The sequence below is a fragment of the Myxocyprinus asiaticus genome, chromosome 14 (assembly GCF_019703515.2).
Source record: "Myxocyprinus asiaticus isolate MX2 ecotype Aquarium Trade chromosome 14, UBuf_Myxa_2, whole genome shotgun sequence".
Lineage (NCBI taxonomy): Eukaryota > Metazoa > Chordata > Actinopteri > Cypriniformes > Catostomidae > Myxocyprinus > Myxocyprinus asiaticus.
The window spans coordinates 15,710,246-15,836,624 of NC_059357.1; the positions used below are offsets into that span (position 1 = coordinate 15,710,246).

The 126,379-nt window shown below is 38.0% G+C and overlaps 7 protein-coding genes and 1 long non-coding RNA gene across 13 annotated transcripts; 2 read left to right on the plus strand and 6 right to left on the minus strand.

The window, feature by feature from the left end:
* Window positions 1-18,035: 18,035 nt before the first annotated feature.
* LOC127451456 (sarcoplasmic/endoplasmic reticulum calcium ATPase 1-like) lies at window positions 18,036-34,610 on the plus strand. 2 transcript variants are annotated; one of them, XM_051716187.1, is made up of 25 exons: window positions 18,036-18,150; window positions 18,316-18,454; window positions 19,329-19,346; window positions 19,878-19,960; window positions 21,186-21,290; window positions 21,712-21,850; window positions 24,611-24,691; window positions 24,803-24,888; window positions 25,396-25,693; window positions 26,117-26,283; window positions 27,564-27,652; window positions 27,743-27,845; window positions 27,956-28,087; window positions 28,296-28,421; window positions 28,535-28,753; window positions 29,554-29,665; window positions 30,007-30,230; window positions 30,432-30,652; window positions 30,757-30,959; window positions 31,215-31,300; window positions 32,594-32,727; window positions 32,839-32,956; window positions 33,218-33,335; window positions 33,755-33,794; window positions 34,306-34,610. In XM_051716187.1, the coding sequence occupies exons 2-24, from the start codon at window positions 18,337-18,339 to the stop codon at window positions 33,757-33,759; spliced, it is 2,985 nt and encodes a 994-aa protein (XP_051572147.1). In that variant the 5' UTR covers window positions 18,036-18,150; window positions 18,316-18,336; the 3' UTR covers window positions 33,760-33,794; window positions 34,306-34,610. The 2 variants fall into 2 exon arrangements, with proteins under 2 accessions (XP_051572147.1, XP_051572146.1); XM_051716186.1 differs by lacking the exon at window positions 33,755-33,794.
* Window positions 34,611-34,615: 5 nt separating this feature from the next.
* rabep2 (rabaptin, RAB GTPase binding effector protein 2) lies at window positions 34,616-44,931 on the minus strand. Its single transcript, XM_051716188.1, has 13 exons — window positions 44,638-44,931; window positions 43,827-43,982; window positions 43,576-43,664; window positions 41,138-41,506; window positions 40,884-40,979; window positions 39,591-39,689; window positions 39,323-39,442; window positions 39,132-39,210; window positions 38,924-38,935; window positions 37,196-37,251; window positions 36,730-36,828; window positions 36,509-36,625; window positions 34,616-35,394 (listed from the first exon to the last, which is right to left on the minus strand). The coding sequence occupies exons 1-13, from the start codon at window positions 44,681-44,683 to the stop codon at window positions 35,290-35,292; spliced, it is 1,443 nt and encodes a 480-aa protein (XP_051572148.1). The 5' UTR covers window positions 44,684-44,931; the 3' UTR covers window positions 34,616-35,289.
* A 2,467-nt stretch (window positions 44,932-47,398) lies between these two features.
* LOC127451470 (sarcalumenin-like) lies at window positions 47,399-54,442 on the minus strand. Of its 2 annotated transcripts, XM_051716202.1 has the most exons (13): window positions 54,241-54,442; window positions 54,011-54,147; window positions 52,795-52,906; window positions 52,469-52,562; window positions 52,302-52,356; window positions 52,064-52,204; window positions 51,774-51,934; window positions 51,545-51,643; window positions 51,298-51,443; window positions 49,780-49,951; window positions 49,560-49,672; window positions 49,334-49,418; window positions 47,399-47,914 (listed from the first exon to the last, which is right to left on the minus strand). In XM_051716202.1, the coding sequence occupies exons 2-13, from the start codon at window positions 54,126-54,128 to the stop codon at window positions 47,858-47,860; spliced, it is 1,353 nt and encodes a 450-aa protein (XP_051572162.1). In that variant the 5' UTR covers window positions 54,129-54,147; window positions 54,241-54,442; the 3' UTR covers window positions 47,399-47,857. The 2 variants fall into 2 exon arrangements, with proteins under 2 accessions (XP_051572162.1, XP_051572163.1); XM_051716203.1 differs by lacking the exons at window positions 54,011-54,147; window positions 54,241-54,442 and adding an exon at window positions 53,842-53,987.
* A 1,604-nt stretch (window positions 54,443-56,046) lies between these two features.
* Window positions 56,047-62,230, minus strand: ypel3 (yippee-like 3). The gene is made up of 5 exons (XM_051716835.1): window positions 61,895-62,230; window positions 61,177-61,295; window positions 61,036-61,079; window positions 57,305-57,413; window positions 56,047-57,204 (listed from the first exon to the last, which is right to left on the minus strand). Exons 2-5 carry the CDS (start codon window positions 61,291-61,293, stop codon window positions 57,115-57,117), a joined length of 360 nt encoding a protein of 119 aa, XP_051572795.1. The 5' UTR covers window positions 61,294-61,295; window positions 61,895-62,230; the 3' UTR covers window positions 56,047-57,114.
* Window positions 62,231-65,119: 2,889 nt separating this feature from the next.
* On the minus strand, window positions 65,120-69,706 carry LOC127452280 (lysophospholipase D GDPD3-like). 3 transcript variants are annotated; one of them, XM_051717627.1, is made up of 8 exons: window positions 68,810-69,706; window positions 68,320-68,455; window positions 67,914-67,959; window positions 67,705-67,823; window positions 67,422-67,511; window positions 67,138-67,271; window positions 66,970-67,029; window positions 65,120-66,871 (listed from the first exon to the last, which is right to left on the minus strand). In XM_051717627.1, the coding sequence occupies exons 2-8, from the start codon at window positions 68,431-68,433 to the stop codon at window positions 66,757-66,759; spliced, it is 678 nt and encodes a 225-aa protein (XP_051573587.1). In that variant the 5' UTR covers window positions 68,434-68,455; window positions 68,810-69,706; the 3' UTR covers window positions 65,120-66,756. The 3 variants fall into 3 exon arrangements, with proteins under 3 accessions (XP_051573587.1, XP_051573588.1, XP_051573586.1); XM_051717628.1 differs by having other exon boundaries at window positions 65,120-65,928; window positions 66,820-66,871; window positions 68,320-69,706; XM_051717626.1 differs by having other exon boundaries at window positions 68,320-69,706.
* A 96-nt stretch (window positions 69,707-69,802) lies between these two features.
* Window positions 69,803-71,301, minus strand: LOC127452281 (uncharacterized). The gene is made up of 3 exons (XR_007899228.1): window positions 71,141-71,301; window positions 70,784-70,985; window positions 69,803-69,980 (listed from the first exon to the last, which is right to left on the minus strand). It is a non-coding gene; the product is annotated as an uncharacterized LOC127452281 (long non-coding RNA).
* A 7,230-nt stretch (window positions 71,302-78,531) lies between these two features.
* Window positions 78,532-103,268, minus strand: LOC127451450 (mitogen-activated protein kinase 1-like). Its single transcript, XM_051716170.1, has 9 exons — window positions 102,847-103,268; window positions 87,941-88,123; window positions 87,111-87,300; window positions 85,894-86,010; window positions 85,701-85,815; window positions 85,083-85,214; window positions 84,520-84,629; window positions 84,251-84,379; window positions 78,532-81,164 (listed from the first exon to the last, which is right to left on the minus strand). The coding sequence occupies exons 1-8, from the start codon at window positions 103,056-103,058 to the stop codon at window positions 84,260-84,262; spliced, it is 1,179 nt and encodes a 392-aa protein (XP_051572130.1). The 5' UTR covers window positions 103,059-103,268; the 3' UTR covers window positions 78,532-81,164; window positions 84,251-84,259.
* Window positions 103,269-107,252: 3,984 nt separating this feature from the next.
* LOC127451946 (ADP-ribose pyrophosphatase, mitochondrial-like) lies at window positions 107,253-113,500 on the plus strand. Of its 2 annotated transcripts, none has more exons than XM_051717032.1 (8): window positions 107,253-107,482; window positions 107,790-108,020; window positions 109,060-109,149; window positions 109,264-109,350; window positions 110,465-110,576; window positions 112,586-112,732; window positions 112,813-112,897; window positions 112,986-113,500. In XM_051717032.1, exons 1-8 carry the CDS (start codon window positions 107,385-107,387, stop codon window positions 113,129-113,131), a joined length of 996 nt encoding a protein of 331 aa, XP_051572992.1. In that variant the 5' UTR covers window positions 107,253-107,384; the 3' UTR covers window positions 113,132-113,500. The 2 variants fall into 2 exon arrangements, with proteins under 2 accessions (XP_051572992.1, XP_051572991.1); XM_051717031.1 differs by having other exon boundaries at window positions 107,257-107,482; window positions 107,787-108,020.
* The last annotated feature ends 12,879 nt before the right edge of the window (window positions 113,501-126,379 follow it).

The following is a 126,379-nucleotide window of genomic DNA, read 5'->3' on the forward strand; positions in this document are numbered from 1 at the left end:
ACATTAATATAATAAGCGGTAATATCACAATGAAAAATGTGTTCATTTACAGTACATGAGATTTATTTTCCAAATAATAATAAAAACAGTAGATGCTACAATTGCAGGTTGTTTTGAAAACACACAAAAATAACAAGGCTGTTAGCATTGTTGGACACAACAGACCTTATTCATAGTAGAGCTTTTTTGACGGGAATTAAAATGAGGCTGTGAGGAATAGACTTGCCTTATCTTCAATGACATTCACTGTATAAATCTATCAAAAAATCCCTAGATCACATTTAATTTTCCACAACTCATGTTGTCTGGATTATTTTTGTCCACTGAAATGTACTGAAAGATATTTTTCAGTGTTTTGTCATTGGAACGATCCAAAAACACTTTAAACAATTGTACAACCCACTGAAGTGATTATACTCTATTCCAGACAGCCTCCTTGTCATTCACTTCAAAAATCAAAGATGGCGCTGATGTGTATGAGGTCCAAGCACAAGGTGCAGTGCCACTATTACTGGCATACTACCATACTACTCTTACAATTTCTGTTATACATAGATTTGTCAGAAGTAGTAAGAGTAGTGTTGAATGTATGTATGCCATTGTGAACACGGCCTATGACTTGGTGTTAATTGAACCCTGGCATGAGTACAGCCACAAACTATGACATAATCTTCTTCAGCTTTACATAAACATCCCATCCCAACACTTCGTCATTTGGACCACACACTACCAACACTTACACAAACCCTTAATACCATGCACACATACGTACATAAGAAGAATAATTAATTACTAATAGCGGAATTATACAATTCATCTAGAGTTAAACACACAGTACCATCTGCAGTTGCTCAAGAGATATTGAATGTCATGAGAGATTGCAGAACATGTTGCAAAGACGCACAAAAGTACATGAGGTGACCCTTACTTTGGTGCTCATATCATATTTCACTGATCAAGTGTCAGATAATGGCAAGGAAGTATTTTTACTGCATGGTTCAATGTGAATTAATGACCTTGAACACATCCCCAAGACTAAAACAAGAGAGGGAGGTGACACCGCCACAGGTGACACTGCCTATCATTGTAAACAAGAACTTCTAAAGTTATCTTTGTATACAATTATTTTGTTAAGTACACAAACCTTTTCTTTTTGGTGGACCATCTCTTTGAATAACATAAAAAAACTTTCAGTATCGACGGCATTAAACAAGGATTTTTGATCAATGAAAGATAAATAGCAGTTTATAGCAGAATATTCCAGGTTCAATACAAGTTGGTCTATTGACAGAATTTGTGGCAAAATTTTGATTACCGCAAAGATTAATTTTGACGTCTTTTTCTTTATAAAAAAAAAAAAAAAAATCTGGGTAAAAATGAGGCACTTACAATAGAAGTTTAAAAGTTTAAAAATTTAAACGTTTAAAAATTTAAATACTCACTTTTTCAAAAGTATAGCCACAAGACTAAATAATAATGCATGTTAACATGATTTTAGTGTGATAAAACCTTATCTGTGAAAATTTTACAACTTTGTTGTTATGATGTTGTAATGCCATTAACCCTGTAATCTGTCAAATATGATGATTTGAACAACTTTACAGCTCAAATAAAACACAAGTTTTAACAGAAGAATTAATATGAGTGCTTTTATAAAATCATAAAATTCACATTTCTGCCTTTAAACCCTTCAAAAATTGGCCAAATGCACTTTCATTGTAAGTGCCTCACTGTAACCTCGATTTTTGCTCTTTTTTTAAGAAATGGAGGGATGAAAGAAATCAACATTATGCAACATATGCTGTCCATTGATCTAAACTTGCATTGAACCCGGAATATTTCTTTCATTTAACTAATGCAAAACTTATAAGGCTTTTTGATAGACACTTTTTGGCACAAAATAACTTAGTTTTGCATTATTGGTCATTTATTACTAATAATAAATTTATTGACATCATCAATAACAGATTCTACAATCAACTACTGTCATTGTAACAGCTGCAGATGAGTTATAATGAGTACTGATTTAAGATGCTAATTAGGGTTATTATGTTGGCATTGGGCTTCTCTATTCTGACTGCAGCCAATAAACCACATGTGCATGCGTGTGAGTGTTAGGAAGCATGTGAGACTACCACGTGTGAAATATAGCAACTCTGTCCCTCTAACTCGCATTACGTCTCTCCCTCTTACATTAGGTTTAAAATTGTGTCCCTGGCAAGATGGGGGCTGCTCTTTTGGGACCAAGCATGCCAGTCAAAACATTCTCTTGAAATGAATGAACAACCTCAAGAATGGAAGGACAATAAAAGCCCCTCATTAAAAGTTGAGAGGGACAGTAAAAAGGATCCATGTACCCATATAGAATGGGCACATGACATGCTCCTTAAAAACATTTCAGTACATCCCCATGATCCCTAGTCTGAACACAGAATAAACACATGTGAATATGCATTTTGTTGTTTGTTTGTTCCATAGTAACCATCTAAAGCAAATCCCTCATTCGTTCAAACCAGTCTGCCCTCTCTGAAGACTAATTGTATGGGAACAAACAAACACACATAAATGCTGTAACTTAATAGTGGACAACTGTAGCTTTTAATTATTATTAGACTAATAGTTAGTATGCCTATTTCCAAACTCTATTCTTACACTCCCACCCAAACACATACAGAATACATATTGTTCTCCTAAATATTGATATCACATTGTGGTATTTTTTTTTTTTTTACATATATTCTGACCATACATAAAGTGGCCCTAAAATTATTTACTTTTAGACACTTAAAAGTGTATGAATGTCATTGCATTAAATAACACAATATCAAACAAAACAACAATTAATTAGAAGAAAGACAGAAGAAAGCACTTTTCAAACAAAACATTTCAGAAAAAACAAGTTTGCTAGGTTTTAAACTATAGGTATACTGTCAAGACAAAAAGCATTTTGACACTTTCTGGTTGTTAGGCATTAGTGGAACATGGCCATAGTAAATTATGAACTATACCTGTGGTTACTCTGCTAGGTCATTTGTGTGAACTTGAGGGGACTGACCTCATACATCCACTTAAAATCACCTTGGGACCAGTTGGACAAAAATTATTACAAAAATGGTTTAAAAATGTAAAGTGCATTCTGAAAAAAAAGTCTAGCATCATTTGTTTGCAGATGCCACTTTGTTTGATTTGTTTTCTATTCAATAAAATTCATACATTTTTAAGTGTGACTTCAGTGTCCGAATACAGCTTGGGGCTGGCATTATATTGTACATACTAGATGAGCATTTAATTTCAAATAAGTTTGCTCTTTTCCAAAGTTCTGTGAAAAACTGCAACAAATTGCCATTATTGTAATGACAATAAACCAACTCACACAACATCTGTAATTAAAATGACCACACATCTTGAAGCAAAAAATATGTCTATTGAGTCCCTAACTGTTGTGGAAAGAGACTGTGCACAAATTTTAACAAGCTCAGTTATTGTGTGCACATGATATAAGACCCAAAGCCCCTGTTAATCAATGGAGAGATCGTAAGCAAATTAATGTATTGCTAACAAAACTATATGTTTTGATTTGATTGATTTGATTTTATTTGATTTGATTTGTTTTCATATCAAAACCTCTGTGCATATTTTCATAAGTAGTGTCTTGAGTTACCCTCAGCTCATTTGTGATTAGTTATGAAGTTTTAGACAGGGGTGTGGTCTTTGTTGGGCATTCAGGGCTCATGTAAATGATCTTGAAATCATGTGAGATTCTTAGAACATCTTTAAGACTTCACACTTAACTTTTAACTTGGTACTATGAGGATGAGAAATTATAAACAGCATTATAAATAGCAAAATATGGTGTATAAAATAGGCTTGTTTAAACAACCTGTTGTTGGAGATTAGATTTATTTCAAGGAGAGTTTCTGCAAGATTAGTTTATCATCTGATTAAAAATCACATTGAAGAGATACTGGTAAGTGACATTAACAGAATGAAAGTAGGTACGTACAAAACATACGCAAGAACAGGAAGTGCTGCATACCTTACGTCTTGTCTTCATACACACTGATGAGCCAAAACATTATGACCACCTGCCTAATATGCTGTTGGTCCACCGCGTGCCACCGACCCACCAAAGCATTAACTCTACAAGACCCCTGAAGGTGTCCTGCGGTATCTGGCACCAAGACATTAGCAGCAGATCCTTCAAGTCCTGTAAGTTGCAAGGTGGAGCAGCCGTGGATTGGACTTGTTGGGGTCGGCAAACTTTTTGATATGGAGTGCCATTTTTTATTTTCCTGGTTAATGTCTGTGCCAACGTCCACCCCTCCCCCGCCAAAAACAAATAAATAATAATAATTATAATAATATATATATATATATATATATATATATATATATATATATATATATATATATATATATATATATATATATAGCTCTGTGAAAAATTAAGAGACCACTCCAAATGTTCAGTTTCTCTAGATTTACTATTTATATGTATGTGTTTGAGTAAAATGAAAATTTTTGTTTTATTCTGTAAACAACTGACAACATTTCTCCCAAATTCCAAATAAAAATATTGTCATTTACAGCAGTTATTTGCAGAAAATGTCAACTGGTCAAAATAACAAAAAAGATGCTGTGTTTTCAGACCTCGAATAAAGCAAAGAAACCAAGTTCATATTCATTTTTAAACAACACAATATTAATATTATAACTTATGAAGTGTTCAGAAATCAATATTTGGTGGAATAACCCTGATTTTCAATCACAGCTTTCATGCGTCTTTGCACGCTTTCCATAAGTCTTTCACATTGCTGTTGGGTGACTTTATGCCTCTCCTGACGCAAAGATTCAAGCAGGAATTCAACAAACACTGGAATGGCTGCCATACATGTAGAGATGCTTATTTAAGAAACATTTGGAGTGGTCTCTTAATTTTTTCCAGAGCTGTATATATGTTTAGCCTCCCATATGTGCATGTATGTGATTTTCCGAAGTTTGAGTCCACTTGTGAAAATGTTTTTATTTTGCATTTTTCTAATTTAATAGTTTTTTTTTATTTATTTTTTTACAAATTATATTATCAGCATAACAGTTTAAGTGAAAAATGTGTGCAAAACCCAATGATTATGATATAATCAAGATCCTGCATGTGAATTTTCACAGAGCATCTTGTGAAAGTGCTTTAATGAAAGAAAATCTGTCCTTTTGTACAAAATGAGTTAACACAGTTAATGTCACAAATTTGCTTATTTGATTAGCCTACTGATCACGAAATTGTGTGGAATCTTAAATATTTCTTAAATTATGTCATACATTTGTCAAAATCACACAGAGCTGGGTATCACTAGCACGCAAGCAACAGCGAGAGAGGAGCAGGCTATTTTATTTATATGAAGTTTTTCGCACCTGCATTCCAATCTACATCTTGATGTAATCCTTCCTCATGATCAGACAGTGTGTTTTCATCAGTTGAATGGGCGGCTAAATAAAAAGTTAAAGTGTGATGAGACTCGCACATCACAAGCCGATCAACTATTTAGCCCTTTTCGGTGAATCGCAACTGCAAAATCCTACAATTTTATTTCCAGTTTAATTTATCTTTTGAATAGACTCAGATTTTTATGTTTTATGTTTTCTCTTTTAATCGTTTAATGTAATTTTGAGTATGACCATGGTTTAATGAGGGTGTACCTGTATGCTGGGTTGGAAATCTCAAGGATTAATTGTGGTGTGTTCCTTATTACACCACGTGTTGTTCTGAAAACAAAAAGAAACAAATGAAACACGGAAAGCGGGCGCGTTTTAGATTGCGCGATTAACCGAAAGTGAAGAGCTGACAGCTCGTGATGCGCGAATGTCTTGCACGCGGTGCACGAGTCATTTGGGCATACTGCAGTCTCGTCACATTTTAACTTTTTGTTTAGCCTCCCATTCAGCTCATGAAAACACGCTGCGTGTTATTTATACACTATATTGCCAAAAGTATTCGCTCACCCATCAAAATAATTGAATTCAGGTGTTCCAATCACTTCCATGGCCACAGGTGTATAAAATGAAGCACCTAGGTATGCAGACTGCTTCTACAAACATTTGTGAAAGAATGGGCCGCTCTCAGGAGCTCAGTGAATTCCAGCATGGTACTGTGATAGGATGCCACCTGTGCAACAAGTCCAGTTGTGAAATTTCCTCGCTACTAAATATTCCACAGTCAACTGTCAGTGGTATTATAACAAAGTGGAAGCGATTGGGAATGACAGCAACTCAGCCACGAAGTGGTAGGCCATGTAAAATGACAGAGCGGGGTCAGCGGATGCTGAGGCGCATAGTGCGCAGAGGTCGCCAACTTTCTGCAGAGTCAATCGCTACAGACCTCCAAAGTTCATGTGGCCTTCAGATTAGCTCAAGAACAGTGCGTAGAGAGCTTCATGGAATGGGTTTCCATGGCCGAGCAGCTGCATCCAAGCCATACATCACCAAGTGCAATGCAAAGCGTCGGATGCAGTGGTGTAAAGCACGCCGCCACTGGACTCTAGAGCAGTGGAGACGTGTTCTCTGGAGTGACGAATCGCGCTTCTCCATCTGGCAATCTGATGGACGAGTCTGGGTTTGGCGGTTGCCAGGAGAACGGTTCTTGTCTGACTGCATTGTGCCAACTGTGAAGTTTGTGGAGGGGGGATTATGGTGTGGGGTTGTTTTTCAGGAGCTGGGCTTGGCCCCTTAGTTCCAGTGAAAGGAACTCTGAATGCTTCAGCATACCAAGAGATTTTGGACAATTCCATGCTCCCAACTTTGTGGGAACAGTTTGGGGATGGCCCCTTCCTGTTCCAACATGACTGCGCACCAGTGCACAAACAAGGTCCATAAAGACATGGATGAGCGAGTTTGGTGTGGAAGAACTTGACTGGCCTGCACAGAGTCCTGACCTCAACCCGATACAGCACCTTTGGGATGAATTAGAGTGAAGACTGCGAGCCAGGCCTTCTCGTCCAACATCAGTGTCTGACCTCACAAATGCGCTTCTGGAAGAATGGTCAAAAATTCCCATAAACACACTCCTAAACCTTGTGGAAAGCCTTCCCAGAAGAGTTGAAGCTGTTATAGCTGCAAAGGGTGGGCCGACGTCATATTAAACCCTATGGATTAAGAATGGGATGTCACTTAAATTCATATGCGTCTAAAGGCAGATGAGCGAATACTTTTGGCAATATAGTGTATTACATATAAATAAAATTGCTGGCATGCCAGTGATTACCCCTCCACGTGCCAATGCTGGCACGTGCCATAGGTTGCCAACCCCTAGAGACTGTTGCGCATGAAAGTCCCAGGAGATCAGCGGTTACAGAAATACTCAAACCAGCCCGTCTGGCACCAACAATCATGACATGGTCCAAATCAATGAGATCACATTTTTTCCCCATTCTGATGGTTAATGTGAACATTAACTGAAGCCTGACCTGTATCTGCATGATTTTTATGCACTGCACTGCTGCCCCGTGATTGGCTGATTAGATAACTACATGAAAAAGTAGGTGTACAGTTATTCGTAATAAAGTGGTCACTGAGTGCAAATAGAAACAGGAAAAATGTAAGTGTGGACGTGGGCAGTGTACAGTGGCTAAGCAATGTAAAACATTTCGCATTAATATAGAATGTGCGCTCACATTTGTGATTTTATCAGCATTTAAAGGAATATTCTGGGTTCAATATAAATTAAACTTAGTCAACAGCATTCGTGGCATAATGTTGATTACCACAAAAAATTATTTTGACTTGCTCCTCCTTTTCTTTAAAAAAGCAAAAATCTGGGTTATAGTGAGACACTCACAGTGGAAGTGAATTTTACAACTTCGTTGCCATGACGGGTCAACAAACCCTAAAAACCTAAAACGACGGTTTAAACAACTTTACTGCTAAAATAATACATGAGATTTAACAGAAGAATTAATGTAAGTGCTTTTATAAAATTATAAACTTAACATTTCTGCCATTAAACCCTCCAAAAATTGGTCCCATTCACTTCCATTGTAACTGCCTCACTGTATCCTCGATTTAAAAAAATAAATACAACATTTTTAAGAAAAGGAGTGATGAGACAAAATAATTTTTTGTGGTAATCAACATTATAACACAAATGCTGTTGATTGAGCTTAACTTGTATTGGACCCAGAATATTCATTTAAAGGGATAGTTCACCAAAAATGAAAATTCAATCATTGTTTACTTTCCCAATTCCCACTACTTAGTAGGTTCTAGTGGTGGCTCGGTTACTCACCTCAATCCGAGTGGCGGAGGACAAGTCTTAGTTGCCTCTGCTTATGAGACCGTCAATCCACGCATCTTATCACGTGGCTCTTTATGCATGACACCGCGAAGACTCCGCATGTGGAGGCTCATGCTACTCTCTGCAATCCATGCATAACTTACCATGCGCCCCATTGAGAGCGAGAACCACTAATCGCGACCATGAGGAGGTTACCCCATGTGACTCTACCCTCCCTAGCAACTGGACCAATTTGGTTGCTTAGGAGACCTGGCTGTCACTCAGCACATCCTGGATGTGAACTCGCGACTCCAGGGGTGGTAGTCAGCATCAATACTTGCTAAGCTACCCAGGCACCCCTGATGTCTAATAATTGATTGTATGCGACTCATGATTGTTATGAAAACATACAATAAGGTGTCAGAGTGTAGGGAATGAGAGGCTCAGCACCCAAACGCAGATTGAATATAAACAGGGAATTTATTAATACAAAATAAACCAAAAAACAAACCAAAACTCCCACAAGGGGGAAAAACAAACATAAACTACCCCGAAGGGGAAAAAGGGTAATCCAGGCTGGGGCAGAGGGAAACAGGACCAACCAGACCGAAACAGGAACCAGGTAGGGGAAACAGGGCTGACAGGGAATATACAAGACCGACCGACTGAACACCCGAGACCGACTAACACAAGAAGAACTGGCACTGGACAGTATACACGAGGAGGCTAAAATAGGGAGAGAAATCAAACGGGTTAACAGGGGACAGGTGAGGCAAATTAACTAATAATAAGCAAACATGGAGGTGAGGTATAACGTAAGACAGAGAGACACACAGCAATGCAGGTACAAAACAAAGCCACATGCTCTCACAAGACAACAAAACACCCGAATGGCATGAACGCACATCGCCAAGACAATAAGGCAATATATGCCCATGCCAACTGACAAACAAGATGAGAATGCGTAGCAACGCCAAACAAAGCGATGCCACGCATTCTCACACTAAACAAAACCTGAGCATACATCGCGAGGAAAACGCCACGCAATGCATGTTACAGGCGACAAAAACAAGACAGGACACCTTTGCGAGAGTCTGGCCACACACAAACCTGAAATATCAGACCTAAGTGACCGAACCTCAGCACAACGTGAAGACAGCTCGCGACCCGGGTGCACAGCGCTCAGACACAGAACATGGAGCATGAGTGTCCGGATCCCGATACAGACCGAAACTGAACCAGACAGGGAAGTCAGAATCCAGACACCATGCTCAAGACATAAAACACAAGACAGCTCGCAACGCAAGGTGCACCCGTGTTTGCGAGAGACAGACATAAACTATTGACGTGAGTGCCTGCCGCCAAGATGACATAAGTGCGATGCACCCATGTCAATAACAGACAGACATGGAGCACAAGTGTCCGGATCCCGACACAGACCGAAACCGAACCAAAGAGTGCACGGCAGGGAATTCAACCGAAACCGCGCGCTCACACAAAGACAGACAATGAAACACATGACAGACGTGGGACGATGATGCCACAGTCCTGTCAGACAAAAACCGTGAGATAAGGTTTTGTGAGAAACAAACCGAAATCTAATGAATTATTTCGTGAAAATGTTCACTGACCATTGATCTCCTGTGCATGATAGGGCACGAGAGCAACAGTTCACGCAGCCCCCTCGCGACATTGGGGCGTTCAAGCGATAGTGACAAAAGAACACAACACCGCTACACAACAGAGATAACAGAACATACTAACCATGTCTGAAGTGTTCGTAGTCGAAGAATTGATGCATTTCTATGCCCAGCATTTTTTTTTATGTTTTTGGACCTGTGCAAGTTCACAGTGGACAGAGTTACACGCACGATGCAGAAAAAAGAAAACAAGTGATCAATAGAATATACCGTCTCTCGTCACTGCTGGTAAGGACAAAATCTCTGATTAACATAGAAAAGATACCTTTTATCATGTGTCGTTTGCCGTCAGGTTAGGACACGGTATGACTGTGGCTGCCTGTATCCTCCTCTATGTTTCTTTTTGATTTCCGAGTACTTCGTTCAAAAAAATAAGGCTGGGCATAGAAATACATAAATTCTTCTACTACAAACTCTTCAGATATGATTAGTAAGTTCTGTTCTCTGTTTTGTGTGCAGCTGTGTTGTGTTCTGTTGTCGCTATTGTTTAGGCAGACCTGTTAAATAAACTAAACAAGTTTTCGCTTGAGCACCCCAATGTCGTGAGGGCACTGCGTGAACTGTTGCTCTCGTGCCCTATCAAAAACGTGCACAAGAGATGAAAGATCAGTGAACATTTTCACTAAATATTACATTAGATTTCGGTTTGTTTCGCACCAAACTTTATCGTATGCTTTCATAACAATCATGAGTCTCATGGAATAATTTATTAGACTTCTGAATTATACTTTTGCAGTCTTTTGTAGCTTGAAGAGGTAGTTACTATAAACTGCCATTTTATGACATCACGAGAACAATATTTTTTCACAATTTCTTCTTTTGTGTTAAGAATAATAAAGTAATATAGGGTTATAACAACATAGGAGTGAGTAAACAATTACTGACTTTTCATTTTTGCGTGAACTTATCCTTTAACAACAGATTCAAACATGGCTCATCCAATCACAGTTGTAAGAATCGGAACTATCCGTTATGTGTTGAGGAGGAGAACAATGTTTTAGTTGATGAGAGGCGTAAACATAGCAAAAATCAATGCATTTTCAAATGAAAACGTATTATTGTGGATGTGGCCTTAGACTAATTGATTAATCAGCATTTTTAAAAATCCTTAATGTACTAAACTCTGCCCAGTTCAGTTTTACTTATTTTTTTGAACATTTAGTTTCACAATTTTTGTTAAAATATACCAATAAAAAAAAAAAAAAGAAAAAAAAAAAAGACAGGGATGTTGGTATAGAAACTAAAGATAAAAAAAGAAACAAAAAAAAAAAAAAAAAAAAAACACACACACACTCAAAACCATTGTTGTTTAAATTATATCATAGGACATCTGATAACACACTGAAGGTGATACTCAAGCTGATGATGTTGATGAGTATGGGATTATATTGATGATTAGCTGCTAAACTGGGGTTGATTGGTGGACCCCATCACTGAGGTGTAAACATGAGGGGTTGCTAAGCAACCGTACTTGTGGTTGGGCCTTGTATGGCTAGAGCCTGCAGCAGAGCAGGAGGTGGACACCCCTGAAGCCTGGCTAAAAATAACTTGAGGGGAGAGAGAGAGCGAGACTAAGGGTGTTGGTGGTGGGGCATTCTGTGGGATCTCCTCTGGCCTCTCCCTTTGTCAAGAATTCCCAAGGACAACCCTCACTATAATTAGTAGCTGTTAGAAGAAATGTTCATTCAATGTAAAAGCTCATAAGTGTTTTTTTCACAGCTGTGACATCTGACTTACTCTTTCAGAACATTATCTTTTATCTGACAGCTATGTGCTTCCAATCATCCACATAAATATTGTTTGTCCCTGCCTTTGTAATAGTTGGAACATCTGTTTTACAGACCTGTCAAACCACATTTAAATCATAAATTATATCAAACGAGCTATTATGATTTCCATTTACTTCCATAACGAAGGGAGAAGTTTAAAAACATTTGCTGCTTAGATAATGTTTATAAAAATACAAGTTCATACAGCGAAGTTCAAAAGTCCATATTGTCCACATCAAAAATCAGGATCCAAAGTGTCATTTAAGCCTGGAAACAAGACAAAATAATAATATAAAATATTATAAAATAACAATAATAAAAAACGTTTTTAAATATTGTAAAAAAAAAAAAAAAAAAACTGCATCAAACTGAATTGAGTAATCTTTAACCAAATTAAATTAATAAAACCTAAATATAATTTTATATCTTTTACGAATGTGTCCAGTCTCTTTGTGGAGGGGAACACTGTAAAAATGTAAAACATTACTCTAATTGGTGTCACCTAATGTAACCACACTGTCATAAAATTCAATATTAAAACAAAATTAAATATAAAATATATAAAATGTGTAATTAATTAAAATGCTGACTTTTTTTTTTAAAAGTGTATGGGCCACAGAACATTTTTAATGCATGCACTACATCCATTTCCAACGTAATTGTACATAATATTGCACATTTTGTTGCACAGAATGTCATTTAATATTTCAAAGTTAAAAGTAAAGTGTGCAAGTCTTCTTGTGAATGTATTCTTGTGCTGTGTGTGTGTATACAGAGGTGTTACTCATTAAAGACTGGATTATGGAACCATACTTTGCACCCACAGATTCAAATACCCAAGAATAGGGACAGTGTTGAGAGTTTAACACCATTCTGGTCCAACACCTGTCACACACTTGTTTGGCATCCACACATGCACACAACATACTGTACACGTGTGTATGATGTGTCACATTGGCCTCTGTGTTTGCCAATACATATGAAATGTGCTTATGATAACATCATACATCTGTTGAATCATGTTCATGAGTACATGAAAAGGTGGCTGAGAGAGAGAGAGAGAGAGAGAGAGAGAGAGAGAGAGAGAGAGAGAGAATATGATATGTTTGTTAGTGGTAGTTAACAAGAATTGACAGATGAACCACTGCCAAGTATTCCCAAAGCTTAATTCCTAAACAGTTTGCCCTTTATTGCTTTCTCTCTTTCTCATTCATTGTCTAAATCCTGGCCTTTATTTTCATATTTATTTCACCACCTCTACTCTACCCTCTTTTCCACTGTATAGATTTAACCATTAGATTCATCCCTGCATCTTGGCTTTCTTCATTCCCTATTCCCTTTCCCTTGATTCATCTTCCTGTCATCAGCAGGGCACTGTGTGAGCACTGCGGCAAGTGCACACCTTAAAAGGAAGACACATACAGTACACATACATAAAGATGGAGCTACAGAAGGATAAAAATACTCGAAAAGGAGGAATGTTATTTTTTAGATCTCCCTGTACCAACCTGTCTTTTTGCATGTGACCTAACTCTTTCCAATACAACTACAGATATAATTCTGCCCTGTCAAGCACCCCACCTGTAGATCATAACATTGCAGGACCACATTTAACTTCCTGATAACATCTGAATTAAATAATTAGTATTGTTGTCAAATTAATTGAAGTCACAAACATTTACTATGGATGGTAAGTTTATAGTTTACATATAGTTTAAATGAACTGAAACCACATTCAATTGTTTAAGCCACTATAGAGGTGAATAAAACAGAAACCTAATTTGAATCAAAATTCTAATTTTTAACTCTAAAAAGCACCTGTTACGGTTTTTCAGATATTACCTTTCATGTAGTGTGTTATATTGCTGTTTGTGAATGTAAAAAAGTCTGAAAAGTTTAAAAAAATCAAAGTGCACGACAAATGGAGTTATTGACTCTCAAAAGAAAGAACCGATTCAGAACACCTGAAACGAGTCATTAGTAATTCCAGACGTACTTCCTGTACTAACCTACGTAATTTGGTAACAAAAAAACCAGCCTCTGGTCTTCATTGGCTGCTCGCAAACAGCTTTGACTAAGCGGTAGACCAATCACAACGGACTGGGACATCAGACCAATCAGAGCAGAGTAGGCTCTCTGAAAGGAGGAGTTTAGAATTAATCCTTTAGAACGGATCATTGAACGAGTCGTTTTTGACACTGGGGGAAAAAGGTAATGCTGCAATTTAAATTATGAGCAAATTAAAGTGTTTTTTGACCTTGGATGCATGTAAATATATTGTATGCGACCTTTAAAACAAAATTAGGCACGTTTAAAAATCATAATAGGTGCTCTTTAAGGTTAATTTCCCACCCTTAACATCCAGAGTAATTTCAAATTAATTTCAAAGGTCAAAGTACAGAGCAGCAGCTGAAGGGGAGGACAAGGCAAAAAGCAGTGATGTGGGGTAACAAACTGTAGGCAGATCATCTAGGCAAGAACATGAGGTGTGAATGAGAGGAGGAGCTGAAGTAAAATAATGTCTCTTAGTGCATTTTACTCACTTTGTTTGATAGTGCTCAGTGTGTGTGCGTACTTAGCTATAAGTTAAATAAACCTGACAAAACTTCCCTTTGGTGACATTCAGTAATTTCTGAAATAAATCATTTGTGATGCTGTCAAATGAATTGAAACCACATGAATTGTATAAATTACTATAGAACTGAATAAAAAAGAAATTCTAATTTAATTTCTAATTAACTTCCTGTTAACTTCCAGATTAACTTCCTTCCTTAACTTCCAGATTTATTTCTGAATTAGATAATTTGTGTTGTTGTCAAATGAACTGAAACTACATTAATTTAGTAAATTACTATAGAGCTGAATAAAAGTGCAACTGAAGGTCTTCCAGGTTAACTTCCTGTCCTTGTGTGTGGTGAAAACAGTCATCTTTTGCGCCTCAAATGTTGAATTGCTGCTTCAGCTGGCTTTAGTAATAACATTAAATGAAATATCTGATGTATCTGACAATTTTCCTAAGCTGTTCAACCTCACAAACATTGTATGGGCAGAATTAATTGCAATCATAGACCTGTTTTGGGTCAATAATTTTTCAGGAAAATGTCCAGGTACCCCCAAATATTGAGATTAGTGGTTTTTCAAAGATCGATTCTTGAACTATTACACTCAGTCCTAAACATGCTCACAGCCTACTGAGTGACAATATTTATTTATCATTGCTTATTTATTATTTCAACCCCATCACGGTATGTTTGGAAATCATGTACTTAATAATAATAATTTAAAAAACAATTATTGTAGTATTACTTAGTTTCAGTGTGCCTTGTAATAAATCACACATTATATTTTTTATGTGGCAACCCTGAGCAATCTGATGCAATGTGATTGATCAAATTATAAAATGTATGAATTATTCATATAAAAATAATGAAGATAATTTATTTATTAAGATTATTCATATAAAAAAGTAGAAATATTTATATAGCAATTATTTTATAATTATAAAATGTAAGAAGCAAAGAAAAACATAACCAGTGTCTATGAATGGTAACAAATCATCCACCTCATTTTTAGGCCCAAATGATCTGCAACAATGTGACCTCTGTAGCAACATGAGTGCAGACATGCCAGCAGCACCGCAAAATGTTCGGTGCAATGAGAGGGGCGTCAGAGCTATGATACATAAGAGCACCAGAAGGGGCTGGGGTCAGAAAGTGGCCAAGGGGTCACAGTTGAAAAGTTACATACAAAAAGCAAAAGTACTGTGAGAAACATGAAAAGGAAGAAAGAAGTAAACAAAGACTAATGAAAAAGTTGTTGGAAAGAGCAAACAAAACAGATGTATTAAGCCTATGTGTGAATTGTTACTTCATCACTTACAAAGTGCTGGAATGGCTAAATATCTGCTGTAGCCCTCATACTTTCTATTTCTCTTTCCTCCACACTGCAGCTTCAAGAGCTACGAGGGTCACCTCCCTTCCACCATCCCTGAAATAAACACAAATATCAGACAATTGGGTCGTGCTGCTGCTGGTCTGTGTCACTCAGATCTATTTATACAGGGCACACACAACTGCTGCTCAATCTACAGTTACACAAGAACCAAACAGACAACACAGATTCATTGTAACATTTAAATAACAATAGTGCATGTAGGGGGATATACTGTAGCTAAACACACATATTTCTATGGAGAGATGCAGAAAAAATACTGCTACCATTCTGAGTAGACAAGGATAAAATTCTTGAAAAGTGTGCAATTATATGTACAATTAATAAAGTTAAATTGAAATATAGACAGGAAGTCTTTATTTACCGTGGAATGTTCAATAAAGTGTGTAGAATACAGTGATGTCTTGAAAATAAGGGGTGGAGTGATAGAGGTGGTACTGTAAGCTACAAACTATATGAAAGCTATAGAGTGCATAGGAGCTGTTGCTGGGAGCTACACTGACAGGCCGGATCACATATTCCAAAGTTCAAAGGTCAAGGTACAGAGCAGCAGCTGAAGGGGAGGACAAGGCAAAAAGCAGTGATGTGGGGTAACAAACTGTAGGCAGATCATCTAGGCAAGAACATGAGGTGTGAATGAGAGGAGGAGCTGAAGTAAAATAATGTCCCTTAGTGCATTTTACTCACCCTTTGTTTGATAGTGCTCAGTGTGTATGCGTACTTAGCTATAAGTTAAATAAACCTGACAAAACTTCCCTTTGGTGACATTCAGGGATATCATCAATTCATAAACAAAGCAAATACTGTTATTTTTATCTTATTTTTTTAATGGTAAATGGCTTAATTTTTTTCAACGTAAAGATGTGCTAGATCGACATCTTTGACCATTGTGCCATGACTGGCTGTTTTTTCAGTGTCTTGTGCATGAGCAGGTCCTTTTTTTAGACAGCATGTCAAGTTAAAATGAACACCACCTTTTAAAAACCTGTGTTCTGGTCCATTCATTGCACCATGTCTAGCTTTTTTGTAGTGCAAGAACGTGTTTGGTCTGATCGTCACCTTGGCCTATAGTTTTAGCTTGGCCTGTAGTAGCTAATTATAATTGGAGAATGAAGCTGCCGTTTGTTTGCTTATTTTGGTCTTTGCTTGGTGGAAAGTGAGACCTGACTCAGAAAAACTCCACCTTTGACATTGACCCCTCCTCAATCCCCATTTGGTCTTCTTGGCCCAAGGGTTATTGTTGGGCCAAAGGTGCTTGGCCGTTGGCCCCGAGAAGCCCCAAGGAGGCACCATGAAGCCCCGGAAGTGACAGCGGGAACGCAACTGGCTCTGGTACGCACTAGCATGGTGGAAACTCGGCTTTTGAGGTCTATGGTATGTCACCATTTAGACGGCTAAGTAAATGTACGTTTAATGCACATGGGACTGCACATTAGTTTGATTTTCATATATTTTCACATCTTATTCACTACAAGTATTAGCATCAGGCTACATACACACCATGGTTTCTTTCTGTCCCTGATTTCTGGCAATAAATATCAAACTTTTCATCTATCTCTGTCTATTCATCCAAACTATCTGTCAAGAAGATAAAATTATTATAAACTTAGAGCTCTTCAGACTTTATTAACGCTTCTCTCAGTGTGATATATATGTCTCTGTCCCCCCTATCTTTACCCCAACTACACTAGCCCCCTTCCTTCCTCCTTTCCTTGCCGTTCTCTCCCTCTTTATGCACTCTTGATAATTAATCCCTCTTCAGACTATTTTACAACACGTCTACCATGTCTGATGTACTGTTTAACCCTCACACACTTTTTTCATAGCGGCTTGTCCTGGTGCTAATCTCCTCTCAGGGCTTGGAGTCTTTATATGCTCTCAAATGCTGCACCTTCACTTTGTCCATCCCTTTCTCTGATCAAATGTATAGATGATATTTTATACCCATACCATGTAATTATGACAGAGGTCTGCAAGTTTTTAATCCCCCAAAACCCGAACCATCCCTTACCTGCCCATCAACATCCCAAAACCATTTGAGCTTTCACTCATCTGACCCCCTCCCAGTCCCAACACCTCAATTCCCCATTCACTCAGTCTCCATCCTCCTGATCGTGCATGTTCCAAAAACAGACCCCATTTTCAACCCCGCTTTCAAGGCTGCTCACCCCCACTGCAGTTGTTGCCCAATTGCTCCAATCACACCCCTTCATCTCTCCTCTCAAGGCCATGCCCCTTCCTCTCCATATTGGTCTCTTCTCAGCCAATAGGGGGCCTCCAGTGGGTGTCACCTGGGCGATGGTCTGTCCGGTGTCTTTATAAAACTCTACGGAGATGGTCGGAAGTTTGCAAATTCTGTCAGCCCTGCAGGGAGGAGAGGAGAGAGAGACCGGAGAGAAAGAAAGAGGGGAGAGAGAATCAGGGGGTCAACTGTTTTGTCCCTTATCCTACACTTTTAAAAGTGTTGGTGGGTATTCTCTATTCCTCTCAAACTTTTCTTTTTATAGTTAATGGGATTGTAGCTTTCTTAGTTTCCTGTAAAAAAAAAGAGAGAAAAAAAAAAAGCCTTAAAAGTGGACTTTTTGGAGTTGGAATTCAACTTATCGCCATCTTTTCTGTTGTTTTTGTGAAGTCTCCCCTTTGAACATACAAGATGGAGAACGCACACGCTAAGGAAACGGCCGAATGCTTGGCCTACTTCGGTGTGAGCGAGACCACAGGCCTCTCTCCAGACCAGGTCAAGAAAAACCAGGCCAAGTATGGATTCAATGGTGAGGAAAGCATGGACAAATGGAGGGAGGCATGATATGGACTTAGGGAAGGATAAATGGATGACTATATGTAAGATTATAATCAAATAATGGGTGAATGAATTGGAAGAATGAAGAAAAAGACAAAAATCTGAAACAAGGAGAGAGATTCCTTCTGTTGAGAAAGAATTTTTTTTTATTCAATTACATGAAGAGCAGAGATGATAGAAAATGTGATTGGCGGAGAACAGATTTTAGATCAAGATAAGAAAATACGATGAAAGTGTAACAGTGTTTGTATGACTTATTGAGTATTAACATCCTGTAAAAAAGAGGACAGCATGTTGTTAAAATCTTCAAATGCAACAGCCCAAGAAATTTCAGTCAAATACTTGTGTGCAAACCAAGTTTAACTTATAAGGTAAGTTTGAGCACTCAGTGACTGGCAAAATGAGCCAGCTCAGATGCACTGATCCATGCAGGTTAACAACATTAGGTTCTGAAAGCAAAATTAGAAGATATAGGAATGAAAGAAGGAGAGAGAGTAGGAGATAAAATTAGAGGTATTGGAAAGAAGAAAAAATGCAAAAAAAATTAACAGCTTAAAGACAGTGGCCATTTTGAAACTACAGGGCCTTAAGATGAAGGTTAGACAAAGACAAATTGCTAGATTGAGTAACTGTCAAATGGATTACTTAAGTATCACTTGAGTGAGCACAGGTTATTTCGGTAACAATATTATTCAATATGTTTTTTAACTGATGAAAATGGTGCTACGGTGAGTGTTAATGGAAAGGATATCAGTATTAATGGCTAAATCTCATGTTTTTTTGTGTTTTTTTTTTTTCATTTACCACCTCCATCTTGCCAACTGGACCAAACTGACCAATCACAGAGCTGCCAGCCGAGGAGGGTACGTTTTTAATTACTGTTAAGCTCAGTATGACAATACACCTAGAATTGACAACATGTCTAATCTGTATGCATGTTCTTTTCTTAGTGATATTTTTAAAAGGATAGTTCATCCAAAAATCAAAATTCTGCCATTTACTCAACCTCATGTTGTTCCAGACCCATACAACTTTCGTTTTTCCGTGGAGCACAAAAGAAGGCAGAATTTTATGGACTGAGAGCCTCAGTCACCATTCACATCATTCCATTTTTTTTTTTTTTTTCTTACAACAAAAGTGAATGCTGACTGAGTCATTCTGTCATCCTGTCAAACATGTCCTTTTGTGTTCCACGGAAGAAAGTCATATGGTTTTGGAACATTATGAGTGTCAATAAATAATGACAGAATTTACATTTTTGGGTGAACTATTTCTTTCATTGTCACTCAAAAAAGGACCATGCTCAATATGTTTATTGAATGGTCAAAATAATAATAATAATAAAAAAATTATTATAATGCAAACCTTAATTCTTGAAATCCCTTCTTTCTCAGGTAAGACCATTTGGGAGCTAGTGGTTGAACAGTTTGAAGATCTCTTGGTCAGGATTCTGCTGTTGGCTGCTTGCATATCTTTTGTAAGTAAACATGTTGTTGATTAAATAATGCACTGCTTTCATTCTTTCTGAAATGTAAACCTGTGTTAGGTAGGCATAAAGCCACAGGTCTAAGGTCATAAAGGTGTAATATTCTAATGAGTGGACAGGGTGCAGACAATGATTAATAACATGAATGTGAAGGACAGGGACACATTTGGCACATTCCCATCCGTCCCTGTCAATCAAGTTAAACGCTAACCCTTCACCCCTGAGTATATAATAGGTACACTGTAATCCAGTTGTATATCTTTGCTGGGTGGTATGGAGCCCTTCTAAACAGTAGTTTCGGGAAACAATACTGCTAGCATGAGGCTCTTGCCCTGGCTCTTAAAATTTGAGCACACATCAATCTGATAATGAACAAGTGTCTGCACATCAAACTCCAGTTCTCTCTCTCTCTCTCTTTCTTTCTTTGCTATTTAAATCTGTTTTGGAATAAATGAAGCAGACAGCATTGGTTCGGCTGTTTTTTTCTCAGCCCTATGAAATCACAGCTGTCATTATGGCCTTAGAAGGCCAGGAAAGAAGCTTTGAAGAGGACAGAGAAAGAAAGGAAAAGAAAAAAAAAGAGAAAGAGAGAGTAAAAGAGTGTTATTTTAAGGTGGTCTTAAGCCAGTCCAAGAAACTGAATCCATCCACAAAGGTCAGAGATGGTAGGAATGAAAGACAGCTCGGCGGAGAGACAGAAAAGGTGAAGGAGAGGTAGAGAGAGAGAGAGAGAGAAAGACCGGGTGTTAACCTGCCATAAATTGAGTAATGTGTGCACACATGTGAGAATTACTGGAAGAGGATCAGCAGAGCAACTGCACCATGACTCCATGTACAGATGAAGAATGGGATGGGCTTTCCAAAACATACTACGAGGACAATGTATGCACAGACACACACATTCACAAATTCACATAGGAAAGGAAAAGATAGGATAGGAAAGAAAAGTTGATGGCAAGTCAGGTCACTCGGCTGCCTTAATCGAAACGTATCTGACTTGAAGATTATGATCAAACAACATATTTCAAATCAGCAATAAAACATGACAATGATGGTATCATAAATTGTGCTTCTTTAGTTCGAATTAGAGACAGAAGATGTCTCTCTCCAAAAGGTGATTGGCTCTTTTAACTGTAAGACGGGACTTCCATTGCTACAACTGCCATATTCAGCAATTTTTTCTCTCACACACACTCTGGTTCTCTCTGTCCATCAGGTACTGGCCTGGTTTGAGGAAGGCGAGGAAACCGTCACTGCTTTTGTTGAGCCTTTTGTCATCCTTCTCATCCTTATCGCCAATGCTGTGGTCGGAGTGTGGCAGGTAAATACGCACATATACACATTTTTGCATCCCTGTATATAAATGTATAATGACTACTGGTTGAGCATTGTGCTATCAACACCAAGGTTGCCAAGGTTCGATTCCCAGGGAACACACTGTATGTATGGCTTGAATGCACTCTTCTAAGTTGCTTTGGATAGAAGCACCTGCCAAATCCATGTATTGGAAATTACATCAGAGGTTAAAGGTTAAGTACAGCAGTGCTTTATACACTCTATGTGCTTCCACAACAAGTTAGCATGTGACAACAAAGGCCAGACGGCAAAAATACTAAGGGCTGATCAAGTTTCATCAAGGGTCCATGGGAATGGGACAGCAGTCATTTGGGAAGAATGCACACCCTTGGAAGGTGTAAAGTCCTGAGGGGCACAGGAACTGATTGAGACATTTGTTTCCACAGGAGCGTAATGCAGAGAGCGCCATCGAGGCTCTAAAGGAGTACGAGCCAGAGATGGGCAAAGTTTACCGTGCTGACAGAAAGAGCGTACAGAGGATCAAAGCCAGAGAGATTGTCCCTGGAGACATTGTGGAGATCTCAGGTATACCATCCCCTTACGCCTTCAAAACAAATAAAGGTTTGAAACCAAAGAAGCTATTATTAAATTGTTCCAAACCCATATAACTATATTTATTCCATGTAAGACAAAAGGAAATTAGGCAGAACGTTAGGAACTGACAGTCTCAGTCAACATTCTTCAAAACTTCTCATGTTTCACAGAAGATAGTTATATGGGTTTGGTACAACATGAGGTTCCATGTCACCAGGGTTGGGAGGGTTACTTTTGAAATGTATTCCACTACAGATTACAGAATGCATGCTATAAAATGTAATCTGTAACGTATTCTGTTAGATCACTCAAGGTCAGTAATGTATTCTAAATACTTTGGAAAACTTCTTCAGCACTGGTAGATTTTTTCACTTGTTTTGACTATAAAAACTCTGTTTTGTTCGCAGTATTGTTTATAAAATAAGATAAATCAAATTGACCTTGTTTTAAGGATATTTTTACAAGAAAACAATCCGAAAATTATTATCAAGAATACGATTTTTGGCCTAATTTCAAAGGTCTTACTAGAAAAAAAAGAAATTATTATCCAACGTGAATTTTCTTGATAAAAAAGTACGATCGGGCCTGGTAAAATGTGCATGTAAAATGGCTAGAAATAGCATTTTAGCTTAGCATAAATCTGACAATTTACACAAGGTTTCTTTCTATTTCTTCTGCTCCAAACTTGCTTCAAACTTACTTCTCTGTCTGCTCGTATGAATGTAACACATCATAAGAAACCGCTTTCACCGCTGTTCAAATGCACTTTGGATCGCATCTTTTATATGTATAAATGTTTACCAACTGAAAAGGCTAAATATTAAATGAAACAAATGACAATAAAATACAAAGTAATCTCTTCAGTGATCAAAATACTTTTTGAATGTAACTGTATTCTAAATACCAATGATTTAAATTGTAACTGTAGTGGAATACAGTTACTAATGTTTTGTATTTTAAATACATATTCCCGTTACATGTATTCCGTTACTCCCCAACACTGTATGTCACAGTAAATGACAACAGAATTTTTATTTTTTGGGAGAACTAATCCTTTAAAAAATAAGCCATAACTACAATTTACTAAGGTGTTAAAATGGTCCCCAGTCTCCACAATACCTGAACATGTGAGCAAATGAGCGGTGTCGGTAGAACATTCGAAGCACAAGAACAACCCCATAATGATCTAACACACCAGAATAGTACAATGGTCAGAGAATGGAAATGCAGAGTAAGCGAAACCTTGAAGCCAACTGTTACACTGTGCTGCCACAAGGTCTAAATGAAGCAAGTAATGAGGCACATGCCTGTGTCTATGCATGTGTGTAGGAGGGACAGGACTATAAGGGACTTATGACCTTGAGAAAGTGCGAGTGTCCTTTTAAGGCAATTACGGGGTGTGTGTGACAGCGAGGAAGAATAAAGAGTAATGGGATCAGAAAACGCTGAAAGAACTCACAAGAACGCAGGCAAAGAAAAGCTTGTATATAAATACAACCCAGCACCTGTCTTCAACTTGCCCTCTCTCGATCACTCTCCCTGTCTCTTTCCCTCTTCCACCTGTTCCTTCCTCATCACTCATTTTTCTCTCCAAGCTAGTTGTTTACAGCTTGCTGAAGGTCAACTTGTCCTTGGTTTCCAGTTCCTCTTTTTAAAGCATTTGTCCTTTGGTCAGACCTTCCATCTTGTTCTTTATTCTTTCACCAAGATTAGGAAACATTATTGACAGTGTGCAATAATCTTTGTTCTTTAGAATAGATCAATAAAAAAAAATTTTTTTTTCAAATGAACAATCAGATCGATATCTTGAAGAAGCTTTAAATATACCTAATTTTAGATTTTTGACTGTCAAACAATGTTAAGGTAGGCCCTACACTACGGAATTCTGGGTTGGTTGAAACATACAATTGCAAGTTACTTGCAGAGGAAAATGTTTTTTATGTCAGTTGTGCTTTGGCACTATATTCTGAGTGGATGAAACTGTTTTTTCAAGGTATAGCTATGGTTGTCTGTGATCACTATCTCAGAGCGGATCTGACTAGCTACACCAAGGAGACTTGTGTCTCTGCTGAACAAAAATGGGCATTTCCCAATAAGTGGGCATTTTCAAACCAAGATGGGTGTTTTTCAACAACTTCACATGATTTGCCTACTACATTGAGATTCCCTACTTTAAGTGGATAGTTGGAAAATGCCCATCCCAGTTTGAAAACGACAACAGATTGGGAAATGCTCATTATTGTTCCGTAGAGACCTATACGTCACACCAAGAGTTACTGGTAGTAATAGAAAGTCCTGTAAGATGTCTATCCAAAAAAAATGTTGTCTAAGAAAGTAAGTAGCATAATACGCGCCATAGTCGGCAGACCTTGTTTTCTTTTATGGACATGACGTACACACGTAAGGATGAATAATGGTTGCCTGAAATTTCCTACCCAAATCAAACCCAACAGCTCTGAATGTAAAATCATTATTGTAGGCTTACCGTAGTGACTCAGTAAGGCAAGAATGCAGTTCTAAACACAGATTTGTTTTAATGTACTGGCTCAATAATGATATTTTGCTCATTTCTAATGAACAATTTTATGAAAAATCTTCTGTAGTGTACCTTTAAAGTCAATTATTTGAAATATTTTCAGAAAACCCCCATTAAATCTATCAAGTCTTCTGAGATCCAAGTCAGTGTGTTGCTCCAGAGTCTTACTGTCTCTTTGTTATCTGTTCTCAACTCTGTTTTTTCCCCTTTTGTAGTTGGTGATAAAGTCCCTGCTGATATCAGAATCACTGCCATCCGCTCCACAACCCTGCGTGTGGACCAGTCCATCCTCACTGGTTAGTCTCTAAACTAACAATAATTAGCTACCTTATTAGCTTCCTTATACTTAAAAGGATAGAGTATATTTTTGAACTTCTCTCTTGATAACCCACACCTCTCTTTCTCAGGTGAATCCGTCAGTGTGATTAAACACACAGAGTCTGTTCCTGACCCCAGGGCTGTCAACCAGGATAAGAAGAACATGCTTTTCTCTGTGAGTTTCCTTTACTTCAACGCTTTGTTTTTTCAGTCAAGATCATCTCCATTTCATTAATTCCAAACAGCCTGGTTGAAAATACCAATGCTGGTCCACATTAAGGGATGCTAATGTGCTGGTGTTCCAACAAGGCTTTTTGTCTAGCTTAAAGGGATTATTACAGACTCTTTTTTCTTTTCTTTCTTAAATTATGACTAAACAGTCATAATTTAGTAATATTTGATAAATTTCCACCCTGTCTCTGTCCCTCTGTCTGAAATGCTCGGTTTTGGCCTAAGCGCCTCCTTAAAACTTAAACATAACTAGCAATACTTGATTAACCACAAAAACCATAAAGGTCGACCAGCTTCAACAGCTTATTTTTACTGGTGAACATCATGGCTATGCTGGTCCACCAGCCAGACCAGCCCCAAACCAGCACTTACAAGACTAGACCAGCATGGGAATGGCATTCTGGTTAAGCTGTTTTCTCTGTCGATGAACCTTTCTCTCTCTCCTTTTCAGGGCACCAACATCGCTGCTGGCAGGGCTATTGGAGTTGCGGTTGCCACCGGTGTCTCCACTGAGATCGGTAAGATCCGTGACCAGATGGCTGCCACTGAGCAGGAGAAAACCCCCCTGCAGCAGAAGCTGGATGAGTTCGGTGAGCAGCTCTCCAAAGTCATCTCCCTCATCTGTGTGGCTGTCTGGCTCATCAACATTGGCCATTTTAACGACCCCGTCCATGGTGGCTCCTGGATCCGTGGTGCCGTCTACTACTTCAAGATCGCTGTGGCCCTCGCCGTGGCTGCCATCCCAGAGGGTGAGAATACAGCAGTCATGGCACAAATCAAAGTAAAACGATAAAATCAAGAGTAAAAATATGGACAGGATTCAGAATCAGCTTTTGACACATGAGTGTAGACTTGTAGCCTACATGTATGCATTTAGCAGATGCTTTTATCCAAAGTGATTTAGAAGGCTTTCAAGCTATGTATACATTTTTTGATGTACATTTGTTCCCTGGGAATTAAACTCTTGACCTTAGCTAGTGCCAGCCAAGCTACAGGAACACTTTGAAAGGTACAGGAAAACTTACTGAATTATGTAAAGTAAATGTTGTCAGTCACCTAGTCGAGCAGATCTAACATATTAACTTATGAATGTTTTATTACTATAGATTGTTGTTAGTGTAATTTTCTTCTATGTATTTGTCACTTAAATGATTCTGTCTCTCTCTGAGCAGGTCTGCCAGCTGTCATCACCACCTGCCTAGCTCTGGGAACCCGCCGCATGGCTAAGAAGAACGCTATTGTCCGTTCTCTTCCCTCTGTAGAGACTCTTGGCTGCACCTCTGTCATTTGCTCAGACAAGACTGGCACCCTCACCACCAACCAGATGTGTGTTACAAAGGTTTGTGAGAAACAGAACCACACAATTACATACAATCATAAGAACACAAATGGAAAACTCTGTGAACTTGGGATGCATCCATAATAAATTATTGTACCGACACCAGTGTTCGATTACTTAGAACAACATCGACCGATGTCAGATGGTTTGGCACATGATTTGTCACATTTATGTGGGGGAGTTGGGGTACCCGAGTTTGGACACTGACAAGTCCATCACATATTTGTAGCACAACTGTGTGTTACCTATAAAGCTGGCACTTGAGTTTCAATGGCAAAAAAGTCAGAAAATACAACGAAGAACACAAGTGAGGAGAGAAATCTCTATTCACCTATTATCCATACTAAATATAATGTGAGAAGAACGAAACGTCAGCCCAAGGTGAGTTTGATCTTGACTTTAGGGAAGTAGGCTACACCTGGACACAGCAGGATGACTGAAGTGTAGTACTGTAGTTTATAAATATTTTTTTAATGGTATCTGATCTTTTCTATTTTTATTTTATGTTGTTGTATTTAATTTTATGGGCATTATTAAATGTTTTAATATTACCATTTATTAAATATATTAAACACATTAAATGTATTTCACCCATAATTTTAGATAAAGTGAAATTAAATTGAATGGACATTTCAATTAAATTAAAATAAAAACTAAATTAAAAACTAGAAATAATAACAACTCTGGTTGTAATGACTAACACAGCTTTCACTTTCTTCGGTGTATGTTTGAGTGGAGGGTAAAAGCAACAAATAATTGAAATGCCAACAGAACGCAATAAGAAGTGTGTTGAAGGGCAGTTTTATCTTCATACACCTAAAGCGTATGTGTTCATTCTGAAACCACTTTGAAATTTGTTCAGCAGGATACTAATCATTTTTTTTTTTTTGCATTTATATTGACATATTGTTTTTCTTAGTTGTGAAGGTTAAAATATGCTTAAAACACTGATGCTGAGTTTACAGTTACAATTTTAATTCAGATTGTTGAACAGATTCATTCAGACTCGGACTCGACTCGGCCTGTTATGGACTCTGTCTTGAGCCCGACTCGGCCCCTTTTGGACTCGGACTTGACTCGGACTCGACTAAGGTGGACTCGAACCCAACACTAATTTATGAGCATTTCAAACAGTGAGGACCAATTCAAATGTCCTAACAAGCCGGTTTCCAGTTTGTTTCAGTATATTAATGAGAATATTTTCAACAAATTGGCCCTCACAAGGATAAAAAACAAAAAACCTGTACACTAATTACAGTTTTATTCTCTCTGTTTTCTAGATGTTCATCATTGAGAAAGTGGATGGTGAATCTGTGAGTCTTGACCAGTATGACATTTCTGGCTCCAAGTACACACCAGAGGGAGAAGTGTAAGTAATTTCATATTTCTGAGATCACACACACACACACACACACACACACACACAAAGACTCACCATTCTCCTTACTTTACCTTGCAGTACTAAGAATGGACTTCCTGTCAAGTGTGGCAAATACGATGGCCTTGTTGAGCTGGCAACCATTTGCGCCTTGTGCAATGACTCCTCTCTGGACTACAATGAGGTAAATTAACATTTTCCATTGTTGATCTCCATTTCCATCTAAAATACTCTTTGCTCTCCTTTTAACTTTGTTGAGTGATAACTGAGCTTTTCTCTCTTGTTGTTCCTTAGTCTAAAGGTATCTATGAGAAAGTGGGTGAGGCCACAGAGACTGCCCTGTGCTGCCTGGTTGAAAAGATGAACGTGTTCAACACAGAGGTCCGTGGCCTGTCCAAGGTGGAGAGAGCCAATGCATGCTGCTCTGTAAGTATTACAACATCTTCACGGTTTTTCTTAAATCCTTGTTTCTTCAGGGCTTCATTAGCAGTTCACATGGATCAGTTCCTTTGTATTTCTTTGATTTAATTGCCAATCCAGTCCTAATTTAACAAAATAATGCATAACAACATCTGTATAAGAGATAATTCTACTTAACATGTTAATTGACTGTTATCTCATTTTGGTTTCCTAGGTAATCAAGCAACTGATGAGGAAGGACTTCACTCTTGAGTTCTCCCGTGACAGGAAGTCCATGTCCGTCTACTGCTCCCCTGCCAAGGCCCCCAAGGCCTCTGTTGGCAACAAGATGTTTATCAAGGTGAGAGCCATCCTAAAAATGCAAAATAATATCTTAAACAACACAAAATAATATCTTAAAAGAGAATCTCAAGCAAAAAATCCTTCCTTTTGACTAAGCACATTGTCTTATAGGGCGCTCCTGAGGGTGTGATTGACAGATGTGCCTATGTGCGTGTTGGCACCACCCGTGTGCCCCTGACTGGCCCAGTTAAGGATAAGATCATGTCTGTGATCAAGGAATGGGGCACTGGACGTGATACCCTCCGCTGCTTGGCCCTGGCAACCCGTGACAGCCCTCTGAGACAGGACGAAATGAACCTGGAGGACTCCACTAAGTTTGTTGAATATGAGGTATCTTTATGAAAGAGAGAGATTGAGAGGAATCTTCTATAAAAAGGAACTGGACATCAACAATATTTCAATTAACATTATTTGAAGTTATTTTAAAGGAATAGTTCACCCAAAAAATTATAATTCTCTCATCATTTACTCACCCTTTTTTCCATCTCAAACTTGTTTGACTTTGTTCTTCTTCAGAACACAAATATATTTCAATTGAGATATGATGTGAATATGTCCATACACTACAAGTCAATGGGGTCCAACATTTCCAAGCTCCAAAATGGACAGAAAGGCAGCATATGTATACGACTCCAGTGGTTTACTATATGTCTTTTTAAGCAATCATGATTTAAAGTTCGATTATACTTCCTCGCACTTGATCATGATCCTGCCTAGAGAGTGCAGATGGCAAGATTTATTGTAAAAAAGGAGGCCAATTTAGTCTGTTCTCACCCAAAACTGATTGTATCACTTCATGGATTAAACCACTGGAGTTTTATGGATTATCTTTATGTCCTTTTTGGAGCTTGGAAGTGTTAGACCCCATTGACTTTGTGTTGTATGGATATATTCACATCATATCTCCATCAAAATATCTTAATTTGTGTTCTGCAGAAGAAAAAAGTAATACGAGTTTGAGATGGCGTAAGGGTAAGTAAATGATGAGAGAATTAGAATTTTTGGGTGAACTACTCTTACTAGAATTTTGATAGAGCTGAACAACATCTATGGCAGTGTAGCAAGAAAGCAACCGGAAAGTATGTTCCATTAAGATAAAACATAATTAATCCCTCTTCCTTTCCTCAAAGACTGATCTCACCTTTGTGGGATGTGTCGGTATGCTGGACCCCCCTCGTAAAGAGGTCATGGGCTCCATTGAACTCTGTAAAGCTGCTGGCATACGTGTTATCATGATTACAGGTAAGACATGTTCATATCTAGTGGTAAACTCTCATTTGCTTGTTGCATTTATTTATTTTTATAAAGTTTCATTGCTGACACTTCCAGTTACACATGCAATCACTTCTAATGTCGGCATATGTACGCACCATATACAATCACACAGTATATTCATTAACTCCTTCTACATGTGATTGTGAGGTTACCTTCACAGGTTAGTGTCAATTAACATTTACTCCTCAGCGCTGTTACATGACTGGCAAAGAACATCTGAAAATAATGCATAATAGCTTAATGCAATAACACTGAAAATACAGCATTATCAATACTTATAATTCCCAACTGTTCCTCCTCTTTCTCAGGTGATAACAAGGGTACTGCTGTGGCTATCTGCCGTCGTATTGGCATCTTCAGCGATGATGAAGATGTGACCGGCCGTGCTTTCACCGGCCGGGAGTTTGATGACCTGCCTCTGGCCCAGCAGAGAGAGGCAGTGCGCAAGGCCTGCTGTTATGCCCGTGTCGAGCCCTCCCACAAAAGCAAGATCGTTGAGTTTCTTCAGGGCTTTGATGAGATCACTGCCATGGTAAGAGAACTGAACAGAACAGATGGAATAGAACCAAAGTAAAAATTTATATTTGGCTACTACCAGAATCTTTAGTGGGAAAAATAAAAATTTGAATTATTCATTCAATATTGTAAAGAAAGTCCCCTAACATGTGTTGTTGTTTTTCAAAACATATTCTTTGCGTTTTAACTATTCCAACCTCCTCTACAACTCCTCCAGACTGGTGATGGTGTGAATGATGCTCCTGCCCTGAAGAAGGCAGAGATTGGCATTGCCATGGGCTCTGGCACTGCTGTTGCCAAGTCAGCCTCTGAGATGGTCCTGGCCGACGACAACTTCTCCAGCATTGTGGCTGCTGTTGAGGAGGGCAGAGCCATTTACAACAACATGAAGCAGTTCATCCGCTACCTCATCTCCTCCAACGTCGGAGAGGTCGTGTGGTGTGTGGCAATCTATCTCTCACATATATACATTTACGCACAGTTCCTTCACTCCCAGAGACTCAATTTTGTCTTCAAACCTAATTTATTTTCTCCATCTTCAGCATTTTTCTGACTGCTGCTCTTGGTCTGCCTGAGGCTCTGATCCCAGTTCAGCTATTGTGGGTGAACTTGGTGACTGATGGTCTTCCTGCCACCGCTCTGGGCTTCAACCCTCCTGATCTGGACATCATGGGCAAGGCTCCCCGCTCCCCCAAAGAGCCCCTGATCTCTGGCTGGCTATTCTTCAGATATCTGGCCATTGGAGGTACACTTACACACCTTTGACAATGACCTACAAACATGACAATAACTTAAGCACACATCATACATTTTCCAGCTTACATGACTTATTTTCCATCTTTATATCCCCTCTTTATAATTACATACTCGTATTATTTCTCGTAGAGAGTTTCTTTATTCCTGATCCATTTAATGTCTACCATGCTTTCAGTGATACTGCATCATTACTTAAAATCAGTCAGTATATCCATCCATTTCTAAACCCATTTGTCCCTCTCAGGTTATGTTGGTGCTGCAACGGTGGGTGCGGCTGCCTGGTGGTTCATTTACTCTGACGATGGCCCCATGGTCTCCTTCTACCAGCTGGTGAGAATTTGGGATCCATTATTTTTTCAACCAAGGTCTCAAAAGTTTTGAATCTAATAGAGGTCGACCGATAGTGGATTTTGCAGATACCTGTAACTAAGATGGAAAGGAAAACTAGGAAAACTATCAGTGGAAAAGGCTGATAACCAATTAATCGGCAGATAGTTTTTAAATAATAGTTTTATTGAATGTTAAAAAAAACTGCTTAGCCTTTCCTTACTATGAAGGGCACAGACACGGAGGTCGCAAGAGTCCAAAATTAATAAAATACCAGATGCAGTTTATTGTGCAACCAAAATCCCAATAATAACCAGAAAAAAAGAGATTTGAAATGTAACAGGTGACAATGATCAAGCCACATTTCACCCAGTGAGGCTTTTATTATTATTCAAAAGATATGAAGTTGTAGACACGATGTATGTGGCGACAGGGCACGTTTCCATAGAGTTGCATGTTTCTTTTCATGCCCTCGCTTCAATTTAGAACACTTGATTTATCTTATCAAAATTACCAAATTTGCATTCAAGTGAGGATAAAAATATGGGTGAATGTTGTCTGTCAGTGATTGTTTTTATTTCACCTCTAGAGCCCACTGTTATACTGTAGAACCAAGTTGTTCTAGGAACACGAAAGTAATAAAATAAATACTATCGGCAACGATTTTTGCCAATAACCGGTAGTTCCAAAAAGCAACTATCGGTACGATTAATCGGTAAAACCAATATATCGGTCTACCTCTAAAATATAATACTAAAGTATGAAGTAGAAAAGAGGGTGATGATTTAAAGAAGAAATCAATGAAAACACAGTATATAAGACCTAGTTTGACCATATACAGCCGATGCTTCGTCCCCTTTGACTATCTAGCTAGCTGATTTGTATAAATCCTGAGATTGGAATGTAATTGCTATCTATTGCTGGGTATTCATTCAATTGTTTTTATGCAAATTTTGAAATTGTGCTTAAGAAAACTTGAATGGAAATGCTTTTTATGCACATAAACTGAATTACTGTAGTTTCACTAGAGTCAAAATTTGTAGACACAATGTATGTGCTGTCGGGGCAAGTTTCCATATAGTCACATTTTTATTTGAATGCAATGACATGTTTTTACCATTTGGACACATGCCTAACCCAAAGAAGTTACTGACATAACAGCTGATGAAAACATCCAATATTTTGGATGCAGAAATGTGCTTTAAAAAAGCAGATCATTTGGATGGAAACCCATCTTATGAAACTTTAACAATTCTGTTTAATGTAATAATGCTATAACATTTATCTGTCCCTCAGTCCCACTTCATGCAGTGCACTGCTGACAATGAGGACTTTGCTGGCATTGAATGTGAAGTGTTTGAGGCTGCTCCACCCATGACCATGGCTCTGTCTGTGCTGGTCACCATTGAGATGTGCAATGCCCTCAACAGGTTAGAGAGCAACTGCACTCCATATCCAAATATTTGTAGCAAGCTGCCAGATATTCTCATATTACAAGAGCTGGTTTTTGCTGATTTTAACATACATGCATGTGTATGCAGCTTGTCTGAAAATCAGTCTCTGGTGCGTATGCCTCCATGGAGCAACTTGTGGTTGGTGGGAGCCATGACTCTCTCCATGTCTCTGCACTTCATGATCATCTATGTGGACCCTCTGCCCGTAAGTACCCAGTTCGGATTGACAGCTGTGTTTGTTGTGTGCTTCGCAACAACGGATAGTCCATATAAAGACACATAAGCAATTATCTCTGACATTTCCCAAGTCCTTCTTCATTTAATTGCATTTTCTTTATAATAATAATGCATTCACCTAATATATAATGGTTAATAATTTACCAAGCTTCATTCAGTGTCCATTTCATTGCCTTTAATGTTCTGTCACGTTTCTCTATTTGCTGATATCTGTTTTTCTCTCCGACAGATGATCTTCAAGCTAACCCATCTCTCCGTGGACCAGTGGGTTGTGGTGCTCAAGCTCTCAATTCCTGTTATCTTTCTTGACGAGCTACTCAAGTTTGTCGCTCGCAACTACCTGGAGCGTAAGAAACCTCTTAAATATTTTAGATATTTTCACACCATTTTCTTCTTTTAAGACTTACAAATGATTAATACATTTTATCATTTAATATATAACAATTCCTGGATATTGTTATTTTAAATAAACTTTAAAACACACCAAGCATATTTCAATAACCTAAAACATGGTCAACAATTTTAACAACAACTTATGATAAACTGTGACTTGCTAAACTTGACTCTACTCCTATAATGGTTTACCAGTTCTAATTTCCCTTTAAAAACTGTGTTCTCCTTTCCTTCACTCTTTCAATTGCCTTTTTTGGAAACCCTCCTCTCTTCACCCCATTTCCCCTGGGGTTTTCAACATTCCTCATTATCCTTTACTTTCTCTCTCTCCTTACTCAAATCCCCTACTCAACTCCTCTTTATCTCATTCTAGCTTAATCCTGCTCCCCTCCATATTCCTGTAACAAAACCAGGTATCCCACATTCCGCTCTGTCTGTGCTTGCCTGCGTCCCTGTGTCTGTTTGATTATGAAAAAACCGTGCTATGTGAGTGCTTTGTTTTTTGGTCTGTCAACTGAAATTAGTCCATTTTACTGTCATCCATGGAACTCCAGTTATCTGGTGACTTCTGAATCAACTAACTGTACAGTAATGTTCTGTGTTGCAGTAGATGCTATCACCATGTGGAAAGTGTATGGTCTGAATGCCAAATGTTGAATTCATTCACTGAATTCAAGAAATTGTATAGATATTGAGTAGCTCTGCAGCTTAAGGCTAAGCTAAAATGATTGCAGTACAGATTCTGTTCAATTAAATTAATTTAAATGTAATATATTTAACAAGTCGTCAAAATGTTTAACTGACATTTTGCGTAAGGATGTGTACTAGGATTTTTTAAAACTTTACTACAGTCTTGTGGACTTAACTTTGAATTCATAATATCTTCAAGCCATCCTGTCTCACTTAATCTATTTTCTTGAACAGTGAAAGATGAGAATCTAGTGTCCAAAAAATGGGACTGAGGGAGAGAAGACGTCAAGATGAGGAAGAACTGAAAAATATTGCTCCAAAAGGAAACAATAAACACCGGGAGTGATGAAGAAAGCCACTTTCACATCAGTGAAAATCGCCCATAAATGTACAACTTTGAGGGGGGAAAAAAATATTTAAAAGTAAAGTGTTATGTTTATGTATTAAGACTTAATTTAATATATATTGTTATGAACAGTATATTCTAATGATAATGCTATTCTTAAAATAAAGATGTTTTAAAAAAAAAAAAAAAAGAAGTGTGGTCTGTTACTTTCCTTTGGTTTAATCAAACTCTTTCATACATATACATAATGTACTGAGATTTGTTAACATCATTATGCTAAATTTACATGAATTTAAAACATGTCCTATTAAAACATATTTAGTGCTTTATAATCTCATTAACAGAATAATGATCTTTCAATGCTTATTGGCTCAGGCACCCATTACTTCATAATAAAATCATGGCTCTTTCATTTTGCCCATTATTTCAATGCGCAAATCATTATAGAACGGCTTTACAGTATAGCTTTCCAATTGGCTGGTGACAGTTGCAATGAGTAATATATATGTCAATGTACATTAGGAAACAAGGATTTGGCCAACAGTATACCAGGGAGATAAAAAATTACACTGCAGTAGCATTAAGTCTAGTATAGACGGTAGTCAGTGTATTAGCATTTCACAAAATTCAAGTATTAGCAGGCTTGGTCCAGATTCAAAAGGAATGAACTTTAGCCTAAATGGTTTGAGTTCATTAGAAGCATTTTTGACCCATAAAAGCAGGACTGGCTGTGTTGTTCACTGTAGGTTTTTTTTTTTTTTTTTTTATGTGGGCAGTCCACCCCACCTTGGTCCTTTCTGAGGACCACCTCTCTGCCCACCAGAGAGTCTCTTCACTTTGGTCTGCAAAAAGTCACCTGTTCTTCTATTGTTTCATGTTGCATCTGCAGGTGAATCAGTGTATTCTTCAATCTCCTCTCCTAGAATTTGCTTGACTTGGTTCAATGATTCTGCTTGGCGAATCTGCTCCAATTTCACCTGGGAATACATTGAGGAAATGACTTTATGACCACCATGAAGACTAGTTAAGACATAAGGCCCTGAAATACTTCTGGAGACGTACTTCTTTGTTCAGGGATAAAAGGAAGTTCTAAACAGCCAAGTTATGGTATACTGTTTGCGAACATTCAGACACCTGCCACACCGCTGTTAGAGGTACATTTAAATATGTGGACGCTCAGTAAAACCTTAACTAAAGTGACATTCAAATGTGTTATCAATGACCTTATGCCTCACTCTATGAATAGAATTCACATTAGGTCAGTAAAAGAAGTTGTTTTAACCAATCGATGATGATTTAAAGTAATATATATTTACATTGTGAATTCATGACGCTAATCCACTAACACGTTATACGGCGCCATAAAAATCGCATGATGGAAAATGTCTTTACTTGAACAATCGTACAGATGTAGGTACATTTGCACCAGCTCGCTAATAACTCTACACACAGGTGTGTTCATGTTGACTGATTTTGACTGACTGAACAAGGTAAACAAAATTAGCTGTTGGCCTCAAGTTAGGTGGAGCTCCAGGTCTCACCTACCGATGACGTGGACCATAGCAGTAAGAAAGTGTTTAGCAGCCATGTTAGAATGTTTCCTAAAAGTTTGCCCAGGCGCGCTGTTACAATTTACCAAAACGAACGCAAACTAAATGGCTTTTTGGCCAGATTTTATTCTAAATTACGTCAAACTCATTCGTTCTTCGATTTCGTATGAAGTATATCTGCGCATTCACACTACATGGCTAAAAGTATATGAACACCCCCTTCTAATTAACAAGTTTGACTAACAACTGCACAAAATCAAGCACACAGCCATGCAATCTCCGCAGACAAACATTATTAGAAGACCATTTTCTGTTCCAGCAAGACAGGGCCCTCTGTGCTGGGTCAGCGTACTATTAATGCCCATGGTTTTAAAGCACACATGGGTGTGGTGTTTGGTCTCCACATACTTTTCCCTTGAAGTGTATGTGTATCATCAATACTTGATAGATGATGTGAACCTAGAACAGAGACTGTAGTGTCTATATTACGTAGGATGCATAAAGAAAAGATTTCTATGCTTCACCTCAGTGCGCTATGTACCTGCAGTGACTGCGAGAGCTGCACAAAATCCTTCTGTACAGTCTGACTAGTGTCTAGTTGAGAGCGCAGACTGATCACCTGACTGCGCAACTCCAAACACTGCTGCTGTAACACCGTCTGGGAGAGAAAGAGAGAAAACAGACACAACATGAAAACAACTACTTAATCAGTTTTGAAAATATCCACCTATAATATGCATACATAAATTGGTCAAAGTGTACCTTCTCCTGGATGAGTGTTTTGTTCTCTTTCTGAAGGTGAGAGAGCGCAACCCGAAGGCCCTGCACCTCTGTACGACACTCATGCAGCCTAGCCTCCAACTACATACACAGAAAGTAACAACTCATTTAGGGCTACAATAAAATCTGATTCCATTAGTGGAATTTCACAAATTGTTTATAAATGCTGAACACAAAAGCAAGTGGCCTTCATGAACTGTGACTGTTTTTTTTTTTTTTTATTGGTACATTGTACATTGGACTAAAAGAAGCTAAACACCGAAATCCTACAGGTTACAAAGTCCATTTAAAGTACACACATGCAGATGAGATTTGACATTCAGAAAAATGTTCAAGGAAACAAACGATGACCTCATAGGCAGAAAAGCAACATTTGTAAAGCAAAGTTTCTAGGCAATCCAGTAGAACCTGAACTATAACTGATATTTAAAAAGGCAGGCACACATACCTTTTCTTTTTGGTTCTGCATGCGGTCCGTCTCTACTTTCAGGCTGGCAAGCTTGACTAAGAGCGAGAGATTTTAAATCACACACTGCTCTAAACAAATTACCAATTTATTATGTGCAGTGCTGGGTAGTAATAGATTACATGTAATCTAGATTATGTAATCAGATTACATAAATCAAGTACTTGTAATTAGATTACATTTCAAAATACTCAGATTAGAGTTACTTTTTTATGAATTTCATAATTACATATTAATCAGGCAATGGCAGTAAATTGTTCATAATTTATTGATCCCCCTAATTCTTTTTTTTTAATTCTTCATTCTAAATCAGCCTACTGGTGATATATGTAAGACCATGGGTCATAACCTTTTTAAACATAAGAGTACCATTTTTTTATTTTCCTGGTTAATGGCTGCGCCGATATCCACCCCTGACACTGGAATGGAATGGCTGCCATACATGTAGAGATGCTTATTTAAGAAACATTTGGAGTGGTCTCTTAATTTTTTCCAGAGCTGTATGTGTGTACATGTGTGCGTGTATGTATATATATATATATATATATATATATATATATATATATATATATATATATACACACACACACACACACACACACACACACACACACACACACACACACACACACACACAGAACTGCAAGTTAATATTGCAGGTACACGTCTAGTTCACGACATCAAAGCAGTTTAAACTTTTCTAACTGCAACTATTTATTTAAGCAGTGTCATAAAGAATCAACAAAAGACTTCAATCTGTCACATCACAAATACAGGAAACTTACTCACAGCAGAGGATTTAACATCCGACAGTGATCGTCTTGAAATGTATTGCTGATGAAGTGCTTTGCTGTAACAACAGCGCATAAAAAGACTAAACTTAAAGTACTAAAGAGACAAAACCTCTTCCAGAGGGTTTAACTGCGCTGACTGTTTAAGCACTGCAAGCTATCATCACGCAAAAACGCTCTCTAAGAAGTTAATTTACGTCTCTTAATTCATTTGAGATATGCATCTATAATTAAAACCACCACCACTAAAAATATTCAAGTTAGCAGTCGACTAGTCAGCTGTTGGACAACTAGTCAATTAGTCGACCACCCTGGAACATCCCTAATATCAGTTCAAATGTATTTTTGTGTTTCATAACCCTTTAATTTCCTTTTGTTATTTCACTCAGTACCAGACAAATAGTGAGTACAACATAAAAATCATATCAATTCTCATTTTTTTCATTTATTAAGTTTTTTTTAAATGCATTTAGGAAACATTGTTAAAATAGTATATATTATCCTACTCAAATACATGTGACATCAAATAATATGTAATCAGCAATGGATTACAATTCAGAAGTAATCTACCCAGCACTGACTGTGTGTAATACATTCTCATGATAATATAGTAGAGTCTAAGCACCTTGTCTCAATAATAAAAAAAAATAAATAAACTTTTAACAGCCAGGTTCTACATTACTGACAAACGGGTATACACAACCAGTCAAAAGTTTGGACACACTTGACTGAATTTGTTTCTCTATTAATTCTATTAAATTTGATTATAAAATTTACATTTTAACATTTCTGTCACTGAATAACTCCTTGTGTGGTTTCATGACTTTACTGTGATTCTAAAATGTAGTAAATGGTAATAATAAAGAATGAGAAGGTGTGTCCATACTTTAGACTTGTGTTGTATATGTTTAAGACTTACCTTCTAAAATCTCTGGAGAATCAGGTGTGATGTGGAAAGATAAGGAGAGGCAAGATGAGAGAACACATGATCATTGCAATGAAAACACAATCAGAGAATTTATAAGACAACATAAAATAATAGTAAAAAAGGTACATGGACAAAGTGAAGGATGGAATACATGGAGGTGTAAAAATTAAAAGGATGGATGAAGCAAAGATGTTCAAACCGCTCTCTTCTGTGCGTGTCTCCAGCTGCTCCTGTAGGTTCACTATTTCAATACGAAGTCTCTCCTCACAGTGAGCTGCCTACATGGAAATGACTCATTAACATAATACACACACAATATAAAAATATTCCACATCTCAGGCCTTATTTAGTCAAATCCACCTGTAAGCATACACACAGAGTGGGCTGTACCTGTAATGTTGGAGTGAGGGGTGGAAGGGTATCTTCTGTTCCTTCATCCACCTCAGTGTCTTCGCCTTTCAACTTAGAGAGTTCATTACAAACCCTCTTTTGAGAGTAAGACAGTTCTGCCTGTGTAAGAAAGTTACACACATATACCCAAAGACACTTAAAGATATATAAGACCGTTTTGTGTGGTCACTTCAGGCCTTTTGTTATTAGCTATTAGAGTTAGAAGGCTAATGCAGCTAGTTGGCAAGACCATTTCTCTGCTACTCACCAATCTGCACTGAACAGCACTTTGAGATTGGCTAAAAGATTTCTGTAGGTCTTGAAGAACGGCCTCAGACATTTGCACCTGAGACTGAAGCACTGATAACTGCAGAACACATGCACAAACACATCAACAAAATAAAAAACAGTTCTTAGCAAGGAACCATTTGAAGATGTACTCACTTGGGGTCCATGTTTATGATCATAACAAGAAAGCCACATTTGATGTATTGGTCTGAAAATCTCATTAGCTCATATTGCCAGTAGTTGTGTAACATACTTGGAAACAGGGCTGGGTATTGATACAGATTTCCTGATTCGAGTCCGATTTCGATTTGATTCATTTGTGTCTATTTCACTTATAATGTCCAATTTGCTTCTAAATGAGAGAAATTCTCTCCCAGCTATTACTGTTCAGACCTTGTAACTAGGTACATTATAAAAATATTATTTTACAAATAATATTTGATTCGTTTTTCACCATTTTGGTTACATTTTTGCTTTTTTTTACAAATCCATGTATTCCATCAACAAATATGATATTTTGTTGCATGTTTATTTTGTTACATGTTTACTGTTTAATGCATAATTATACTATTAACAAGTATTCACATCGATTTGTAGAACACGTGCTAAAAATCGGTACCGTCTCTTAAAGAAAACCGGCACTCACCTGAAAAGGAGCACATTTTAACGAGAGAGCACTCAAATGGCTTCTTTACCTCATCCATGCTATTCGTGATTAGAATTAAATGTTTCTGTTTTGTTGTTTTTGATCAACAACTGACTGTAAAGAACAGAAAGAGTAATAAAAGACACATTATTCAATAACAAATGGATTGCGGAGACCTCTGGACACATATTACACGGAACGAGTCAAACCAAACACTCTCAACACGCAGTGAAAGGATGCTGAACTTCTTAGCCAATATATTACTCAATTACTAGGGAAGTATGAACATTTACCAGCCAGTGGACATTTTTTGTCCCATAGAGCAAAATTTAGTTTAAAATGCGAGTGATGTACTTGCATTGTAGAGGGTTACGCATTTAGGGAAGAAAAAAAAGATCTTGGGATTTAAGAATATATACCGAGATGCATCGAAAAATCTATATTGCTACCCAGTCCTACTTGGAACATTTTTCAGTATTGAAGACAGTCAAAATAAAATGTTGACTATTATTCAAAGGTGGCAAATCAGCTGTTTATGTGCCTTGTTACAAGGACCTTTGGGGTGAAATACAGGAACACTAAAAAGCCTTAGCTGATTACGAGTGTGCTCTTTGAGAGTTTCTGTACCTGTTTTTGGGTCTCTGTGCTTTGCACATCCAATTCTTTCTCCAGCTCAGCTTTCTGCTTTCTAAGCTCTGTCACCTCCTCCTGAAGCTCTACAAGCTGAAAATGCCACATCACCACGTTTACAGATTCAACAATGCAGCAGGTTAGTTAAGAGATGATGATATCATGACATTGACATCAATAATGGGAATGAAATCACTGACTACAAAAAATATATAGGCTAGAAGACTTCAGCTGAAGCTGAATTTAAAAACCTGTGCTTGCAGATTGTCCCAGTCGGAATGAGTGACAAGTCTGTGCCCAGGTGGTGGCAGGTAGATTGCTTCAGGCACCAGCGTTCCTGTAGAAATCAGGGAGGCGGTGTCATCCTGAGGGGGCGGATGTCTGGAAAAAGAGGGCGTGTCCATAGAAAAGGATGAGAGGGAGGCAGAGTCACAGTGCTGGGGGAAGTAGTCCATCATAAGGCCTGTGGTCTCTGCATCTGACACCTCTGCCAACAATTCCAGTTGATCAGAGTCTGACCCTGAGCCCTCAGATTCAGCCCCCCGTGGGGGAGAATAGTTGCCCTGTGGTCCATAAGTAGGGGGAGAGGTACCCTCCACCTTGCCCTTTTTAACAATGCCCTACATGCACAATGAGAAGTGAGAATTGAGGAACTGAATGAGATAAGAGAATGTTAATATCTGAAGTAGAACTTTGTGATTAGCTATGTTTCCATCCAAGTTGCAAATTAAATTTATATGAAAAACCATAATATTGCAAAAACAATGGGTGAAAACAGACACGTTTCCATCCCATGTGTTTCTTCCCATCGGAGAAACTGTAGCCACTGTGACTCTTTAATTATTAAAATACAGTTTAAAGCACACAGACAAAACACTGTAAAGAACATTGTCTCATGTCTGGGAGAGACAGCATGTCACAGTTCTGGGAACACTATGTGTGTGCGTTTCTCCTTCCTTATGTCTCTGCCATCCGGACCTATAATATATTTTTCAAAAGTGTCAATAAACCTGCTCTTTGACACAGTTCAAGTTTGTATTCGACTTATTTGCTCTGAAAACTCTATGCAGGCTTTGGATTTTTTAGACACTGTTATTTTAGGATGACCAGAGCACCATTTCAGATGCAATGCAAAAATGCCACCCAAACTGACAAAAATGCCTCCGAAATTCAAAATAAGGAGGCAAAAAATGCCCCCGCGATGAGTTCCTGTATAAATACATTCATTGTGATCTTCATTTGAATTTTTGCTGAACATTATTTGTAGAGCATCGTCTGTCGTGCAGATGGTGCAGAGTCTAGTGGCAGATCATCACACCATGGATGTGCACTTTGCTGCTTTTGCACCACATCAATTCAATTTCATGTCCCTGCATTAAATTCCATGACCAGTTGCTCCTCGAATTCAACATAACCTGTTTTAGTGACTTACACTATCACTCCCTGTGCTATCCTTCCCTGCTCATCGGCCCATCTCACTTACATTCACCGGCCATTTTATTAGGTACAGCTGTACATCTACTTATTCATGTGATTATCTAATCAGCAAATCGTGTAAAATATATAAACAGATTAAATCATGCAGATACAGGTCAGGAGCTTCAGGTAATGTTCACATCAACCATCAGAATGGAGAGAAAATGTGATCTCCGTGATTTAGACTGTGGCATGATTGTTGGTGCCAGATGGGCTGGTTTGAGTATTTCTGTAACTGCTAATCTCCTGGGATTTTCATGCAAAACAGTCTCTAGTGTAAAGAGAAGGGTGCGAAAAACAAAAAACATCCAGCCAGCAGCAGTTCTGTGGGCAAAAATGGCTTGTTAATGACAGAGGAGAATGGCCAGACTGGTCCAAGCTGACAGGAAGGTGACAGTAACCCAAAAAACACGTTACAGAAAAGCATTTCTGAACACACAACACGTCGAACATTGAAGCGGATGGGCTACAGCAGCAGAAGACCCCTCCAGGTACCACTACTGTCAGCTTAGAACAGGAAACTGAGGCTGCAGTGGGCACAGGCTCACCAAAACTGGACAGTAGACAATTGACAAATCTGGATTTCTGCTAAAGGTACACAAATGGTAGGTCCACTGCAGCCTCAGCTTTCAGTTCCTGGCTGACAGAAATGGAACCCAACGTTGTCTTCTGCTGTTGTAGCCCATCCGCCTCAACGTTCGACATGTTGTGCATTCTGAGATGCTATTCTGCTCACTACAATTGTACAGAGAGGTTATCTGAGTTACTGTAGCCTTTCTGTCAGCTCCAACCAGACTGGCCATTCTCAGTTGACCTCTCTCATCAACAAGGCATTTTCATCCACAGAACTGCCGCTCACTGGATGTTTTTTGAAAAATGCCCCGGGAAATCAATCACAGGGGGCAAATATTGCCCCTTAATGGAAAAGTTAATTTCTCACCCTGTAGTTTATGTACATTTCTTCATATTAAATAAAAAATGTATCCACCTTAAGTGTGCATATAAGTTTATGTGCATTTTATTCGCATCTTGGTGTTTCCATCCAGCAGTTTTTAATGTGATATCCCAAAATGGGATATGGGAATGGAAACCCAACTAATGGCAGATGTTTGAATTCTGGAGTTCTGTGGGCACAAATTCCATGTGGGACTGGTGAAAAAAAAAGAAAGAAAAAAGAGAGAACGAAAGAGAGACCAAGACACAGCACACAAACCTTGCCGTCATGGTGCAGAGCGGCTCTCCTCCACTGCGCTTGCTCTGACTGAAGGGCTGATATTCTGGCCTCATACTGAGCAGCAGTTTCTATAACAGCATAACACAGAAGAACAGGATGTGAGAGAATTTAGATCCGCCAAAGACTGATAACGGAACTCGTTCTCTACCACTCAAACTTCAAGCAAAGTCAACAGTAATGCAAATGTGGGCCCTTCTGATGAGAGAAATACAGATCAATATTCCTAATACCTCTCAGAGCCTCCTGTAGTGACAGAATCTCCTGGTCACATTGTTTTTGCAGAGCCTGCAGCTCCTCCTGTTTGCCAACTTCACAGATCCTTGCCACACCCTGCCAGTGTTCTAGCTGGGCTCTGCACTCGATTAGCTGGGTCTGCAGATCTCCGTCTGAAGGGAAACACAAAAGGACTTTTGAAACTCTTAAATAACCTTTCCCTTCCTGTCTTTAAAAAATTATACAAGATTTCAAGTGAACAGGTGCACAATATGAAAACAGGTGCATGACAGAACAGTGACACACATTTGAACAAGACAAGGCTCTACTTCAGTTAAATCTGTATTAAATGAAAGCTAAGGAACCAGGACAAAGGATTTAGAACTTGCCAAATGTAGATTATATTATTTATCCAATGTCCAATCCGACTGCAAAACAGTCAGAGTTTAAACCTAATAATAACATGATATATATATAATATAAATATAATTCTACAAGTAGAAAAAAAACACCTGTTGATATCTGCTGCTACGCTGATTTCCTGTTGTGCCTCATACCAACAGAAAACAAGCTAGTCAGAATCAAGTATGTTCACTAGACTTGTTCAATCCTGGTCAGCCAGATTCAATGCAGTCTGTTAGATTTATTTACTAGCTTCGACAGCTAAATAATCGCATATGTTTGCAAGTGGAGCTCAACTGGTCATTGCTACGAACTTAATCAAAACAATGCCGGAATAACTGGTCAAAATGTGTTGTTTATTTGCTGACACAAACATATTTTTTATATTCGGTAGGCTTCAATTTAATATCTGTTGGTTGTTCATACCATCGTTATTCTCGTTTCGCGATGCTGGCGTGTCCAACACTTCCATGGTTGAATGTCATTTGTCTTGATATTTTCCTTTCGGTGTTTCTCCCTTCGCCCGCATCCGTCTTCCTTTTCCTGTCTAATCTGCAGCAGGGCCGGGCTTCAACAATCCTTAAAACCTCACCAAGAGTTCAGGAAACAACTTTACCCCTGTTTAATCCTGCGGATATTACCTAACCATCCTCCCAAGAGTCTCTCTCACACACAGGCTGACTCAAAGCCCAGCGAGCTACCTACATAGACAGCATTCTTGGGCCTGGGCATAAACTGACTCGGAACGCGCAAACGAGGCACAAATATGCCGCCTAGATAGGCAGCTCACTAGGGTTTGAGACACAGCTAGAGGGGGGACGTGGACATCCATTCGATCTCATGCAACCGTCGTTGCAGAATAAATGCAAAGAGATTGTTTTGAATATTTTCCAGCTCAGTGATGATCATGGAATTCAATAACAAAGAATCGAATGTAAAGTACATAGCAGATTATCAACAAATGATTATAGAATCTTTCATATATAGGATTCCCTTACAATATAATTACCATGGTAGCAGTTACCACAGGTATTGTTACTACTATAAAAGCTTAATAAATTAAATATGATCTCCAAACGGTTTAAAGAGGCAGTGTTGGGTAAATTACAAAAAAAAAAAAAAATTGTATCCACTACAAATTACTAACTACTTCCCTAAAATTATAATCAGATTACTTATTATTTCATTGAAAAGTAATCACATTACTAATTACTTTACTTTTACGTTACTTTCTAAAACACTAAATAATGTCTGTTAACTCCTTGTTCACTGTCACACCCTTCAGCTGTCACAGATGTACATATGAACATATGAATTCAGATTTTAATTGTATTACACCTAAATATTTTTTTATAAATGTTCGTAACCCAAGTTATGTACTTAAAAGTAATTACTTTAATTGAAAGTCAGTAACTAATCTGATTACAAGAATTTAAAATGTAATGTGTAATGTAAAGGGGTCATGACTAGAGTTGCCACCTTGGCCCTGGAAAATTCCTGGACACCTGATCAGTGATCAAAAAACATTGCTGGCCATCGTACTAGAAATAAACATATTATTTATGATTGTTTAGTCCTGGTATGATACAGAAATTATAGCATATATATATCAAATAATAAGATCAATACACTCAAAAAAAAAAAAAATTCAGCCTATTTTTAAGATTCACATTTCATAAAATTCCATCAAAACAAATTGTGTAATTTTGAACAAAATTAAACTACTCAATTTAATTTGATAGAATTTTGTTGTGAAATTGAAATTTGTAAAAAATAAAAATAGGTGTAATTTTGTGTGTGTGTGTGTGTGTCTGTATGTACAGGTTTAACATATTATTTACTTAATCTGGCCCTAAGTAGTTTATTGAGTTTATTGTTCACACTGAACATTTAAATTATTTAAAATGTATAAATATATATGTATAAAGAATGTTATGTATACATTTTAACAACCATTCATACATTTAAACCAAAGGAAATCAAATAAATGTACATAAACATTCACTCAAAAATGTTAACAAGATTAACAGTATGCATTTCAAGATTTACTCGTTTGAATTTAATAAATTTCCATCAAATGTAACTGAGTAATCGTTAACAAAAACTAAGTAAAAATAAATAAATAAATAAAAACTATTCTACAATTCAATTTGAAACAAATTTTGTTATGAATTTTAAATTGTGTTCACAAAAGTGAAAAATCCCAATCATCCGAACAAACCGGTTCACTAAAATATTACTGCAGTCTCAGCTTTCTGTTCTTGGCTGACAGAAGTGGAACCCGACGTGGTCTTCTGCTGTTGCAGCCCATTTACCTCAAGGTTTGACGTGTTGTGCATTCTGAGGTGCTATTCTGCTCACTACAATTGTACAGAGTGATTATCTGAGTTACTGTAACCTTTCTGTCAGCTCCAACCAGTCTGGCCACTGTTGACCTCTCTCATCAACAAGCCGTTTTCGTCCACAGAACTGCCGCTCACTGGATGTTTTTTGTTTTTAGCACCATTCTGAGTAAATTCTAGAGACTGTTGTGCGTGAAGATCAGCAGTTACAGAAATACTCAAACCAGCCCGTCTGGCACCAACAATCACAGTCGAAATCACTGAAACACATTTTTTCCCCATTCTGATGGTTGATGTGAAAATTATCTGAAGCTTCTGACCTGTATCAAAATGATTTAATACACTGCACTGATGCCACATGACTGGCTGATAAGATAATCGCACAAATAAGTGTACAGGTGTACCTAATAAATTGGTTGTATACAGTGTAAATAAATTAAAGCAAAATAAGTAATCTTAAATACTTAAAATCTAGAACAGTCACAGTGTTATAGCAAGAGGCATATTCTCTAGTTCAGTGGTTCCCAACACTGTTCCTGGAGGCCCCCCAACGCTACACATTTTGGATATCTTCCTAATCAAACACACCTGATTCAACTCATCAGTTCGTGAGTGGAGACTCAAAGACCTGAATTGGGTGTGTCAGAAAAGGGAGATATACAAAATGTGCAGTGCTGGGGGGCCTCCAGGAACAGGGTTGGGAATGACTGCTCTAGTGCAATTCGTTGCTGTCAGCTGAAATTCCAAAGAGAATTTGGATGTTAACTATGACCTAGTTATGAATGTCTGAAGACCTTGATTTGATACAAGTCAGATCCCATGACAGTCACCAACAGACACATGTATATTTATTATATTTTATTATCATAACAGCAGTAACAATTGATGTAAAAATGTAGGAAACCGTTGTATACAAAAGACAGCTATGATATTCCTATTAAATTGACCATGATGCAATTAAACTGAGCTCTAGGATTTATTAGAATATCTCATGCCACATATGAAAGGCTCCTCATTCCTCAGTTGTGAATAATCGTATTAGGTCCAAGTCACTTAATGTGGTCCTTTAATTTATCTGTACAGTACATTTGTTATACTGTAATGAGACTACACATTCAAAACACAGTATTGGTCCACAGTTCCATCATTAATTAGTGCTAAACGTGGGAAGACATCTAAGAACTTGCCGGAGCGTGTAACTAAAGTGCCCATGAAATAGTGCCCTCAACAGTCTAGTGGCAGTTTAGTGGTTTAGTTGAGTTCTTTATTGTTCGATCCACATCTTTAAAATGTTTGGTTTTCTCTCAGTTCATGTCCTGGTCACCCACACTCTGACGCAGGTACTCTTCATAGAGATTTTTCTGCAAAAACACACAAAAGAACCACTAGATGAGCCATCACTTAAGCGTCGACCAATATACTCAAAGTAACATTCGAACGGAATGCCCACTGTTATTTTAATCAAGCATTTACACAACAAATGCCACGTGGTATGCGTTTCTGACTATCTCCTAGACCCCATTTCCACCTGGTATTAAGATGCGTTTCGGGTGATCCGATCACATGTGGTCAGCCCTAAATTCACATCTAAACGGGGTCTAAAACGTTTTGTGATTGGATCACAAAAACCACACACAAATGTGGTTAAAAACGTATGTGACCACATCACATTTGGGGTGTAAACGCTAATACGCCCTGTATGTGTCCCAGCAGCAGTGAAGCGCCACCCCTCACCTGTCAATCAACCGCTGCGCTAAAACAAGTGTTTAAACTGCCCGTTGCGAGCGGCTTTAAAAAGAAATAACAGCCTGAATGGAAAATTAAAAAAAGCGGATACATACAATCACGAGAGCTTCACAGATCTTCTGCAGTGTGTCTGATATCAAAACAGATGAGAAGCACGAACACCTGAAGCTCCTTTCATACAGGTAATTCACTAAAATAACTGATAATTCTGCTTGACATATTGCATTTGTGTTTAGATAAAATTTCAACCACATCTGGGATAAACAGCACAACTGTTTTTGATATCAGACACACTAAAGAAGATCTTCTCTTGATTGTGTATGTATTCGCTTCATCAAAATTTACAATCGCACAGTTATTTGCTTTTAAAGCCATAACCGGCAAAGTTTAAACTCTTGCTTTAGAGAAGCGGTTGATTGACAGGCGAGTGGTGGCCTTTACTGCTGTCTGGGACGCTTTCAGGTTGGATTAGCATCTACACCTCAAATGTGATGTGGTCACATGCATATTATTTTTTTTATTTTTTCTCCCAATTTGGAATGCCCAATTCCCAATGTGCTTTTAAGTCCTCATGGTCGCATAGTGATTCACCTCAGTCCGGGTGGCGGAGGACGAATCCCAGTTGCCTCCGCATCTTATCACGCGGCTTGTTGAGCGCGTTGCCACGGAGACATAGAGCTTGTGGAGGCTTCACGCCATCCACCGCGGCAACCACGCTCAACTCACCACGCGCCCCACCGAGAACGAACCACATTATAGCAACCATGAGGAGGTTACCACATGTGACTCTACCCTCCCTAGCAACCGGGCCAATTTGGTTGCTTGGGAGATCTGGCTGGAGTCACTCAGCACGCCCTGGGATTTGAACTAGCGAGCTAGCGAACTCCAGGGGTGGTAGGGTCACATGCATTTTTGACTACTTCTGTATGTGGTTTTCACCTGGATTTAACCCTGACCACTTGTGATCAGCTCACCCGAAACACATCTTAATACCAGGTGGAAACAGGGTCAATAAGGCAGTACACATACTGTACCTTTCTGGTCTTGACCACCTCCTGGACATACTCCAGTTTTTCTTGAAGTTGTCTCTTTTGCTTTCCAGACAGTGAGGGCTTAGTCCTAAAAAGTGTAAAAAAAAATAAATAAAATGAAAATAAAGTTACAAAAAGCTGGTACAGCGAAAAACAAAAAAATATTGTCGAAACATACATGGCTATGCAGTTGAATGTGTACGTGCATGTATAATAATCTGCTCAGCACCTGAAAGAGAAGCGAGCAAGGACGAGGAAGATGAAGGACAACAGCACCAGTCCTGCACAACTGTACAGCTGCACTTCCACGGTCAGAGAATCAAACACCTTCACTGCAGGAGACTGAACACACATATACACCCACACTTACATCAGTATCTACAGAGAACGCTGCATACAACATGTATATACATACATTTACACATGCATTCCTTCAGATAATTACTAACCACATATAGGGAGAGTGCTTCAGTGCCGTTATGACCCAGCATGAGCTCCAGTACTTCTCTGGAGAGGCTGCCAAGCACCAGGACAGCAAGAAGCAGCAGGGGCACAGTAAAACCCAGCATCCCTAACAAACATCCTTTAAAACGTGCACGACAGTTCTCAATGCTGCACTGCCTATTAAGTTAAAAAGCACAATAGCAACAGCAATGAATAGAATAATATGAATAATAATAATAACACACACACACACACACACACAAATACTGGCATCTAAACAGTGATTGTCTATGGGAAGTTTTTATAACCTCATATTTTTTGCACTTCCAAAAATGCTGTCACAGCATAGGACCATTTGAAATTAACTAGAAGTTTAACAGGTGATTAAAAAGGATTTGTTTTTTACTAATTTATCCATATTTTCCCCTAATAATAATAATAATAATAATAATAATAATAATATGTAAAATCACACACACATACACACACACACCGATCAACCACAACATTAAAACCATTGGCCTAATAATGTGTAGGTCCCCCTCATACCGCTCATAACAGCACCAACTCACATCTCAGAATAGCATTCTGAGATACTATTCTTCTCACCACAATTGTACAGAGTGGTTATCTGAGTTACCATAGATGTCGTCAGTTTGAAACAGTCTGGCCATTCTCTTTTGACCTCTCTCATCAACAAGGCATTTCCGTCCACAGAACTGCCGCTCACTGGATGTTTTTTGTTTGTTTTTCGCACCATTCTGAGTAAATTCTTGAGACTTGTGTGTGAAAATCCCAGGACATCAGCAGTTACAGAAATACTCAAACCAGCCCATCTGGCACAAACAATCATCCATGCAATTATCTGATCAGCCAATCATGTGGCAGCAGTGCATATAATCAAGCATATATGGGTCAGGAGCTTCAGTTAATGTTCACATCAACTATCGGAATGGGGATAAAATGTGATCTCAGTGATTTGGACCGGGGCAAGATTGTTGATGACAGATGGGCTGGTTTGAGTATTTCTGTAACTGCTGATCTCCTGGGATTTTCACACACAACAGTCTCTAGAATTTACTCAGAATGGTGCCAAAAACAAAAAAACATCCAGTGAGCGGCAGTTCTGTGGACGGAAATGCCTTGTTGATGAGAGAGGTCAACAGAGAATGACAGACTGGTTCGAACTGACAAAGTCAATGGTAACTCAGATAACCACTCTGCACAATTGTGGTGAGAAGTATAGCGTCTCAGAATGCTATTCTGAGATGCGGGTTGGCACTGTTTTGGCAACACGAGGGGGACCTACACAATATTAGGCAGGTGGTTTTAATGTTGTGGCTGATCGGTGTACACACATAAATATATATGCATATACACACACAAACACATACAAATTTTACCCTAAAATATTGATGCTGATAAACAGTCTATGGTTACACATCAAATAACTTTATACAGCTTGTCTGAATAAAAACCTAACAAGAGATGTGAAAATGGTTTGTAAATAGCTAGTGTGTTACCTGTCATTATCAAGTGCATCAGTGATGGCCTCAGTGATGAGGTTACAATCCTTCTCCAGTGAGTTTAGCGTGTTCTGTACAGTCTGGTTAATGGTCTTCTCTATGGTCCGACACACCTCTTCAATTTGATTGACACATCGGCTGGGCTGATGGAGCCAGTGGGGGTCAATAAGATAGAGTGAATAATATTAGTGTCTATATATAATTTGTTTTCTTTGCATACAAAAATGAGAACTTTGCAACCCACCTTATTTGGGTTGGGAACGTAGATGGTGGGCATGTCAAAGCCACACTTGTTAAGTCCAGGACGCTTGCAAAGCTCCTGCACGATCTGCATCATAACTCTCTGAAACACCCAATCACAAAGAAATTATTTTGACCAAAAAGCACATTGTGTAGAATCTCTAACTGAGGCAGACCCAGGAAAAAAAAAAGGTGCAAAATTGAAATATACAGCTACGAAATTAAACATTTACCTGTCGGTCAGACTCCCCTCCAGCCTCATCAGCTTTGCTGAGATAGAAATGAAGGCGATCTCCTTGCTTGTCATTCAGTTTCTCCACAATGTTGAGCGTGCGCTTACATAAAGCCTGTCCCATCGGGTCAAAAAAGACCAGGATCAGGTCACACAGCTCACCTGGAGCAGGGAGACATAATAGTACACACGGTTAGATTAGTCACTCATAATACTGTAAAGTGCACAGCCATAGAACACAGATTTAGAAAAACAGAAAACAAACACAAATAACCACAGACAAATACACACCAAGCCAGAGGATGGCTTGGTCCACATCAAAGGGGTACTTCATATCTCCATCCACCAGTCCAGGACTGTCAACAAAAGTCACCAAGCTAAAACGTTTCTGTCGTGAAGTACAAACTTCAGTGCTAAGGTATTCCGACACTCCTGAAATTGAAAGATATCTCAGACACAGATTCATTCCAATTTGCATGCAACTCTACAGCTTTGCTTATAATGCATTTTGCAAAATCTGATGGCAAACCTTTAAAGTCCTGTAGTGGTTTGAAGTGGGGATATAGATGTAGCGTTGCGTTTCCCTGAACACAGAAAGCAAAAAAAACAAAACAAAAAAAAAACACAATACTACATCTTTATATCAATGCTCCAAATTTCATGCCCAAACAATGTCACGTATGAGCTCATATTTACCGTGAGCGATTCTCTTTTTCGCCCGCTTGTAACAAAGCTGAAACCCTGTGTCTCTATAGCAACCCCTGTCCTTTGGATATGCTCCTCCACATACCTACAAAGCAATAATTGCATGAGAATAATTTGCATTCAGTCAACTTAGGACACCTGACTATAACTATTTGAACATGCTTAATTTGTCTGACCACAGAATTAAACCACAGTGACTGCATAGTATACACACAAACAGATATACAAATGACATAAGGTTAGGGTTTGAGTTTCACTCTCACTCACTCATGCAAAACGGAGTATAAACATAAGCAGTTGTAATGTTTTCATATTACCAGTTGATAAAGGTGCTTTTTCCAGCCGAGTGATTCCCCATCAACATCACAGTTATCTTTTTACGTGGAGGCAGCAGGGTTACCCCAACAGACTGGGCTATTGCCATCAGTCCTATAGGAGAATGTGATAAGTAGTTATAGAATCTGGACTGCATGTGAGGCATCATATTTTAGCTGCCTTTAAAGGAATATTCAGTATTCAATACAAGTTAAGCTCAATCCACAGCATTTGTGGCATAATACTGATAACCACAAAAAATTATTAAAAAAATTAATAAAAATAAAATAAGCAAAAATCTGTGTTTCAGTGAGGCACTTACAATGGAAGTGAATGGGGCCAATCTGTAAATGTTAAAATATTATTTCAAAGTATAGCCACAAGACATAAACAATATACATGTTAGCATGATTTTAGTGTGATAAAATCACTTACTGACCTTTTCTGTGTAAAGTTATAGTCAATTTTACAACTTCACTGCCGCTACAAATTTTTAAACCCTACAAAAATTGGCTCCATTCACTTCCATCATAAGTGTCTCAATGTTACTTTGATTTTTATTTTTTTTTTAAAGGATGGACGAGTCTAAATACTTTTTTGTGGTAATCAAAATTATGCTACAAATTCTGTCGATTGAGCTTAACTTGAATTGAACCCAGAACAATTATTTAATCTTTACTCATAGACTAACATTTAAAGTCATTCACACATTGTCAACCCTCATGTCATTACAAACCCTGGAACACAAAGCAAATCATAAGCAGAATGTCAGTCTCAGTCCCCATTCACTTATTACTTGGAGCGAAAAAAAGATGAAATGAAAGTGAATGGGGACTGAGACTGACATTCTGCCTTACATCTCCTTTGGTGTTCATAGGATTAGGAAGTAAGTCATATGGGTTTGGAACGACGTGAGGGTAAGTTACTTATTTTTAACTATGCACTGAAACTCAATGCATGCTTTAAAAAAAGCTTTAGTACACAGTAATGAATGTAACTGGGATGTAAAGATGACTGTAAAGTATTGGGAGTGAAAACAGGTGAACTACCTCTGGCCTTGAAGTGAAGCGCATAGTTGAAATACCAACCGGCATTTAGCTCTCGGGCTACCATTAGCGTCTCTCACCCACGCCCAGAGCCAGATCTAATATCCTTTTTGATCCAGTAAATGAATAACATTTTAGTAACTTATTAAGAGGACAGTAGCCGGTCACTCACCGCTATCCGGTTCGGTGTACATCTGATGGCATTCCCGTAAGATACGCTCATCGCAGGACACACTACCCGCTATTGATTCGGCATTTGCAGCACTCCTGCTCTTGATTTTCCCGGACATCGTGATGTAAAGTTACGGGCTGTAATAAAGTAGCGTGTCTTATCGTGTACAAAGTAGCAACCAACAAGCAGAATGAAACAGAAGACGTGAATTGAAAAGGAATACCGCTCACATCAAAATGAAGTTCAAATCACCCCGGTCTGCTGGGTAACGCTGGCCACGTCACCGGTATTTGCAAAGCTCTGTGGGAGTTGTAGTCTTTATAAATACGTTGCAATCCTACACGGCAGTAACTTGTTTCTGCCTTGTTGATCTTTAAAGTGTTAGTTTCAAAAATGAAAATTCTCTCAGAATGTTCTCACCCTCATGCCATCCCAGATGTGTATGACTTTCTTTCTTCTGTAGAACACAAAGATTTTTAGAAGAATATCTCAGTTCTGTAGGTTCATGTTGAATGGTGGCAATAACTTTTAAGGTACAAAAAGCATATAAAAGCAGCATAAAAGTAATCCATAGGACTCCAGTGGTTATGATAGGTGTGGGTGAGAAACAGACCAATATTTAATGGAATATTCCGGGTTCAAAACAAGTAAAGCTAAATCGAAAGCATTTGTGGCATAATGTTGATTCCCAAATAAATACATTTCGACGCGCCCCTCCTTTTCTTTAAAGAAGCAAAAATCAGGGTTCCAGTGAGGCAAGGCAATCTGTACACGTTAAAATACTCACTATTTCAAAAGTACAGCCACCAGACGTAAACATTGTGTAATAACATGATTTTAGTGTGATAAAACTGCTTACCTTTTCTGTTAAAGTTACAGACAATTTTACAACTTCGTTGCCATGACAATGTACAATGTACTGTCAGCAAACCCTGAAATGACTGTAAAAATGACGATTTAAACTTCCTTATAGCACAAATAACACACACGTTTTAACAGAAGACTTAATGTAAGTGCTTTTTATAAATTTAAAAGCTTCACATTCTTGCCTTTAAAATTGGCCCCATTCACTTCCATCGTAAATGCCTCACTGTAACCTCGAATTTTGCTTTTTTTTTTTTAAAGAAAAGGAGGGACGTAGGGGGCCTGGGTAGCTCAGTGGTAAAAGACAATGGCTACCACACCTGGAGTTCGCTAGTTCAAATCCCAGGGCATGCTGAGTGACTCCAGCCAGGTTTCCTAAGCAGCCCGGTTGCTAGGGAGTCACATGGGGTAACCTCCTCGTGGTCGCTATAATTTGGTTTGTTCTCGGTGGTGCACATGGTGAGTTGAGCATGGATGCCACAGTGGGTGGCATGAAGCCTCCTCACGTGCTATGTCTCCGTGGCAATGCGCTCAACAAGCCACGTGATAAGATGAGATGGGATTAGTCCTCCACCACCCACTTGTAATGAACCCAGAATATTCCTATAAATCCTTTCTTACTATAAATTCTCCTCCCCACCCAGTAGGTGGTGATATGCACGAAGAATGCGAATTGCCAAAAACAAACAAGAATGTGGAAGTGAAAGTGAAAATTTATAGGAATAAGGGACTTAAATGTTGATCCATTTCTCACCCACACCTATCATATCACCTCTGCAGACACTGGAGTCATATGGATTACTTTTAAGTTGCCTTTATATCCTTTTTAGACCTTCTAAGTTCTGGTTACCATTCACATGTATTGTATGGACCTACTGAGCTGAGATATTCATCTAAAAATCTTTGTGTTCAGTAGAAGAAAGAAAGTCATACGCATCTGGGATGGCATGAGGGTGAGTAAATGATGAGAGAATTTTAATTTTTGGGTGAACTATCCCTCTAATCCACACCACAGGCAGAATTAATAGCTTATATTGTGTATTTGCCTCGGTTAACTTAATTTTAACAGTTAACATTTTCAATGTTAAAAATGCTACAAAATTTTTGACATGCATCCTAAATTCTGATAATGAAAAACTGCATTAAGCAATAAGAAGAGAAAAGCACAACAATTATTTTCATTTACCCCATACTTTAATGTAAAGAATTCAGGCTAATGTAATACACTTTAATAGTTTAGCATTCAAAGAAAAACTCTGCTACATAATCGAACACATTTTACATGGCATGTCTGCTCTAACACGATCAGATATATCTCTACACATGCTGCTCAATGTTAGATCATTTACAACACTTCTCATAGACAAAAAGCAAGAAGCAAGACAAACAAAAACAAGTATCCCAACTCATGTCTCAACTGAGTTTATAAGCTGTAATTGAAGTGTCTTAAAGTCACTCAACTGTGGACAATCTCCCTCTAAATCCAATAAACCAGCAGTTTTGCTTTTAGTTCATGCACACACTTATGAGCAGAAATTCATTTGTTGGGATTCCTCAGTGACCCATTAAATTAAAAGATTTATTTAACCAAAAATTACTGAATTTGGAGGTATGAATATTTATCCTTTCTATGCAAACTCTCTCGCTCTCTCTCTCACATACACACACACACACACACACACACACACACACACATATTGCACATAACCCTCTTTAAGCAAAGTTCTCGCACACAATAAAACAAACATTTACAAACAGTAAAATGTCACTCTAATTTTGTACTCGCACTACCTCTTTCACAAAGACCTCATTATTTAAAGTAAAAATGAACTGAATAAAAAGGCATTGGATCTTAAAGTTACGATCAAATTGTCAAAAAAAAAAAAAATGTAAATTGCACTTAATCAGGAGAATTTGAGGGCTTAATTCAAAATCCCAACAAAATTAAAGAATTCTTTGAAAAAGCGTTGAAGTGGTTGATAAGAATACAGGCACAGTTTCTCAAGAACGCCACAGCATCCCTTACACACCCCCAAACACATACACCCACACACAAATGCACAGGTAAGACAACCCACCTCCTCTGAAAAACAGGTGCATTGGGATATCAGTGTGGAAAAAAAGGTGCTCACAATAGTAGTGAAGATCATAAATGGATATATATAAAAGGAAGCGTATCTCATGCTGTTCTTGGAGAAGCTGCAAGCGGTGACAGCAAGTTATAGCAAAGACTCAAGCCTTTAGTCCCAGCCATTATCCTTAATCATATGAGATAATTCAATGATAAACTTCCCCTCCTTGTACTTCTGACTTAACTCAAATGCCTGCTCCTGTAGAGGTAGAGAGAGAGAAATTATGATCAGTTCAGGTACATGTCCTGCTGTATTTTTTGGCTATATGTGAGAAAAAATAATGTTTCAGCATACGTACATATTTCCAGCCCAGCGTGGTGTGGCAATTCTCACAGTAAATATCAGCCACCGCATGAAGACCGGTCAGTAGCAGCCTTTCTTCTGCTGGACCACAACCTACATTCACCCTGAAAGCACCAAATTACAGTTTAGAAATCATGTGTGGTCTGATTTCTAAGAAGCCCTTAGGGGAACGGGGGGAAGGGTTGGGGATTTATCTTCTAAAAATAGTTGTCCATTCCCTCGCAATAAGTTGTGCGTTCTTTCGCAATTATTTTGGGTTCCCTTGCAGCATCTTATCTATCCCTTAAGAAAATTAAGCATGGTTTTACTACAGTAACCATAGTTCAACTATGATCGACCGATATGGGTTTTTTAATGGCCAATGCCCATATCGAGAGAGCAGGATGACCGATAGCATAATATTTACTAAATTTTACAGGAAACTTTAACTTTTTAAAAAAATAAAAATCTGTAAAAAAATCATTCAAAAAAGTGTGTTTCAGATAGCAGGGTCTCTTAGTTTCTGTTTAGTCATCCCATAGAAATGAAGAAATTTGTTAAAACATGAATGGAAGGAAAAACAGTGCACATAGTAATCTAGTCACCACGGAAGGTATGTGTGCATTAGCAATCGCATTTTCTCACAAAAAGACCTAATACATTGATAATAATAACAATAATATGTTACACAATGACTTGGATGTGGCATTGCTATGCAGTCTGCTTAAACCCTCAAATCTTTTTCTGAAAACTGAAGGAAGTATTTTTGAGTTTCTGTTTGTAGCAGAGTTGACAATGGCTGTTTAATGCAATGGTGTTATTTTTTATTTCGATAGTTACTTTTAGCAGCCATGCGTATTTTTAGCGGCCAAGCATATTTGTTAACTCTGAGCACAAGAAGGAATTGGTGTTTTTAAAACACAGAACTGCTTTTAAAATACTATCAAGAGCCTCATGCATACTTAGAGCATGTGTAATACACTACAGAGAACAGATCTGCACATATACAGGAAGCGCAGCGAGCAGCATGTGCAGGATTTTATTCATTTAATTAAATCGCATCTCTTGCAGTTTAATAATCGCACGAAGTCATATCTTAATTTCAATATTGTTTGATTAGTCATTCAGCCCTAAATACGACATATAGTGGCCATTTATAGAGCACTTGAAGCCCTTTGACGTTAAAGGTCGCTCTCTCATGTGGTTTCAGCGACAGCAAAGGCCCACTTCCAGTTTACAGAGATATATCCAGCTGCAGCCTCGCAGCACCATCAGTTTTAGGGCAGAAGCTCCAGGGCAGCAGTCTCAGGGTGGAGGAGCTATGTCATGCTATTTTCACCTTAGAATTTTATTCCATTGCAATATAAAAACACATTTCACTAAGTGCGTGCTTTATCATCAACCCTTCTGCATATCATCTTCTGTAACATGATTATTCAAGTGTTTTATTCAACAAATATTAATGTTAAAAAGCAGCCTCTGAGCAGGTTGTACCCATAAAAATAGCCTAAAATTAAGAGGTGAGACACGTGATACGGCTGATCATCGGACAATGCAAGTAAATGCAGGTAAAATAGCAGGCTACAATAAAATTGTAACAGACAAAGAGTGAGGATTCAATAATGATGGGGATGCAATATACTTTATTAAACACTAAATACTATGCAGTGTATTATTAAAATGTGGTACAATTATGGCTTTTAAACCATGGTCTCCACAAAAAAAATCTTTAACCATGGTTTCACTACAGTAAACCTGCACTAACCATGATGGTAAAGGCCTTTGCACACCAGAGGCGATCGATAAAATAAAACACATCTCTGAACAAGCTGCAGCAGTGATGATGAGTTTGTTGTTCATTTGCTCAACGAGACACCTTCACAAACTATTTCAATTCACCTGCTGGACAGGTTGACTGACAGTATTATCATGCATACAGTCTGAGGGTTTAAAATCATTGCTTATTGCACACATAAAATGACTGTTAAAACAAATGTTGTCAATTGGAAATATACTGGTAGTATCTTATTAACATGTACAGTATATCTGTTTGTTTTACATTTTTTCAAAACCCTGTATGTTATGAACTAAATGTGTTGACAAAACCAATCTTCAGTCTGACCCATTATTAGATACTTTACTGTTAATGACAGCACAGAAATAACAGTTATATAATTTTGTGGAGAAACCACCACATTTTGGGCTTACAAGGCGCACAGAGTACACTGCAAGTCACAGCAATAGTATTAATATTATTAATATTTGTCTAAGGAAAACACAACATTCATAACGTTGTTTATTAAAAAAAAAGAGATAAAGGCAAAGACTGTGCAATATATATTATATTAGAGATATAAGAGAGCTGACATAAGATTAAAAGCAAAAGGAACAAATGCAGCAATATGGAATACATTATGAAGACAATCCACGCAATAAAAAAAATAAAAAATAAACTTTTTTTTGAAGGATGACAGGCAGTGATGCAGCAAAATCATTTACATGTTAAGAGTACCCATATAAGAAATTTGTTTTCAGATTTGAAGGCATTTGATGCAAATGAAATACACATCCTCACTGCTGGTTCAGGTTCTTCCTAGAGTTACCTTTGCATTTAATGTCAGTGATCAAAACAGCTTCCTGTGCTTTAGCACCACCGCTGGTTTTGGTAACGGCAGCGGCTCCTGACATGTTTTTTTTAATTAGGGCATTTCATTTGCCGTGCGAAAAAAAAAAAAAATAATAATAATTATATAATAAAAATCGACACATTGTAAAAAAAAAAAAAAATTGGTTTGTCTCTGCGCGAATGTTCGTTTCAGGTGTGAATGGCTTCACAGGAATCCACGTTTCTATTCAAAATGTTCATCGATGCAAAATTTTGCAAAGGCCTGAAGAACTATCATTTTTAAAACCATGTTACAGGTACCACAAATGAACCATGGTGTTACTATTTTCAAATTAACCCCGATAATAATTTGACAGAATTATTAGATTATGATTTTTATTGCCATAGTTTTTGGTTTTCCTTTATTATTTTGGTTTAACCACAAATATAATGGTTCAAATAGTTACTGTGGTAAAGCCATGGAAATTTCGTGGCCAGGGGCAGTGCCAGTGAATTTTGGTTGCTGGTGCTATGGGGGTGCCAAATCAATGACCAAATCGTCACTAAATTCACATAAATTAAACTAGGCACGGACACACGTTTTCAATATATGTTCGCTAGCGTTAACTAGAAATCACTACGCCACTACCTGTCCGTCAGCCAGTACAACAGTCAATGCATGATTTCCAGAGGAAGACGTCCCGCATAAAGAAAATTGTTTACCTCTAGGGGGGGGGGGGGTCTGGGGCATGCTCCCCCGGGAGTGTTTTTTTTTTTTTTTTTTTTTTTTAAACTAAATTAAACCGTTCCATTCTGGTGACTTTGGGAGCAGCAATTTTACATATTCTTGAGTACCACTGAGTAGCATTAATGTATGGGCTAAGCATCTCTAAAAGACTAACAAGACAGCACTAGCTGAAGTTTGCCTTTCAAAAAACATTTGCTGTGGCAGTATGAAATAAGATGGCAACACTATGGTATTTATATGGTAACTCCCATGTAGCCTACATGCCCAAAAAACATGTTAATGCATTCAAACTTTTTGTGAGGGAATGCAAAACTATTTCAGAAAATAAATTCCCTCCCTGTCCTCTAAGGGGCTTCATGGATTTCTGAGATTTGACAGCAATGATAATACTCACACAGAATTGAACAGGTATGCGCGTCCTTGACTGCCTTGAAAGGACTGAAAAACAGACACAGGTGAGTCTTTACTGCAAATAGCATGCAGTTTACAAATCTAGCTGTAAATGTGTATCATACTAACTTAAAGGAGCGCTCACCTTAGAAATGAGGTCATCATGATTGGCCAGGTGTGCACGGCAGTGGACGCAGCTGTAACGCCGGTGACAGGAGTCCAGATAGGCCTGGAAGGTTTTGGCCTTGGTCTGCTTCACCATATCTTTGAAACACACAAACAAAAATAGACTATATCAGCAAGGATAACACATCCTGCTTCCCTTTTTAATGTCTTAATTTGACCATGACAACAAAACAGCAAAGGCTATAACTTAGGAGCAGCTTTCCCAAACACAGCAGCCCATAACAGGATTGCCAAATAGGCATACATTTAAATGATTTTCAGAAAAGCATGGCGTTGACACCAAAAACCAGTTATTTTGCTTGAACTTCAAAGCATGTAAAATGTCCATGTTGGACTTGACATTTGTGGCAATCTCCTCGTTCATGCTCTTTGAAAGGTTTTATAATATCGCCCCAATTTGACATGCCGTTTCCTGCTTCAGTGATCGACCAGGAAAAAAGGAAACATCCAAATGACCTACTTTGCTTGGCTGCCCACTGTAGTTACCCCAAATATGGCACGACAGGCACGAGGGTAAACAGCGGTGAGAGGTAATGGATAACTACGCCATGTTGTCAATGCAAATAATATCACCGCAATTTCAGCAGAGTAAAAAGGCTTTGAGAAGCGTTTCAAAACAGAACGGCTTCCTATGCGCTCGCGCCATTTGAAACGCGTAACTATAAGAATGGACTCACCTTAATAAGGATAATTTCTTGTTGAGGTATTGTCACCAGAAGAGAAGGTGGTCAATTCAAAAGCATGAGAAAGAGCCTGTTTCTGAGTCGATATCCCGCTTTCACACGCGCCTGAGCATTCACTAATCGCGAGCACTCAACCAAGCAAACGTGTGGCACGCTGCGCTTTTTTCTTACGCTTTGCTCCTGGTCTCCTGACGCTTTGCGCTTACGCCAAAAATGTGGACTGCCAAAGTATTTTCAAAACATCAAGCAGCTAGGCCACTGTTCAGGATGTGTCGCAACCAAAAATTTTTCGTTGCTATGTTTACAGTATTTTTCAAGGAAGTTATCTTATACACGTCATGTGGCGCAAACAAACCTCTGTCAACCAATCAGAACGCAGAAAGAGTCTTGCGGAATATAGGTCAGCCAATCAGATTAGGTCTTCCGTGCGTTTGAAGTTTCCTGAATTTTACAGTTGCATTAAAAGAGCGGGAACAACAAAGTCCTCGTGTACCCTCAGGGAAGCGCAATCAGCCCTGTATTGTTTAAACATAATGATAAATGACATCTTTACAAATTTAGATGAGTGCATCAAATCATCATTATATGCAGATGATGGAGCCATATGGATGAGGGGAAGAAATGTGATGTGTTAGAAAATTTAAGGAAAGCAATAGAGAGAGTTGAGAAGTTTATTAAGTCAACCCCCATTAACGCAGTACTAATAGAAGCAGGAGAAACACTGCTGGAGTTAAGATGGGAGAAAGTCATATGAGCATATTGGGTCAAGTTAAAAAGAAGTAGGGAAGAAAACCCTACAAAGACAATACAGGATTGTTGGGAATATTCCAAGTTCCAGGGGAAGTGGTTTGGATGGATAAGGGAAGAAAGAGCAAGGACATATGGTATGGAGGCCTTAGAATTCACCAAGTCCACCCTAGTTGGTAGCATTTCCCCCTTGGTATTTTCCAGAAGTAAAGATAGATATGAGTATTCTGGAAAAGAAAAGAGAATGGCGAATGACGTGGGAGTTAAAACAAGTAAGTACCTGAGGAATAGTTATCACAATTATCTCAAAATCTACACAGATGGTTCAAAGAACAAACAGGAGTGTGTGGGAATTGGAGTTTAAAATATCTGTTCCCAAAAGGTTGTCCGACCAGTTATCAATATATACAGCAGAAATAGTGGCAGCCATTATTGGATTACATTGGGTTGAAAAGGTCAGACCAGATAGGGTGGTAATATGTACTAATTCAATAGCCATCTTGGAAAGCATACATTCAACAACAAATGTCAAAGAAGATTTACTCATACCACAGTTTATTTAGACTTCATAGAGGTGGTATTGATGTACGGCTTTGTTGGGTACCAGCTCATGAGGGACTGAAAGAAAATGAGTGTGCTGATAAACTAGCAAAAACGGCACTGCAAAAGGAAGTAACATTACTAGTTCCACTTGGAAATGGTGAAGGAAAAGCTCGGATTTAGAAGACAGGAATGGAGATATGGCAGAAAAAGTGGGAGGAAGACCAGAAAGTAAGGGGATATCATAAAATACAAAAGTCAGTCATAACAAAGAACTATAAAGAAAGGAACAAAAGGGAGGACATCATCATAAGACTCAGATTGGATCATACAGGATTAAATGGCACTCTGTTTATACTGGGGAAATAGAACAGTGATAAGTGTGTGAACTGTGGAGTTAAAATGTTGAACATATCATATTGCATTGTACCATGTATGGAGTGGAAAGAGAAAGCTGCGTGATAAAGTCAGAGAGGCGGGACAGGAGTGGGATCTGATGGGGATACAGAAGGAGAGGGAGAGGGGGTACGAATCACCAGGAAGGCACTGTTTACTTTCTTAAATGATACAAGGCTGGTGGGTAGAATTTAAGAAATAGGGTAAATTGACATGATGTTACACACTCTTGTATAGTAGGTGGCGGTATGCACATTAAAGTTGTTTGCGATCCGCCAGTAAACTGAGAAGAAATCCTCGTGTCTTTGGTTATCTTCGTTGCTTTAAAGGGGGCTGTTGGTTTAATTGTATGACAAGTAAGTCATAGTTTAGTGGAAATTATGACATTATTATTCAGACTGTCTTCATAAAAGACGTAAAAACATTTTGTTCAAGTTTGACTAAAAATACAATGTAGGTTTTTCAGAAGACAGGGCTGTTTGATCCAATGATACTGTCACATACTAAAGAGCATTGTAGAGTGCTGCCTTTGATGTCTGTTGATCCCCTGTTGGGTACATCTGATGGACACAGTTGGACTTTGCACAGTTGAGAATAATGTTTGTTTGCAAACATGGGCAGGGAGGCGCTAAACCGACACTTATTCAACTGAAACCACAACTGAAGACCTTATTCACAGCAGCACCATCTTTGATTTTTGATGGGAATCACAGCCTTCTTTTTCATTCCAGGGGCGTCAAAAATCAAAGATGGAGCTACTGTGAACAGTGCTGGGTAGTAACGGATTACATGTAATCTGGATTATGTAATCAGATTGAAAAATCAAGTACTTGTAATTAGATTAAATTACATTTTAAATTACACTTTAAAATACTTGAAATCAGATTACAATTTTTTTTATGGATTACATGATTACAAATCAGGCAAAGGCAATAAATAGTTAAATTACTGATCCCTCTAATTTTTCTTTTTAAATATTTTAATGTTACCATTCTAAATCAGCCTACAGCTATTCAGCGTATAAATTTCAGTTTTATTTACCTTGGAGGAAATGAAGGTGTCCTCACTGATGTTATTCATGCTCATTTGGAAATGAGGACTGACACAGTTTAATCTATAATATGCTCATCTTGACATCTATTTAAAAAAATAAAATAAAACAAAACACTGTGTGTATCCTCTCTGGGTAACTCATGTCACTATTTCAAGTGACCCGGCAACATCGTGTTTTAAATTTTTTGGATACTTTATAAAATCCATGTTAAAATGTCTCAAACACACATTACTCCCATAGGTTCTCATTTGAAAATAGCAAACGCGTGTCAGAATAATGGCGGCCCAGCAACAGTTGCTAAGACAGGATTGGCCAGAAACACTTTTAAATTGGGGCTTAGAGAAGGGTCAGTTACACTCATTGAAGATGAAGCGGTAATCCACACATAAATGGAGAACCGATTGCATTAGCGCGGTAAAGTTAGTTTTAGTTCCGCAAATTGCTTTTGTACTCTGCTTCAAAAATGTACATGAATGCGACAACTTTGAGACTGTTTTATTTTATTTTTTTGTGTGACAAGGATTCACAAATATAACTGGTCTGTTGTGTTACCACACATGGATGGTGTTTGCAGTGCCAAAATTGCTGGAGTAAGAACATTTAATTCCTTTGTTTATTTCACTCAGATACAGCCAAATAGCGAGTAAAACACACACATAAAAATAAAAATCATTTCAATTCTGATATTTTGATCCATTAAATGTTAATGCTTTTAAGCAACTTTATGTCAAATCCTACTCAAATACATGTGACATCAAATAAACAAGAATTAGGTCAGAAGTAATCCAAAAGCAATCCGATTAGATTGCCTTAAAAATTTAATCCAAGATATTACATTACTGACTACAACTTTAGACATGTAATTTATAATAAGGACGAGAATACAGTTCAGAAGTAACCTACCCAGCACTGACTGTGAATAAGGTTTATTGGTGCATTCAAGTCAAGGAGCTCAGTTCAGTTTTACTTGAGGATATTGACTGTTGTTAAGTTTGCATACATTTTTTGTACAGTTAATACAGAATAGTGATAAAACTTGTCAGAAAATAAGACTCATTTTGCATGTTTATGCAGCAACAAGTGTTTGAAACAAAAATACATTTCCCATCATTACATGTGGTTGTACAAGTATAATAAAATAGTTAGATAAAGCAGGCCCGGCTCCAGTTCTAAGATGTAAGGTGGGGCATATAGGACCCTCCAGGTGGGCCAAACAGTTGGAGGGGTGGGTGGGGGTGTGGTTGCCATGATTGGTGGGCCAGGCTCACTCAGGCCCCCCGTGGAACCAGGCCTGAGATAAAGCATTAATTACACACCTAATGCATGGCTTTGCTCTTCATTTTGTTGCATTGGTGCTAAAAAGCTTTCTGCCTACATTAGTATGCGAAAAAGAGAGACAGAAATATGAAATTACAAAACGGGCTAGTCCTTTCCAACTAAAATCACATTGTATTTACGATTTACGACCTCGTAAGCGTGAACTTCCCAGGAAGACTTGAACGTACCATGCAATATTGCGGGCTACTACAGTAGGGAGAAAATAAAACACCCTTAACAGTGAGTTCCATTTATTTCTTTACATTTTCTCACTCATACATAATGTCACATGAGGCATGCAGTAAGCCAAGTTCCAAACTATGCTCGATACATTGCTGACAAGCAAATAGTGGCATTGTTGACAATAAATGCATTTTTTTCCAGCATACTGGAAATATGCTCGTCGGGCCAAATGTTAATAAGGAACTTTACCTGTTCATTGCTCCATGTTTGCCCTCTGCTCATTTTATATTGCGTACACCGCTCTTACTGCTCTTTCTATGTTATCAAATCACGTGATTTTTAGGGTCACATCTTGTGACATCACATCCTGTTATTGGTCCATTTAGACGTCTTTGGTCGAACCGCACCAGAGTTCGTTTGGAAGCGGACCGAGACCCACTATTCAGGGGGTCTCGGTACGCTTGTTTGGTGCACATCAATGTTCGGATGGCAGCGTTCATACTTGTTCAAATGAACCGCACTAACAGAGCAATCGCACCAGACTTCATTTTAATCTAACCAAATCTGCCAAGTGTGAACACACCCTAAGTGCACTCTGCATAACCAATGTGAACGTTGCTCAATGCAGTATCCTTTTTCTTAATATTACCAGGACAGGACATGACACAGCATGGCCACAAACCTGAATTCCTCTGTCTTTAAGGTGCTTGAACATCCCTTTCCTCAAAGTCAGTCTGCAACAGAATAAAGCACACAAAACAATTTCAAACAAATACGCAGAAAAGCTTCAGCTTGATATTACTACTGAGATCTGTCTTTTCCCCTACATTACCTTTCAAGTAAATAGATGACCAAACTGTTCCTCAGAATCCATGAGTCTGGTATGTATGCTCTGCAGGGTTGCATTTAGTTAGACAGAAGTGTCTTATGCATCTTTGTAAATTCAGTTTAACAATAACGACAACAGAACAGAGTATGGAAATTAGTTGAATATACAGACCTGTTGAAGATGTGTGGTAGATAGAACTGCAGGAAACTTTCTCCCAGTGGAACAAATGGCAGAAGGCCAGTGTAGTACAGGAGAAGCAGCAGTAAACCCTGCTTTACTGTGAACATATAGGGCATGGAGGAGTTCTGCCATTTTACAAAAGGAGACACAACCAGAGATATAAGACAGAATGGGCAGTAGAGGGCTATTTCAGCAATGTATATTTAATAGTTGTTGTTAAAAGAGCTGTTTTGTGTTTAAACAAAAGTGAGGGGTGCACACGCACACACACACACCATTTTGCAGCAACTAGCCATGATGGTGGATTCCTCCGAGGCCCAAACTGAGATGCCCTCTCTGTTGTATTTCTTTGGAAGATCAGACATCTGAAAGAGACAGTGAATAAAATGTAAAGTTATCAGAAATAAAAGACAAAGAGGGAGGGTTAGGGATGGCTGGAGGTGTTTAAGGAAAGAGGGAAATTAGGAAAAGAGGTTACAAGAGAACAATCAGTTTATTTGCAACAGTTATGTGGCTCAGTTTTGAAGTATTAGATAAAAAATATGATCCCTCCCTTGCCTTTTCAATCAGTGCACTGTTATCCTCTTTCACTTCAATGTTCACAGCTGTGTGAGGAAATTTGCGGAACACATCCTCTAATAATGCAAAGTTTCTGTCTGTCCCAGTGCTGTAGTGCCCTGTGCATGGAGAATTAAAAGGTTCTAATTATGCATCATTATTATTATGTATAAATAAAGATGAATATTTCCATCAGTAAAAACACACACCTGTCTTGAAGTTGACCTCAAGTGTCTCTTTATAAGATGGCAACTCCTGAAAAGTATAATAAGAAGTACAGTATAAAAAAACAATAGAAAACAATCATTTTTAACAAGAAAATTTGATTAATTTCAACACAGTAGGCACACATGGAATCTGCACTGATTCTACTCTTATGGGTAGCAGAAAGCATGATCAAATTAGCCAAAATATTTCATGCACAGGTATGCCAGGGAGTATATGCAACAGGCATGTCAAATATATGGAAATTTGGAAAGCTTTCTGTGTAATTTTGTGACCACAGATTTCAGGCAGGCCTTTCTGTATGGTAAAAGCAATGTTTATTATTATTTGTATTATATACTGTAGAAGAGCACAGCATGTCAGTAGATTATGTTAACCTTGACCTCTGACCTCCAGGTTTAAGGAGGAGATGGTGACATCGTGCCCAGTCTGCCGCAGGAGGTTCTCATCATGTGACACAATCACATGTCCATCTTTTGTCAAGTGACAGTCCAGCTCCAGCATCTCTGTGCCCACCTCCACAGCACTGAGAGCGAAAGAGAGGTAAACATTTTAGGTGGAAAGAAAAAAAAAATAGAGGATTAAAATGGATTGCGAAAGGCAAATTAGGATTACATGGATTGACAAATCATAAAAATAAGCATAAACATAAAATACTTAGAGATACAGTGGCCTCAAAAAGTATTTGAACACTTTTTGGCATTTAAAGACAGATAGCAAAGGCAAAGTTTTTCACAAAAAGAAGTCTAAAACTATAGATATACTGTAGTGTTCAAAATGAAGACTGTGAAGTTTGTTTTTGGAAAGTCTGTTCTCTGTTTTTGGCTTTTGTTCTGATTTGCTGTTAGCTGTAGTCTTAGCTACATTTTATTTTCTGTACCCAGTTTTGTGTTGTATTTTGGTTGTTTCTTTTTCAATAAAGAATCTTCACAGCTGTCAGCGACTGGGTTCTGTTTTCACACCTGAAACATTCTGGTTGTCAAATATTAGTGGAACATGCCAATAGTTAATGTGCTGAACTGTGCTATAACACTAGTGTGAGTTTGAGGGAAACTGACTTCACTTTGGGACCAGACAGTTAAAAGTAATTTTACAAATGTCTTGTGAATGAAAATTTAACTTAGTTCTAGAAAAGGTCTAGCATCATTTGTTAGCAGATACAGCTCAGTTTGCTATTATGTTATCTATGCAATCAAATTAATTAATTTTAAAGTGATTAGTTCACCCAACAATTTAAATTCTCTCATCATTTACTCTCCCTCATGCCATCCTGGATATGTATGACTTTCTTCTGCAGAACACAAACACAAAGAAGATTTTTAGAAGAATATCTCAGCTCTGTAGGTCCACACGATGCAAGTGAATGTTGGCCAGAACTTCGAAGCTCCAAAAAGTACATTAAGGCCACATAAAAGTCCATGTCGTCTGAAGCAACTTAATCAGTTTTGGGTGAGAACAGACCAAATATAACTCCTTTCTCAATAAATATTGACATCAGCAATCTCCTTCCTTGGAAGCATGATTTCAAGCTCGATTACACTTCCTTTAGCGTCATCTAGCGCTCTGCGCATGCGTCAAGCACTAGGAAGTGTAATCGAAATCATGATCGTGCCTAGAGACAGCAATGCCAAGATGTACAGTGAAAAAGGAGTTACATTTTGGTCTGTTCTCACCCAAAATCAACTGGATCGCTTCAGAAGACATTGATTAAACCGCTGGAGTCGTATGGATTACCTTTTTGCGGCCTTAATGTGCATTTTGGAGCTTTTGGTCACTATTCATTGCATTGTATGGACCTACAGAGCTGAGACATTCTTCTGAAAATCTTAATTTGTGTTTTGCAGAAGAAAGAAACTCATACACATCTGTGATGCCATGAGGGTGAGTAAATAATGAGAATATTTTTCATTTTTGGGTGAACAATTCCTTTAAGTGTGACTTAAGTGTCCATATAAATTTTGGGTTCACAAGCTCAGCAAAACTGATGTGAGACCAGCATCCCAATCACTGCGTGAAGGCCTCCATGGTGTTCTCAATCCTTTCACCACAGCCTGAGGAGAGAGAGCAGGAGGTCAGAAAACATGGACTGGCACTCACATACACACACACACACACACACACACAAACATAAAAATTCCCCAGAGTTACTCAGTCACATATTAACTAACACTTTATATACAAACCCAATGAGGAAAACATTCGCATATGCCCTCACTACAGAGTGAACGGCTGTTCACTGACAGTTTTATGCAATGGTTGTAAGATTTCAGAACAATTCTAAACAAATTAGTGCCTGTTGTGCAATTTATTAAAATAAATGCAGTTATTTTTTTTTTTTTGTGTGTATGTCAAGATGCGAGTCAAATTGCATGTTATAAAACAGATAGCCTGTGTAACTGCACATTCCATATTCCATAATGCAACGTTGCTTGCCAGCCATGAACGGCCCACAGTTAAAAGCTATATTAATGGGCAGAATAGTTGTTTATTCCACTAATTATGTTTTTTTTATCATATTGCTGTTCCTGTCGTTTTATAAAAGTATTATGCCACTTTTGTCTGTGTTTTACCACGGGTAAGGTTTTTGGAACTCCCTTAGAACGTCTCTTACCATGGTAAAAACACTGTTACTAACAGCCTTTTACTTGATAGAATTTTCAGTGTGGTATGAGAGGTCATCTGTTGTTTAAAAGACTTGTGACTCAACAGTTAATTACAGATTTATTACAGTTAATAAAATTTTTTTATGTGGCTTATATTCTTAAAAGCAAAGACAAGAATCTCAAACACTATTTATCAGTGAGAAGGAACACAGATCATCAGACAGGATGTCAATGAGCATCAGATACTGTACCTCCCCTATGAGAGATATGGGTGCAATGGAAGGCCGTCTGCTTCTTGTGTAGAATATGGGGATTCTTCAGAAAGTAAACTGATGTGAGAGCATAGCCCCCTACTGCTGGGAGCAGGTAGAACAGGTAGCTTGCCATGATTCCCATGATTAGGAAAAGATAAGGACTCAAGGACAAAAATCTGACCTTCAGTCAAGAAAGATACTGAACACAGTAATAGAACATCAGATGAGAATGTACATATATATATATATATATGTATATATTTGTAAATATCCCTTTTACTTTTTTCTCTTTCTACAAATACATTTTGCTACCTACAAAAAAAAAAAAAAAAAAAAAAAAAAAAATACACTTACCAGGATATTATGGATGATGTTAGTCCTCTTACCCCTTTATTTTCTTGAGAGATGTGATCCAGATTTGGTTCCAAGTACAAGCAGACACAAGCACCTGTCTTCCAGCTTAAAAAGTGCTTATCTTACAATATGATTATGCCTTATATATTCCTCTTGTGTCTCTCTCCACTGAACTCTTAGCCACTCCCTTGTCTGCCTTCAACTTGCCTACATATCACCTTTCAAAGCAAGAAATGTTGCAATTAGGGATGTCCCGATACCATTTTTTTTAGAACAAGTACATGTACCGATACTTTTTTTTTTAGTACTTGCCGATACCGAGTCGATACCTGTTTTTGTTTTTTTTGTTTTTTTCTGAACTCAATATCAGCAATTTATTTCAATTTTATCATCAAAATTGTGTTTAAATAAATAAATTAAAATTTTAATCAAATGAAAGTATAACGATTAATTTCAACATTAAATTGTATTATTTTTATAAAATGAAGTGATTTTATACAGAACCTCGCAGCATAATCCTAAATACAATATAGGAGTCATATTTTTTCAAATAAAGTGCCGCATAACAGAGCATCACAGATGTGAGATATTGCTTAAATATAATACAGTTCCTATTGATTTACTATTATTATTAGTAATAGTAGTAGTAGTAGTAGTAGAAGTAGTATAACAGTGAATATTATATAACTATACAGTAGTGATTTATTTCTGTCATACTTTTTTCATTTAAATTGAGCTTTTATTTTGAAGTATTTCTTTGTTGTTAGACCAAAGAGCTCTGACGTAATGACGGCAGATTCCCAAGTGATTATTAAACCGGAAAAGGCTGCTATTTAAATAAATAAATATATAGTATGTATATGATTCGTGCTAAAAAGTGAATTAGCACTCGGCCTGCTGTCATCTGCTACAAACAGAGTATGCGATGCTCATAATAATGTTTTGCATGTATGAGCCAAGGATCTCTAAAGTATGAGCAGTTTGTGTCTCTATGCCTGCACAACACCTGCTCCACACATTCACAAGCACTCTATCTATTTAATTAAATCACAGCTTTTGCTGTTAAATAATCTCACTAGGACATGACGTGATTTTAATCTGTGCGCTGAATGTTTACGTAATGACATTCGTACATCAGATGGTATTGGAGCATTTTTACGAGTATGAGTACAAGTACATGAGCGCGGTATCGGACCCGATTCCGATACCGGTATCGGTGCATCCTTTGTTGCAATGATTCTGATGAGCTCCAAAGCAAAGAAAAACTAGACTGACTGGAACGAGAGATAAACACACAACAACAGTAAATGTTCCTTACTCTTTCTTCATTCCTTCTAATAGGCCTGTCTATGCAACAGCAATAGAAAAACAGCCCTTAACACTTCAATCCCATTTCTCTCTAGGTGTGTGCCGTTAGTGTAATACAGGTTCTTGGGAATCAGTCATTGGTAGTTGTGTGTTTTTTTTTTTTTTTTTGGCTCTGTGCATGAACTGTGTGTGATGTTTCTTTGCCCTTACAGCGCTGGATGCTTCACCCTGCATGTCCTTTACGATTGACTGAATTTCCTTGTTCATGAGATGTACAATACATATATCACAACAGACATGGCAACACTTCATGTATCAAGACATGAGGCAACATGTTTGAAAATGACAAGATGCTTTCGTTTTTCTGTATCATTGCAAGTGCAACAGTTGGTATGTGAGTTGATGTTTGGCAGGTATTCATGTTTTCACACATTTCAATGTTTCACAAAAGCTTGTGGTGGGATAGATGTGAACTCGCACTCTGTGTTGGTCTTGCCTGTCAGCAGAACATTTTTGTTTTCTATTGTTCTGCTTTTGAATGGAATTGCTGAGAGACTGTTATCTAACAAACAAAGGAGGCAGAACAGATGGTAAATGAGAAAGTTAGAGAGAGGCAGAAACTAATATTCCATACCTAATTTGTACAAACTGTAAAACGTGGTAACCTGCAATTGTCACGTCTACTTGATTTAACTCTTAAGATTTAGTTTTGTTGGTGTAATCTAATGTATTCAAGTAGATTAAGTGATGTTAAATAATATTTTTGATGTGAATAAAACCAATTAATTTAGATGTTATCACATGAAGCACATTTCTTAAGTTACATTTAAAAAATTTTTTAAGTGCAGTCTTGGTAAATTTGTTTTATCGCACAGCATATTGATTTAGCATCAGTGTCGAGGAGTAGCTAAATAAAATAGCGATGCTGCTACTAAACTACATTTTTCAGTTGTGTGACAGTAGGGTTAGGGTTAGCTCAGCTATTTTCACAAAAGTTTAGCTTTTCCGGCAACAAGCTACTTTATCTAATTAGCAGCGGTGTAGCTTTACAAAACGCTATATTTGTCACATTCTATTGCAAATGTATGAATTCAGCCTATGAAGAAATCAAAAGCACTCACCTAGCTAAAGTCCAAAATCATTTAAATAAATCAGTTCGAATTAAACAGTTCACCAGCTCACTAATATGTAGTGTTGACAAATCTGATTCATTTTAGTGAATCAGTTTGTCCTGACAGTTAATGATTCACAGATGCACTTGATTTACTGTGTTCTGTTTTGAAGCTAAGTATAGTTTTGTCAGTTGCTGCTGTTTATCATAATTTTTTCTACTTGATTATATAAATTATCAATAATGATTTTTTTGTTCAAACAGCTTTCTGAATACATCCCACGACCAAATAAACAGACATTTCTGCCCCCAACTCACACCATTGGTCAATCCCTGCAACCGAAATCACGTTCTGTCAGAGTATGTGCTGTATTTGATAAAGGACGCACTTCTCGGCCAGTAAAACAGTATGTTATTTAGGTATGCCTGTGAGTAGTATGAATGGATTCCGGACATACTTCATCTGGGGTCATGGGAATTGACCCATGACCTGAATTTATGAAGTAATAACAACAATCATGAAAATAATCTACTCTGGTGTTGTTCAACAAGCACCATTTAAGCACAATGAACCACTTTCTTTGTATATATATCTCTTGCAATTGAAAAGAGCAGTCCAACTCACGGTTTATCATAGTTATTTTAATTCCAGCGACGTCTCCTCAGCTCCCGAGGCATTAAGGGATAGTAACGTGTCCAGTTGATCCGCACTTCAGAATCTCGCCGGTAATATTAGGTCATCCAGGTACTCCTCGCTTACAGTTTAATGAATACTGAGGATTTGGACATACTACTCCAGTGGCCACTCAAAACAACAGAGGAATGTTTATTGCTCCACAGAGACACAGTGTTTACAGTTTTTGAGAAAATTAACCAACAAATGGCTTATTTACAGTTGTCTCTGCATATTACGCTGGAATAAGTATTTTTTACACAGAAAAAGTTACTTCAGCATCAAAGGAATATTCCAGTTCAATACAAGTTAAGCTCAGTCGACAGCATTTGTGGCACAATGTTGATTATCACAAAAAATTATTTCGACTCGTCCCACCTTTTCTTTAAAAAAGCAAAAATCGAGGTTACATTGAGGCACTTACAATGGAAGTGAAAGGGGACAATTTTTGGAGGGTTTATAGGCAGAAATGTGAAGTTTATAATTTTATAAAAGCACTTCAATTAAGCCTTCTGTTAAAACTCATGTATTTTGAGCTGTAAAGTTGTTTAAATCATTTTAACAGTCGTTTTAGGGTTTGTTGACATTACAAAAGGTTAGTAAGCGATTATCACACAAATCATGGTAACTTGTGTATTGTTTACATCTTGTGGCTATACATGTAAAACAGTATTTTAACGTTTATGGATTGGCCCCATTCACTTCAATTGTAAGTGCCACACTGTAACCTGAAGACAAAATTACTTTTTGTGGTAATCAATATTATGCCACAAATGCAGTCAATTGAGCTTAACTCACCAACACCAGCCAGTTGGTAGAAGCACGCTCTGGGTCCAGACAGCATTCCAGGCCGCGTCATCAGAGTGTGCGCAAACCAACTGGCTGGTGTTTTTACGGACATTTTCAACCTTTCCCTCTCCTTGTCTGTGGTCCCCACATGCTTTAAAACGTCCACCATTGTGCCTGTACCAAAGCAATCCAAAATCACTTGCTTAAATGACTGGCATCCTGTTGCTCTGACCCCCGTCATCAGTAAATGTTTTGAGACTAATCAGAGATTACATCTGCTCTATGCTGCCTCCCTCTATGGACTCCATACCGCAACAACCGCTCCACTGATGATGCCATTGCATCTACACTACACACTGCTCTCTCCCACCTGGAATAAAGGAACACATATGTGAGAATGCTGTTTGTAGACTACAGCTCAGCATTTAACACCATAGTGCCCTCCAAGCTTGATGAGAAATTCCGGGCTCTGGGCTTAAACAGCTCGCTGTGCAGCTGGATCCTGGACTTCCTCTCAAGCAGACACCAGGTGGTTAGAATAGATCTCCTCATCACTGACCCTCAACACAGCTCTGCAGGGCTGTGTTCTCAGCCCACTTCTGTATTCCCTGTACACACATGACTGTGTGGCAACACATAGCTCCAATGCCATCATTAAGTTTGCTGATGATTTAATTAATTCTGTGTATTGCCCCCTTTAGCATCAATGACAGCGTGCAGTCTTTTGTAATAGTTGTCTATGAGGCCCCAAATCCTTGCAGGTGGTATAGCTGCTCATTCGTCTTGGCAAAATGCCTCCAGGTCATGCAAAGTCTTTGGTCGTCTTGCATGAACCGCACGTTTGAGATCTCCCCAGAGTGGCTTAGTGATATTAAGGTCAGGAGACTGTGATGGCCACTCCAGAACCTTCACCTTTTTCTGCTGTAACCACTGGAGGGTCAACTTGGCCTTGTGCTTAGGGTCATTGTCGTGCTGGAAAGTCCAAGAGCGTCCCATGTGCAGCTTTCGTGCAGAAGAATGCAAATTGTCTGCCAGTATTTTCTGATAACATGCTGCATTCATCTTGCCATCAATTTTCACAAGATTCCTCGTGCCTTTAGAGCTCACACACCCCCAAAACATCAGTGAGCCACCACCATGCTTCACAGTGGGGATGGTATTCTTTTCACTATAGTCCTTGTTTTGACCCCTCTTCAAACATAGCTCTTATGGTTGTGACCATAAAGCTCTATTTTGGTCTCGTCACTCCAAATTACAGTGTGCCAGAAGCTGTGAGTCGTGTCAAGGAGTTGTCGGGCATATTGTATCCGGGCTTTTTTGTGGCATTGGCGCAATAAAGGCTTCTTTCTGGCAACTCGACTTTGCAGCTCATTTTTGTTCAAGTATCGTCGTATTGTGCTCCTTGAAACAACCACACTGTCTTTTTCCAGAGCAGCCTGTATTTCTCCTGAGGTTACCTGTGGGTTTTTCTTTGTACCCTGAACAATTCTTCTGGCAGATGTGGCTGAAATCTTTCTTGGTCTAACTGACCTTGGCTTGGTATCAATAGATCCCCGAATTTTCCACTTCTTAATAAGTGATTGAACAGTACTGACTGGCATTTTCAAGGCTTTGGATATCTTTTTATATCCTTTTCCATCTTTATAAAGTTCCATTACCTTGTTACGCAGGTCTTTTGACATCTCTTTTCTGCTCCCCATGGCTCAGTATCTATTCTGCTCAGTGCATCCACGTGAGAGCTGACAAACTCATTGACTATTTATACACAGACACTAATTGCAATTTTAAAAGCCACAAGTGTGGGAAATTAACCTTTAATTGCCATTTAAACCAGGTCACCTTGTGTGTCTGTAACAAGGCCAAACATTCAAGGGTATGTAAACTTTTGATCGGGGCCATTTGGGTGATTTCTGTTATCATTATGATTTAAAAAGGAGCCAAACAACTATGTGATAATAAATGGCTTCATATGATCACTATCCTTAAATATATGGATAATGATCTGTCATATTTTCAAAAACAATGCCAAAATTTCACAATTTCTGCCAGGGTATGCAAACTTTTGAGCACAACTGTATATTCTATTTTTATTGTATACTGTGTATTCCATATTGTGTGTATTGTATACTGTATATTGTATATTATTATTTGTATATCGTGTTGTGTGTAATTATGTGTATATTAGATATGTAAATTGTGTTGTGTAAATCTGATATTTATTGTAAACTGGTATATGTCTCATCACAGTCATGACTTCTATGTTGCTCGGAACTGCACCCAAGACTTTCACCCACTGTTGCACTTGTATATGGTTGAGTGACAAAGTGATTTGATTTTATTTGATTTGAACTTGTCTTGAACACGGAATATTTCTTTAAGATGATACTGTAGTTTATTGACTAAAATATATAAGCTGATATTATTTCTTTAAATAGCTTCAAAGGAGTTAACTACTTATTTTTTAATAGCTTGAAGTGTAGCTAACTACTTTTTTTAGAAGTGTAGTTTGACTGTAGTTTAGCTTCTGTAAATTATGAGTAGCTTGGGAAGCTAAAGTTTCAAAGTATCTTCCCTAACACTGTTCAGCATACCAGTTCACCTCAGTTGAATATAATTTACAATGGACTTCTGTTCAATAACACAGCTTTTCATGGTTTACAAAGTTTAGTTTCGAATCTAAATCAGTCATATGAGACAAGTATGCAAGCACACCCACAACCCAAACAGCTCAGTATGCCTTTAAGAGCAGAATGCCTTGCAGCAGAACTCTCAGCCCATGCTGGTACATGTTTTTGAAGTAGAAGCGGTCCAACTGCACAGGTAACTTAGCTGATTTAAGACTAGAGAAAAGGTAATAGAATTCCCATGAAACTGGAAAACTGGTAATTGGGAAAAAGTTGTTTAATAATTCGATCTGCAGTGTCAGGAAAGTCCATTCATAAGTAATACAATAGTTTGCCAAGACTCTACTTACAATTAATGTGAATGTTTTGTTTTTTTCATTGCCAAGAAAAATTAAGTTTTTGATTGCCATTACCACTCCCTCACCAGGAACAACATAGCAACTCCCTTTATATGATTCAAAGACTAATGGGGATATGACTACAGGCAAGTGTTACTGCAGCTTTGGATTTATTCTCAATAAACAGGTAATGTTTGGAATAAGCCCTAAAGTTATTTTCAAGACTGAAGCACGTTGAGGTCATAATTACTATTTTTTAAACACATCATTAACAATCTAAGACGATCTGTATTTAATGTATTTCCAATAAAATTTTAATAAATTAACATTTTTTGTCATGTGTGCACGTAGTGAAGAGATGGAAGACTGCTCTGGTAATGCGTCATACAGCTTTCAGTTTGGCATGTGGAAAATTAGATTAAGCAAAATGTGCATTTTCCACCTTTCTAATAAACTATCTTCCCTTTAACCATGCATTGAGTTGAATATCAGTCTTTTTTTGTAAAAAGCATTCAGACAGTATTAAAAGTATCCTCACACACAAAGACTTACAGTATCAGGAATTTTATTTAATATGTATAGAATTCTGTTTTTGTTAATTGTTCAATTTATTATAACCATAAGCATATACAACCATCTATTATAACAATCCATAGCTCATTTCTCTTGAAAATCCCATATGTTTTAATCATCTTTTAAAATAATTCCTTATAAGATTCAGGGAAAAATAGACTTCAGAAAGAGTGAACAGCCAATTATTTTCACACCTAAAGCAATAAAATGAAAGAAACGCAAAACATACTTTAAAAAGGACAAAAGTTTGAAATCCCTTTTCAGTTTTTATAATAATAATAAAAACCTTACCAATATAACACCAGCAATAATCATAATAACAGCCATTAAAAGGACATTAAGATATATGCCTCCTTTGTAGGCTTTTCAAATAATATACTGAATGTGTGCAGGTTTACATGTGTGAAATACATCCGTAAATGTGGTATATCAGTTGCATGTACAGTATGTGTAAGTGTGTATCTGTGTAATAAGACTGTTGACAGTCCCCATGGTCCCATTCATTAGCAATTGCTGACAATACAGTAATATAAATAACCTTTGCCTTGGTAATGAATTGTTTCCCTCAGGTCACAGAGTAGGATGAACTCCCCTCCTCATGGGGAAGCAGAGAAGAGCAGCTTCAGGTTGAAACAGACAAATGTACAGACATAGACATGGGACACAACCGACAGTCATTGTCTGTTATGCTTCACCCTAATAAGTTGGGTGGGGGACTGAGGAAAAGATAAGGACAAAAGCATACAGACAGAAATAGATATAAGGGAATAGGAATAGATATAACAGAAACAGAACAAAACTGCACTAAATACGGAAACAAAAAGTCTGGTCATGAAACAAAGTGCAGGTGCACTGATTGAGTAATGTCAAGTGATTGACGTGCAAGTGCTTTCACCAGGTGAACTTGCTCTGCAGTCTGGGCTTGTCTCAATGGGGTTTTACACAGGGGGTTAAGTATCGATTTTTGCAAAAAACACCCTGCATTTATGCAAAACAGGTACACACTGTACCATTTTAACTCTTCCCACTTGAACATGCTTTCCTCATGCATGACTGTCCAAAAGCAATGAGGATTTTGCTAAAAACTGTGTGGGGTTTATTCACTTAAAACATAAGAGGCAAAAGTCATTTTTGCAAGCGGGAGCAAATCACGATTTTACCTGTAACGCATTGCATGCAGAGTCAGCCACTCGGGGACTAGATAAACACAAGGTTAGCCAATAACAGGCAAGAGAGGCATGAGGTCAGCAAGCAATGTGGAAAAGCCCTTTGAAAAGTTCTGACATCACAGGAAGGGGATGAGAAAAAATGTGCTAAGGCTCTAAAAGAATTACGCTTGGCTATGATTCCTCAAACGATCCAGGACAAGTGAAGAAAAAAGGTTGATGTAAAAGAAAGAACAGTCTTAACAGAGTGTGGGACCAATGTTTGCACTAAGAACAAAGCCAGAATGTGGGGAACTGTGTGGCTTATTAGAAAGGAATCATGGCAACAGTAGCCATGGACATGGTAACCAATGACAACTATTGTTATCCACAAAGAAATCAGTATCAACCCCCCAAAAAGGGAAAAGAATGAATGATGAAGGTCAGCACACCAAAGAACCTCAATGAAATAAACCAATGTGGAGGAGAAATCTAACAGGTTGTAGAGAAAGAGGAAAAGAAAGCCAGCATATAAAAGATGATACAGATGGCTTAGTTTTCCCAAGAAAATTGGCAAGTCGAGGATTCTGCGCAGATGTTGCAGAACAGAACATGATATTTTACAGCAGATGACAACAGGGATACTATTCCATATCTGGCTCTCTTTCCTCTTTGTATCCTGCCATTTCTCTTTAACTTGAAATATTTATCATCAAGAATCAAAACGACCTCTTTTTCACAATAGAAAAAAATATATAAGATAAAAGAAAAAAGTCAAAGCTCATTATGTAACATAATTTGTCTTTGAATGGATTAAAAAAAAGAAACAAGCAATGACTTTATATTTTCAAAAGATATTCAATATATAAATCCCCAAATTCCCAACATTACAAAACACGATTTGCAACTGATCGTAATGTTCAAATTACAGTGTACAAACAGATCTCCAACTTACAATACTCCAATGAAACTCAAAACCACTTATTTACACACACACATACACGTCAGTGCCCATCGAAAAGATTCACTTTCTCTATCTGTTGAAATGAAAAAACACCTTGAACAACACAGACCAGTAAAGAGACACACTTGAGAGAGAGACACAAAGAGAAAGAGCTGGATAGAAACAGAGAGAGAGAGAGAGAGAGAGATAGACAGGGTATTGACAGAAAGGGTAAAAGATGCAATTGTTTCAGAGAGTTGGAGCTGTGTGAGATATGCAATGAGAATAGTGAGTCTGACAGCCCCCGTTAATGGCGTTATGATAAGAGGTTATAAGCCCAAACTTGCACACAGCTTCCCAGCAACAGAGATGGACAGATCAAAGAAATCATTTTTCCTCTTTTTTTTTATAATTTTTAGCTTGTTTTTTAATATATATATATGCATGTATATGTTTTAGCAGGTTGCCTGGAGTTATCGTAATCTGAGACTTCACACTGCTAGGTCATTTTCCGTGATGGCTGAAAAAGAAAAAAAAAAAAAAAAAAAAGGATTCAGGATTACTGAACATCAGTGGACATGAATTTTCCACAGCTAATTTACATACACCACTAATTTCTCCAATCAGAAAACCTCAAAACTTTCAATATTACAGTGGTGGGGTGTAAAAGTCTGAAACCCCATTACAAATCTGGGATTTAACATTTTTAGGGTTTTGAAATTTACAACATTGTAATATGATGACAAAATTAAATGGTAAATATTTTCTATGTCAAATCAAATGAGCAAATTTATGACTATAAACCTTTTGAAAAAAGGTAAATTTATTTGCTTTCATTAAAGCACACAAGATACTCTTTGGAATATTCTGAAACCATGCTGGAAAAACATGGATCTATCAGGTTTTGCACAAATTTGTGGAGACCATGCCAGTTCAAGTGCTTGTTAACTGTAATTAAAAAATAAAAAATAAAAAAATACAACTTCCATTTTGTCAGACAAACTCTTTTAAAAGTTGATTGAACTATCTAAATGTAGAAAAAGTTGAGATTACTTATATTTATATATGGTCAACTTTTATGTGATTCAGTGTGATCAACTTAAAATAGCGAGAACGTACAATGTTAAGTTTGCTCTTAAAGGCTTTTGAGCATGCTCAGTTTGATCCCTGAGGAAGGCAAGCCATTTGTGGCAGAATAACTATTCTCCAATAGTCATGAAAATCTGTTAAAGTCATTGAAGGTCCTTAAAATTCATGGGTCAGAAATACGGGATCCCTGTTAGGCTAAGCAATATGAACTTCATATTTTTGCATCTACTACTGAGCTTGCCAATGGTAGCCATTTTCCACCGACATGGTTTGGGGGTGGGTTCCTGGGCCGGTGCGAATTCTCGAACTGTCCCGTGCTTTTCCACCACAGAAAATCCCATTCCGGGGCCAAAAGCTTGCTGGTCTCTACGTAGGAACTGATGTCAGACATCAAAAGCATTGAGGAAACGCGGACAAAACGAGCACTCTTCTTGCAAAATGGGCTTCAACAGAGATCCAAGTAAAATAGCGAGATTGCAAAGGAAAATAAGTCTGAGTAGATACAGCAAGAAATGATGCACTCCAGTGTTTGGTGTCCTCTGCAGCTGATCTCAGTTAGTTATTAGATTTGCCAACTTTGTTAGCTTTCCATACACTCTTTTCATCTTATTTTGTGTTTGTTTTGTTCAGCAAGGGGATTTTTGAGATAATAAGTGATATTCTGGTGGGTCTGACACATAATCTTTAGTGGAAATAAAAGTCTGCTTAAAAAAGAATATCTTGTTTCAAACACTCAATTTTCTGGACCAGAACAACACTATATTTATGCTCATCTAAACCCAAAAATGCAAGCTTGTTGAACTTGAATATATGTGTAGACATCACTGTTATTTCTTTGTTGGAATTAATTTAACCTTAAGTTCAGAAAATGTAAAAAAGCCCTGAAGCCGGTTGCCTAAATTTTAAGTTTTCTCAACTTGATTTATTTATTTTATTTATTTTACAGTGTTGTCATTAAAAGCAAAAAGACAAAAAATAATAAGAAATTAAGAAATTCTTTTTACTCAAATTGTTATGTTGATAATTAGGGATAGAACAAAGGTTCATGATTCGATATAATCTCAATTCGATATAATAACTCTTAAATGACAAAGTATGACAAAAGTTGTTATTTTTTTGTAAATGTCTGCACAAAATGCACAATTTCTCATCAAAATAAAGTTCTTTAATACACAATATACATGCTCAGTTTAAATAATAAGAGTTGCTCATATGCTTTTCTTATGCTCTATAAGAAAAGATTGCAAACAAATATGCTTTCAAAATTAGTGGGCAATTAGTGGGCTACATTCAGGCTGATCAGGTGCAGAACAAGAAATAGAACTGAACAGAACCTATCCTGAAAAATTATGTGAAAATGTATATTTATTTTTTAATAAATGTTTGTCATTGTTGTCACATTAAAACATTTTTAAATATAACAATTCTACACATGAAATTATATATATATATATATATATATATATATATATATATATATATATATATAAAATAATAATTATGTGTACAATTTACAAGTAAAAACATTGAGTTTACAACTCATTGAGTTTTTAAGTGCTAAAAAGTTTACTGTCACTTTAAGAGTTCAACGTGCGTCTCAGTGTTCCATTTATTAACGAGGGAATTCTCTTTTTTTGGTGCATCTGTGCTATTTGTCATTAAAATGTATATATCTTTATACTCTTTATCTGACTGTAAAGAACTAAGGATATTAAAGATACATAATTCAATAAAAATGAAGTGTGTGGATTTCATCATTGATGGACACAATTCATGGAAGAAATGGTCTGTTTTAATCTCAAGCACTTTTCACCAAAACAAGGCGATTTCCAGGTATTCCTGTACTTAAATTTCTAAAAGCTAAATTCAAGCACTTTAAGCACTTCAAGGACCTTGTATGAACCCTGTAAACTGTTTAGAAAAATTAAGCGCAGGAGGGGTCAAATCAAGCGACAGATTATGATGTTTGAGGAGTCATTTTCATTTTAGATCACATGGACAGAAAACAAGGTTGCACATTTTTAAATATCGAGTTTTGCCTCCATATGGTTCATAATTTTTTTGGTTCGCAATATATCGAAGTTCAATATATCATCCCAACCCTACTGATAATATAACATGTAATGAAAAAAAATTCCAGAAAAATGCAAAATAGAAGCATTTTCACTTGGGATGTTGACTCCAATTCAATTAATGGAATCACTTCTGGATTAATTTTAATAGAAAATTAGTTAACTGTTACAAAAAACAGTGCAATATAAAGCATACTTCACATTTATATTTGATAGTATGAATGACAAAAAAAAAAAAAAAATCACATTAAACCTCTGAGTGGAGTCGACTCCAAAGTTTTCCGTGATTTTTTGCGTCAGAATTTCCAACTATTCAGAATCGAACAAACGATTTACTGTGGAATCAACACATGGCTCTTATTTTCACTAGTGATTTCAGACTTTTGGACCCCACCATATGCAAATGTCAATTCAGATGTGTTTGACATGTATATGTTTTTTGTACCTGTCCCTCTCAGGAGCCCTGGTAGTTGGCCTGGAAGCGTGCCGTCTCCTCAAAGATGAGCTCTTTCAGCTTCTCTTTAGGTAGGTCGTCCAGCTCCATGTTGAAGGTGAAGGGTTCTTCAGCCACTGGCTATATGTGCAAAACAATGCAGCACACTGTCAGGCTTGACTATATTTATGGAATTGTACAGGTTATAGATTGGAAGGGGGTGTGAGACAGATCAAGACAGAGACATGAAAGGAGATCAACAGAGGGAGAGAGAGCAATACCTCATCAGAGGGGTCATAGTACTGCTCCAGGTAGGGGTGGGCCAGTGCTTCCTCAACAGTTATACGTTTGATGGGGTTAAAGGTTAACATACGATCCAACAAATCCAGAGCTGTAAAGGCAGAGTACATACAGAATTTTAACACTCCTATGTTGAATTTACAAATACACATTATATTCGCCAGTACAGCCCACAAATCATGCACAACAAACCTTACAAAACAAAAATCCATAGGCACAGAAGACAATATGAAGATATGACAGGAAAAATAGCAGTTCAATAGCAATTTTTCTGATTTCCCTGCCAATGTTTTGTTTGAAAATACTTGCACAATGTAGCCAGACCACCAAAGACCATTTGGTCCACACTCCCACACATTCATGTGCGCGCACGCGCACACACACACACACACACACACACACACACACACACACACACACACACACACACACACACACACACACACACTTGAGACAGCTACCATCAGACCTCTTGAGCACACTCTACATATAATTTCACTTCTCATTACCCTATACATCCCAATTCCTCAATGCGTGAATCTACCTTTGTTGTCTGCTTTGGGGAACAGTTTGTTCCATGGGATTTTTGGTTTCTGGGGTAAAGACTGGAGGTAGTTCCTGGCCTTCATGTTGATGATGCAACTGAGATCATCTTGAGAAGGGGAGCCCAAAATACCTGTCCAATTGTGCAAGAAAATTAATACATAGTGCCCAAACTAACATGCACACACAGTGCTACAATTAACATATGCTGTAGAAAAGTATAAACAAAATGTGACTTAAGTATTTTTACATGTGCATTCTTGAGTTTGTCAAATAATATATAAGTATACTATGTGGCATTATTTCTGAACCAAGGCTGAATACGTTCAAGGCTGTTGGCTGATAATGACATTTCACACCATTTAGAAGCTGATAAGTCTGTTCTCCCATCAGAGTGTTTCCTGCCATCAATGATATACAGTGTGCCACTATGTCATAATACAAGGCTGAAGATACTTACATCTCATGCTTGTCTACACTCTAGGAACTAATTTAGGTCTGATTGAACTTGGACCGTTGTTTAAAATTAAGCCTGTACACTTAAATTATGCTTCAAGTAGTGCAGATTTCATAATGATGTCTACAAAATGGGACATTTCTGATGTCCCATTGTTCTTACCCAATATGTGGTTGAGTTGGTCCAGATAGTGCTTCCCTGGGAAGATGGGTCTGTTTGACAACATCTCAGCCAGGATGCAACCCACTGACCAAATATCAATGGATTTAGTGTAGCCCTGAAAGATAAAGCAAGAGAGACACATTCAGTAAAGATTTTAAATGCTAAAGACACACAATCAGACATGTGGACGTACCTTGGAGTTGAGCATGATCTCAGGGGCACGGTACCAACGAGTAGCCACATACTCTGTGAGGAATCCGGTATGGTCATGCTCTGGGTCGGCTATCCGTGCCAGCCCAAAGTCACAGATCTATGGGTAATGAGAGAATTACATACAAAATGACAATATACAATTTCTCTTATCACTATATAACCTCTATATTTAGCCTGACTAAGTTAATTGCATATACAGCATAAAAATAACAGTGAATTTGAATCTAATGGTCAAATGTAAAATTACTATGTCAAAACAAACTGGTCCAATCTGTCTTAAAGGAATATTCCGGGTTAAATACAAGTTAAGCTCAAACGACATCATTTGAGGCATAATGTTGATTACAACGAAAAATTATTTCGTCTCGTCCCACCTTTTCTTTAAAAAAAAAAAGTAAAATTCAAAGTTACAGAGATGCACTTACAATGGAAGTGAAAGGTGATGATTTTTGGAGGGTTTAAAGGCAGAAATGTGAAGCTTATTGTTTTATAAAAGCACTTACATTAATTTTTCTGTTAAAACTCATGAATTTTTTTGAGCTTGAAAGTTGTTTAAATCATCATTTTTACAGGCGTTTTAGTATTTGTTGACATTACATCGTCATGGCAACTAAGTTGTAACAGAAAATGTCAGTAAGTGATTTTATCACACTAAAATCATGTTAACACACATATTGTTTATGTCTTGTGGCAATACTTTTGAAACAGTGAGTATTTTAACATTTACAGATTGGCCCCATTCACTTCCATTGTAAGTGCCTTACTGTAAACCCAGATTTGTGCTTTTTTTTTTTTTTTTTTTTTTAAAGAAAAGGAGGGATGACCATAACCATAAATAATTACCACAAAGTTATTTTTGTGGTAATCAATATTATGCCACAATGGCTGTTGATTGAGCTTAACTTAAAAGCATAAAACCCGGAATTTTCCTTTAACACTAAACAATGCAGAAGAACTGTACTACTTGGTCTTAAGCCTCAAATTTCCACAATTTCAGTCTTTTCACTTGCTTCAATCACATTTGATTATTTTAGATACTGTCCACGGCAGGTTATCTTTTATGGGCTGTTGCAATATTTCCAAGACTTTTCCAACTATCACCTCCTATTAAAGGGTTTGTATTAACATTCAGCATGAGTTTTATGTAGGATAAGTTCCAAAAGTATATCTGTCTGGCTTCCAGGCAGTGATCCTGACCTTGAGGTCACAGGTGGTGTTGATGAGAAGGTTCGAGGGCTTTAGGTCTCTGTGCAGCACATTGGCAGAGTGAATGTATTTCAGCCCTCGCAGGATCTGGTACAGAAAGTAGCAGATATGGTCGTTGCTGAGTTGCTGTGTCTTCAGCAATTTGTAAAGGTCGGTCTCCATCAGGTCCTGTACGATATAGCTAAAGTGCAGTTAAAGAACTACAAAACCTCACAGAATGAATATTAAATGAAAAGGGGCTGAAATAGGAATATTTGCTTGTAAAGATCCATGTTAGTTTCAGAGACATTCAGAGACAACCATTTAAAAAACACAATGCAATATGTTGATCACCAAACATCCGTCTTTCAATCCTAATTATTTAGATCATCCAGCACAAGCAGAGAGAAGTAGTCATAGCTGTCCATCCACTTCAAAGACTTCATTTATTCTGATACATCTGTGCCATTGGCCATTTTCTGGTTATTGGCACTGACTGATAAATTTGCCTGCTCGGTCGATTGATGGAAGTTACCCTCCCTTCTGTCAGTTCCTAAATCTTTAAAAACGTTTTGGTTTTCAGTTATTTTTGGTGAATTTTGAGTAAATATTGTGTAAAATAAGTTTTCAATTCATTTTAGCAATTTTACGTCCATACAATGTGGCTTAAGCTTAATTATAACATACTGTATGCATATATCCGCAACCCTGCATTCTAGATATCCTTCATTAAAAGAAATCAATTTTAGTCGATCACTTGTTCTGACTCCGAAATGCAATAGCATGTACAATCATTCGTCCTAGCACATTATGGGCCTGCTGGCGTGCATACTAAAGGATACACATCTCTCATATATTCAATGCGGCGTGCTCTCAGGATGTCATTGATGCCGATGATGTTCTCATGGCGGAACCGCAGAAGGATTTTGATCTCCCTTAGGGTGCGCTGGCAGTACGTCTGGTGTTCAAATGGACTGATCTTCTTAATGGCCACTCGGATCTTATTCACATGATCAAAAGCTGAGCTGCAGGCAGCAAAGAGAAACAGTGGAAAGAAGGGAGTATAAAAAAAATCAACTAAGAAAACCAGCCAGTTCATATTGTAGCATGGTGAACAATAAAAATAAATTTAAAAAAAAAAAAGAGTGATACACAAAAATAAAGGATAAATAAAAGTATGACAGCGTTTTAGTGCCATGTTTTAAAAAATATCTAAGATTGAAAATAAAGTCGTAATATTTTGAGAATAGTCAAAATTACAAGAATAAAGTCGTATCATTATGAAATGCCTTAATATTTTGGGAATAAGTTGTAAGGAGAGTAACATCAATGTGGTGGACAACAGCAAAGTGGAGCAACCGGGTCTTTGGATACAGTAAACACCACTAACCAGGGAGATAACATTGGCTATGCAACTTTGTTGTCAAGTTAGCCAAGCTGATTTTGTGGGAAGTTTTTGCAAGCTCTCCGTTCATGAAAGAGGTGTGCATTAGTACAGGAGTTTTTTTTTGTTTTGTTTTTTTACCTTTTAAGGGAGGCACAAGAATGAAGCGAAAAATGACTAAAACTGCTGTGAATTATATAGGTCCATTTTAAGACATTGTATGTGGTAACATCCCCTTATAGTATTGTTTTGAGTGCAAAAACCAACAAAAAGCAGTCCAAGCATCGCCCATGCTGAGCAGGACTGAAAGAATGTCTGTCTGGCTCTTTCTCCTGAATAATTTCATTTTCCTAGACATCCGCTGCAGTATCCGGATACTAATAATAACTCTGCTCTGATGTGCCAAAAGACAAAGGATTTCTTTATCGCTAAATAATATCCTAAAGTATTATTTAACTTAATCCTTCAGTAGGGCTGGGTAAAAATGTTGATTTTCCGATGCATCACAATCTATATTTGAACGTTCTGGATTCTTAACCCAAGATCGATCTTTCACTCTATGTGGCATCCCTCTACAATGCAAGTAAATCACTCACATTTGCAGCTTAACCTCACTATGAATGTCTAAGATAAGCCACTGGCTAGTAAATGTCCAGATTTCACCCACCAATGATTGAGTAGTACAGTGGAGAAGTTATTAGCACAGTCTATTCACTGCGTGCTGAGAGTAAAAGTTAGATTTAACTCGTTCTGTTTGTCCAAAGAAGAGATCCACAGATCCGTATGCCATTGAATAATGTCTCTTTTAAATCCTTTCTGTTCATTACAGAAACATTTAATTCTAATCACACATGAATGCGCTAAAGAAATTACACGTCTTCTCTCATTATATGCGCTCACTGGCTGATGCCGCTAGTCTTAGAGACAGTACCGATTAAGCATGTGTTCTATAAATTAGGGATGTGCGAAACTAATCGACTAAACGGTTCTTATGCTGCTAGTCGACACTGGAATTACTAGTCGGTTAATATTTTTCCCCATTAAACTGTTCAATATTTTTACACATTTACGTTTGGCAGTTTGGTAATGAATAAAACAAATAATATTGAAAAAAAAAGAGGATATATGGAGCAGATACAAAGTTTCATTTCACCTCAGGCTGCACGTGCTTCTTCCGTCTCTCACTTGCGGTGCGTGCAGGAAAATGTCCTCTCACTAGACAAGCAAACTCAGCAAAGTGGTGGTGCGGGAAGCGAATGGCTTTGAAGTTGGACGTTTTCACATTTGAGTCTTCTTTAAATCTATGCATGTTTATAAGTTAATTCCCCGCCGATCTGGCTTTTTCAAGCGCAGGATAGCAGCCTGAGGTGAGTCAAGTCCCATCTTTCACTGGACCATGTTGACGTGTTAATTTTGCTCATCAAAAAATTTATGCTTTTGAGTAAGTAGACAAGAAAAGGCTAGCTTTAGGCTAGGAATGCCATTTTTTTTAATCGCTGATTAAGAAGGCTATTTTCAATGAGGTGCCGACTGCTTAACGGGTTAAACTCTTTTATTCTGTGTGCACGTCATGTTTAGAATACATTAGGTTTATTTGTAGGCTACATCACAGGCTTATTTTTTTCTATCCTATGGCTACTTTTTTTTTTTTTTTTTTTTACATCGTAACTGTTATTGGTTAACGTTCTTTACAGAACAGATGTCATATTAGATCAATGGCTAATGCACGACAGCACGTTGTGAAATACGAGCAACTTTTCAGCGCATTTTTTCGTAGATTTGGCTTAGTCTACCTGTTAATTATTTTCAGCAATGTCCTGACTGTTTTAATATGTTAAGTAACTTTTACTTGGTGAATTCTGTTTAGAATAGGCTATTAGGGTTGCGCTATTGGTCCTGCACTATTCATTCAATTGTTTTCAGTAAATAAACCTGTATTCGCTAAAGGTGAATGCGTGTCATGTTCTATATTTAATGTACAATGATGATAATGCAGGCGAGCACGTCACAGATAAATGCCCCTTTTCAGCGGAATTTAGGGTCGGATTCGGATTTGGAATAGATTAAGTATTTGAAATGGGTCGCATAAACACTTTTTTCCCAGTTTTCTGAAGGTTAGTTTCGTTTTAGACTTGTCAACTCCAAAAGTTTTGTTTAAACGTCAGTGAAACTAGTCATTCCGCACATCCCTACTATATATCAATGTAAACACTTACAATATTTAATACAAATTAAGCAAATAAACAAAAATGTAACAGAAATATTTATGCGACATAATATGCAATTTCAAGACATTAATTGATGGAATAGGCTGTATTTGAACATTTTACAAAAGCTAAAATGTCTGTCAAAATAAAAGTCCTGCTAAAATGAAAGCTCGTGAAAATTGAATACAGAAAAATATAACTAGTGTATACAAATTTTATATTCAAAAAGTATCAATAATACTCATAATAACAGTAGTATAATATTAAACAGTTGTATTATGATTATTCATTAATCATCTGTAAGCTATATCGCAAAAGTGTACTGAATATCAGCATGTTGTGATTCAGCCATAGCAGCCTTGTGCCTGAGATTATTAAGTCATTTTCTGTGTAATTTCATAAAAAAAATCTGAGGTTTTTATTTGTTGCCTATGTATCATAGCATATTTATATAGCATTATCGATACCGAGGTACAAGGGCTGGAATCGTACCGAAGCCATAATTTTGGTATCGAAGCAACCCTAATCAAAACATCTCACAAATGCCCATGACAATCCACAAATGCACGCAACAGAAGTGCACACGACAATCCACAAATGTACACAACAATCCACAAATGCACGCAGAAGATCCACACACGCATATGGTAATCTACAAATGGAGGCAGCAGATCCACACAGGCACAAGGCAATCTACAAATGCACGCAACAGATCCAGTCAACTGCTCAATTAACAAATGTATGCAACAGATCCACACACACACACAGCAATCCACAAATGCAAACAACAGATCCACACATTTAGTCAGTTCACAAATGCTCGTATCAGTATGCACAATTATAAGCTATACAATGATTTTTTTGCTCACAGTACAGTCCACAAATGCACACATATATGCTGAGACTTTTTCCACTGGTATTCTGCCTTAAAGATGCCCATGAATGTGCTTTTGCATTTGTGTATAGTTTTGAGACTCCTGCTCCACAGTCTTGATTGACAAATATGAGCAAGCTGATCTCCAATGTATGTGGATCGGCCTTCTTCTTCCTTTTTAACAGCGGATCACAAACTAAAATGTTTCATTACCGCCACTGCTGTTAGCTTAGACCAGAGACATCAGTATGGATGTCACAGAGGAATAAAGTGTTGGCAAGTTTAGTAAATTCTTTGCTCTATTTTAATTCAAAACACATGCAATTATTTTTCTACACTGTTTCAGGGTTCACACAAGGTCCCTGAAGTGCTTAAAGGGCTCGATTTTAGCTTTTAGAAATGTAAGAATGGGAATACAAAATCGCCTTGTTTTGTTGAAAAGTGCTTGACATTAAAGAGAGCATCTCTTTATGCAATGCATGTCCATCTCAAATGAAATCCATGCATTCCAATTTTATTGAATAATGTGTCTTTAATATCCTTTTTTTCTTTACATTCAGATAAAGAAGTAAAAAGATATTATTTTTAATATGATATAGTACAACTGCAATAAACAAATGGAAACTTCTCTCTCCTTAATAACCAGAACACTGTGAGTGCTCGACCGATATATCGGTCGGCCGATATTAGCCTTTCACCGATATATCGGTATCGGCGTATATTTTTCCGATATGCGCCGATATGAAAACTTTTTTCAGAACATATAATGCAGAAAACGATGCTTTAGAATTGGTGTCATAGCGTAATTTGTCCAGCAGAGCGCGCGCCGACTCCATTGTTTACAGAGCTGAACTGCCGGTGGCTCTGCAGACAGGGCGGAGTTAAACGGTCTTTTCTTGTTAAACTGCTAAATAGTTTGTTAAATACATACTGGAAAGTTAATAAAAAAATGACCCTATCATTTTATATAACTAATATAACATTAACCCTTTCCCTAACAACCATGTCTCTCATGTTTATCACATCTATTTGCTGTTAGCCAGATATAGTTTGTCAGTGCAGTCAGTAATGTAGCATATTGAAAGGTAAACATCAGAGCATCTTTTTGCAGCTCAGCAGACAACGGTGCGGTGGTGGATTGTGTGTGGTGAGTGTTGATTTCACGATTCGCTGTTACCTAGTTGGTGAGACACAATGCAGGAAAGGAAATAATGACCATCTTTTGCTCTAAGTGGCAATGAGCTTATAGCTAACTAGCTAACCACGTAGCTACTTTCATACCTTGCCAGCGAGTAAACATTTATTCACCAAACTGTTTTGATCAGGATTCACAGTTTGGTACCCCTTCAACCGAACAATTCCAGTTGTTGCATTTATAAAATGTAATATTTAAAAGTCTGGTTTTCCAGACATTAAAATAAGATATGTAATAAAAGTAGATTTAATAAATAGTATATTTGCCCTGTGTAAATAATAATAAATAGGAGCTGTATCTGAAATAAATGAGGGGTGATAAATACAAATACAACAGGCTGGAAAAATAGACATTTATTCATTTTAATATCCTATATATATACTTTTAATGTGTTTAAACTTGACACCGGGCGACGCACCCTAAAAACAGCACCGTTAGATCGGTTTCATGCTGAAGAGCCGCTTAAGTTTTTTTTCTCTCTCTCGTAAATGTAAATGAGTGTAAATGCCAACATCATCATATATGTCGAAAGGACTGATGCCTGTCAACCAAAACATGAGCTCACTGATGTCATTGAGTGAGTCTGCTTTTTTATTCCATCAGTGACTCCTGGTCGGAGGCTGCCATATATATTTAGTTTATACATAGGGTTACGTTCTACCTACACTACCGTTCAAAAGTTTAGGGTCACTACTCATTATTATTTTTCTTTTTTTTTTTTCACATTTTAGAATAATAGTAAAGGCATCACAACTTTGGAATAGTAGAAATGGAACTATGGGAATTATGTTGTGACTAAAAAAATCTAGAATTTGCAGATATGTACTCTTGACATTTTCTCAATCAACTTCTTGAGGTATCACCCTGGGATGCTTTTTAAACAGTATTGAAGGAGTTCCCATCTATGTTGGGCACTTAGTGGCTGCTTTTCTTAATTATTCAGTCATAAGTCAATAAGTCATCCATTTCAAAAACTTTTTTTTTTTTTCTTTAAATACAATTTTAGTTTTTTAATTAAATAAATTATGTTGGCACAATTATATTTTTGTCTACAAAACTAATTTCAAACATTTAAGCATACGCCTTCAGAACAAAAGGTTTTTAAGATCATGAGAAACATTTCATACTGATACTAAACAGTACTGATGTTTATTTAGCTATTTATTTATTTTGTATTTATTCTTTATTTTAATGGTCAGCAATTGACTGATACTAAACAGTACTGATGTTTATTTAGCTATTTATTTTATTTGAATTTATTCTTTATTTTAGTGTTCATTTCTAGAATTTGTTGACAATGTATAATATTAATGTCAAATGTTCTTTGATAAAAATATTTGTTTAAGAAAGCAGCCTTCTGAGTACCTTTGCATAATCATATCAGTGCAAAATTGGTGCACAATCCACATAGAAAAGGTTTTCATTCCAGCTCAAAAATTTAATATATCGGTCACCATATCAGTAATCTGTGAATTTTCCCTCTCTAAAATCGGCATCGTTCGGGCTCTAAAATACACAATTTAATATTCATTGATAGAATGTAGAATTTTTGTATTTTTGAAAAATTAAAATGTGATTAGAATAATGACAAACAAGCTAAAAAATAAAATATACACTTTTATATTCTTTTTAAGGACTGTTCAGTTCTACTGCTTGTTCTGCATTTGATCAGCCTGAATGTAGCCCACTATTTTTGAAGGCTCATTTATTTGTGATCTTATCTAATAGAAAAACTCTTATTTAAACTTTGAGCATTTATGTTGTGCATCAAAAAACTTTATTTAGATAAGAAATTGTGCATTTTGTACAAAAAAATGTCAAAAAAAATAATTCTCACAAGGGAAAAATGGACGCCATGCAGGGAGCGGACGTGTGAGCGACAAGCTCTGCGTACTTTGCTGAATTTTCGATTATTCTCATGTTATAATCTGGTGAAATTTGATACACCCAGTTACGCATTTGTCCTTTGTTGCAAAACATGGCAAAGAAGTCAAAATCCTCGGGCTCTGGAGATATTAAAAGACACTTACTTGTTCAGGATGAAAGCCCCGACAGGCCTACAGACCGGGGACTCGATTTGGATGGCACAGCGAGAGAGGAGATCCAGCGTCAGTTGTCCAACATGTCGATGATGTTGACGAGGATTCTTGCTGACTTGGAGGATCTCCCTGTAATACGTCGAACGATCACGGCGATGGAAATAAAATTCTCTGAGTTAGGTACAAGAGTGTCTGATGTTGAAAAACGAATCGATTTTCTGGAATCTTCGGAGAGTGAATTATCCGCTAATCCGCCCGCGACCAAAGTTGATTTGGAACATCTCCTTAAAGTTTGAAGATCTTGAAAATAGAAACCGCAGGAATAACATACGAATTGTTGGAATTCCTGAGCATGAGGAGGGCAGAGATATGGTGAAATTCCTAGATGAGTTTTTCCCCGAGTCTGCTCGACATATCAGGCCACAAGCTGGAAATCGAGCGAGCTCACAGAGTGCCAACTCACAGATCTGCTGAGGGAGATAGGCCCAGATCGATTTTGGCCAGATTTCTGAGATCATCCGATAAAGATCTTGTGTTGCGCCAGGCGAGGAGCAAAGGGAAGCTTTCTTGGAAGAACCATAATGTTTTCTTGTTCCCAGACTTTGCGAGTTCGACAAGAGAGAAACGTGATCGGTTCAAGGAATGTAAGAAACTCTTACATCAGAAAAAGATCTCGTTCGCTCTGATGTTTCCTGCCAAACTGAGAATAGAAACGAAAAACGGTTGCAAAGTATTCACATGTCCAAATCTAGCAATGTCTTTTATAATGTCTGAGTAAACCATTGGATGTTTCTCATGTGAGTGGGCCTAACTCGCTGTACCTAACTCTTGAGGAAGCTGGGTGAAATTTTGGGTTTTTTGCGTTGGCTCCGCCGTGCGGCTGGAGCTTGTTTTGTGAATAACACTTTTCCTTAAAGAAACTTTTGCATTGATGGAAGATTACATTTGCAGTGAAGTTCCCGGCCAGTTTGAGAGTGGACACTACAAATGACCGCAAAATATTTACATGCTCACTCAAAGGATGTCTTTTATAAAGCTGACGGATTGTGTAAGTCATGGTATTTACTTTTATGCAGCCTCCGAGTGAATTGACTCGACCATCCGGGGATCCGGGATGCCGGTTTTGTTTCTTTTTGTATTGGTTCCGCCTAGCGGCTGGAGCTTGTTCTGTTGAATAACACTCCTTTGGAACAGCTGTGGATTAATCTGTTCGTTCTTCGTGCTTATTCCTCCTGCTGGCTGTAGTTTGTTTTGAGTTTTTTTTTTTTTTTTTTTTTTACGGGACATTTGAATGATTACGTCATCCGCTGAACTCATAACAGCCGGCTCACGGAACATTTGTTTGTCTGTCCGAGGAATCTGAACGGTTTTATATCAGCTGGAATTTGTTTTGTGGAAGATCACATCCTTGAGACAGTTCTGTGAATGAATCTACACATTTTTTTGTGTTCATTCTTCCTATTAACTGGGTTTATTTTACAAAGTATTTTCTGTTATGTAATTTTGCCTCATAAATTTGTGAGGCAAAATTGAGCAATCCGATGGCAAAGTTGTCGTGGGGACTCGTAGGTGTTCATGGACCTTTTGAGTTTAAAGGGACTGTCGCCGGTTGGCGCTGTTGTGCGCGGGGTTAATGCGCACGTTTTTCTTTTTTCTGTTTGTTTCACTAATGGGGAATGTGGTCTTCATAATTTTGTTTTTCACACACAATTTTTTATTTTAATTATATCAAAATGTCAAATGTTAATATGAATATGTTGTCTCTCTCCACATGGAATGTGAATGGGTTGGGGCACCCCATAAAAAGAAGGAAGGTTATTTCTTTTCTGAAACGTAAGAAATATGATATAGTGTTTCTTCAAGAAAAACTTATCTCTCCCCGCAGGAAGCTGAAAAATTTGGGAAGATATGGGGTGGACATGTTTTCTTTAGTGTTGGCTCAAGTAAGAGCAGGGGAGTCATTATATTGATTAATAAACATTTACAATTCAAATTTCTCAAACAGATTAAAGATAAATTAGGAAGAGTAATTATGGTTTTAGCTGAAATTCAAGGGCAAAGTCTGATTTTGGCTAATATTTACGCACCTAATGTTGATGATCAGGGCTTTTTTATAGATCTTGAAGGGATGCTGCAAACCGCTGGCACCCCTCATGATATAATATTGGGAGGAGACATTAATCTTTTGATGGATTCAGTCCTTGATCATAGTGAAGCTAAAGTGTGTAAACCCCCTAGAGCAACACTGACGCTTCACAGGATGTGTAAAAATCTTGGTCTTTCGGATATTTGGAGACTTTTGAACCCATCTGGTAGGGACTATACATTTTTTTCATCAGTCCATAAGATTTATCCTAGAATTGATTTATTTTTGATATCCAAATCCCTAATTTCATCTGTTGTTGATTGCTCAATTGGAAACATTTTAGTCTCGGATCATGCCCTGGTGAGTTTAGAGGTGATGCCACATATAGAGAAAAAGAAATCATATAGTTGGCACTTTAATGTATCCCTTTTACAAAATCCTGATTTCCAACAAATGTTAAAGATTGAAATCAATGTTTATATGGAGATCAACTGGTCCTCAGTATCCTCTGTGAGCGTGGCTTGGGAGGCACTTAAAGCGGTTCTTAGGGGCCGGATCATACAGTATGCCTCATTCATCAAAAAATCCAATGCACGAGAACTAGTGGAGTTGGAAGGAAATATTAAAAGTGCAGAGGCAGAGCTGAAGTGCTGTATGTCAGCTGATGGCCTCAGAGAATTGACCCGATTGAAATATAGATATAATACTATTATGTCACAGAAAGTGGAGTTTTGGTTATTCAGGGCAAGACAGTCATACTTTGAGTCGGGTGACAAAGCAGGGAAGCTTTTGGCTAGATATATAAAGCAGAGAGAGTCTCTTTCTATCATTCCCTCAGTGAAATCTGCTGGTGGTGACATATTTACCTCGGCCATTTATATTAATAATGCCTTTAAAGAATTCTATATTGATCTTTATCCACGTCTTCATCTACTGATGAAGATATTAGAAACTTTGTGGAACCATTACATCTTCCTAAACTGACGACTGAGCAAAAAAACTCTTGATTCTGAGATTAACTTGGAGGATCTTAACGAGGTAATTAAGTCCCTACCTACTGGCAAGGCTCCGGGGCCAGATGGTTCTGCTGCAGAATTTTTTAGATCCTATGCTACAGAACTGGCCCCACTTTTGTTAGACGTTTATACCTAATCATTAAAGAAGGGAAAACTTCCTCCAACCATGACACAAGCCCGGATCAGTCTGATTCTTAAAAAGGACAAAGATCCAAGTGAGTGTAAAAGTTACCGTCCAATCTCCCTGATCCAACTAGATGTAAAAATATTGTCAAAAATTTTGGCTAACCGATTAAGTAAGGTTATGACATCTCTTATACATATAGATCAGGTGGGGTTTATTCAGGGCCGCAGCTCTTCTGATAACATCAGGCGTCTCATCAATATCATGTGGTCAGTGGCGAATGAACAATCTCCGGTGGTGCCATCTCACTTGACACCGAAAAGGCATTTGATATGGTAGAATGGGATTATCTTTTTAAGATTTTGGAAATGTATGGGTTCAGGAGTACATTTATTGGTTGGATTAAGTTACTTTATAGACACCCAGTAGCAGCGGTACAAACAAATGGATTAATTTCAGATTATTTTACTCTGGATAGGGGCACTCGACAGGGTTGCCCACTTTCCCCGTTATTGTTCTGTCTTGCCCTGGAACCATTAGCAGCTGCGATAAGAAAGGAGGATGATTTTCCAGGGGTGACAGCGGGAGGTATGGCGCATAAGCTTCTGCTTTACGCAGATGATATTTTATTATTTGTCTCTGAACCTACTAGATCTATGCCTTGCCTCCACAGAATTATTAATTACTTTTCCAAGTTCTCAGGATACAAAGTCAATTGGTCTAAATCCGAAGCTTTGGCGCTGACAGCGTACTGCCCAGAAACGGCTTTCCAGCCGGGCGTCTTCCAGTGGCCCAAACAGGGCATTAAGTATTTGGGGATTTTATTCCCAGCAAATTTGTCTGATTTAGTGTTAATTTTGACCCTTTAATAAAAAGGTTTTCGAGCGATGTCAGCAGGTGGGCTTCATTACATTTATCGATGATTGGGAAGGTTAATGTTATTAAAATGAATTGTATTCCAAAATTCAACTACCTGCTTCAGTCTCTCCCTGTAGATGTCCCCCTCTCTTATTTCAAGCAATTTGATAGCATAGCGAAGTCCTTTATTTGGAATGGTAAGTGCCCCAGGTTAAATTTCAATAAGTTACATAGGCCAATTGACAAAGGAGGGCTAGGCCTACCCAAGATTTTATTTTATTATTATGCGTTCGGTCTTAGACATTTGGCTCATTGGTCGCTTCCACCTGAGAGAGCCCCTCCCTGGTTTTGTATTGAAAAGGAAGTTCTTGCCCCTATCTCGCCACTGCAAAGCCTTTCGATTAAACTAGCCGGAGAGGTTAAGTCGCGTCCCGTTATTTTGCATTTGCACTCGATATGGACAAAAGTGTCCAGAGTGTTTAATTCTGATATTTATTTAAATGTTGCCTCGAGCATATGGCAGAACCCTAAACTATGTATTAATAAGTCCCCTTTTTGTTGGTCAGACTGGATTGTGAGGGGGGTTAATGCACTTGGTGACCTATATGAGGGTGGAGTATTGAGATCTTTTGAACATTTGGTTCAACATTTTGGCATTCCCAGATCTCAGTTTTTTAAGTATTTACAGCTTCGCCACCTACTCTGCACTATTTTTGGGAGTGGCACGCACCCCCCTAAAGCGGCAGGTGCTTTGGGAGAGGTGATTGCTGCTTTTGGAAAAGGCCATGAAGCATCAGTGTATTACTCCCTACTAATTCAGAGTCTGGGGGATGGAGCCTTGACTTCTCTCAAGAGAGTATGGGAAAAAGATTTGAATTTGGTATTGGAGGATGGAGTGTGGACTAAGATTCTTAAAAATGTCAAGTTTGTATCTAGAGATGCAAGGGTTCGCCTTATGCAATTTAAGATTTTACATAGATTTTATTGGACCCCCTCTAGATTATATAGGCTTGGTCTTAAAGACACACCCACTTGCTGGTGATGCCAGTCAGAAGTTGGAGACACTACCCATGTCTTTTGGGGGTGTGTTAAGATCCAGGAGTTTTGGTTGAGGGTTCAGAGGTATTTGTGCAACGTTTTGAACACTCAGGTTTTGCTTTGTCCCAGACTCTGTATTTTGGGTGATGGGGCGGTCATGCATTTAGGGGACAATCATATAAAAAACTGGGTTATGACCAGTCTCATGATCCGCAGGCAAGTAATTTTAAGGGGTTGGAAGTCAAATGGAACACCCTCTTTTTCGGAGTGGTGTGTGGAAATGGGGAGGGTAGCTGCATTTGAAGAGGCGGTAAGTAGAAGGCTGGGGTTGAGGGACTTATTTACTAAAAAATGGGGCAAATATTTAGTTTTTTTGGGGGAATCTCAGGGAGGGGATGTGGAAAGTGTAGTTTAATCATGTATGTTTATTATTTTATTTATTTGTGTGTGTATATATATATATTATATTTTATGTAAGTGTATGTATGTGTATCTGTGTATGTATGTATATGTATATATGTGTATATATGTGTGTGTGTATATATATATTTTTTTTTTTTTTTTTTTTTTTGAATTGTGTGTATGTTATGTGGGACCACAGGGGTGTTCGTTAGGGGTCAGGGTGGGATTGTATTAGTAGGGTTTAAATGTAAAATGTTGATTCATTATATATGTGTTGAGTTTTTTTCACTGTCATATGCACATGAATCAATAAAAATGTTAATTACAAAAAAAAAAAAATTCTCACATATTTTGCCATTTAAATGTTATTATATCAAATCGAGACTATATTGAATCATGAACCTCATATCGTATATCGAACCGAATCGTGAGATAACCATATGTTCCCATCCCTAATCAATACCCAGCCCTATCCTCCACATCCATTTCTTGCATTAATGAAGCTGCTGGCTCAGCGTTCTATCATTGTGATAACGCGCTGTTTCTCGTAATTTTTTCTCTCGAAATACTGTATTTCTGCTTTATTTACCAAATATAATACTTTATTCTCATAATGCTATGACTTTATTCTTGTAATTTTTACTTTATTCTCAAAATATTACAACTATATTCTCGTAATGCTGCGGCTTTACTCTCGTAATGCTGCGGCTTTTCTCGAAATATTGCGGCTTTTCTCGTAATGCTACGGCTTTATTCTCGAAATATAACGGCTTTTCTCATAATGCTACGACTCCATTCTCATAATGCTACGACTCCATTCTCATAATGCTACGACTCCATTCTCATAATGCTACGACTTTATTTCTCAAAATGCTACGGCTTTATTTCTCAAAATGCTACGGCTTTATTTCTCAAAATGCTACGGCTTTATTTCTCAAAATGCTACGGCTTTATTTCTCAAAATGCTACGGCTTTATTTCTCAAAATGCTACGGCTTTATTCTCAAAATATTACGACTTTCTTCTCATAATGCTACGGCTTTATTCTCAAACTATTACGACTTTCTTCTCATAATGCTACGGCTTTATTCTCATAATGCTACGGCTTTATTCTCATAATGCTACGGCTTTATTCTCATAATGCTACGGCTTTATTCTCATAATGCTACGGCTTTATTCTCATAATGCTACGGCTTTATTCTCAAAATATTACGACTTTATTCTCATAATGCTACGGCTTTATTCTCAAAATATTACGACTTTATTCTCATAATGCTACGGCTTTATTCTCAAAATATTACGACTTTATTCTCATAATGCTACGGCTTTATTCTCAAAATATTACGACTTTATTCTCATAATGCTACGGCTTTATTCTCAAAATATTACGACTTTATTCTCATAATGCTACGGCTTTATTCTCAAAATATTACGACTTTATTCTCATAATGCTACAGCTTTATTCTCAAAATATTACGACTTTATTCTCATAATGCTACAACATTATGCCACAAATGCTGTCGAAAGAAGAGGAAGACAGCATGCTTAAGAATACAATAGATAATGCAGTGTATAATTTTTTACATAATGCCTAACAAAAATGTGTTACACAGTTGTCTAATACCCCAAACCAAAGATATCCATAGAAGGCCTCGGGATTTTTTATTACTGTGGGATGTTTACATCCTCTAGCAAAACTTGACAGTCATAATGAGGATGTAGGACAGATCCAGGCCCTCAGCTCTGAATTGTCCACCTTATTTACTTTCATTTCAATTGATTTAACCGCCCATCTTCAGATCGTATCAGTTGGCAGCGCATCTTGAATTTTTTTAGCGTGTTTCTACAAAAGCGCATAAATGTTGCAACCCCACTTCATCCACATTTGGCCGCATCGTAACCACGCCTGTTTTACGAGCTGCTCGGACTGAGATGTCAAGATTGCTAACGGTGAAGCTAACAGCCTACAAACTCAAACACTGAAAAACACTTCTAAAATCACGAGCGACAAGTGACATTAAACATCAAACAAGCTTATTTGAACGAGTGTTCTCAGTAACGGATTCACGTGTAGTGGAGGCGGTGGCGAAGTCTCAAACCTAGTGTGCTACCCATCTACATATCATTTTCTGACTAATTGACCATTTAAACGCGTCTATGATGCCCAGACACACTGTCTATGTAGATAGCACACTAGACTTTGAGACACAGCCAATACTGGAGAAATGGGATTTAATCCAATGTATTACTCGCAATCTGTTGCCAACCCTGAGATTCTGGGAAGGATATGCAGGGAGGGAACTTGTTGAGCCGACCAAATTATTAAATGCTGCGCGGAAAAACATCGTTTATATCTTCCATGCCATCTTTGAAATGGGCATGCGGAATGGCACAGGTTTGAGAGAATCAACACCATTTTTATTATTTTATTTTTTTATCACTACGGAGAATTTATCACTAACAGCCTACTAAATCTCGCCATGATCTAACAGTGTACGACTGCAAAAACAAACAGTTTCCGCTTACCAGACCATCCCGTAGGCCCCCTCCCCGATGTACTGGAGGTCGGTGTAGCGGGGGCCAACGTCAAAATTCTGTCCCTTCACTGATTCCAGGCCAGGCTTGGATCCCGCTGCTCCATTCGCTCCCCCGGGCGCGACGGCTCCTCCGGCCCCGGTGGCGCTGCTATTCGAGCCCGCGGCTCCGGCCGCCGCCGCGCTGCTGCTCGATTCCGCCATCGTTTCTATCAACAAATCAGTCGCTTTCAAACAGTCTTTGAGGGGGAGGGGAGGGGGGGCCTCGTATGTGCCTTCCGATCAACGACAGGTCTATTGAATAGCAAAGGCTGCCGTTGTACGTTGCGCTTTCGTGACAGTCGAAGAAGAGTCGGTCAAATCAAGGCACCCCCTGTGGATGCGAGTGCTGAACGAGCGTGCATGTAAACGGATCGGGAGCGCGAACGCGCATTTCTTCCTTACAACATTCGGGCGCGCGCGTGGAAGGCCAAAAGCAAACGCATTTACACAGCGCGCGCAGCGAGAGACGCTGGAAATGCACGAGTGGGTGTGCAGATTGCCTCCTACGGTTACGGTTAGTAGGCCCTCCGGCGTGATTTACAGTTTGTGGTTGGAACAAACGATAGGAAGAAGCGGGTATCTGTTAAAGATGCAAGAGAAACACACCAACTCGGCAAGCACTGGAACAAAATAAAGCAGGCACAAGGAACAATGTGGTTGACAATCATGATTGTTTTAAAAATGTTTAATTATACCGATAAATGTAATCATTTCTTTATAGGGCCATTTGATTAATACATTTGTATCATATATTTATATCATACATTCTCGTGAAACCTATCATGAAAATGTCCTGGTCATATTTAACCCCAAATTATATTTTGCATAAAGAAAATTCAACCTACTAGGACCATTAAAGGGATAGTTTACACAAAAATGAAAATTCTCTCATAATTTACTCAACCTCATGCCATCCCAGATGTGTATGACTTTCTTCTGCAGAACACTAACGAAGATTTTTAGACAAATATTTCAGCTCTGTAGATCCATACAATGAAAGTGAATGGTGATCAGGCTTTTGATGGTCCAAAAATCACATAAAAGCAGCATAAAAGTAATCCAGTAGTAGTCGAAATTAATTTTTGTAGTAATCAACATTATGCCACAAATGCTTCTGATTGAGCTTAACTTGTATTGAACCCGGAACAATCCTTTAACCATGAGTGGAAGTGACGCCCCCTTTCCGGAGTAACCCTGCTCTCTTTTGGAGATTACGCCACCATTTGGAGGTCTCCAGCCTGCAGCTATACCTACTTGACCTACTGGGCAGGGAGGAGAATTTAGAGTAAAAAAGGACTTAAAAATGTATCTGTTTCTCACCCACACCTATCATACCACTTCTGAAGATATGGATTAAACCACTGGAGACTTGTGGACTTTTATGCTGCTTTAATGTGCTTTTTGGACCTTCAAAGTTCTGGCCACCATTCACTTGCATTATATGAAACTACAGTGCTGAAATATTCTTCTAAAAATCTTGGTTTGTGTTCAGCAGAAGAGAGAAAGTCATACACATCTGGAATGGCATGATGTTGAGTAAATGATGAGAGAATTTTCATTTATGGGTGCACTATCCCTTTAAGAGTTTTTATAATGTGACATGATGTTCAGGACACTTACATTTACTCATCCATTCTCATTATCGTAACACTTTTTTTTTTTTTTACTGTACTACAGGGGGGAAAAAAGATGATGTCTGTTGTAATTGTTGTAATGATTTAAAAAAAAATCAAAGAAATTTAAAGGCAATGCCAACAGAGCACTAATATGTTTTATAATTACATCACAATTACAAAAAAAAAAATAATAATTCACATTGTGGTAATGAGAATATCATAATGACTATCTTTTTTAGCATGGAAAAAACATGAGAGTTGGGGGGTAAAATATGACCCTAAAAACAGGCTTCATTTTCTATATGCAAAATATAATTTCTTAATTGTTTCTATTGATTTTCGAGTCTGTCAGACTACATTAGGCACCAATGCATGTCATTAGGTCTACATTATGTCCATTATATTGCATCGACGCTAACTACAGTATACTGTCAACAGTGTTGGGTGTAATGCATTACAAAGTAATTAATTACTGTAATTAAATTACTTTTTCATTGAAAAAATTAAAGCAAGGGATTACTCTTAATTTTTCAGTAATTTAATTACAGTTGCTTCTGATGTAATTGTGTTAAATACTGTATAGACTATAGAACAATTCTATATAAAACAATACTGAATTTAAAATCGAAATTTAATGTCTTATGTTAAAATGTATGTTTTCTAATTTAATGCTGCCCCCTTAAATTCTTTGGCCAGTTCATGAATGATGTATTTGATTTTATATGATTTATTTGAAAGAATTACAGAACAGTTTCATGTCTATCCTTGTATTTTTCATCTGGTCGAGGTTGATAAGGGTTTTAGAAAGTAATTACACTGCATGCACAATTAGGCATGTGAGTATTCTTATCTTATCATTATTTCCATGCACATTTTCCAACTCCAAACCATATAAACTTGAATGCTTATTGGATTCAATCATTTTCAGGTGATATGTATTTGTGTAATGAGGGAGGGTGTGGCGAAAGTGACTAACACCTTATATCAAGGTGTGCGTAATTATTAGGCAGCTTCATTACATCAGGTAAAATGGGCCAAAAAAGAGATTTAACTGACATTTGAAAAATCAAAAATTGTAAAATAATTTTCAGACAGATACAACACTCTTGAAATAGCTAAACTAGTGAGGCATGATCACCGGACAATCAAACGTTTTGTTGCGAATAGTCAGCTGGGGCGTAGAAAACGCATGGAGAGGAAAAGGCCCAAATTAACTGCAAAAGACTTCAGGAGAATTAAATGTGAAGCTACCGTGAACCCATTATCCTCCAGTGCTACCATATTCCAGAAATGCAACCTACCTGGAGTGTCCAGAAGTACAAGGTGTCAAGTGCTCAGGGACATGGCCAAGGTCAAGAAGGCTGAAACACGACCACCACTGAATAAGATTCACAAGTTAAGGCATCAAGATTGGGCAAAGAAATATCTGAAGAAAGATTTTTCAAAGGTTTTATGGACAGATGAAATGAGAGTGACTCTTAATGGACCAGATGGATGGGCCCATGGCTGGATCACTAATGGACACAGGGCACCATTTCAAGTCAGGCGCCGGCAAGGTGGAGGAGGGGTACTGGTATGGGCTGCTATCATTAAGGATGAGGTAGTTGGACCTTTTTGAGTTGAAGATGGACTGAAACTCAACTCCCAAATCTACTGCCAGTTTCTGGAAAGTACTTTTTCAAGCAGTGGTACAGGAAGAAGTCCTCAGCATTCAAGAAGGCTATGATCTTTATGCAGGACAATGCTCCATCACATGCATCCAAGTACTCCACTGCTTGGCTAGCCAGCAAGGGCCTCAAATATGCCCAAATAATGACTTGGCCCCCTTCCTCACCTGACTTAAATCCTACTGAGAACTTGTGGGCCATTCTCAAATGTGAGATTTACAGCGAGGGAAGACAATACACCTCTTTGAACAGCATTTGGGAGGCTGTGGTTGCTGCTTCAGCGAAAGTTGATCGTGAACAGATCAAGAAACTGACAGACTCCATGGATGGAAGGCTCATGGCAGTTATTGAAAAGAAGGGTGGCTATACTGGTCACTGAATATTTTTGAAAGGCCAAAAATGTTATTTAATTGTCATTTTGTGTTGCTTACTTATTGCACTTACTCTAAAAATTTAGAATAAACAATTGAGTTGGGAGAAATTCTTTTTGTAATTTAGTAGCTTACTAATTGGCAGTGGTGGCTCAGCGGTTAAGGCTCTGGGTTACTGATCAGAAGGTTGGGGGTTCAAGCCCCAGCACTGCCAAGATGCCACTGTTGGGCCCTTGAGCCTATCTGCTCCAGGGGGACCATATCATGGCTGACCCTGCACTCTGACCCCAGCTTAGCTGGGATATGTGGAAAAAAAAAAAGAATTTCACTGCAAATGTGTGATAAATAAAAAAAAATAATTGTGCACATTAATTGTTGCCTATTAATTGTGCACACTTATATATCCCCCTGAGAAAGACAAAACTCACTTTTCCTTTGTTAAACATTCAGCTTTGAGGTTTAATAACATTTTGAATTGACTGAGAGCATTGTGTTTCTTCAACAATAAAATTAATCCAGAGGAATACAATTTGCCTAATAATTGTGCACGCAGTGTAGTAATAAGTACAGTAATCTAATTACACTGTACCATGTAATTAGTAGTTAGTAATTAATTACTTTTTTTTTTTTAGAGTAACTTACCCAACACTGACTGTCAAGAGATATAAACGTGTACTAGTGAGATCTGCTAATCATAACATGCAGCACCTCTCACAGTTCATGTGTTTATGAGCATAACAGCAAGTCGCATGAATTACGTCACTGCAAAGGCTGGGCAGATACCGCTGGCTTGCTTCCTGGTTACTGCAGCTTTGAATCCTGTATTCATTTGGAATGAAAGCACTTTCCAGGAACTTGGTTGCATCGGTGCCTAGGGCCTATAGCGATCAGTCTTATTGGGCTTCATACGCCATTGGCACAAGTGGAACCTGGTATGTAAATACATTTAATTAAGATTTGATTCAATTCTGAAGCTGTAGTTGCGATAGATCACACAGAGTGACAGTGAGATTGACAGGTGTATACGCGATAAATAGCTTGTCCAGTTCTTAATGTACATGCTTTTTGTACTTTCTCGTGTAGCAGCCCACTCCTTGTCTTTTTCCCCGACAGCTTCGTGTATTTAAAAGTGATAAAGTGACAGGAACGCTCCGTTGTAGATTTCTTATAAGAATCACCGACTTGTGCAATTACCATTTATTGCTTAAATTAATAGTTTCTTGACACCTGTTTCAGCAGGAAAAACAGCATTAGCCGCGTTCCCGGTCTCTCTGCATCCAGATCTGCCTACATGCCTTCTGCCGTGCACATCAAGGCTCGTTGCCCAGTATATCCCGGCTCAGACACAAGCCGCTTTCCAGTCCCTGATGACAAAGTGGACTGGGAAGCAGACTGGCCCCAGTACAGCCCTGTTAACTATACCGCCCACATTGTGCAACAGAAGCCTGTTTGGGCTGACCCAGATATTGGGTGAGTAAAAAATAAAATAGGATAAAACAGTGGTTCTCAACCAGGGGGCCAAAACCCACTAGGGGGCCTCAAGATGTCTTGGAATTATTTAAAATAAGTTATAATTAAATATTATAAATTCATAGGTTAAATTGGTTAAAATCATGATGTAGGCCTACAACATATAAACATGTAATCTAGGGCTGTCGATTTAATGTGTTAATAGTGCAATTAATTATGAAAAATAAAGCGTTGAAAAAAAAATGTATGCAATTAATTATGTCCTGGACCATAATATGGAATATTTACATTTATGCATTTGGCAGACACTTTTATCCAAAGCGACTTACAGTGTCCTTATTACAAGGACAATCCCCCTGGAGCAACCTGGAGTTAAGTGCCTTGCTCAAGAACACAATGGAGGTGGCTGTGGGGATAGAACCAGCAACCTTCTGCTTACCAGCTCAGTGCTTTAGTCCACTACGCCACCACCACATGGAATATTTCTTCCATTTAAGCAACTCAAACATGGAGTACCACCTGTTTTCTTCACGGGGCTATATTAAATTATTGCTATTTGAGGGGCTTTTTCAGCAAATATTTTTGTATGCGATTAATTGCAATTAATTACATTTATTAATCGGTATACCATGTATTTCATTCGATTAACAATTTTAATTGATTGACAGCCCTAATATAAACATAGAAACAACATATAAGGAACTGACAGTTCCTGAAACGTCTGGAATCATGAAATTAATTGTAATAAGTATTTTAATCTGTTGACACTTCTAGATTCTGTGGCTTCAAAAATTGTCTTGGACAGTGGAGGGCCTTTGAGTGAAAAAGGTTGAGAACCACTGAGATAAAACAAGTAAAAACACACCAAGTATAATGTAATTGATGTAAAGTATTACATTGGATTGCACTTTTTCTTACTAATTTAAGAATGCACTAGATGTACACAACAAGTAACAGAAATAAACAATAATAGTTGATCTTATGATAATATTCTAAAATAAAATTGTTTAATTGATTAAACTATTTACACTTCCTTAAGGGCATTTTCCCCACAGTTCAATTCTTTGGATGGATCTGTCGACAGGAGGAGCCATGAGGGCCCATATCTTATACAGAGTGGCAGTCCACTGTGAGTGAAACAATAAAAGTTTGTTATCCCAGTTATTGGAGTATTTATAATATTTAGAACCTAAGGAATCGTTCCTGCTAATTAGTGTCTTTATTCATTATAAATCACTCTCAGAAATCCACACGGAAGAACTGGACTGAAAGGCCGAGGACTATTGGGCAGATGGGGCCCTAACCACGCTGCCGACCCCATAGTTACCAGGTACTAAATTGTTTATCATAAAGCATACTAGTAAAGCTGGCTGGCTCCACTTTCACACTTATTTCACCTACCCGCCATTTTGTAATCCTTTATCTGCAAACTCTCCCATGTGAATGAACTTAATTCCATGCATTGTTTTCTGCATTTTAAAGGTCTCATATGCAGTCATGCATGCCAGGTATTCGTTGTGCAGTGTATCAAGATTTAGATACTTCAAGCACTCCCACTGTCAGCTCTCTTCAAAAACCCATTACGTTGCAGTGGTTCTCAACCCTGTTCCTGGAGGCGCAGCCCCCCTAACACTCTACATTTTGTATATCTCCCTTTTCTGAAACACCCAATTCAGGTCTTGGAGTCTCCACTAACAAACTGATGAGTTAAATCAGATGTGTTTGATTAGGGAGCTATCCAAAATGTGTAGTGTTGGGGGGACTCCAAGAACAGGGTTGAGAACCACTGCGTTAAAGGGATAGTTCACTCAAAAATGAAAATTCTCTCATGATTTACTCACTCTCATGCCATCCCAGATGTGTATGACTTTCTTCCTTCTGCTGAACACAAACAAAGATTTTTAGAAAACTATATCAGCTCTGATGGTCCGTTCATTGCAAGTGAATGGTGACCAGAACTTTAAAGCTCCAAAAAGCATATAAAGGCAGCGTATGATATAGGATTGATAGGTGTGGGTGAGAAACAGATTAATATTTAATTCTTTTTTTTACTTTAAATGTCCACTTTTACTCTTCTAAGAGTTCTTCTTTTGTTTATGATGATTCGCATTCTTCATGCAGATCGCCACCTAATGGGTGGGGAGGAGAATTTATAGTAAAAAAAAAAAAAAAAAACGTAATAGTGATCTGTTTCTCACCCACACCTATCATATCGTTTCTGAAGACATGGATTATTGGATAACTGGAGTCGTATGGTTTACTTTTATGCTGCCTTTATTTGCTTTTTGGAGTTTCAACATTCTGGCCACTATTCACTTGCATTGTATGAAACTCCAGAGCTGAGATATTCTCTTAAAAATCTTTTGTTTGTGTTCAGCAGAAGAAAGAAAGTCACATTTGTGGGTGAACTATTCAATTAACATCTTTCCTGTGGCCTCCTACAGGTGGAAGAGAGACTCTGCTGGACAGCCTGTCCACCACACTAACTCTCAACTACCCGTGCTTCAGTTTGTGTCCATCAAGAGGATTGACTGTGGAGAATGGGCCATCCCAGGGGTGAGTATACTGTTATGTAAAAAGCTAATCGGAGTAAATACACTAAAACTTTTGAGTTAAGACTGTAATTGTGCCTCTTAGGCAATGATCTGTCCTGTGAAAGACGCGCTTAGCTCAATTATGCTCAGATTCAAAGAACACAGTTTGTGACAATTTTAGATTACACATTTGGCTGGACAATCTTTTCTGTTTCAGTGTTGCCGTAGTTACAGCATTTCAGTTTTAGGGCAGTATAAACTAGGGGTGGGGTAAAAAATCGTTTCAGCGATGCATCGCAATTCATACTCAAACCATTCTGAATCGATTCTCAAAAGAATCAGAATCGATTCTGAATTCAGTTTAAATCATGGCAGAGCAGTGGCGCATGCCAAAGACAGATGTAGAAACAAAGATGTGAGTTAAGTGCATACACTAAAGTCAAGTGCACAAACACGAGTGTTTGCAGACCAGCTGTATCAAACACATGACCATTTGTGCCCGAATGAAACTACGATCCCGAAATTCTTTCACAAACCCACGCACATAGCATTCGTGATAACAAGCCAACAAACAACATGAAAGACGAGCTCGTACCCATTATTGCACTGATGAAAACACAGAAGAAAATAATGACGAGGCAGCAGTTCGGGAGATGTTGGTGATGTTTTCATTTAATTCTTTTTTTTTTCGATGCCTTTCTTTACACTTTACACTTTTGCTTTATTGCCGGTCATTGCCGGTCACTCGCTTGTCAGGACAGTGCACACACCTGATGATAAAGGTTTGAAATCCATCGTAGCTTTTGCGACAAGGTCGTGCGATCTTCTACTCGCAGAGCAAACAGATTGGGGGGGGGCTGTTTGGGTGCCTCGTGCCGCCCCCCGCAAGATGCCACCCTGGGCAACTGCCCATGTCGCCCATACCTAAATTCGCCACTGATGAGACGCTTGATAAATTTCTGAAGCAACAACTGCGCTATTTAAACCGCTTTACTCTCACCCTATGCAGTTGAGGAGAGGAGAAGCTGACAGCTGCACTCTCATAGAAGCAGATATATCTCTCATCCTGGATCAGCAACGTCCAGTTGTGGTTAAAAAATTAAAATGAATGGCATGGCATAGATTAATTTGAAATAATAATGAAATAGTATTAAATGATTTACAATGCTTAAACAAAAATGTAAAAAATAATAAATAATCAGTTGAAGTAATAGTATTCAGTGTATTTTGATGGAGAACCAATCATTTTTTGATTGAGATTTTTTATAAGGTTCTAAAGAAAGAAACTGAAAAACTGAGATACTCATTTAAACTATAGAACCATTTATTTAATCTTGTGGATGTTCCATGTTTTGTTCACAGCTCATACTGAATGTAAAAGGCCAGTTTATGTAATGTGACTCGTTCTGATTTTTTAAAACAGCTGTTAAATAAAAAGCTGAAAGGTGAAAAAATAGAAATTAAAAAATTAATTTTGAAGAAACTGAAAAAGAAAGAAATTGAAGGACAAGAATCGAGAATCGTTTTATAATCGAATCGTTACCCTTTGAATCGAAATAGAATCGAATCATGAGGCCAGTAAAGATTCACACCTCTAGTATAAACTGGAGTGCCAGACATGTTAATGAATTTATGGCAGTTTTCTGTTCAGCAGCAGTGTTTCCCTTCTAGTTCGCAACTGAATCTACAGCACCATGGCAAAAAAAATAATAATTTTTTTGTCCGAGTTGTGAGCTTGCAGTCTGAATTGAATGTGATGAGATAAAAAAAATTAAAAAAAAGTGTACTACTGAATAATGCCAAAACAACACAAAAGAATGCCAAGACAACTTTCTATTTGATTGTGTTTACTGGCTGCACTCTAAAACATACAAAGCGTGACTAGTGTTGTCCAAGTCACAGACAAATAACTCTTATGAGATTACTCATACTCTTTAAAGGTCTTGTTAAAAATCCCACTAATTGTTTCAATTAATATGCTTACTTATATGCCTAGTGTATTGGTTATCATCTTTGTTATTCTATGTTCAGGGTATGGTGGACCCTGGAGAGCGCATTTCTCAAACATTGCAGCGGGAGTTCTCAGAAGAGGCAATGAACTCTCTGCAATCATCTCTAAGTGACAGGAAAGAGATCCAAAAGCGGATCACTGAGCTTTTCAACTCATCAGGTCTTCGGGTGAGACTGTGCTGTGTTATTGAATGTTTAAGTGAGAAAGTAGTTTAAGTGCTATAAAAAACATAATTTTATTTCCATAGGTGTATAAAGGTTATGTTGATGATCCAAGAAACACAGATAATGCTTGGATGGAGACAGTTGCAGTGAACTTCCATGATGAATCAGGTAATTGTCAAAAACAGTATATTTCCAAAAACAAATAATAAAGCATACTCTTCTACCCCAGATATATAATTAAATCATTTTCATCTAGGCAATAGTGTTAGTGAGCTTCCATTGCAAGCAGGCGATGATGCAGGTCAAGTGAGTTGGATTGATGTTGACTCCTCCCTGGCCCTTTATGCAAGTCACTCGCATTTCTTGGAGACAGTTGCCAAGGAAAGAAATGCCCACTGGTAGCAGGAAAAGTTTTCAAAAGTGCCTTTCTGTCCTCGGTCATGTCATAAATGAAGGGAAATCTTGTTTGACAGAAGCATAATGTGAAGAATTGAAACCCAATATGAAGTGAAACCCATTCGGCACAACACTGGTAAAACATGCATTCCAAAAGAACAATTGTAACCTCATTTATTTGTGAACTTTCTTAAAATCTAATAAAAAGCATGATGACTGAAAATAAAGGTACACTTTCACACAGTTATTAATAATAGAGAATTATTACTATTACTCAACTGAACTAAACACTACTACCTGAGTAAGAATATTGCCAAAAAATGCATGACTTTTCTCTGTAATAACCAAAGGAAAATAAACCCTCTTCAACACTTATCTGTGTGTTGTTTTGCCTTTTGCCAGTTATGCCATGTTTTAATATTTTAGGGACAATTACTTAAAAGTGGTTGAAACACTTTTCATCATATACTCATATTAGCAACTAGAGCAAGGTATATGAAACATAGTAGTAATATATTTTGTAAACTACTTAAGAATTATCTGTAAAACAGAAAGACTTAGATGCTCATGTCTTGGACTGTAAAAGTGTTGGGCAAGACATGAGCACAGCCAATGCCCTGGCCAAAAATGGTTGTCCTCTAGGCTCTAATACTGGTGTAGTTATCACAGAAGTGTCCTCTTCTTGTGAGCGGTTGACTACAGTGTTTTCTTGACTTAATGAAGGAACAGATGAACTACAAGCCTCAAATCCTAAGGAAATTATATGACATTTGTTGTTCAGAAGCTTATTTACAGAAGGCCTATATAAAAAACACTGCAGATATGTTACTATCCAACACTTATCATGTAAGAACGTAGATAAACTGTCTGTACTGGGTATCTCTTGGCTATCACATTTTAGAGGCTCTACAGCAATCACTATTGTTAATCAGTCAATACAGTAATCATAAAAGGGTCTACATTTAGAACTACTGTTGAAAAATAATCATATTGCAAACCTTTAACTTGAATTTTGGGATCTGTGTGGTCTTGGGCATCTTAGGGAGGAATTTCAGTATCCTGCTCTCCTTTTTGGTCTTGTCTTGAGGTTTATCAGTCTGAACACCAGGAACAATATGAAAGCATTGAATGCCTTCAATGTTCTACAAAACATGTTTGATGTGTGTTTTCTCTTAAACAGTTAATATAGGAGTATATAACTAAAGGATAATAATTGTGTTGCTTCTAACCTCAGAGTTTGGTGGCTCTGATTACTTGCTGGCATTCACTTCTCTGTAAATGGGGTTTTCAGCATGTCACATGTGGCATGCCTACTGTTAGAATTTGGAGCTGACAAGACACATAAATACAAACATACAGTATATTAACCAGTCAGTAGCATTCTCTAGATATTTGTTTAATGTGCTTTATATTGTAAGCAATTATTCCTTCTGAATAATTATGCTTATCTTACCTTTAAAACCTATTTGTGTGCCACATGTAACAGACAGTGCATCCAAAACACTGTTGGTCAAAATCTCAGTGAATTGCTGCAAAGTTTTGCTGGAAAACTCTGCAGCCTCGGACTTGTCAGTAAGTAAGTTATGATTTTGTTCTTGAGATACAGTATCTGAACTGAAGATGTGGGTGATACCCCCAGGCAATTCTGTAACAGAGTCCTCACTAAATGTTTAGCAAAGGTACCAACAAATACATCCTTAGCACACACTGCAGGATTTTCAACCTTGCCAACATTTGTAATGAGAGTTTGTTCCCAATAACTTCTGTAGGCAGGAGACTTCAGCATCTGTTCAGAAAAACTTGTTTCCTTTAAATATGTTGTGTTTTGTGGATGAGATTGGCAGAATACAAACAGAGGCTCTCACTGGAAAGGAGCTGTTCAAAGTAACACCCAGGTGAATGCCTTTCTAGCATGGAAGGTAACATCTGATTTTCTCTTCCATAAATCTCATCCGCCTTTTTCACTAATGATTCTCTAGATGTAGAAAACTGTGTCATCAGTATGTGTGGTAGTGGGGGCGTGGTCAGGAGATCAGGAGATGAGAACGGTAAAGAACATCACCTGGCAATGATTGTCTCTAACAGCTGTTTGTCATTGCAGTGAGAGTTGGAGACGGATTTAAGAGCGAGCCAGATGCCAGTGAGGGAAAGCTACCACACACACCCAGAGACTGTGTTGAGCTGTGTGTGCTGAAAAGTGTGATTATTTAGTGAAGTGTTGAAAAGCAAATTTTGTATTATAAAATAAATACCATTTGAGTTTAATTCGCTGGCTCCCGCTTCCTCCTTGCACCCCATCATATCGTTTGTGACACTGGTGCCAAAACCCGGGAATTAAGGGAGGAAGAATGCCGCCATGGATGCCTCACCTCTCAAGACCCTCGCCAGCATCCACCAGACACAACATCAGGCCCTCCTCAAGCTGCGCACCAAACAGGAGCAGCAGTTGATTGTGCTCCTCCAGGCCCAAGCGGAGGATTGGCAGGTGCCCCGGAGCTTGTTGCACCAGGAGGGTGCTGCCGCCACGACCCCAGACCCTGCGACTGCCCCACCCCATGTTCCGCTGGTTAAGATGGGCCCCCAAGATGATCCAGAGGCCTTCCTGGAGCTCTTTGAGTGGATGGCGGACGGTGGGGGCCTGCAGATGGCCGAGCACCCAGTGGGCGGTCCAGTTAATACCACTGTTGTCCGGGGAAGCCCAACTCGCGGCGCAGCAGTTACAAACGGAGAACCTCCTGGTGTACGCCGACTTAAGGAAAGCCATCCAGCAATGGGTCAGCCGGACACCCGAACAACAGCGCCAACATTTCCACTTGCTTACCACTGGTGAGCAGGGCCACCCGTTTGCCTTCGTCTAGCTGCTCTGGGATGCCTGCCGAGGTGGTTGCTGGCTGAGCAATGCGTTGTCGGAGCTGTGATCAACCTGGTGGTACTGGTGCAGTTTATCGCTCGACTTCCGAGAGGGACAGTGGAGTGGGTCCAGTGCCACCACCTGGCATCACTCCAAACGGCCATCCAGCTGGCAGAGGACCACATGGTGGTGTATTCAGGAGCCGGCGAGCCCCGAGATCCTTCTCTCTCTCTTGTCTCCCCTCCTTCCCCTTCTTTCCATCCTGTTCCTCCTCCCCGGAAATGGGGAGTGCCCCCTCCCAAACTGGCTCCTCGGCTCCGGGGACTGCACTGCCCACCGGTTTCCCCTACCCCTCTCCGCTTTCACTCCCAAGTTTGTGGACCTGCTGCCACAGACGCGGGCATAGAGCCTGGGCCGGACTGTTGGAACTGCAGGAAGCCCGGGCATTTCCGGAACCAATGCCCGGTGTTGGAGGTGGGGACATTGGTTCAGGTCCCCAATGCACCGCAGGCCGCCCCTGATTGGACTGGGATGTACCGCATACCCGTGAATATTAAGGAGGGTACATACCAGGTGGATTCGGGTTGCAGCCAAGCCTCCATCCATCAATGCTTGGTTCAAGACAAGGCTTTGGGTGCTAGTCACAAGGTGAAGGTAAGGTGTGTGCATGGGGATATCCACGATTATCCTGTAGTGACTGTGACGATTCAATTTCAGGGACAAAAGCATAGTGTAGAGGCTGCGGTTAGTTCCCGCCTCACCCATCTGCTAATTTTGGGCACGAATTGGCCAGCGTTTTCCATTTTATTAAGGAAAATTTGTGCGGATGTGTCCTGTAACAGAACGTCTCGGTGTGGGATTTGTGATGCGCTGGCTGGGGAGGCGGAGCCGGGGCCATCTACGTCAGCTCCGCATCAGGATGACGTAAGGGAGGGAGAAGTCTCGGCTTACCCAGCACTTAGAGGATTTCCCTCTGGAGCAGAAGCAAGACGAGACTCTTAGGCACGCCTTCGACCAAGTGAGAGTGATTGATGGTCAATGACTTCAGCCAGACATTGCACTTGCATATCCGTACTTTTCTATTATAAATGACAGGTTGTATTGAGTGACGCAGGATGCTCAGACAAAAGAAGATACAACCTAGTTGTTGATACCGAAGAGCCGTCTGGAAATGTTATTCCAGACAGCTCATTATAATCTGATGGCGGGTCACTTAGGGCAGGGAAAGACACTGAACTGTCTAATGGCCCATTTCTATTGGCTGGGCATTCACGGGGATGTTCGCAGATGGTGTGCGGCATGCCGTAAATGTCAGCTGGTGAATCCGCCGGCCACCCTAAGAGCGCCTTTTGCAAATTTTGGGTTATAAAATAAATACAATTTGTTGAATTCGCCGTCTCCCACTTCCTCCTTGCACCCCATCACTAACTTTGTTACAGTATGCTCTTCTTTATCTGCTGCAAGGATGTTTTGCTGTTTTGAGAGCACGCCTACATCGTTCTCATCAATAATGGAAAAATGCTCATCAGAATTGTCAGTGCTTTTGATTTCCTGAAAACCATAGTAGTTTACCTCGTGTATACCTTCTAGTATGGAGTCAACTATCTGACTGGCTGCAAAGGATAGTTTGTTCACCATAAGCCCTGATGGGGAAAACTCTCTGGTATCCAGTGCTTTTTTTAATAGCAGATAAGACCTAGCTAACAACTTTTTTTGCACAAATGCTGATTGCATCTTGTGTGATTGCTATGGTTTCACTTGTGCCACTTTGACTGTGACCTTTTTGGAGGAAGTGGGCTGCTTTTGCTTTTAATTCTGTATGTGGCGGTTTACTCTTTGTTGACTTGCAAAATACTTGAGCAGCATTAGTTATTGCATCAGCGATTTCAACAGATTTTTCCAGGTCATCATTATAGCTGAAAGGTGAAACAAGGGAGAAGAATTTATTGATGTTGGACTTAACGTTGTAAAAATTGCCAGAGCTTTTAATGGCATGTATTCCTCTAAGAAACTGAGCCACAGTTGGCAGGGTTGGGAGGGTTACTTTTGAAATGTATTCCACTACAGATTACAGAATACATGCTGTAAAATTTAATTTGTAACGTATTCCATTAGATTACTCAAGGTCAGTAACGTATTCTAAATACTTTGGATTACTTCTTCAGTACTGGTAGATTTTTTTTCACTTGTTTTGTCTATAAAAGCTCTGCCAGTACATTAAGACAAAATACACGTTAAAAATACATTATCTGAAAAAACTAAATATCTTATGCAGTGTTGTTTCTAAAACAAGGTAAATCAAATTGATCTTGTTTTAAGGATTTTTAGATATTTTTACAGGAAAACAATACAAAAATTATTATCAAGAATATGATTTTTGCCCTAATATCAAAGGTCTTACTAGAAAAAATTAATTATGATCCAACAAGAATTTTCTTCATAAAATAATATGATCGTGCCTGGTAACGTGCATGTAAAATGGCTAGAAATAGCATTTTAGCTTAGCGTAAAGCTGACAATTTACACAAGGTTTATTTATATTTCTTCTGCTCCAAACTTACTTCAAACTTACTTCTCTGTCTGCTTGTATGAATGTAACACATCATAAGAAAGTGTTTCACCGCTGTTCAAATGCATTTGGATCGCATCATTTATATGTATACATTTTTCCATCTGAAAGGACTAAATATTAAATGAAACAAATGACAATAAAATGCAAAGTAAACTCTTCAGTAATCAAAATACTTTTTGAATGTAACTGTATTCTAAATACCAATTATTTAAATTGTAACTGTAGTGGTATACAGTTACATTGTATTTTGTATTTTAAATATGTATTCCCATTACTTGTATTTCGTTACTCCCCAAACCTGACAGTTGGCATCATTGATAACATTCTGAGATTTAAATGGCTCTCCAAGTTTGTTTGTGTTGCTGCATTCCCAGGTAACTGGTATCTCTATAAACTCTGATATGCTCTCCAAATCTTTCACAAATCGTATTCACTATGTCTAGGGCAACAATACTCTCAGGTGATAAAATAGGAGACAGAGTTGTTGATGAGGCTGAAAGAACTGGCTCTTCTGTGGCAGGAAAATCAGTCTCTTGAGTGCACACTTCAATTTTAAAAGATTCTGTTGTGACAAAAACTATGGCTTTGATGATGGCCTCTTTTGCCATCTGGCTGACTGTGGCACATAGGATAGCATCTTTCAAATGACTGTTGGTTGTATGCTCTCGTTTCCGAAACGATTGATATTCTAATTGAGAAGAATCTGGACTAGCACAAGTGGAAGCAATATCTAGTGTGGAGATGACAGTCCACCAATTCACAGGCTGCAAGGGAAATATTTGCTAGTCTACATTTCAGGGAATGTAGAGATACTTGTGACTGCAATGACGATACTACCTGGTGGATAATTTCTTTAGAGCATGTGTTCTGATCAACTGATCGAAAATATCTTGACTTTCCTCATCTGTGTCTGATTAGTGGAACTGAAGAGAAAAACATCTTAATTTGATTGTGAACTCGGTCAAATATTTTGGAATTTGTCAAAATTTGTCGAACTCCACACGTGCTGATTCAGTTTTGGTCGAACTACCATCTAATATGGTTGACTCTGTCACTGATGAAGCTGAGTAAGTAACATGCTTTAGATGATTCATAATAATTTTCAGAACATCTCTTGCAGCAGAAGATATATATTCTGAGGTGTCTGGTGTGCTCTGTGGTGAGGCATCACCAACAGTGTGTGTGAGAAGAATAACTGATGATTTAAGAAGCACCTCGCTTACTATTTGTCTTGCTTCGGTTTGGATCTGCTCAGCTGATGGCCCTGAAACTCTCTTTCTTGATAACCTGATGTCAGATCCTTGGGTTTCATCACCTGCTCCCAGTAAACTAGGTGATGTTATGGAATTTGAAGAGACATCATAGGAGGAGATAACCCTCTCAAGCATTTTACAAGAGTCAAGAGATATATCTGACTGATGAGTCTTTGTGGTAAATTTGCTGTTCTTTGAGTGTAAAGAAGAAAGTGAATCCAGAACTTGCTGAATTATTTCTTTAGTGTAGGAATGAAGGTTGCATTGATCTGTCAAAGAGCTAATACTGGGATGAACATTTTCTGATCTAGCTATTAGAACATGAGTTAGTTCACTTTTGGTGTCGACGTCCACATATTTCTCTTCTTCAAGCTCTTGTAATCCTTTTAGCTTCTCAACAACATCACGGTAGAGCTTACTGGCCGAAGATTTAACTTCTTCCCAAAACACTCTGGATCCTGACTTCGTATTCAGTTCTGTTAAACTTCTCACTTCCTTTAGTTCTCTATCAAGAATATCAGAGATGGATTCAGTTATATCATTCTCTGTTATCTTTAAGCACATTGATGCATTGCTTGATTCAGGACCAAATGCAATTTGAGATGCTTGTGAATCAGCAGAGCCAGAACTGCTTAATAAAAAGCACTCCATGATCTTTTAGAGGAAGGCTAACTTGCCAGAGATGGTTCAGTATGCATAGAGCTGGAGATGACTGATGAGGGCAACTCAGGATACTTAGTAACTGCTGATGACTCAAGAATGGCCTAACAACTCTGGATGATATCCCCAAAAGTCTGTGTGAAGGAAGTCACTAATTGCCTGGCCACTGGGTTAGCCCTTGGTTGTGGAGTGTTGTGGACATATATTATCAAGCTCCATCTTAAGTGCCTGATGAGCTGTTGCAGCAGTTACTACAGAATGGACATCAATAAGGTCTGATTTGAGGGGTGATGATAATATTTTGGATTTTTTCAGACACTTTTGTGACCATCTCATCACAAACATGTTTGACATCACATGGCTCAGGCTCTAAATCAAGGTATTGATACTGAGATCCAGATAATGACGCCTTATCATCCATTGTTTCCAGTGTAGACAGAATTGTGGAAGATACAACACCTACAACATCTGTGGATATTTTGGTGATCCTTTCATCTGAAAGAAAACAACTGATTGGAGGTAAAATCTCAGAGGCTTCAGAACATTCCTCAAGACTGCCTTGTGAATCATTCTTCTGCAGTAAATTGGAGAAAATCGAAGAATTCTTAAATGTTTCAAAGATGTGTGCCAATCTTTTCTCTTTTGCCTGGACAATCTTGCTCTTGCCGATGTTTTTTAGGAATAGGTCATGACCAGATCCTCTACTGCATTCTGGTGAGTCAAATATGTCTGAATTTACAGCTGAACTGCTTTGGATTGCAAAAAATTTAAGTTCCTTTGGTTCCTAAGAATTGGTTTCTGTACCATTACTGGCACTTTGTCCATTGGTACAGTTATTAACTACCTTCAAAAAGAGAACATTGATTTACATTGCAGAAGCAGTCAATTTGGAAAGATTACTCCTGTCCAACTCATAACTTTCTGTTCTAAAATATTATCCAACACCTTTTCAGAAACCATTTGTAGGATCTCTTGACGTTATGGTGTGTTAGCATCACAACCAGCCTCAATGTCTATAAAAGCCTGAGATGAAGGTTTCCAGTGCAGAGTCTTTGCCATAATGGAATTTGTTTGCTTCATAAAACTCTTCAACAACTCAATACAAAATGTAGTGGGGTCTAGCTTAGGATAATGTTTCTCTTTGTGTTTGGATGATATAATTGTATCATTTATTGACTTGGAGATTCCTTGTTGGACTGTGCTGAGGATAATGTGCTCTGATATCCCAAACAGGGACTCGAGTGGAGCAGAAGAATGCAGACCCTTCACTTACCTGCTTTCCTTTTGTGGTGGTGACGAACAGGGTAAATTAAAACTCTGATTGCAGTCCTTATCTGATGTATCATTTTCATTTTCTACTAAAGGTGGAAACCTGCTAAAAACAGACCTTGCTAAATACAGATGCTATAAATTTTGATGATACAAATCTACATTTTCACCATTTCACTGTGTCATTTCATTACATGTGGCCCAGCATGACACAATTTGATCTTGAATCACAGCTGGCTTTTCTTATGGTATTTATCTATTTAGTGAGGGGTGTGGTGTTGGAGTTTTCCTGCTGAAACCTGTCTTGGCACTGCTGCATTTGCTGGAAGCATAGTTCAAACTAAGGCATACAATGCTGGAGAGCAGACTTTGTCTCCTCTAGTCTTTTATTCTCAAAACAGCATGATGGGTTGCATGGAATCACTAAACCAGAAGGGTTCAAGTGCAAGCTGTCTTTCTTTCCCAAAGCAAGTCCAAGAGCAGGGATCAGAACTATTGTGGCAGCTTTCATTACCCATTCTACAGTACTAAAACACAAGGCAGAGAAGTCCTGCCTGGTGATCTACGTAACAAAACAAGCATATTTAGTTAGATGATACAGTAAGTACATCAGTAAACAGTAACTGAACATTTAATAATCACAGCTCTGCTTCTTCTGAAAATCGAATTGGACTTGAATGTTCTTGAAACATTAGGAAGCAGTAGCGACTCGTGTACACAGATATGGGTAGGGCAGATCCTGCTTTTTATTTGTTACATTATTCTACTCGTTCAACTCATTATTCAAACACAAATGTGCTGACACAATATGTGGTGTCCTTGCTTTTTTCCATCACAAGGCTACACTATTAGAACATATTGTTGAGTCTAATACTCTAAATAAGAACAATTTATCTTAAAATGTTGACTTGTTGCAGATCACAATCTAAATCAAAATGTTATTTTATAATGTTAAGTATTGTTTAAGAACACCATGGAGGAGAGGGAGAGAAACAGAACTATCTACAATTCATTTACACGTTTCCACAGAACTAAAAAACTAAATGCTTTATAATGATAATTATATTTTAAATAGCAGTCAATTTAAAACAGAAGTTTCAAGAGCCAAGGCTTTTTGACATACAATTTTTCATCATTCAAAACATACAATGTCTTATCACCTACCCTTATCTTTCGATTGCCTAACTGTTTTTTTTTTTTTTTTTATGTCTGGCTCTTCAGGATCAAGTTGTTTGATGGTCAATTTGTCTTCAATTTGCAATAGAAACAACACGCTGGTACACACGAGTTCATCGATTGTGCTCGCCATGTTCGCAATCTGTTACACTGCTTTTCACACATCCTTCCGCACGTTCACATAGCGGAAGTCGTCACAGTTGTGTAAACTATGGCGGCGATCGGGAAGAACAGTAATAACCAGTGCCACTGCAGTGTTCTTATTTGCACAAATTCTAAAAGAAAACATCTGGATTTGTGTTTCCATGAATTTCCAAAAGATGCTTAACTTTGTACAAGCTCAGCGGATTCAGGCAATTAAATGTGAAGAAGATAACTTCGTTATTAAACGAGGAAGCACTTTTGTCTGTGGACAGTATTTTCAAGATGAGGACTTACAGCAGTTGCTCACAGGTGAAATTATGAAACTCTTTGAAATGTGAGCTGTACCACCACGGTTTCAATGGAATGATTACACATCAGAACTGACATGAGAGTGTGTGTATGACAGAATTAGAAGTTGAATGGAGCAGGACATGGGTCTCTCCACTCATTCACATCCTGTGTCGCCCCCCATCAGGTATTAGATTCATCAACTCACAGATTTGTTAACTGTGCCCTCTTTTTTGCATTTTTGCAATTTATGGTGACAGATTTGTAGATCGTTCTTTTAATACATAAATATGTGCCTGCTGATTGAATGCACAACCTCTCAATAATAATCTATTTTTATCGACTTACCTTCTTATTCATGCAAATAACCCTCGAAAAACATTTGACACATTTGAAACACTGATGGACGATACGGTTAACGTCTCCAAACATAAATGCAGGCAAAACTTTTAAGGACTGTGAAAACACACACCTCAGCAGCGGCCATAGTTGTTTCCCAACTATGACGACTTCTGCTTCATGAAAACGGACGTGTGAAAAGGGTCCAGGGAACTCAATGAGGGCTCTATGCAGTAGCATATTTCCACTGGAAAAACTGAGGGCACAGACTCTCTTCCCCACATGCTTGATTATCTATATCAAACACTGTTTAACAGAGCTTTCAGTTACTTTATGACATAGAAATAGGATCAAAACTTATACTAGGCCTGCTTTTAACTACATATGTCTGAAAAAATTACATTATTGGCAATTTATAGTATGGATCTATTTTTTCAAGTAGATGAATATTTAGGTGGGGCTCTGCCCTACCTGCTCATATAGACGAGCCGTGCCTTCTAGGATGCACATGACTCTGCCATATTCTGATGAAATGTTACTGCAACCTTTAAGAATTTGAACACTCCAATAGTTATTGCAAGACAGTCACTGCTTATACCATATAATATTCTTTGTATGCACTTCCAAACACTTGTAACTAAACTCTTGACATTTGGCAAACCCTCACTTAAAATCATCAATTCCCTAAAACAAATCAGAAAATCCTTAGAATTCTTGCATAACTGACATATAACCAATATAAAAGCAATAAATATTGCAAAAAAAAAAAAAAAAAGGTATGTATTCAGATGGATTTTGTTTTGAAAAAGAAAACTACAATGCTATGCAATAAACCTGAAATATTGTGGGTTAATCTAGCTGTTGTTAAAACAACTTAACTCTCTTGATCAAAACTTTATACCCTCCAATCTCAAAGAATCTGCTTACTTAACAGTCATCTTTTGAATGTAGCTGTGCATATCTGACGACTCCCTGGTTTTGGTTCTTCCAACAGAATATTGCCGCTGTCATGGTACATTTCAGAAGTAACTTCTGTTTTTTTTTTTTTTTTTGCATACCACCACTTCTCAGAGTCTCCCAGTATAATTATTTTATTCACTTAATGTAAGTAAGCGGGTAATTCGATGAAGCCCACCAATCACTTTTATCTGACCCTCCCTTGACTGATTTCAATAGAATCGCGTCACAGTATAAACATCCCAGCGCTCACTGCGCAAAACTCAGAGGTGAGTTTAACAACACTCGGCGGCACGTGCAACAGCATCAGCGGTCATCAGAAGTGATCCATGGTCCAGTTTCGGACAGGAGCGAGCCTGTTTAAGCTTATATAGTTCAGTTACACTACTCTCCAAAAACATGAACCAGCAACGTTTAGGTGAACATTTTATTATGTCTTATTCAATCAAATGTAGGCTATTTATGCAAATTGCTTAGGTGCTAGATGTAGTCAAAACTACACCTGGAAAATATGTCACAGCTGTTATACAAGTGATATCAGCTCATGTGCACTACCTGTTTCAACAAAAGATAAATCGACAATGAAAACTGAACCTTCAAAGAAAATACACAGAAAAGTTTGCTTTTATTCTCCATTTTTTAAGTGTTGAACTGACATGTCTCATATGTTCAGCATCTGTATATTGCTCGTTAAAAGTGATAACGTGAAGCGTCACTGAACCTGCATACATACATACAGTATGTTCTGATTGTGTTTGGTTTTATATACAGATGTCAGCGTTCTTTATCGCGAACATCAAATCTGTTTATTCTCTTACAAAATAATTATCTGCACAGGTAAATTCACCATATGTACAGGACAAAGAAAAGCTAATCTTCCCCTCACTGAATGGGAGGATAATAGAGAATAAGACCGAACATTGCTCTTTTTTTAGTTTTACATTTATTTTATGTAAAAAGACATAGATAAAGACTTACATATAGATTGACATTGTTTTCATATGTGGGTTGTTAATGTCAAAGATACAGATTTTAGCAAATCTAAATGTTCTTTCTCAGTTTTTATAAACAAGAACCCTACATTGTATGTTTTTATTTTCAGAGCCAAGGTAATTAAAACCTACTTGTTAGTTGAGGGTGTGAGCTCATGTTTGTTCTTCACCCAGATCTTAAAGGATTAGTTCACCCAAAAATGATAATTCTCTCATGATTTCCTCACCTTAAAACCATCCCAGATGTGTATGACTTTCCTTCTTCAACAGAACCAAAAAAGCACATTTCAGCTCTTTTTGTCCATACAGTGAAAGCGAATGGGTGCCATGATACTGCTGGCTGTTTGATAGTCTAAAAGGCATACTTAGGCAGCATAAAAGAACTCCGCATGACTCCAGTCGATTAATGAATGTCTTCTGACGCAAACCGATAGGTTTGTGTAAGAAACAAATCGATAATTAAAACGTAGCAGGAAGCGTTTTTCTAATAGTTAATAAAGTTTTAATTATCGATTTATTTCCGGAGACCGGAAATTGAAAACAGTCGAATCGTGGAAGACTTCCGGCTTCAGGAAAAAGGTGGATAGGCCTACATAGTCTGAGAAGATTCTTTGAATGTATGATCGATGATTGCTGGAGTTCATTTTCTGCATCCTGAAACATGAAACGCTCATCATCAATGGGCCTAATATGTATGATTTCAATGTACATATTATTTTTTTGGCAATCAATCTTGTTTGAATGTTCACCTGC

Excerpts from the sequence above, each read along its gene's own strand:
- LOC127451456 (XM_051716186.1), top strand. The coding sequence starts at position 18,337 with ATGGAGAACGCACACGCTAAGGAAACGGCCGAATGCTTGGCCTACTTC. Across the intron at positions 26,284-27,563 it reads ACCAGATGTGTGTTACAAAG|ATGTTCATCATTGAGAAAGT; the intron begins GTTTGTGAGAAA and ends TCTGTTTTCTAG. Across the intron at positions 27,653-27,742 it reads TACACACCAGAGGGAGAAGT|TACTAAGAATGGACTTCCTG; the intron begins GTAAGTAATTTC and ends TTTACCTTGCAG.
- rabep2 (XM_051716188.1), bottom strand. The coding sequence starts at position 44,683 with ATGGAAGTGTTGGACACGCCAGCATCGCGAAACGAGAATAACGATG. Across the intron at positions 36,626-36,729 it reads AAACACTCATCCAGGAGAAG|ACGGTGTTACAGCAGCAGTG; the intron begins GTACACTTTGAC and ends TTTCTCTCCCAG. Across the intron at positions 35,395-36,508 it reads AGCTCTCGCAGTCACTGCAG|GTGAAATTGGAGCAGATTCG; the intron begins GTACATAGCGCA and ends ATGTATTCCCAG.
- LOC127451470 (XM_051716202.1), bottom strand. The coding sequence starts at position 54,128 with ATGTCCGGGAAAATCAAGAGCAGGAGTGCTGCAAATGCCGAATCAATA. Across the intron at positions 52,907-54,010 it reads GTACACCGAACCGGATAGCG|GACTGATGGCAATAGCCCAG; the intron begins GTGAGTGACCGG and ends ATTCTCCTATAG. Across the intron at positions 49,952-51,297 it reads GATGCACTTGATAATGACAG|GCAGTGCAGCATTGAGAACT; the intron begins GTAACACACTAG and ends TTAACTTAATAG.
- ypel3 (XM_051716835.1), bottom strand. The coding sequence starts at position 61,293 with ATGGTGAAGCAGACCAAGGCCAAAACCTTCCAGGCCTATCTGGACTCC. Across the intron at positions 57,414-61,035 it reads GCATACCTGTTCAATTCTGT|GGTGAATGTAGGTTGTGGTC; the intron begins GTGAGTATTATC and ends TGGTGCTTTCAG. Across the intron at positions 57,205-57,304 it reads CCACGCTGGGCTGGAAATAT|GAGCAGGCATTTGAGTTAAG; the intron begins GTACGTATGCTG and ends CTACCTCTACAG.
- LOC127452280 (XM_051717627.1), bottom strand. The coding sequence starts at position 68,433 with ATGCTGGAGCTGGACTGTCACTTGACAAAAGATGGACATGTGATTGTG. Across the intron at positions 67,960-68,319 it reads TCTCCTCCTTAAACCTGGAG|GAGTTGCCATCTTATAAAGA; the intron begins GTCAGAGGTCAA and ends TATACTTTTCAG. Across the intron at positions 67,824-67,913 it reads TGAGGTCAACTTCAAGACAG|GGCACTACAGCACTGGGACA; the intron begins GTGTGTGTTTTT and ends CTCCATGCACAG.
- LOC127451450 (XM_051716170.1), bottom strand. The coding sequence starts at position 103,058 with ATGGCGGAATCGAGCAGCAGCGCGGCGGCGGCCGGAGCCGCGGGCTCG. Across the intron at positions 84,630-85,082 it reads CCCCAAAGCAGACAACAAAG|CTCTGGATTTGTTGGATCGT; the intron begins GTAGATTCACGC and ends CTGCCTTTACAG. Across the intron at positions 84,380-84,519 it reads ACTATGACCCCTCTGATGAG|CCAGTGGCTGAAGAACCCTT; the intron begins GTATTGCTCTCT and ends TTGCACATATAG.
- LOC127451946 (XM_051717031.1), top strand. The coding sequence starts at position 107,385 with ATGAAAGCACTTTCCAGGAACTTGGTTGCATCGGTGCCTAGGGCCTAT. Across the intron at positions 107,483-107,786 it reads ATTGGCACAAGTGGAACCTG|CAGGAAAAACAGCATTAGCC; the intron begins GTATGTAAATAC and ends CACCTGTTTCAG. Across the intron at positions 112,898-112,985 it reads GAACTTCCATGATGAATCAG|GCAATAGTGTTAGTGAGCTT; the intron begins GTAATTGTCAAA and ends ATTTTCATCTAG.